Source organism: Perca fluviatilis, chromosome 9 (genome assembly GCF_010015445.1).
Source record: "Perca fluviatilis chromosome 9, GENO_Pfluv_1.0, whole genome shotgun sequence".
Taxonomy (NCBI): Eukaryota; Metazoa; Chordata; class Actinopteri; order Perciformes; family Percidae; genus Perca; species Perca fluviatilis.
Window position 1 is genome coordinate 34,651,337 of NC_053120.1, and position 121,896 is coordinate 34,773,232.

The 121,896-nt window shown below is 40.4% G+C and overlaps 4 protein-coding genes across 6 annotated transcripts in view; 1 reads left to right on the plus strand and 3 right to left on the minus strand.

Annotated features, from left to right (window-relative positions):
* Positions 1-10,333, plus strand: part of arhgap39 (Rho GTPase activating protein 39) — a 133,102-nt gene extending 122,769 nt beyond the window's left edge. Inside the window, exons 7-11 of one of the 2 annotated variants that reach the window (XM_039810431.1) lie at positions 802-875; positions 1,682-1,881; positions 4,402-4,493; positions 5,942-6,111; positions 10,033-10,333. In XM_039810431.1, coding sequence (XP_039666365.1) covers positions 802-875; positions 1,682-1,881; positions 4,402-4,493; positions 5,942-6,111; positions 10,033-10,143 — 647 coding nt within the window. In that variant the 3' untranslated portion in view covers positions 10,144-10,333. Of the gene's footprint in view, positions 1-801; positions 876-1,681; positions 1,882-4,401; positions 4,494-5,941; positions 6,573-10,032 lie in introns of those variants that run through there. The other variant, XM_039810430.1, reaches the window with a different exon arrangement.
* A 6,747-nt stretch (positions 10,334-17,080) lies between these two features.
* Positions 17,081-38,768, minus strand: lrrc41 (leucine rich repeat containing 41). Of its 2 annotated transcripts, none has more exons than XM_039810433.1 (10): positions 38,378-38,768; positions 37,334-37,420; positions 36,428-36,486; positions 35,540-36,320; positions 33,089-33,325; positions 29,843-30,007; positions 29,390-29,488; positions 27,001-27,129; positions 26,544-26,616; positions 17,081-17,553 (listed from the first exon to the last, which is right to left on the minus strand). In XM_039810433.1, the coding sequence occupies exons 1-10, from the start codon at positions 38,493-38,495 to the stop codon at positions 17,334-17,336; spliced, it is 1,968 nt and encodes a 655-aa protein (XP_039666367.1). In that variant the 5' UTR covers positions 38,496-38,768; the 3' UTR covers positions 17,081-17,333. The 2 variants fall into 2 exon arrangements, with proteins under 2 accessions (XP_039666367.1, XP_039666366.1); XM_039810432.1 differs by having other exon boundaries at positions 33,062-33,325.
* A 5,676-nt stretch (positions 38,769-44,444) lies between these two features.
* rad54l (RAD54 like) lies at positions 44,445-70,086 on the minus strand. The gene is made up of 18 exons (XM_039812478.1): positions 69,646-70,086; positions 68,996-69,076; positions 66,894-67,004; positions 66,715-66,775; positions 66,485-66,620; positions 65,226-65,295; positions 63,915-64,203; positions 63,228-63,352; positions 63,002-63,152; positions 62,231-62,357; positions 57,214-57,288; positions 56,091-56,221; positions 54,104-54,214; positions 52,168-52,291; positions 52,004-52,082; positions 51,373-51,552; positions 50,405-50,568; positions 44,445-44,779 (listed from the first exon to the last, which is right to left on the minus strand). Exons 1-18 carry the CDS (start codon positions 69,646-69,648, stop codon positions 44,578-44,580), a joined length of 2,220 nt encoding a protein of 739 aa, XP_039668412.1. The 5' UTR covers positions 69,649-70,086; the 3' UTR covers positions 44,445-44,577.
* An 11,729-nt stretch (positions 70,087-81,815) lies between these two features.
* On the minus strand, positions 81,816-120,804 carry LOC120565814 (neurturin). The gene is made up of 4 exons (XM_039811856.1): positions 120,602-120,804; positions 103,053-103,114; positions 94,650-94,824; positions 81,816-82,921 (listed from the first exon to the last, which is right to left on the minus strand). The coding sequence occupies exons 1-4, from the start codon at positions 120,633-120,635 to the stop codon at positions 82,512-82,514; spliced, it is 681 nt and encodes a 226-aa protein (XP_039667790.1). The 5' UTR covers positions 120,636-120,804; the 3' UTR covers positions 81,816-82,511.
* Between the last annotated feature and the right edge of the window lie 1,092 nt (positions 120,805-121,896).

Here is a 121,896-nt window from a genome sequence, read left to right on the forward strand (position 1 = left end):
GCCACAAAGACATAAACAGTACATGTTGTTTGATACCTAAAATTCACATTCACATTATTATACTGTACATAAGTAATAATTAACTCATGAATTAGAACCCAACAAGACTGCTTGGCTGAACGTTAAATAAACCTGGTGGTAATTCAATCAATCAGACTTCATTTATAAAGCAGCCCCACCACCACATGAATAAATAAGGCAGATATAAAGAATACATTTTTTTTTTTGCCTCATCCCGTGATGGCCCCAGTTCCCACTCCAGTGTTGAGGACCCGGGCTGGTCGGGTGATAACGGTCCCAAAACGGTGAACATTTTTTTTTTTTTCTTGAGTTTCTTTGCTTTGGACTTAAGGACAATAATTCACTAAAACCTGTTATAGTGTGTGTTCAACACTGATAATGGGGGGATAGGACTAGTGGGGTAATAATGGCCTTGCGCTCTGTCTGAAGAGGATGTTTAGTAACCATGGTAAAACAGCTTGAGGGGTTAAAATGGATGTGATGAACAGCTGTGTGCAGGGTGTTGATGTTTGGTGTGAATAAATGGCCACAGCAGCCAAAGAGAAGCTCCTGGCCTTGTCTTTCTAACTATTCCTACATTGTTTAATAAAAGTTGTAATCTGGTTCATGAAGGAAAGCAACCCTGGGTCATGGACTCCACTCTTTGGCTGCTTCACCTCTGAACAAATTCCAACTTCCTGAACTGAATGAAATTGTTGCTGTTGAAACGGTATGCAAAAATGACAAAATTGGAAATCTTCTAAAGGTTGTAAATATGTCCTATTTTCTCTGTTTCCTCAGGAGTGGCCATTAGCAGCTATGCTAAATACTGCTACAGGAAACTGACAAAAGCTGCTCTGACTGGTGCCAAGAAGGTAAGCAGCGTGTCTGTCTTCATGTTGTTGTTTCTGCTGCGGTCAAACGACAAAACCTGTTTTCCTTAGAGTACAAAGCTGAGGTTATTCTATATGTTATTATTGTCCATTAATCTCATGAAAAGAGCAAAGCCAACTCTTAGTGTACTTTCTGACTTCTGTACCTGTCTTTTGGCTTAAGCCCACTGGTTCCTACTGAACATGTACATTTTCAAAACAACTCACAAATATATAGTTTAATTTTTTTAAAAGCTCAGTAATTTCCTTAAACAGTTGGTCACTGTAGTCATATCACCCAACATCAGTGGACCTTACTAATGCTCTTGTAATGTGGCTGAATGGGAGCAAATCCCTGCAGCCTGCTTCCAAAATCTGATGGAAAGCCTGAAACCAGAAGAGTGGAGGTTGTTATAGCAGCACCTTAATACCCATGGTTTTGGTGGACATTTCACATGTGTGTGCGTGCGTGCCAGCGTGCGTGTGTGTGTTGGCAGGCAGCAGCTTGGCTCAGAGCTTGTGTAGCATGTAGGGCAGAATCTCAGCAGGTCACTGACAGGGATGATTTGTCACGTTTAGGACACTGCAGTGTTTGACTGGTGTTAACCTGCTAACCTCTCACAGCACATTAATGAGCTGTTTGTCCTGTGGCTGGACCAATGTTTTTCTCACTGATATCTGAACATATGACTGTCCTCTCTTCCCACTGCTTTCTGACCCATATCCTGCAAGTACCCAAGCTGTCCTTCATCTGCCCTGCTGTATTAACATCAACTCGTGTGCGTGCGTGTGTGTTTCTCTCTCTTCAGGGCGTGCAGAAGCCCTGTCTGGAGGAGATTAAGCACGCCAGGAATGCCATCTTCAGTCCCTCCATGTTTGGCTCTTCCCTGGACGAGGTGATGGCGCTCCAGAAGGAGCGGTATCCAGACAACCAGCTGCCCTGGGTACAGACCCGCCTCTCTGAAGAGGTTCTGGGTCTCAATGGAGACCAGACAGAAGGCATCTTCAGGTGAGTGAGTGGAGAAAGGAGCAGAAGGGACTTTGAGTGGAGCGGCACAGAGAGGGCTCCCAAGTATGAACTGATTTATTGGAAATCAGTCAGCGTTCACAGTTGGAAAGTAATGATATGAAGGAAGAAGACTTTCTTCTGGTTTCTCACAGGTGACATCAAACCGTATTTTGCTGTTGAAGCCTTAATTAATAATTAATTAGATAATTAATAGATATTTTATAATTAGAGTGATCATTAATTGCCCTCAATTCTAACTATTGAATCTACTAATAAGCATTTAATTGATAAAGTGCTGCTGGCCATACAACAACATAGAATGACAAGACACATGCAGAATGTAAAGTGTGTTAATGATTTTGTCCATGCAGTTGTCATGGATTAAAGTAAAAATCATAGATTAAAATGATGCACATTGTGTAATACCAAGAAATGTCTGTTTAACTTTCTGTAGTTGTCTTTGAGATAGTATAGTATTTAGTTTTTATCGTTACTGGCGGTGTCTGCCATTCAAAAGCCAGTGTCGGACACAGGGGCGGGGCTAGAAGGGGAGTACATATATGATTGCCCCTCCCCCCAATCCATTGGATCAGAGTGCTGTCACTTGGCTGCCTGTACTGCCAATCATTCCAGCCCTTGTCACATGACTAATTAATGATTCTGATACCATGGAACTAGCACTGGAATTGCGCTGTAAACTATTGTATTTCTAGAGTAGCTCCTATAGATTTGTTTGCTGCCCCCCAGTGGCCCATAGACATGCCATTTCCAAAAGAACTTGATTATAACTTTAAAGGAGACATATGATGCTCATTGTCAGGTTCATACTTGTATTTTGGGTTTCTACTAGAACATGTTTACATGCTTTAACGAGTAACTTTTCACTAACTTTTTGTGTCTAAGTGACTGATGGGAACAACAATCTTTGACATTGGTCCAGTATTAAGCAAGATCTCTGCAGCCGGCAGCGGCAAAACAAGCTGCAATGTGATGTTAATAGGCAATTACGCACCTTCAATGTCCGTCCACTAAAAGTGCTGTTCACTGCCATTGAAGCCCGATTCGCGGCTGCCGATTACAGTGTTTTCGCTTAATACTGGCCAACTTCTTTAAACATTTTTGTTGACATTAGTCACGTAGACACCAATCCATGGGAAAACAGAGTCCAGGTAAAAAAAAAACTGAAATTACCCTTTAATGTTAAAAAAACACATTATTTTTCTCATACTGTCTGTCTGAATATACTTGTATTCACCTTCTTTGTGAAACGCTCCATTTTAGCACCTGTCTCTTTAAGCCCCCCTATCTTTAAAGTTTATATGGTGAATGTCATTATTCATTATCTCTAAGCAATTAAAGCTGCTTTAGAGATAACAAATATTGGCCCCAATATCTGGAGCTTAAGTACAAGAATATCAGCTCTCGAAAACCTCAAACTGAACTCCCTATTCACTTTATTCTCCACTGGGAAGATGTAAAAGAACGTGCTTTCCTGTGTGACAGAATCCACTCGGCTCCAGTTCTCTCCTTCACTGGAACCAGCTGTTAGCAGGATTTTAGGTTTTCACCCAACAACTATATCCCAGGGTATCAAGACAAACTGTTCCCATCACCTACTGATGGGATCAGAGATCTTCAACAGGGGGTCCCGGACCCCTAGGGGGTCCTCAGAGTTACTGCAGTGGGGCCACCAAATTATTGTTAATTGATTTTTTTATTTTTTATTTTAAATGTAAATGTCTTAACATGAATCCAATATGTTAGCAAATATAAGAAAAAAACACATTCATGACAGGCTTACTGGCCTATAGGTGAGGTAGTCACTTACCACAGATACAGTTAAACATAAGGATTCACTGTGCCACATGTATGTTTAACATGAAAACATGATTTATAAAATCATGCCAACAATTGTAGCTTATTATTCTGTGCACTAAAAAGGTATGTATAAAGGCTTTAAGCCGCCATACACGTTATTGTAGGCCCAGTTTAATATGCAACTTCATTTTATATGTATATAAAATATATATGTATGTATGTATGTATGTATGTATGTATGTATAGTAGAGGGTCCCTGAGCCGTCTTTCTCAGTTAAGGGGTCCTTGGCTTAAAAAAACGTTGAAGGCCCCTGCTCTACTGGCTTGACCTCTGTGAGTTGATTCTGAAAGCAGTGGCGAGCGCGAGGGAGAACAAAGCAAGCTTTAATGAGACACACAAGGACATACACATTTTCTAACAATTGTTACATTCGTTTAGCTGACATGTAGTAAGATAAGAAGGAGGGTCAGGATGGGCAGAAGGATTGTCTCAAGGCAAGTACACACAGATACATCTTGAGGGAAGAAAACAGTGTTGCAATTAATGACAGGCATAAAACCGATGAGAACGACTTTCATCGGAGTTCTCATAGAATTGGATTGGGGAATGTAACATAGTTGCAACACATACAGAGAAGACGAGACTGAGACTGGAGAGACGAGGGGCTGAAGGGTAACCAGCTTGTGACCTTTGACCTCCAGGGTGCCAGGGGACATAGATGAAGTCAATGCCCTCAAGCTGCAAGTGGATCAATGGAAAATCCCCACAGGACTGGAGGACCCGCACATCCCAGGTAAACACACACACACACACACACACACACACACACACACACACACACACACACACACACACACACACACACACACACAGTTGGAGATCAGTGGTGGTCCTCCACACTGCTGTCATGTACAGCAAGTTGTTAGTGAATAACTTGAGCAGATTCACTCACTGAGTCCTCACACTAACTCTCTGTAGCCCCAAACAGAGCTGTAACAATTAAAAATTTTGCTGTACAATTAAAGGTGCTGGTAAGATCCAGGCTTTAGCCAAAGAATTTGAACATTGACAACTTTTCAGTCCCTCCCCCCCCTTTCTGCTAAAGCCCAAACGGTCTCCTAAGCCCCTCCCAGAGGAGCTGGATTTTTTTTTTTTTATTACCTGCTTCATGTAGTTCTACTCGAACATAGGGTCAGTTTCAGCAAATATGACAGAAAGTTAGTTTTAGTCTTACCTACTGCACCTTTAATTGTCTCCGAAATAATTGCGATTAACAAAATAACCGACTCTTTCCTTCTTTATTACTTTTTTAAACAACTTAAAGTTTTAAATGAATTCCAGGATACATATTTTGGTTATATATCCCTGTTATGTGACCCAGATAATGTAATAACACAAGTACACAGCCTATGAAGTAACCAACCCCTCTTTTTTATCATAAAAAAAGTGAAGGGTGGTGATGGTTATTTAATCAGAGGGTTTGTGAGGCAGATTTCGGGCCAAAAACACAGGCAAAGGCAATTTCTCTGGCTTGAGGCAGCTACAGCCCAGGATGTTTGGAGTTAAAGGTGCTGTAGGTAGGATTGTGAAGATCGACAACTTCAGTCCAAAAGCCCAAAACGGTCTCCTAAGTCCACAAGGGAGAATGAATGCGTGTACATGAGACACTGCATTGACACGCATTGATACGCAGTTAGACACCTCTGATGGCCCTGATTGGTGCATCTGAACAGGGAGCTGTGCATTTTTGCAACTCGCACTACAGGCTGTAGGTGGTGCCAGAGGAGCCGGATTTTTTTTTTTAATGACCTGCTTCATGTAGTTCTACTCGAACATGGGGTCAGTTTCAGCAAATATGACAGAAAGTTAGTTCTATTTACTTTAATATGGCAACAAGTGGCAGCTGCTGCTAGCATAGCTTTAGCTCAACAGTCCGACCAAAAATGACTTGTATAATTACAATTTAGCATATCTAAACAAAATCAACAACTACCATCAACAGTCATACAATTCAATGCGGTTAAACAAAGAAACCGCGATCATGTAAAATAATTGAAAATTAGACAATTATGTAATAATTGTTACAGGCCTGGCCCCAACAAGATGATGCACATGCAGTTAGTGTAACATGAGTGTAGCAGAGTAAATGTTCCAATGGTTTCAATTAGTTCTTAAACAGGCTTTAAATGAGTTTTCATGGCGGTCTCATGTCATGCTGCCTCTGTGTCTGTGTGTCCCCAGCGTCTCTGCTGAAGCTCTGGTACAGGGAGCTGGAGGAGCCTCTCATCCCTCACGAGTTTTATGAGGAGTGCATCAATCACTATGACAACCCAGAGGCAGCTGTCAATGTGGTGCTAGGCCTGCCACACATCAACAAACTGGTGCTCTGCTACCTCATCCGCTTCTTACAGGTAACATGCACGCACACACACACGCAAACACACATACACACAAACACATGCGCGCACACACACACACACACACACACACACACACACACTTATAGTACCAATAAGTCATCGTATAGTATGTTTAAAAAAAGTCAATGATAACCAGTAGCAATTATAGTACCAATAAGTCATCGTATAGTATGTTAAAAAAAAATTCAAATAAAGTCATAGTATACTATTTCAAAAAAGTAGTAACAAATTCATAGTATAGTATGACGAAAAATACAGTCATAGTGTAGTATGTCAAAAAAAGTAAGAAAATGTAATAGTGTATAAGAGTCATAACAAAGTCATAGTATAATATGATGAAATAAGTCATCGTATAGTATGTCAAATATAAGTAGTAACAAAGTCATAGAATAATATGTCAAAAGAAGTCATAGTATGTGGAAAAAAATCATGTTAAAAAAAGATATAGTATGTTAAAAAGTCATAGTATGTCGAAAGAATTCAATTCAATTTCATTTATAGATAACAGTAGTTATCTCAGGACACTTTACAGATAAAGTAGGTCTAGACTACACTGTCGACCCCCCCGAGAGCAAGCATTTGGTGGCGAGAAAAAACTTCCTTTAGGCAGAAACCTTGGACAGATCCAGGCTCTTGTCCCAGTTGGGACACAGAGACACTGATACAGATATACAGCTATGGAAAAATATGATTCATAACATTATAGCAGTTGGTATGATAACCAGTAGCAATTATAGTACCAATAAAGATAATAGAACTATGACTAGAAATAATAGTAATAGAGGTGCAGGGTGTCGCAGGGCGTCGAGCAGGACCAAGGCAGCAGCTGCAACCATGATTTAGGTGCCACCACAATCCAAGAAGAACTGCGAGGCGAGAAAACGTAAGGGGCCCTATTTTAACGATCTGAAACGCAAGTATGAAACGCAAAACGCAAGTATCTTTGTGGGCGGATCTCGGGCGCTGTTGCTATGATACCGGCGGGATAAATGAGTCTTACGCCCGACGCAAATCTAAAATGGGTTGGTCTGAAGTAGCTAGGTGTGGTTTGGGCGTAACGTGAAAATAACCAATCAGAGCGTCATCTCACATTCCCTTTAAGAGCAGGTGCGCTTGTTCCATGGCGGATTGCTATTATGACGGCGGATTTGCCTGGCGCACGCCAGCGGGAGCTGTCCGGGATGCGGCAAAGTAATAAATGCCCGTCTTGACCGGGTGGCGATGTTGCTGCGGCCTCTCGGGCGCGTCTCCTCAAGTAGAGTATTGCTGCAGCCATGGAGCGTGGGCCTCCAAACGCACCACCTGCACATGTTGTGCCCCTTCCTCCTCCCCCCCACTCCATCCCCGTCCACCCGCTCCACCAGGAGCGCATCAAATGTCCAATCCCACCGTAGTTCAACATCGCATCTCCTTAAGTCCTCTAATATTTCCTCATTTATGTCATCAACATGATTCATGGAAATGTGTAAAACACAACAAGCCACAAAGAATGCTGGGACTTTTTGAGGACTGTACTGTAAAGTGCCTCCTGACCTATCCAAACATCTGAAGCGCATTTTCAGTAATATTTTTCTTTGTAATTATGTATGGTTTGCAAAAATGGGAACTGCTGTGTCCGTTTAGATGAGAGAAGTGTACGCGCGTTGTGCACACGCTACATTATGGCCAAGCATGCGCCCCTACAATAGCATCTGAATAACACGCTACTGACTTTAGACTAGCGCCACTGACTTTAGACCAGGTTTTTCCTGGTCAGTGGCGGAATTGTTTTCTGAAACTGCAAAATATCACCAGTCAACGTTTGCGCCTGAACACGCCTCCTCTTTTCGCTGAACCGCCCCCTGCAGCGCAAATACATTCCCTAATTTACCGACGTGCGTCTGTGGAGGGAAAAGTCCGCTGTGCGTCGGGTGCAAAATAGGAATGATACATGCGTCGGTGTACAAAGGCAATAGCGCTGAGTGCAAGATAGGGCCCTAAGGACTCTGGGGAATAAGCTCCCCAGAGCTAAGTTAGTAACATGCATTACTGGGATGCACACAGATGGAAAGATAGAGGAAAGAGCAGGAAGTCCCCCAAAAAGTCTAAAACGTCGTAGTATAGTATGTTGAAAAAGTCGTAGTATAGTATGTTGAAAAAGTCATAGTATTGTATGTCTTGGTTTTGGATATCGCAATATCATAATTAGGGTTGGGTCCCGAATTCCCTCTGCACGCTACAACCAAGCAGAGCAACGAAGAAGATAGCGGAGCTAGTTAATAGATTAAACTTTTGCGTATCGGGTCGGCAAAACTCCGAACACATCTTCCTTTTTTTTAAGAATGACTTCAGTGCCGTTCTTCGTTCTTTTCTCAAAGAAAAGCTGAACTCCAAGTCTTCCAGAGTCGCGGCCAAAGCCAATTCCAAAGACCGCTGTTAGCCAGCAGCAGCAGCTCTTCTTTGTTTTCAAGTTGTTTGTATCCCACAAACATGAACAGAGATCCTGAGTGGTGCATCACACAGATGAAGAGTGTAGTGCAAACGTTCCTCCAGGGCAAGCAGTTGGCAGGTGGCATCTCAGCATGGTAAGAAAATATTGTATAGGGACAGTAGAAGTGGATCGGTTATTCAGATTAATTAATGACGTGTTAGCGGTCTCAGTGTGCACCCCTAGTGGGGAAGAAAAAGCAATTAAATTGAAGCACTTAGCATGAGATCACAGGTTCACTAAGTTCCAAATGGTTAGAATGACATGCATGTCTGTATGTATGTCTGTCTGTTTTCTTGTATTTCACTTGCCTCATGGGATATTTTCTATGTGTACTCATTTGCGTGTCTGTACATACAGAAGAAGGTTCACTTAGTTTGAAGTGGTTATAATGGCATCAGTGAATGCATGTTTTTTTTTAACTGCTTTAATTTATCATTTTATTTCATCTATTAATTTTATTCTAAAGGTGAAATGAATGCAAGATGGGTTAGGGTTGCAAGATGTATCCAAAGTCAGTGAGTCTAATCTATTCTGTTGACTTTCCCTATCTGCATTGTTCTATTGGCCTAGAGGGTGTATTTTTTCATTTTATTTTTTCTCTGTTTAATGGTTAGAAACGTGTTGCCGTATAAACCTGCAACTCAATGGCGTGTTGTTTTTAAAAAATATTGAGAAGGTATTAAAAATTGTATTAAAAGGTATTGAATTTATCTCCAGGATTTCTGTATATACCCTGCATACCAACTCAACAACATTTATTTTGTTGGTACTTGTTAATAGTGTTAACTGTTATTTGTTAAATTATTGTAGTTGTGTGTTAGGTGACTTAGGTTTACTTATTATATATATTTAAGTACTTTAAAACGTTAATATATTGTTCAATTTAAATAATTTTCAATTTAAAAAAAAACTCCATAGAAGAGCCTTTCTTTGATGTCATTTTTCAGTTTTTCAAGAATCGGTTTAGGAATCGGAATCGTTTTTAAAGTACCGGTTCGGAATCGTAAAAATCCAAACGATACCCAACCCTAATTGTAATATGACGATATGAGACTAGAGATCATCTTAGATTTTGGATACTGTAATATGACATAAGTCTTGTCTTTTCTGAACTTATCAGACTGTTTTAGCTGTTCTATTATTTGCCTTTACCGACTTAGTCGTTATATTCGCATTATTGATCATCATTTATCTAAACTCTCATTGTGCAAATATTTTGTCAAATCACCAATTGTCAACCTTACAATATCGTCCCAATATCGACATCAAGGTGTTTGGTCGAAAATTAGTTTTTTTTTCCCATATCGCCCAGTCCTAACTGTACTGTGTGTGTGTGTGTGTGTGTGTGTGTGTGTGTGTGTGTGTGTGTGTGTGTGTTGTGTGTGTGTGTGTGTGTGTGTTGTGTGTGTGTGTGTGTGTGTGTGTGTGTGTGTGTGTTCAAGGTATTTGCCCAGTCTGCCAATGTGGCCATCACCAAGATGGATGTGAACAACCTGGCCATGGTCATGGCTCCCAACTGTCCGCGCTCTGCCAGTCCGACGACCCCAGGGTGATCTTTGAGAACACGCGCAAGGAGATGTCCTTCATCCGGGTGCTCATCCAGCGGCTGGACACCAGCTTCATGGATGGAATGCTATAGCCCCCCCATCGCACACACACACACACATGCACACACACACACACGCCATCCATACTTTACACCCCTACACTCCTTCAACCCCCTCCGTGACAGGCCCCCCACACACTCCCAAGCACAGGAACATCATACATACACATCGTTGCCGCTGGGTGAATACCTCGCCTCTTCAACATGTTTACTTTTCTGGAACTAACAAAACTGCCTTGTTTTCGAGTTTGACCACTGTACATTTGAGTTGACCCAGCTGTTTTTTTTTTTTCTATTTCTGTAGATGTAGTCCTTTAACTGACATTTACACAAGAAAAAAAAAAAAAAAAAAAACCCACCTGTATTGGAGTTCCAGTGTTTTCGTATGCTAACAGTACTGTGTGTGCCTTCACATGCATTAATACAGTTATACACATACAGTATGAAGGAATTAGCAGGGATCTCATCATTTCATCGGATTCACGTTAGTGTCACTGGCACACTCAGAGTTCAGGACCCCTCGAAGGTTCGTGTTAAATTCAACTCATATGTTTTAACATGAACCGATTTCTCTCTTTGTTTTCCCCCACATACACATGTCACGTACAAATTGACACACACACACACACACACACACACACACACACACATATCAGTACATGCACACACTTGCATTGAAAAGTCTCGCCCCACGATTCCACCTTCTGCAGCGTACGATACCATCGAACGCAAAGCAAGAAATAAGCACCTAGATTGAATGATGCATTCAAACACACACATAACACACACACACACACACACACGTTCTGCCACAGGTGTTAAAGTCTCTCACATACACTAGCTCAATTATTCCTAGGATTCAGCACCAGATTTCCACAAGATATAAAGCCTAACTGCACCATTCCCTCAGTACTTATTCTATATGTACAGTGTGCCTCAGACGCCAGGTGTTACACTGCCACAACTTAGTAGGAGCTGAGAACTCAACACACACACACAGGCTCCTCTTGTTTGTGATCCTGCCTCATAATGACAAGCTGCTGTCTTTAATGTGACATTAGTCGCCAGCCAACACAGCTAGTAGATTTTTAAAGTTACCAGCCAATCAGATTTTCCAGTAGCCAAATGTTATTTTTATTTATTTATTTTTTCCAAACTAGCTTTACTTTTTTTTTTTTCTTTCTTGAACTTAATTTCGTCTCCTCTGCTTTGTTTGACGTCGCTCCTTTTGTCTTCTTCGTTTCAGCGCAGCTCGCAATATCGATAGCACGCGCGCTGCGGCCGTACGACGCGTCACAACAGTGGGAGATCAGTACAACAAGCGGCGCAGCGAGATAAAGATGACGTTTCCAAGACAAATGGCCAGTTTTTTGGGGGCGGAAAACGGACCAATCTGGAAACACCGACATCAAACCGATGCGGTGTTGGCTAGTAACTTTGCAACTTTATCTGCAAAACTTAATTTGGTTACACTTTACTTGAAGGTATCTACATAAGAGTGACATGACACTGTCATGAACGTGTCATAAACATTGTAAACAAGTCATAATGACATAACGCTTCTTTTAGTAAGTGTCATTCGTTTTTTGTCATGACAAGTTATGGTTAGAGTTCAGACAGTGTCGTGTCACTCTTATGTAGATGCCTTCAAGTAAAGTATTACCCTTAATTTTAAGCCGCATTTGGCCAGTCGGCGGGTGTCAATTTAAAAGTTGTATTATTCGACTACAACACTTCCGCCACGTTGGGTTTATAGACAACATTAGCAAAGATTGTGTTCATATTGTTAGTACATTCTAGACATTTTTAAGTATGGAGAGAAGACAACACACGCAACGCATTTTATTATCAACGTGGGTCGCTTCTCATCCTGCTTTGTGACTGACCGTGTTAGGACCATCGGCTGCACACGGTATTTCATTCAGGGCATCTGTCTTCAAAACAGTGGATTTAGCCAAATAAGTCTTACATTTATTAACAAAAGTATTATAGTCTAATATAAAAGTCTCATATTTTCTCTTGCCTGCTGTCGGCAGTAACGTTAGCTTAGTTAGAAGTTATGGTAACACTTTACTTGAAGGTATCTACATAAGAGTGTCATGACACAGTCATGACACATGAACCCTAACCATAACTTGTCACGACAAAAACCGAATGACACGTACTAAAAGAAGCGTTCTGTCATAAACGTTTATGACTTTCTAATGTTTATGACACGTTCATGACAGTGTCATGTCACTCTTATGTAGATACCTTCAAGTGAAGTATATCCGATGTATATCTACAGACTCGGAACAGAAAAATACTCCGCACATCTACAACGTGAGACAAAAGTTGCGAATAATTTCCAAAAAGGATATATATAGAATTTGAAATACTCCACACATCTACAACGCGGTCAAACGTTGGAAAGAAACTCCCGCAGTGTCTAAAAATATATAAACTGTAATAGTAGGCAACGTTCCGGTGCTAGACCTCCGACATCAGACCATCTTCAGGCAACTTTTTGCTCGCCTCCAAACAACATCCAATATTAACACAAAACAATGAATACAGCTAATTAGAAAATGAACTAGCTATACGCTGCTTATTTCTGTCTGGCTTACTTGTTACCAAACTGCTACAGGAATTGTGACTACGTGGTTTGCGGCAATGGGGGGGTCAACAATGTCAGCATAGTGTGCGTGAACACTTTGAAATCAGATTTGCAAGAGGTTTTCCTGTTCTTCATTTTGGGACTATGCTATCTAACGTTGGCTGAACAGCAGGCGCTGTGGCCGGCCACAAGCGACAGTTATGTCGTAACGGTGGATGCTGAAACCGAGTAACCGCAGCCCGAAAAAGAGAAGAATCATGAAGTCATCAAACTGACTCAATGATGTACTATGTTTGGTAATATTAGCCAACATTAGCCACCATAAGCTACTGGTCATACCAGACTGTGTTTTTTTTTTCTTTTTTTTCTTTGTGCTTATAAGTTCAACTTTTCATTTGTAAGAGGGAGAATTTGTTATTTCCTTTTTCAAAAGTTCTGTAATCTCGCATCATACACAACTTATGGTTAGTGGTGCTATTATGGTGTACTGGGTGTTACATATTGTGCAGGATAGTAATTGCTATGATGTTGTAGCATGCAGCACTGGAGACGGTAACTACGGTGCAGATATATTTGGTGTCCATGTTCGAATCACTTAACACATAGAAGGCCAGTTTAGTTTCTCCTTACTGGCTGAACGTGTGCCAACTAAGGAAAAGCAGCCAGGCTCGGACAGATGATTGCCTGGAAACTGATCCCACCAACAGTATCGTAGTCTTAAGTTAGGGCTGGGCGATAACGGTGAAAATCAAATATCACAATATTTTTGACCAAATACCTTCGATAACGTTATTGCGACGATATTGTAAGGTTGACTATTGGTGCTTTGACAAAATATTTACACAATGAGATTTTAGATAAATAATCATCAGTAATGTGGATATAATGACTAAGTGGGTAAAAGCAAATAATAGAACAGCTACAACAGTCTGGTAAGTTCAGAAAATGACATCACTTCACTGTGATGCAGCCCTTAAATGCAGGAAAAGACGACACTTATGCCATATTACGAAGAAATCTAAGACACTATCTAGTCTCATATCACGATTCGATTTATGTATTGCCCGGCCCTATCTATCTTTAGCATTAGGTCATCTTGAGGAAATCTGGTGACGTCTGTCCACTCTGCCACAGTATTTGGTCCGGTTGACCACAGGCATCCTGAATAACCATGGGCAGCAGATAACTAGTAGGGATGATCGCAGCACTGCCAATAAAAGGCCCCCACCATTCATGTTTCAGACACAACACAGCATGCCCACACTTCCTGGGAGGGATTTGAGGAGTGCCAGCTCTCCCACAACACCCCCTCCCCTCCCCCCAACCCCACAGACCAAGTCCACCACCACTGGGCCCCAACAGGCCTTTTTCTGCTCACTAATGATTTGTGAATGTGTCTACCTGCTTGTCTGTCTGTCACTGTTTACAAAACGTACCAGTCTCTTGCATCCATATGGTCTTTGTCTACAAGCAAGTACTGTTGTTTATTGTATTCATTTGAGATTTTCCGCTGTATTTAACAGAATTTCTATGTCGTTAACCCATTCTTTTTATATGATTTAATTTATTTATATTTATTTGAGATTTCCTTAATGCCTTCTCAAGATATTGTAATGTAGGCGCCAGTGTTTTTGTCACAGCGTGTGCGTGTGTGTGTGTGTGTGTGTGTGTGTGTGTGTGTGTGTGTGTGTGTGTGTGTGTGTGTGTGTGTGTGTGTGTGTGTGTGTGTGTGTGTGTGTGTGTGTGTGCGTGTGAGAGAGTGAGTGAGAGATTGTGTGGATGTGCAATCAACTGTAGTTTTCATTATGGTAGGACACATATGTGTTGAAAAAACAAAAAAAAGGTCCAGATATTACAGTTAATCTTTGGCTAAAGAAACTTTTTTTTTCTTTTTGAAGAGACTGTGATGTGTGTGTGTGTGTGTGTGTGTGTGTGTGTGTGTGTGTGTGTGTGTGTGTGTGTGTGTGTGTGTGTGTGTGTGTGTGTGTGTGTGTGTGTGTGTGTGTGTGTGTGTGTGTGTGTGTGTGTGTGTGTGTGTGTGTGTGTGTGTGTGTGTGTGTGTGTGAGAGTGTGATGTGCAGTTCACTCACTCTAACATACGCACTCCACAAAGAGAACATTGTCACTGTCACAGTCACAGACTATATAAAAGTAAGTATATAGAGAAAAGAAAAATCACCACATGTAACAGTGGATATGGCTGTGAAAGATATTGCAACAGGGCGGGGATTCTTTCATTTTTCTCCCCCCCCCCCTAAGTCTGGTTAGTGTACATTTTGCTCACTTTGATAAAGGTCTAAAAGTGGCTATTTAAAATCCATCTCCAAACAGTCTGCGGACTTCCACCCACAATCCCCTCAAGTACGCCTACCACAAAGTGTTTTGAAGCCCCGATATCTGTAACTGTACGTCTGATTCATACTCCAAAAAGAAGTGATTTGTCTCGAGGAATAGTTTTGACTTTTGTTATGGTCTGGGCAGATTACGGGTTGCAGGCGTCAGCCATCGATCTACAGTAGCTGCAACGCCATCTATCGCTGAACCATGCTGCAAACATTTTGTGCAAAGAGAGACCCCCCCTCCCTCCCCCCCCCAACACACCATCTTAGAATCAAACTAGCTGCTAAATGCAAGAAAAACAAAAACATGATGCCATCGTCCTGTCCTCATAGTGGGGTTGCCAGGTTTAAACAGTCCTAACTCTACGCCACACAAGTGACCCTTAGATTTATCGGTGACTATCTTACTAACCAACAAGATACAATTTGTGAACTACACCAGTAGTTACTTTAGTAGTAAGTCATCCTGGGTCCAGTTAGTTTCCCACCCTCTAACTGAGACATTGAACATGCCATCTGCAGCTGTCAACGTGCTAGGTTGCTACGGCAGTTACAAATGTGAATATATTTTCGCATTATGATAATCAGAATATCTGAGCTCATCTTTTCTGACAGCCAATTGTTTCTTAGAGAAAATAATTTAAAAAAAAGGGCACAAGTTTCAGTTAAAGTCAAAGATATAAGAAAAAGTCCTCGTAACAAACCTGTCCCTCATTTGACAACTGATTTCTTTAGGAGGTATGAATATGGCCAAATGTTTTAATTTGATTTCCTGTAAAATCACAGTGAATGAGAAGCCTTGGGGATAGCGTGGCCAAGCTGAAATGTTGCGGCAGTGTGTACGAGTGTGCAAGTGTTGTGCGTTTGTGAGAGTGTCTTTGTTTTATGTAAGAGATGGTTGTAGATGAGACCCAGCAAATCAACAGATTAGCATGCAGACATAGGGTCTTCACTCTCTTCGACTTGAATTTACTAAAAATATGAGAACATACAAGGAAAACAAAACTGAATTTACAGAAAATAAGTGTTACAGTATTTAGCTTTAAAAAAAAAAAAATCCACTAAGAAAAAGATTACGCTCTTTTAATCCGTTTTTCTGATTGTTTTTTTTTCTACTTCGTTCCTACTAATGATTTGGTAGTCGGTGTCGATACTGTTCGTCTAATGTAAAGAAAATGACAATGAAGAGACGGTGTGAGAAAGCTGCTGTGAAACTGCTCTTCACCTCTGACGTCAACCCTCCAGGTTTTTTTTTTTCCCCAGTTGTATCTTAATGTCCACTCTCACTCACACTCTGTCCAAGGGAAGACTCTGGAAGTGTAACGGACGTTGGTTTAATAAATGATTCAAATGTCAAACTAATGGGACGCTCCTTTTATTTTCCAACAGTGCAACCAGCACTCTGATACAAGAGAACAAATGAAATAGATGTAACATTCATAGAACTAATGAAATGTCACAACTAATTAAAGCAAAAATAAGGACTTTTTTTTATATATATATTTATATTTTTTAATTGTAATTATGGTAGATGAACAAAATGTCAATAAGCACCCCCTCCTACGGCTTCATCCCCTTCTCTTTCCAGCCGAATGCTCAGAACACTATGTACACATGTTGCACTCTAGTTCGCAATTTAGACAGAATGGAAGTTGTGTATTTAAACATGTTGAACTACTATATGTTTAGAACAATACTGCATGAAATGGACAGTGGAGAAATGACTCTTGCTGCAGGTGTGGTTTGGGAAGTTAAAAAAAAAAAGCCTAAAAACTTCGGTTATACTTTACTTTAACTTTTCTACGTAAGACTGACATGACACTGTCATGAACGTGTCATAAAACATTATAAACAAGTCATAAACGTTTATGACATAACTCTTTTTTAGTAAGTGTCATTCGGTTTTGTCATGACACGTTAGGGTTAGGGTCAGGGTTCATGTGTCATGACTGTGTCATGACAGTGTCATGTGAGTGTCATGTGAGTGTCATGCATTCATGACCGTGTCATGTCACTCTTATGTAGAAAACTTAAAGTAAAGTGTTACCAAAACTTCATAAAAACCTTTCATTGGAACCTCCTGCTGTCTGAACCGAACACAAAATGACCACAATCACTCTTCTGTCAAACCTCTGCTAACTTTACAGCCACTTTTCGCTCCAACAGGGAGTGTCTGCCACTCCGTTGTTCCTCTAGCTTTGTTCACATGTTGCTGATGTGGTCAGCCATCGTGTCGGTGGAGTTCCATCCTTCCACCAGGAGAACGCAGAAGGGACGGAGCCTCTTCAGCGCCGCGTTCCATGTGTCGGGGTCCCGATCCCCTGGGTTTTTCCTGAGGTCAAGGGTCAATCGGTTTAGCGGAGGATGTGTCCTCAATCTCTTAGCGAACTCCAGCAGCTCAGCGGGCTGAATGAAGTTGGAGCTGTTCAGGACAAAAGGCAGCACATGGAAATTATGGTATAATGTAATAAAAAATAACTCTAAACTAAATCTACAATGAGTGTTGTGAAACATGATAGTATGGGGCAAACTATGCATTCATTATTGGAAATGTAACGTACACTTTGTGTGGCATTCTGTAACTTAAAGTGCTCATATTATGCTTTTTGACTTTTCCCTTATCTTTATGTGTTATATATCTTTTTTGTGCACGTTATAGGTTTACAAAGTGAAAAAGCCAAAAGTCCACCCCAAAGGGACTTACCATCTCCAACAGAAAACACTGTTCACCAACTGCTCCAAACAGCTCTATTGTAGTCCAGCCTTTACTTCAGAGACAAACGTGCGGCACTTTGTAACACATGTTATAATGCTCGCCTAGCTGCTAGCATGGCACGCCCTCATACTCTGCTTCTGACTGGCTAGTAGTCCTTACCTAGGTACTGCGCATGTGCGACTCCCAACAAAAATGGAACAGAAGGGCGCCCGGATAGCTCAGTTGGTAGAGCGGGCGCCCATATACAGTGCCTTGCGAAAGTATTCGGCCCCCTTGAACGTTTCGACCTTTTGCCACATTTCAGGCCTCAAACATAAAGATATAAATCTGTAATTTTTTGTGAAGAATCAACAACAAGTGGGTCCCAATTATGAAGTGGAACGAAATTCATTGGCTATTTCAAACTTTTTTAACAAATAAAAAACTGAAAAAGTGGGCGTGCAAAATTATTCAGCCCCTTTACTTTCAGTGCAGCAAACTCTCTCCAGAAGTTCAGTGAGGATCTCTGAATGATCCAATGTTGACCTAAATGACTAATGATGATAAATAGAATCCAGCTGTGTGTAATCAAGTCTCCTTATAAATGCACCTGCTCTGTGATAGTCTCAGAGGTCCGTGTAAAGCGCAGAGAGCATCATGAAGAACAAGGAACACACCAGGCAGGTCCGAGATACTGTTGTGGAGAAGTTTAAAGCCGGATTTGGATACAAAAAGATTTCGCAAGCTTTAAAAATCCCAAGGAGCACTGTGCAAGCGATAATATTGAAATGGAAGGAGTATCAGACCACTACAAATCTACGAAGACCCGGCCGTCCCTCTAAACTTTCAGCTCATACAATGTTAAGACTGATCAGAGATGCAGCCAAGAGGCCCATGATCACTCTGGATGAACTGCAGAGATCTACAGCTGAGGCGGGAGACTCTGTCCATAGGACAACAATCAGTCGTATACTGCACAAATCTGGCCTTTTATGGAAGAGTGGCAAGAAGAAAGCCATTTCTTAAAGATATCCATAAAAAGTGTCGTTTAAAGTTTGCCAAAAGCCACCTGGGAGACACACCAAACATGTGGAAGAAGGTGCTGTGGTCAGATGAAACCAAAATCGAACTTTTTGGCAACAATGCATAACGTTATGTTTGGCGTAAAAGCAACACAGCTCATCACCCTGAACACACCATCCCCACTGTCAAACATGGTGGTGGCAGCATCATGGTTTGGGCCTGCTTTTCTTCAGCAGGGACAGGGAAGATGGTTAAAATTGATGGGAAGATGGATGGAGCCAAATACAGGACCATTCTGGAAGAAAACCTGATGGAGTCTGCAAAAGACCTGAGACTGGGACGGAGATTTGTCTTCCAACAAGACAATGATCCAAAACATAAAGCAAAATCTACAATGGAATGGTTCACAAATAAACATATCCAGGTGTTAGAATGGCCAAGTCAAAGTCCAGACCTGAATCCAATCGAGAATCTGTGGAAAGAACTGAAAACTGCTGTTCACAAACGCTCTCCATCCAACCTCACTGAGCTCGAGCTGTTTTGCAAGGAGGAATGGGCAAAAATGTCAGTCTCTCGATGTGCAAAACTGATAGAGACATACCCCAAGCGAACTTACAGCTGTAATCGCAGCAAAAGGTGGCGCTTACAAAGTATTAACTTAAGGGGGCTGAATAATTTTGCACGCCCAATATTTCAGTTTTTTATTTGTTTAAAAGGTTTGAAATATCCAATAAATTTCGTTCCACTTCATGATTGTGTCCCACTTGTTGTTGATTCTTCACAAAAAATTACAGTTTTATATCTTTATGTTTGAGGCCTGAAATGTGGCAAAAGGTCGAAAAGTTCAAGGGGGCCGAATACTTTCGCAAGGCACTGTATAGAGGTTTACTCGTCTATGCAGCGGGCCCGGGTTCGACTCTAACCTGCAGCCCTTTGCTGCATGTCATTCCCCCTCTCTTTCACCTTCCATTTCTCCAGCTGTCCTGTCAATAAAGGCCTAAAAATGCCCCCCAAAAAAAGTGATGGAACAAAAGTGAGATGCCTCACTTGGTAGTGTAAGGAATTCTGTCCAAAAGACAAGCCCGAAATAAGGCCCGCACCTTCTTTCATCGGACTTAAGTTTACCAGAACACAAGGATCAATCTGAGAAGGGTTCAGTTAAGCAAAGTTTACTGAGTCCAGCATAAAAGTTACAACATAATTGTGGGTTCAAACAGAGTCTAAGTTTCCCTAGCCACAGACCTTAAAGGTGCAGTAGGTAAGACTTAAGGTGCTGACACACCAAGGAGATAATCGGCCGTTTGACAGTCTGGCGAGGTCAGTGACTCGAGTCTGTTCGGTGTGTTCCGTGCAGTCGTCAGTCTGGGGGGATGTCGGCGTTCATTTTGGCCGACCTGACATGTTCAGTCGGAGGCAGGGCAGACGGGACTCACCCGGAAATGGCGAGCAGAATGAGCCTGACTAGAGTCTCTCAAAATCTGATGAAAATCTTTTAAACTGACTCTTTTAAACTTTGTTGATCTGAAATGAAGACAGATTCAGCAACTGCATGGCCTATTTCTTGCTTGAAATGTTTTCACAAACATGTTTCAGTGAACTATTTTAGTACAATATGAGATCGTATTCTGAACGGCCGCCATGACAGTCTGGCTTTGAATTTCCGGAGAAAACAAACGCGTTCATTTTTTGGGCAACAATACAGATTAGCGCCGCCTGCTGCTATGGAGACGTATTACATCTCATCTCTTTGCAGGGTACCCCCAGGATCCTCCAACTTAAATTCAAGGCTTTTTAAGACCTTTTTAATACCATTTCAAATGAAATTCAATGCCAACTTCGTACCCATTCCAACAGAAGTATGAGGGGAAAATGTCAAATCTGTATAAATTTAAAAACCTAGAAAATAATTATGTACAAGTAGGCTACTTGAATTAAATAACACATTGTATTTAAAGTATCAGTCATTTAATACAATTTATTGGGTTATAATATAATCCAATAAAATAAGATAATTACACTGCATAAGAGCACTTTTACTTTTGGTACTTTAAGTACAGTATATTTTGATAATATTTTTTTCTATTATTTAAGGACAATGTTGAATGCAGGACTTGTACTTGTACTACTTTTAATACACGATCTGAGTGTAAGAGTCTTCCACCTCTGTATCACCAACAACAGTCGTGCATGAATACCTGCAGCTGTGTTTAACACTGAAAACACACAGCTCAGTTCAGCGTTTACTCAGGGCTCTTAAGTTTTAAGGACAGGCAAGAGTGGCATCTTTTGTTGAGGAAGTAACCTCCTTAAATGTGCATATGACAATTATTCACCTCAATGATAAATTCATTTTAATGAATTAATACACCCCTGGACTGTAATATTCCAGATGTGTTTTGAGCAAGATTTCTGCTCATGTTCAAAACTTTGTGCACATTCAAAATATATGTGTTCTGAGATTTGGAGGAGTCATGATATTTTGAGAAAAATAAAGTACCTAAAAAAAACTAGGCTATTACGAGAATAAAGTCACTATATTTCAGAAAATAATCTACCTGCACCGTAGTCTGCTGTGCATTACATGATTGCTCTGCTGAGACGGTAAATATCAGACAGACCAGGGGCCCTATCTTGCATTCAGCGCAATTGCCTTTGTACACCGACGCATGTATCATTCCTATTTTGCACCCGACGCACAGCGGACTTTTCCCTCCACAGACGCACGTCGGTAAATTAGGGAATGTATTTGCGCTCGCGGGGGGCGGTTCAGCGAAAAGAGGAGGCGTGTTCAGGCGCAAACGTTACGTAGTCCTATTTTGCAGTTTCAGAAAACAATTCCACCACTGACCAGGAAAAACCTGGTCTAAAGTCAGTGGCGCGTTATTCAGATGCTATTTTAGGGGCGCATGCTTGGCCATAATGTAGCGTGTGCACAACGCGCATACACTTCTCTCATCTACAGCAGTTCCCATTTTTGAAAACCATACATAATTACAAAGAAAAATATTACTGAAAATGCGCTTCAGCTGTTTGGATAGGTCAGGAGGCACTTTACAGTACAGTCCTCAAAAAGTCCCAGCATTCTTTGTGGCTTGTTGTGTTTTACACAACATTTCCATGAATCATGGATGTGTTGATGACATAAATGAGGAAATATTAGAGGACTTAAGGAGACGTGATGTTGAACTACGGTGGGATTGGACACTCAGGCGGAATCTGGTGAATCTGGAGTAATGCGCGATGCGCTCCTGGTGGAGCGGGTGGACGGAGATGGAGTGGGTGGAGGAGGAAGGGGCACAACAGGTGCAGGTGGTGCGTTTGGAGGCCCACGCTCCATGGCTGCAGCGATCCTCTCCAGACTTGAGGAGACGCGCCCGAGAGGCCGCAGCAACATCGCCACCGGGCCAAGACGGGCATTTGTTACTTTGCCGCATCCCGGACAGCTCCCGCTGGCGTGCGCCAGGTAAATCCGCCGTCATAATAGCAATCCGCCACGGAACAATACGCCTGCTCTTAAAGGGAATGTGAGATGACGCTCTGATTGGTTATTTTCACGTTACGCCCAAACCACACCTAGCTACTTCAGACCAACCCATTTAAGATTTGCGTCGGGCGCAAGAGTCATTTATCCCGCCGGTATCATAGCAACAGCGCCAGAGATCCGCCCACAAAGATACTTGCATTTGGCGTTTCACACTTGCGTTTCAGATCGTTAAAATAGGGCCCCAGATCTGAATGAATGAACGTGTCTGTACGCTGCTCCATGCTTTTTTCTCATTGGTTGTTGCGTTAAATCTTACCCAGATACAATAGTGCTATTTTCTGATTGGCTATTGTGTAGCCCCTTTCTTTTTCTTTTGATTGGCTGATAAGTGGCAGGCTCGACTAAGAACTCTATATATGTCAATGGGGGAGACCATAGGGGGAGACACGATTGATTCCTGTCAGTTTCATAGTGAGAGCGGCGCGCCAGAAAAAAATTATTGGCGGCGGCGCATATTAAATATATATTTATTAATGAATTGAATTAATTAAATATATTATAGTTTTTCCGCGTGAGAAATACAATGTGTGGGGACTGCGTGACAAAAGACCGAAATGAGTGACTGTCACGCGCAATGTGCGACACTTGAGAGCCCTGGTTTACTTGCAGCTCCGCTACAGTAGCAGCGAACCTTTAACGTTACCTGTAGTCACATGGTCTCTAAACAGTCCGCTCACCGTGAAGTCCTGCACGGATCAACAGATGTTAGAGTGCGGCGGCTGCACGCTCCGTTTGTTCTAGCAGATTAATGGAGCCGCTCGGTGTTTGGCTAGCTAATAAGTCGTTAGCAGAGGTGTATAGTCCAGGTGCCAGAAAGTAAAAATCCTGCCATGTTTTTGGATCTGCCTCTACATCTAGAACAGGTGTTTTTACTAACGAGCTCATCTACCTGGTAGAGGAGCTGGTGCAGTGATGGTTGGGACAGCTGCTGGACAGGATTTCTACTTTCTGGCACCTGGACTATACACCTCTGGTCGTTAGCCTGTTACCTTGAGCTTTGTCTGAAGGCGCTGAGCGGCCAGCCAGGCTCGACACACCCGAAACATTTTTGTTGGTTGTCCAACTGTGTGTCAATCACTGCTCATGCACACGCATTCATTCTCCCTTATCGGGGGAGGGGCTGAGGAGACTGTTTTGGGCTTTAACAGAAAGGGGGGAGGGACTGAAAAGTTGTCGATGTTCAAAAAAACCTACAGCACCTTTAAGTCAAAGCCCGGTCCACCAGGAACTCGGTTTGAATCAACTCCGATCTAAGCTTTTCCCTGTGTCTTTATTCTCTCCTCACAGGAGGTGTCTCCTAGTGCCTAGACAGAAACCGTTATCTTTCACAAACACACACACCAAGGTCGGGGCCTCTGTGTGATGCAACTTCCTCTCCTAATCTCTTAACTTTCTTTTCCTGTTCTTCTGCTTATCTGTCTGGTATACAATGCATTCTTATGCCATAAAAGGCTTGAACTATAGTTAAAGGCTTAAAGGGGTGATAGAATGATTATATAGGGTATTTTACAGTTCCTTAAGGTCTTCTAATGGGGTATGTAACATTGGTTGGGTTGAAAATTGCCCGAATGCTATTTTGTTAGGCCCTTAACTACCCTGTGAATATGGCTCTATTTGAAACAAGAGCTTTTCTTCCAAATATGGTATGCTCATTAATATTCTGAATGAGCTACATGCTGATTGGTTTGAGCAAACTACATAGAAACACATGGGAGACTCTCATATTTCAGACACTGCAAAGTTATACATTGTTTATCGGGCTATTCCATTACAAAATTCACTTCTGAAACAAATTTTGTCCGACTGGGTGTCGGAGTTCAGCGCCGGTGCTGCCTGTGTTGCTGCCTGTGTTGCTGCCTGTGTTGCTGCCTCGCCGCCCGGCCTGCCTTCCTTCACAGACCCCGGCCTGCTATGAGGTACTTGGAGCTCCGTCACGACTGGCAGCCCACAGCACTCCATACCCGCGCAAAGTCACCGTCTCTTGGGCTAATGACAACCAAATGCCCCTGCCCTGACAGAGCTCCAGGGACTGCAACTCCCCTCTTCCTGCTAGCTAAATGCCCGGTGTATGTGAGTGAGAGTGCGGTCAGCGAGCTTGTTACGCCAGCATTCTCTTACCACAGGTTCCAGTTACTATTTTAATGTGTGTAATTATAATGTGTTGAGTTATTTAAACAAACGATTGGGGAAATAAACGCCGCTTGTCAGCGAGTCCCATTGATAGAGCCTGCGGCTGGATGTAGATTTGTAGCTACAAATCACGGATAGTTAGCTTCATTTTCGGGGTCATTCCGAGTATATTTACAGTTTGAATTTCGTCACGCCACGTATATAAAATCTAACTAAATGTCTTATAAAGTTAACAACGGTGTCCGATTTCAAATTAATGAATATTTGTGAAGAGTAGGGCTTCCGTTAGCTGCAACTGTCCCTTCAATCCTAGCTACCTGTGTAGCTACAAATCACGGATAGTTAGCTTCATTTTTGGTCGTAATTCGAGTATATTTACAGTTTGAATTTCGTCACGCAACGTATACAACATCTAGCTAAATATCTTATAAAGCTAACAACGGTGTCCGATTTCATAGTAAAGGGGTGTCAATGGGATTTTGAGCTTCTACGTATGTCCTATTTACCCACCGAACTGTCGTTATTCAACTATGACAGGGTAAAATCGGTTTTGCATTCTATCACCCCTTTAACCTTCTATGTGTCAGAGACATTTCCTTGAACCAGTTCCTCAATGACTACACCCAGCTAATATTCTACAGGGTGAAAAGAGGAGCTGCAGCAATGTGCAGTACAACAAAAATATGGTGATTTTTACCTCAAAATACAATTATGAACCTGAAAATTTGCATAATATTAGCACTTTAATACAATACACACATGCTAACATATTTAGACTCTTATTATAACTTTATTACTTGTGCGCCCAAGCACAGTTGGTAGAGCGCACGCCTGTATGTAGAGGTTTATTACTCAACACGGAGGCCCAGGGTTCAAGTCCGATCTGCAGCAACTTCCTGCATGTCTTCCCCCCTCTCTCTTTCCTTTTATAATCAAGCTGTCCTGATGATTAAAGGAGGAAATGCCCAAAAAATAATCTTAAAAAAAACAACAAAAAAAAAACTTGGAATTGCTGATTAAAAAAAAAAAATAAAATGAAAAAAACTATTAGTGCTGTCAGTTAAACGCATTATTAACGGCGTTAACGCAAACCCATTTTAACGGCGTCAATTTTTTTAGCGCAAGATTAACGTTCTTTTTGGCCTAGCAAACTTTTTTTTCACATGCTGTTGCAACAACTAGTAACGTTAGAAAAACTACACCACACGGGATCTAGCTAGACCGGAAACAAAACAACAGGCACGCCGCACACACTTGTTTGGGCTTGCGAGCCGGCCAAAGAGTAGTAGGCTAACGTTACGTTTTGAGTGGATGGCGAGCGAGAACAGCCTCAATGGATGCCAATACGATTCTGAATGGAAAGTTTACTTTTAAAAAGTTGCCAAATGGTTCCATTGACAAGACCAAAGTGATCTGTGTGTTTTGTCGTTGTGAACTGAGCTATCATCGCAGCACGTCCAGTCTGAAATACCACTTATGGCCAAGCACACAGCTGATGCAAATTTCCCGCCCCGCCCCCCTCGCCAAAGCCAGGCGACAAAAGCACAAAGCAAGCCCATCCACTTTTCCATGTTGATAAGAGCATTAAAATGAGAAAAAAAATAATGGGACAATAGATAAGAATGTGCGATTAATTGCGAGTTAACTATGACATTAATGCGATTAATCGCGATTCAATATTTTAATCGTTTGACTATAGGACCGAGTGGTACATCAGCTAATAACTACTCCTTCAAATCCGACCACCAGAGAAGCGTTGAAGCCTACACATGATCCGCGGCAAAACCGTGAGGTAGGGCGCGGAGCACAGAGGCTCAACACAGCGCAATAACGTTCTGGAACGGGTTGCGCCTTAAAAGGTCGGCGGCAACAAGGTCAAAGTTGGAAAAATCTGAATGCGGAGCGCTGCTCTCCCTATAGGGAAACAATAAGCCAGTAAATAGCCAGCGCAGAGCGATTTTACTGCGGCTCATGTGTAGGCGGCTTGAGACATCCTCCTGCCGCTGCCTGCAGCTCTCACCTGATGTCGAGTCGTTTCACTGAGCTCGGTGAGGGTCCTGAGAACAGCTCTGCCAGCACACACACGTTCTTGGCTGTAGACAGAGACAGTCCCATTATTTAACACAGTTGAAACATTTGCTTTCAAAAATTCACGATTTAGAGATACACCAAAAGAATAGATACAATCAATCAGACTTCATTTATATAGCACTTTTCATCCATGTAAATGTAGCACAAAGTGCTTCATACAACAACTAAAACAAACTACATATAAATAAATGAACAAATAGACCATAAGTAGATAGATAAAGAAAATAAATAAATAAGTTGTTTATTAAAAGGCCTGACTAAAAAGGTAGGTTTTAAGTCACCTTTCGGTTAAGAGGGAGTGCTACTGAGACTTTCTTCTAACCTGTTAATCCCTGTCCACACTAGCCTGTTTAAACATGCATGAATCCATATTTTCATGTGCTCACCGAGCCGATTCTGAGCCAGGCTGAGTGTGTGGAGGGAAGGCACCGTCTTCAGAGCAGCCACCAGCTGCTGCAGATTCTCCTCCTTGTCGCTCCACTTCTCCAGAAGGCGGCAGTCATTAAACCGCAGCTCTGGGAGACGGAGAGAGAGGAAACGAGCAAAGAACATGAGGAATTCCCTTTCAGACCTTCCAATGAGAAAAGAAACGCTGATGGAGAATAATAAAGTCACTAACAGGTGCCAGTAAAGATGCATTAAGCATTTTCAATTCAATTCAATTTTATTTATCGTATCAAATCATAACAAGAGTTATCTCAAGACACTTTACAGATAGAGTCGGTCTAGACCACACTCTATAATTTACAAAGACCCAACAATTCCAGTAATTACCCCAAGAGCAAGCATTTAGTGCGACAGTGGCGAGGAAAAACTCCCTTTAGGAAGAAACCTCGGACGGACCCAGGCTCTTGGTAGGTGGTTGGGGGTAGGGCTGGGCGATATGGAGAAAATCAAATATCACGATATTTTTTACCAAATACCTCGATATCGATACCGCAACGATATTGTAGGGTTGACAATTGGTGCTTTCACAAAATATTTACACAATGAGATTTTTGATAAATAATCATCAGTAATGTGGATCTAATAACTAAGTGGGTAAAGGCAAATTAAAGGCAAGTTACAACAGTCTGGTAAGTTCAGAAAATGACATCACCTTACTGTAATGCAGCCTTTAAAACCAGGAAAAGACAACACTTATGCCATATCACGATATTATGATATCCAAAATCTAAGACGATATCCAGTCTCATATCACGATATCGATATAATATCGATATATTGCCCAGCTCTAGTTGGGGGTACGATGAACAGCGGCAATAATAGTCACAATAAAGATAATGGTACTATGACTAAAAATAGTAGTTGCAGTAGTTCATGGTGTAGCAGGGCACAGCAGGGCGTTACAAGGTGTAGCAGGACGTAGCAGGGCACTGCAGGGCATAGCAGGACTTAGCAGGATGTAGCAGGGCGTAGCAGGTGGATTAGGGTGGCACCCCTAATCCAAGGAAAACTGCTGGGTGAAAAAACATAAGCTCCCCAGAGCTATTTTGCATGTTGTATCTGCTTAAATTGAAGCAGTCTTAAATACCCGGTAATGTCCCCTATGTCCTTGCTCAAGGCTCCAGAGTAGTAGTCACTGGGCCTAGAACAAACGTGTGCTTTTCAGCCCTGGTTTATGTTTTAGCCTGAATGCTTGTATTTTTAAGCGATACTTTTGCATAATGCAGCTTAAGACTTTTCTGAGACTTTTAGTTTAGTTTCTTCACACATTATTTAAAAAAAAAACAATAAGGCTTGATAAAAGGTAAAACATTGTGCAGGGGAGGGAGGTCAGAAGCCAAGAAAAGGCTTATATATATATATATATATACACACACACACACATATATATATACACACACACACACACACACACACACACACACACACACACAACACACACACATATACATACACACACGGTACAGGCCAAAGTTTGGACACACCTTCTCATTCAATGTGTTTCTTTATTTTCCTGACTATTTACATTGTAGATTCTCACTGAAGGTATCAAAACTATGAATGAACACATATGGAATTATGTACTTAACAAAAAGTGTGGAAATAACTGAAAACATGTCTTATATTTTAGATTCCTCAAAGTAGCCACCCTTTGCTTTTTTGATAACTCTGCAAACCCTTGGTGTTGTCTCAATGAGCTTCATGAGGTAGTCACCTGAAATGGTTTTCACTTCACAGGTGTGCTTTGTCAGGGTTAATTAGTGGAAGTTTTCCCCCTTATTAATAAATAAGCAAAGGGTGGCTACTTTGAAGAATCTAAAATATAAGACATGTTTTCAGTTATTTCACACTTTTTTGTTAAGTACATAATTCCATACGTGTTCATTCATAGTTTTGATGCCTTCAGTGAGAATCTACAATGTAAATAGTCATGAAAATAAAAAGGAAACGCATTTGAATGAGGTGTGTCCAAACTTTTGGCCTGGTGTGTGTGTGTGTGTGTGTGTGTGTGTGTGTGTGTGTATATATATATATGTATATATATATATATATATATATAAAAATAAAATAGGGTCTAAGTGTAAAAACATTTCATGAATTGCAGTAAGATCTTAAAAGTCTTCAAGTCATTATTGATTAGTGACCTTTTCAAAGGTTTGTAGAATGACGGTAATGTAGATGTTGATTGTAATGATGGCAGTAGATTGCTCCAGACAGATGCTCTTATGTGTCATGTACCTGTTGGGATCAAGTAAACATGTAGGAAAAGACTAGCAGAGGTGCTCAGTTTGCACTGATGGCTCCTAGGAGTCACCCTCCTTTTCTTACCTTCCAACTTGCAGTCTCTCAGTAGGTTCAGGATCTCAGGGAGACAGTCAGACAGCTTCATGTCCTCCAAGTTGAGAGTCCTCAAGAAGTGACTTGACTCTAAAGGTTGACCATATGTCATTACTGACAGAACTTCAGCTTATATTTGTTTTACAGTTAAGACAGATAAAATGACCAGGCCAATATTAGGGCACGACAGGCAAATATTAGCTTATTGTAGATGTGTTTATGTCAACTGATGACTAGTCTCGCATTGCCAGACCCTCCTCCACAGCGCTGGGGAGGAAGGTCTGGCTATGCGAGACTATGTTGACTCTGATCATTCCCCCCCTCCCCCCGACTCCCCAGTGGAAAATCTCACAACACACAATACCCTGGCACTTTGTGTACACCTTTAGGAAGGCCTGGACACTCAAACTGTGGTGATAGCCTTCCAGTGACGTGACACATTACCTGAGAGAGCGGTGAGGAGTTGGCTTTGAGAGGAGCCAGTGGGTAATCTCATCCCGGCTACGTGAAGCGAGGTGAGATGTGGAGAGCGGCAAAGCACTGACGTGATGAAGTGCAGATCTGTTTGGAGCTCAGCTACTTTGACTGCCAGCTTCTCCAGGGGCAGCTCTGCGGAAGAAAACAGTCACCGTAGATTGACTTTTTTTTTTTAAACACTACACTACTTTAGTATCAGTATTAGTATTTCGAACTCAGTAACATTCTGCTGTATTAATCCTTTAGGAACAAACTCTTTAAAAAAAAGACAGTTTAGGATTACATTTCATTTATTTAGCTGACACTTTTATCTAAAGCCACTTACAAGAAGTGCATTCAACCATGTGGATACAACCCAAAAATGTAATACAACTCTGGTCTCTAGTCTCTAGGGTTGGCTACCGTTCACTTTTATTCCGCTACGGTACTGATACCGCTACCTGGAATTCGGTTCCGGTACCAAACAGTACCTTTTTCAGTACTTTCCCTCTGTAATAACAAAAAAATAATTTCAGTTGTAAAAATAATTCCAAACCTATTTATCCTATTTACTTATAGAACATTTTCTTACTTATTTAGAACATTTTACACTCCACACAAAATAAAACACCTCCCTCTCCCCTCCCAAACCCGTCCCTACCCTACAACCTCCAGCCTGTCAGTCAGTCACCAGGGCATGGTGAACACTGTGGTGTCTGCCTGTCACAGAGGAAGTCTACCTCGTCATTATATACGCCCTACTGGTCTCATAATGAGACTCTCATTGCTTTAACGTGGGCCTTATTCTGTCTGTGATCTGTGATAAATGTTTATAATGGAAATTGTGTGTAAATACCGTCAGTGTTTACCTTAGTTTTTCTCTCCAAAATAAGTTTGCCTGCCTTTTTTAAACCTTGATTGTCTGACTGCTTTTATGATGTCACCATGTTCCCAGATCTCAGCCATTAACTTGGTGAGTACAATGTTATTTAGAGCAGAAACAATTCATCAATTCAACTATTAGTTGAACGGGCACCTGGGTAGCTCACCTGGTAGAGCGCGCGCCCATATAAAGATGCTTAGTTCTCAATGCAGCGGCCGCAGGTTCAACTCCGACCTGCGGCCCATTGCTGCTCGTCATTCCCCCTCTCTATCCCCTTTCAAGTCTTAGCTGTCCTGTCGAAAATAAAGGCCTAAAAATGCCCCAAAAATATTAGTTGATCAACAGAAGACTCCTTGATCAATTTTGATTGATCAATGATGCGTTGTTTAAAAGGGATAGTTCAGCCTTGTATAAGGTGGTGTTGTATAAGGTACTTATCAATAGGGAACAACAATACTATCAGTCAGTTTATTAGCTACAGTAGAGGACGGTTAGCGTGCCAACAATTTGGAGAAGCAGACAGGAGTACCAACATGGAAGCTACTGTAGACAGGGTCAGCAGCAAAACGTACTTTAGTCACCTTAAAAATTATTTTTACCTTGCCGTCAGACAGCCTTTTCCTTTGGCACTACATTTTCTCAACGTATTTATACATATAGGCGCAACTGCTCCGCCCATTCTGTTACGCCACAGATAAGATGTATGGGACAGACTTTTAACAGTTTAATCAAGAAATACAAGAAAATAAAAATACATTATGACTGCGGGGAGGAAAAGTTGTTTACTGTGGAGCCAAGAGGATACCTTTATGAACTGGTGTAAACTTTTGCAGAGGGAGACTGACCAGCTGATAGAGAGGGAGGGAAAACTTCTGTGGAAACTGGAGGAGAGGGTTGTCTGACGGCAAGGTAAAGCAGTGAAAATATTCTAAATATAGCGTACACTTAAACTGAAATAGGATTTTTTTTTAGGTGGGCATTGTAAATTGGCTAAAACATGTTTTGCTGCTGACCCTGTCCAAAGCAGCTCCCATTTCCATGCCAGTACTCCTGTCTGCTTCTCCAAACTGTTGCCGTGCTATCCGTCATCCCCTGTAGGTAATACAATGACTATCGTCATATAAGTACCTCAACAACCCCACTTAAAGAAAGCTAAACTATCAATTAAGTCATTTTTCAAGCAAAAATGCCAAACATCCTCTGGTTCTAGCTTCTTCAGAGTGCTGCTTTTCTCAGTTTTATACAATTAATATAATTGTGAATCAAATATCTTCTTCTTTAGACTGCTGGCTGGACAACACAAAACATTTGAAGATGTCATCTTGGAAAATTGTATAAGAAGTACTACAAAATAATAAGCAAAAATATGCTATTTTCTGACGTGCCCAGTAAATAATCCACTGATTAACCAATAATGTAATACCAGTTGCAGTCTAAATGTTTATATTGCCCATATACTGGCCTCTGGAACTTGCCTGTCTATTCTGAAGTAGTAAGTGGTTCAAATACAACTCAAAGCTTTATTTCTTTCACATGTTGTTAAAAAAAGCAAGTCCCCTTTAAACGTGTGAATGAAATCTGAGAAAGTTAATTTGGTTAAAACCATTCTGTAACACTGAGGTTACCCTGCCCCCTAACCACTACAGGATGTGTTGCTGTTGCTGAGCACGGGACTGGTTCCACACTTATCTTATGTTTCAACAGGTAGAATACACACTTAGTTAGGCATAGGCCGGTATAAGATTCTGACGGTATTATACCCTTCAGCAAAACTATCCCAGTTTCACAGTATTGCAATTACAGCTTTAAAATGTATTGGTAACATTTTACTTGAAGGTATTTACATGAGAGTGACATGACACTGTCATGAACGTGTCATAAACATTATAAACAAGTCATAAACGCTTCTTTCAGTAAGTGTCATTCGGTTTTTGTCATGACAAGTTATGGTTAGGGTTAGAGTTAGGGTTCATGTGTCATGACTGGGTCATGTGTTCATGACAGTGTCATGTCACTCTTATGTAGATACCTTCAAGTGTTACCAATGTATTATTTGGAAATAATTTTTTTCCCCCAGTGAACACAATTAATTTTATTTTTAAACCCACTGCACACTGGCAGAGAGAGGGCTTTCTAAACTGCTCATAAAAAAAAACAGCTCTTACCGCAGGAACGGTATGAGGGAAAAGTGTTTAGTGGTTTCGAAACTTTTGAATTTTTTAAACCGTGACTTTTTCTAACCGGGACTTTTTCAAACCCTGGCATACCTTGAAACCGGTTACCGGCCCATGCCCACTCTCAATCCCGCTCACTTTAAGTGTTACCTAACTTTGGTAGAAGCTTCACAGCACCTGACACGTCCAACTCAGCCATCCTGGGATGATGTGGTAAGAAGCGGGGCCCCCACATCACAGTCTGGATCTCCACGTGCAGGGACGTCACGTTGGGGCTCGCGTCCAGCAGGATCCCCATGAGCCGGGTGTACGGCAGGACGCTGATGCTCAGATCCGTGAGAGAGCTGTGGGGACTCTCCGACAGCTGCTTCAGGGCTCTGGCCAGGCCCAACACATCCGAGTCCCTGAAGGTTGCTGCACAAACAAACTAATCATTTGTGCACACCCAGGATGCAAAATTAGCACCATCTACCAGCCAAATGCCGGTAAAACATGCAAGTGGCTGGTAGATTTGCTTCACTCACCAGCAAAAAAAAAAATTAACTATGAAAAAGTTAATTTGGAACCCTGTGCACACCACACCTTTTCTTTGAAGGTGAAAAAAAGTCTAGCAAAAAGTCTAGCAAAGTGGAAAAAAAACGTTGGAAAAAAAACGAAGTTACAAAAACTTCCTTTTACTTGACCTGGAATAAAAATCAGATGCGGACCTTTGAAAACCCCTGCAATACAGCAATATTGTCTACAGTCGGCATCCGTTTATTTGGCTGCAGATCAATGTCAAAATTCTGACTGCAACACTGCCTCCCCCGACCGTTCTAATTTGCATTTCATTCTTTGTTGGGATGTAGATTTCAGCATGCCAAAAATATTTATACTGTATATTACATGTGAATGAAAATCCAGGACTTAGTTCTGTCTCCTACAGAGTATTTCAAGTATTCATGACCAAGCAAGCATCGAGTGTGATTTCGCTATTTTAAAGTCTCACAACACAAAGCAGTAGTGCCTCACCATTAACCTTTCTGTACTGCTGTAAAATATAAATAAAACCTAAATTCCATTATTGAACAAAAAAATATAGTACAATGGCAATACAAATTCAGCATAAATAATGTTAAAAGTTCAGTTCATCCAAATCACAAAAAAGAAAAAATAATTCTCACTTGCCTATGAAGATAGTTTTAGTTTTATTTGTCCAGGTTTTGAGATACTGTTCTCTAAGAATTACAATGGAGCTGAATGAGTTGACTGTAGTTTGTGACAACAACAAAAAATGTAGTATTAGTACCAAAATTCAGATATGGTATCTGCACAAGCAGTGAACATAGCCACCCCTAGAGGAAGCCCATGTTCTTGAACACACACTGACTGGTAATCTGACTGACTGGCTCATTAAAGGCCAAGACAGTACATCTGGAGTTTACAACTTCGAGCAGCTATGGAGCAGGTTTTTGGGTTTGCCTCGTGTATGTACAAGATGGCCACGGGTGACACATGCACAATGCTGCCAATTTTGACACTATTCAACTGATCTAGAGGAAGCACTGCAGTAATGCACCAACAAAGGAAGAGAGCAACAAGACTGCAAGCGAAACATGGATGGAAACAATGCTGGATTTAAAATACATTAAAAAAACAGCTTTGCAAATGTTTTATGCAGATGGAAAGATATTCAATAGCTTTGTTAGACCTCAATGATACATCGGGTGTTACGATTTCAAATCTGGGCGCCTGCGTAGCTCACCTGGTGGAGCGTGTCCATATATAGAGGTTTATTCCTCGACGCAGCAGCCGCAGGGACGACTCCGACCTACGGCCCTTTGCTGCATGTCGTTCCCCCTCTCTCTCCTCTTTCATGTATTCAGCTGTCCTATGAAAATAAAGGCCTAAAATGCCCTAAAAGATTATCTAAAAAAAAAAAAAAAGCTTTAATTTTCGATCATCAAAATCAAAAGCAGGATGAAGTATTTGTTTTTTTCTCCCAGGATCTGGTGGCTTTTTGCAGATCAGCAAAATCAAGATGTTGTAAAGTACCCTTCTGCCATCTTGTGGCTCTTTTTGTTTTTGTGTTAAAACAGTTTGACTAGTGAAATAAGTGTTATTACATTTTAAATAAGGCGATTTAGACTTGAACCATATGGCCATAATGTGGTACATTCGGAACAAAAATGCCGGTTATATCACAATCGATACCATTGAGCCTATCTTATGAAAGAAGAATTTGAAAATGTTTGTCAGGGAATGAGCTGTTGATCTGTACGAATAATGGCAGAGCAGCCAGTGCTGCTAAATCAAACTTATAAGAAAGACTTATAAAACTAAATTTCTGTCATATTTCCTGAAACTGACCCTATGTTTGAGTAGAACTACATGAAGCAGGTAATAAAAAAAATTTAAAATCCGGCTTCTCTGGCACTATAGTGCGATTTGCAAAAATCCACCGCTCCCTGTTCAGATGCACCAATCAGGACCAGGGGGGTGTCTAACTGCGTGTCAATCACTGCTCATGCACACGCATTAATTCTCCCTTGTTGGGGGGGAGGGGCTGAGGAGACCATTTTGTCGATGTTCAAAATGTTTGGCTAAGTCCTGGATCTTCGCAATCCTACCTTTAATTAGCAAACTTACCAATGCTGTGAAGTGTTAGAGAGCGAAGGCAAAAAAATGTGGGCAGGGCAGAGTTTAGCACTCTGAGGGAGTTGGACCCGCACTGCCTGATCTCCAGACATTCGATCTGTCCCCATGGACAAGCACCTGATGAGCGCCCATCACACGGAGTGAAGCTTTGACAGAGAACCTGCGGGTCCACAGTAAAGTTCACTTCTCCGGATTCCTCGTAATATTCCAACCTGGAGCGTTTGCAGGGAGTGGCTTGGTCATCCTGATCTTCTGAAGCCCCGGCCTCGAGACTTGAACTGCAACTGGCCCCGTCTGCGCTGAATGAGGCTGCTTGGGAAATGCAGCTTGCCCTTTTGCTGTGCATTAGGTTCCTCAGCTCAGGGTTTACATACTGAGATCCCCTGCCATGTAGGATCCAGGACAGCATGATGGGGCATTGCACATGTACAACAAGCTTTTTAGCCACACCGTGGTCTAGCAGGCGATGGAGGACATACAGCGCAGTTTGTGTCTTCCTCTTTGATAGATCAATGCACTGCGATACACCAACACTCCCGATACGCTTCTCCAAGAGCTCCAGAAGTGGCCGCTGCTCAGCGGTCAATCTTTCGACTGGCGTAGTGAGTAAAAAATGTTTGATACATTTAGCTGCAGCCCAAAGGAAGGATGGGGTGTTTAGATTTGTGATGTTTCTTTTGACAAAGGGGTTTGTGAAGCCGTAGAATACGAGAGTAAAAAGCATTCTCATGACTTCGTGTTTGGCCGCTTCCTCTGTGTTGAAGTCTATTACCTAAAATGTAACACACACAAACGCACACACACAGGATACATATTAGATATGGGTTCTAGATGTTACTATATGAGACTGTTGATTATTAAAGAAGACAGTGCACCTACATGGTTAGGTCCACACATATCCTGTAGGACTCCAATCCACCCAGAGTGAGTTGATATCCCTGAGACAAGAAAAAGACAAATGGAAAAAGGTACTGAATAATGATAAGATAGACTTTTATTGATCCCAAATTGGGAAATGTCAGTGCTACAGCAGCTAAATATTAGACACACAGCACACATACAGAATATACAAGTAATAATAAATAGGATAGAATAGAAGAATAAATATTGAAAAGAATAAAGATTTAAAAAAATACAAAGGAATGAATGTACTAAATGTAATGTAATACAAGTTGGGAATAAAAATGTACAACTACTTAAATAGTATTTATAAAGATGTAAGTAATGTTGTTGGGTCTTTGTAAATTATAGAGTGTGGTCTAGACTAGGTCTGGGCGATATGGAGAAAATCAAATATCACAATATTTCTGACCACATACTTCAATATCAATATTGCGGCAATATTGTAGGGTTGACAATTGGTGCTTTCCCAAAATATTTACACAATGAGATTTGTGATAAATAATCATCAGTAATGTGGATATAATGATTAAGTGGGTAAAGGCAAATAATAGAACAGATACAACAGTCTGGTAGGATCACTGTAATGTAGCCTGTAAAACCAGGAAAAGACAACACTTATGTCATATTACAATATCCAAGACCAGACATTATGTAGTCACATATCACGATATCGATATATTGCCCAGCCCTAGTCTAGATGACCTACTCTTATCTGTATAGTGTCCTGAGATAACTCCTGTTGTGATTTGACACTATAAATAAAATTGAATAGAACTGAATTGAAAAACCAATGCATCGATCAAAACAAAGGTAGTGTTACTGTCTACGAACGAAGAAAAAAATACAAAACACTTTCTTTTGCACTTCAACTACAGTTCTTACCCCTCTGGTTCAGGGCAGGCTGGAGCTCATCCAGCTGACATACAGTCAGATGAGGAAGAAGATCCGTAATGAGAGGCGTTGGAAGATCTACATTAAGACAGATTAGTTAATGTTAGGACATTCCAACAGTGGACACAGACTTTCTTTCATCATTATCATCATCACCACCACAAGTAAAGCGTTTATCGTTTATCCCAACCTCTATCAAGCTGCTGAACTCCAATAGTAAATCTAAGCACAACAGAGCGAAGTCCAACAAATACACTAGCACTTTGCACTTGTATTATTACAGTATTTTTAAGATGTTGTATTGTCTGTACAGTCATACGTGTCCTTCATGTCCTAAGATTCTTATGTTGTTTTTATGTTGATTCTCGATTTTAGAATGTTTTTTTCTGTGACATGTTTGTGCTGTGAAGCAACAGATTGCAGCACTATGCCCAACACACATTTCTCCTGGGGACAATAAAGTGTATTCTAAGCCCGTGAGGTAAAGCCTGTGTCAAGCCCGTATAGACTGTATGGTTTCCTTGAGGGGGTTCCCAGCAAAAAAGGAAATTCTTTATTTTCATGATAATTCCATCCATGAGTAAGTTAACATAATTGCAGACCATATGACTACCTTGGCCATGGGGTTCATACACTTTATGTAACAAAACATCTAAAAGCAAAATACTTGGGACAAAGTCTTATCAAATGGGGGTCCGTTGTCTAATTTGTGTCAGTTTAGGGGTCCTTGACATAAAAAGTTTGGGAACCACTGGCCTAAGTTACCTACCTCTGAACCTCTTGAAAGGTATTGTGGGTGCTATTTTAGTACATTCACTGGGAAATATGGCCATAACTTTCAAGGTTATTGAATGGAGTTATGTGTAACGTTACGTTAGCTGTCAGTCTCCACTTATAGGATGTGTAACGTTAGCTAACGTTAATGACACGCTAGCTTCTAGCATAACATTTAGCTAGGGTTAGCATAACGCCCTCTTTTCTTTGTTAGCTAGCTAACGTTACTCGTCTTCTCCCAGGCTAGTAGGGTTAACTTACCAAGAACAGCCTCAATTCCCAGAGCAGCATAATGTTCCCTGACAGCTTGGAAACATATCTCCTTTAGATATATCTCCTTTGGAGCTCTCTGGTTTGCATTGCGGACAGTGTCGGGCATCGTTTAGCATTGATGCGTGTATCATTTACTAACATCGATGCTAATAGTAACTTAACGTTAACCAACTGACAGAACACAGCACTGGTTCCAGCCGCGTCAGGTGAGGCAAAGCCAGCGGTTGGTCTTCCTCTGTAGCTAAGTTATAACGTTATATGACTATGGTTGTTGGTACTACATCCATGGGTTGACAAACAAATACATGTTCTTCTTCTCTTCTTTGGGAAGCTTGCATCCTTGCATTACTGCCATCTTCCGGAGTTAACAGCGTCCGGTATGGCAGATTGTGGTCCTCCCTAGTCCCTAGGAAGCTGACCAAACATGTTCTGCACATTGACATATATAAAATTCTGCATTGTCCACTTCCAATCCAGTATGCTCTTTGGAATGCCATTTCATTCAATATTAAAGTAATAAATATGCCAGTGAAATACATGGTTAAATAAATACATGAATGAATGAAGCACAACTATATAAATATGAACAGTAACTGATTCAATATAGAAATATGTTTTTTGAAGGACTACTTTTATTTATTGCATGGGGACTTTTATTTCAGAAGTCCACATTTATTTGTTTTCAGGGAACTTTTATTTCATAAAGCCACATCTGTCTATCTATTTCATAGGCATAATTCATTTAATTCATTGCCACTCTATTCTTTTCCTTTTTGTACAATGCCCTTTTTTCTGATTTTGACTCTAATACATGCATGTATATATATATATAAATCTTGAGAAAGCGTAAAGAGAAGAGGAAAAAAGCTCTTCAAGATGATCTTTAGATATTTGTTTGTTTGTACTGTTTCTGTCATTGTTTCTTGTTTGTGGTCTTTTTTTCCACATTCTTGGTATGTGTGAGACCGGAAGATGTATGTTACATAGTGGTGTCTTGTAATAAATGTTTGGCATGGCCATAGACTGTATAAAACTAGGGCATGACACAGAAATAACACTAAATGAAATGAATGAATGAAATGAAGAGTAACTGGCTGCAGGTGAGAAATAAAGCAGGGTTTGAATGTCTCTCTCAAGCTTTCTTTTTTCAGTTTTTACTAAAATATTTCTGTCAGTTTGTGTGATGTTTGATGTGTACAAACAAATGCAAAACTATTTAATACCATACTGTGTTAGAATGTGAGCAGTTATAATATGTATATAACAACAAGGGCACAGACTGTTGCCTTGCAATGGAATTCAATTAAAAAGGTCTACTTTATGTATAGTCTTTACTGTAAAATAAATGCATTGTTGTGTTTAATAAAAATATTTTAATATAGAAAATATAACATTTCATTTTTTTTACATTGTAAGTGAACTTCATATCAAATGCCATGTTGGGCTATATACTTCGATTTTGCCGTTTCTCAGTCTGGAGAAGTCATGTGATGCAGCCTAACATCACAGTGTGTCAGCACCATAGATATATACACACACAATGATCCTAGTTTTAAATATCTGTACATATTTATGTCTAATGTAAACTGGTACTGTCTTTACATTTTTATTAGAATATACTTTTTGTTTCATATTGCTTATTAACCATACAAATAGATTTATAAAATGATATAAACCCATCCTAATATTGTGTTAATGTACATATAATGTTTATTGTGTTTTCTCTGATGCTTTGGAAACATTGTTATTGAAACATTCATGCCAATCAAGCCCATTGAATTGAATTGATAAGGAACACGTTCAATATATGATCTATGGCCATCACATTCTGGAACTTGTCATGAAGAGTGACATCTCACAGTGTGACACATTCTAAACCTTCCATGGCATTCTATGGTTCTGTTTAGAATACAACCCTGGGTGCTTACAGCCAGTTAACAGTCTGAACTCATTACCGACACATCTCTTTTTGTGACAGACCAAAACTTCCATACTAAAACGATAGAGCAGTACTACTCTACACTGCAGTACTCCACTATTGCAACAAATACTTTTGTTCAGCGATCATGGCAACAATGCCGGCGACAGTCGTCTGCCCAACTCCCGGCGTACAGCTCGAGGACCGGAAGAAAGACCAACTGGAAACTCAAGAACGAATCAACCAGCTGGTCTCTGAAAATGCTGGCCTTGAGGAAGAGAAAAGGAAAATCCTGACGGCTCTACGTTCAGAGAGAACCATAAGAAAAAATTTCCAAAAGGAGAGTAAGATCAAGGAGAAGGAGAAAAATGAAGAGATTCACTCTCTCAGAGAAAGTTTGAAGGAAGAGAAGAACATCTCCCTGTCAGCCAAACTTCACTGGACTGGTGAGTTCAACCGGGTCGTCGGGCTCTTGAAACAGGAGCAAGAGAGGAACAGAGAGACCCAGGAGAAGAAGATTAATGGCATATTATCAACCGTACCAAAACAGAATTTGATGGACAAGGACGCAAAGCTCCAAACTCTGGCAGAGGACAATGATAGGAAGTTGAGCCATGTCGTCCAGGAAAAGGATGATCTGATGAAGATGAAGACGGCTCTAGAAGTTAAGTATTTGGAGAGCGAAGCCAAGCTCACGGAGAAGGAAAGGCAGATCATCCAGAGGGAGGCAGAGTTTGAAACAAAACTCGCCACTCTGGAAGACCAAATGACGTGTGAGCTCGCTGCAAAAGAGGAGAGCTTTGAGAAACGGCATGAGCTGGAAAGAGAGATCAGAGAGATGGAGTGGAACAACAAAGAGAGCCAAATGGAGAACGAAATCAAGCTCTTAAAAGAGAAAATCTCTGCTGTTCAGGTACAAAACCACAGCCTCCAGGAGATCAAAAAGAACAGCAGAAGGATGGAGACGGAGTGGATTAACAAAGAGAGCCAAATGGAGTACAAAATCCAGATCCTAAAAGCGCAAAACTTTTCTCTTTATGTACAAAACCACAGCCTCCAGGAGATCAAAAATAACAGCAGAAGGATGGAGAAGGAGTGGATTACCAAAGAGAGCCAAATGGAGAACAAAATCAAGATCCTAAAAGCACAAAACTCTGAACTTCAGGTCAATCTCCTTAGCCTGCAGGAGCTGGCTCAAAAAACAGACAAGGAGAAGGCCAGAATGAAAAAGCAGGAGGAGAAGGCCAAGAAGATGGCAGAAAAGAGGCTGAAGAAGGAGAGGAAAGAGGAAGAGGAGCGAGAGAATAAACAGAAGGAGGAAAATAAGAAGCAAGAGAAGGAAGAATTGAAAAGACAGAAGAAGGAAAAAGAGGAGATGGAAAAGAAAAGTCAAGAAAGAGAGGAAGGAGCAGGCGAAGAGAGAGAAGGAGGGATTGAAAAGACAAGAAATAAAAGGAGGCTAGAGTGACAGAAGAGGAGCAGAAGGAGAAGAAAGAGGATTAACATCATCAACCTTTCTCTCCACTTCACCTCGATCCCCCCCTCCCCCCCTCTAAAACTGGGTGATCCGGTTACCTGCCACATTTCAAAAACTTGCAGGTTAAAATTTTAAATAGTGTTGGTGTATTCCGGGTGATCCGGTTTTACTGCCACATTTCAATTATTAAAATATATAAATATATGTATATATGTATATATATATATATATATATATATATATATATATATATATATATATATATATATAAAATAAATCTCTTATCTGTGCATTTGTCTTTTTAAATGGGTTCAATAAAAACACATCTACTGTGAAAACCTGACAGCAAATTTTTCACATATTTACCTTGTTTGATTGAACTGAAGATGATCTTTAATTTTCACCTTAACACAACATGAAGTCATTCTGGAGTCTAAGGACACGTTCACACCTTTAATTCTGTAGACTTGGTGTGATTCGGGGTTATAGTTGTAATATTGTAGCATTTTTCACATGTTCATTTAGCGTTCACACTGCACTTTGTCGCTTGGTCGCTGGTCTATTAGACAGAATATACGGGTGCAGTGGCGTAACGAGCCAACACTGGGCCCCTGTGCAGGATTATCAAGGCGGGCCCCCCTACTACAGCACGTGATGACGGTGCAATGTCCACGAGTAGGCTACCATGAATAGAACAGGATAGGATAGAGAGACAGCATAGAAGAGATGACAAAATCAGGAGTAGCCTACGCGCACCACCACAACAACAAAAAAACACTGGTGAATACTCACCATAACACAAGAAAAAACACACAAGGGCAGTCCCTCCAGGATTTCGCGGCGTTTTTTTGAGATTGTTGCGACCCAAAATGCCTGATTTCCCGGGAGCTTTTGTAAAAAATTGCGATAAAAGTTGCAGTGTCTTTTGTATGTTTGTTGCAATGAAGTTGCAGAAGACGGTGAAAGTTGCAAAAAAGTTGCAATTTCTTTTTTTCTTAGTTCTTTAAAAATAAAAAGGAAACTTGTTTTGGGGAGAATAAGTATTAGTATTAATTAATTACTCTGGGCTGAGATTTCCTAGAAACCTTACCAAAAAGACTCTGAAATGGCTGGTGGATTTAAGACAAAAAATAATAATTTATTGAATTAATCAAATATGAACATATATGTCACTGTCAGTGGCTTGTTGATCTTTACATTGTTAGTTAATTTCATATCCTGGCCACACACACATTCATACGGTTTGATGAAGTACTTATTGGACTTTAACTTATCATTGCACTTACAATAACGAGCGTAGCTGTCCTCAATTTAGGTCATCGTGTCGTCTCATCTGCGTTTTTTTCCTACATCCACCGTGTGTGTGTGTGTGTGTGTGTGTGTGTGTGTGTGTGTGTGTGTGTGTGTGTGTGTGCATGCGTGCGTGCGTCAGTGGCGAGGGAAATGGAGCAGCAGCCCCGCCCACTGCAGAGAGCCAACAGTATTAAATGTTTTTCACGGTCTTTCGCTGTACGTTTTGTTGGTCAATGTGAGATGTTCGAGTCACACACACGTCTCGTCTTCATATCAGAAACAAGGAAATTAATTTGACCCGTTCTCACTCCCACTTGGTCAGTGGGTTCACGTGGGACTGCTGGGATTGTCGCGAGTAATGAAAATGTGATATGGGCCCCCCGGCTGTCAATCAATCATCTTCCAGTGATGCGGCCCCTGATTGGTCCGGGCCCGTAAGCACCGCTTACCCTGTTTACCGATAGTTACGCGTCTGTATGGGTGAAACTCGCTGACACTTCCTGGTCTCAGAAATAATGGAGCAACATCAAATTTGTAACATCTTGGGTTTTCTGGTTTTGCCTTGGTGTTTCTAATATTTTAGAAGAAGACGAACAATAAGCAGCTGACAAGACAGCGAGTAAGGAGAAGGTTATGGATTTTGAAGTTATCCCTTAAGTCATATATAAATTGAAATTGCAAGCTAGTAAATATGCATTGCTTTTTGGTTCAGTTCCTATGTTAGGGTCAGGTTGCCTTCTGAACCGAACTGTAGTGCACTTGGGAGCGAAACGAGACCCCCGTTTCCATGCGGACCATAGTTCGGTTGTTTGGTCTGCACCAGAGTTCGAATGAGCTGTCACACACACCCCCCCCCCCCAAATAAACCGGACTATTCCACGAAACGCTCCAGTGTTCAATCAAACATTATTAGCAAATATAAATCAGCCTATTTGTGAAAAAAAAACATTGATGATAGGCTTACTGGCTTATAGGTAGTCACTAAGGTAGGCATCCACAGACTGTGCCACACGTTTAACAATAAAACATGATTTGTAAAATCATGCCAACAATTATTATTGGTTCTAACATGCCCACTTGTAACATACTAGTACCGTTTCCGTTGAAAATGTGTCTGTTTGGAACGGGCTGATTGCCTTGCCTGTAGTACAGCTGCTTGAAGCTTTCTCCAAAACCAAATTGTACCCCAAAACATTTTATTCCCTCTACCCCAACACAACACAGTGAGCTGGGCGCATTTGCAACTGCACCACAGTTCCACGTATACATTAAGACGACTCGTCACAACTGGCAAATCCATTACTAGTGTCAACACGTTTTGCCCCAGTTATTTATGTGCAGAAGTTACTGCATTCATGATGGATGGATTACAAATCATTCTGCTTTATTTTTTCGGTTTTAATAAAAAAATATCCAACAGAAAAAAACTGAATAACAAATAAATATCAGGATTTACAGTACATGTGGTAGCATAATAGAAAGTCTGTTGAGTTCCTCCTGCTATATGACACCCTTCTGATCCTCGTGAGAGCGCTGGTGGAAGACGAAGGAGACAGCAGCGTCCCAGGAGGCTTTCAACACTTGGTCCCTCAGGCCCTTCTTGTCGAAGCAGTGGTTCCACTGGGAAAGGTCACTGGTACAGTCAGAGTCCTCTGCAGGAGGCCGAACCTCCCGGCCATTCACACAGCGGCGGCAGCGAAATCTAACAATGCCACAAGAGGAAGGAAGAGAGCTAATTTTATACTTACATACATTATGATCACACATTATTATGTTTGATACAATGAAAACCACTGGGGTCAGATATATAAAGCATGATCACAGGGCTGGGTAACGAATTAAATACTTTTTAGGCACCAAACAAATTGCAGGGCTTAAAGTGAAAAAAGATCCTGAAACTTTTTTTTAACCATATTTTAAATTAAAAGTCAATGTAGATTTACATATCGTAATAAAAAGAAAGAAAACAAAACTTTCTACATGTGGTGTTACGGTTCATCAAAAAAGTGAATTAGTACATTCATGATTTTGTCCATGTTGACATCAGTTGCTTCATGTACATTTATTAAAAACTTTGCATTGTTTAGCTTTTCATATAGCTAGACGTCTAAACTCTGGGACAAGGGCGTTATGTTTAAATACCTGCCATGCTAATTCCAAACAGACAGCTTTGTCAAGGCAGTTTGGGCTTCAGATAGCTTTTAGACAGTGGCCATCGTTAATGACTAATTGTGTTGCGCTATGAACGTGCACACCCGTATTGTTTGTATCACAAACACGGTCGGTCAGTGAAGGCAAAGTCGCAGCGGTAGTGGTAGCCGTCGTTGCCGGTAACGTACTCGTATGACGGAGTACACGGACCAAAGCTTTGTGACTAGCAAACACTTTCTTACCGCTGCTGCCGTACAGTGTCTTCCTTGAACAAGCGCTGCAGAAGCAAGCACCCGGCTCCCTCAATTTGAGGCACCAAGTGCTAAACGGCTTCCCGTCTCCACCCTTTTCCTCTTGTCCTCTATTCATGCCCAGCGCCATTTGCTTTTAACTCCTTTCTCAACTAGAGCTGTATCTACATGCTCCAAGTTTGATAAACTTTGCCTCCATTTTTTTTGCCGCGTTACCACGGAGACCACACCGCACTCTCGCTTTTCGGCAAAGACCCGCCCTACTTTGCATCTGATTGGCTAGAACTTGTTTCATTGGTAGGTGGAAGCTCGATGATTGGTTAAACCCAGCGCATCAAAAACAAATCCCATGTGGACTTTTTTTTATTTACTTATTTTTCTTAAATAGTGATACTCCAGAAATCCGGCACCAGGCCCGAGTACTTTAAGCCCTGCGTTAGTTAGAGCTGCGCTCCTCTCATAGGATTGGTGGGTGAAATTGAAAATATTAAACCGCATGCAAGTTCCCAAATAGTTTTTTTCCTTGCCAGATATACCTATAGAAACGTAAAGCCAGCGCGCTACAGCTGTAACGTTAGTACTGCCATGAAAGCAGCAAACAAACAAACAAACAGGATCAATGGAGATAGATTCTACCCGACCTAAAAAACCAGAGACGTTACAAACCCTGGGTAAATATTGGAGATGTATTTGAAAGCTGGAGACAGCTTAGAGCCTAAAAGGACGCCGAGTTGACTAATTTCCTCCTGAACAGGTAAGCATTAGCTTCAGGCTAATTTATCACGGTTACATGCAGGCATTTTATGTCATTTCAACATTTGTGTACTCACATTGAATTATATAGCTAGAGTACCCGAGTTGGTTACTCGCAAAAACAATTGAGACACAGCCAGTAAAGTGATCCCGACTGGTCCTGGCTAACGCCGCCATGCTAACCCTGCTAACGTTACCGGAGGACCAGGCAAGCCGGCCACGGCTGTTTACAACATGTAGCCTGTTCAGTGGCCGTAGCCTTAGCCGGGCTGAAAATCGGGAAGAGAGGACCGTGAGTTTGCACTGTGTTTAGCGATTGTTGCCGTAATTCTAAGCCAATAAAGTGTGTTCAGTTGGTTGGAGAGGACGGCAAGGTAGTGCTATTTTTAGCGGTTCTCACCGTAATTCTAAGCCGAAGAAGTGTGTCTGTCCTTCGGGTGGAGAGGACGGCGAGGTTATTGTGTTTTTAGCGGTTCATACCGTGATTCAAAGCTGAAAAAGTGTATCTGTAAGTTGGGTACAGAGCTCTGCATGAGCAAGCTCTTTTATGACCAGCATCTAACATTAGCTACTCCGCTGTGCTGTGAAGTAATGTCTGGCTATGTGAGACAAGCGTCTAGCATCATTGTTGTGGATGCTGCGGTCTCAGCCTGGCAACCTCCGTGAACTTCAAGTCTGGGGAGGAGGGGGCGGGGAGACGACTCTCCAGTATTTAGAATTTTGTACTGCAGTAACTATTTCAAACACTAGCTGTCAGTATTACATATTGCACCTTTAAGTATCGAGTATCTAAAAATGCCTCGTCATTCAAAACCCAATTTCAATACCTAAGGAGTAAAACTTGTCCGAGTCAGTGAGCCAATAAGCACGCAGCATGCTTCTATCAAGATCTAATAATGTCTGTGATTGGCTGTCTAACGTTACACATTTAGGGACAAGCAGTTACACAGACGGCTCACGTAGTAGGAGCTGAAAAAAAATAAAAAGATTTGTGCAGTAATTAGGGTTGTTGAAATGAATCATTGCATCGCAACGCAGACCTGGACGATTCTTCACACTAGCACCCAGTTCCACAATGATTAAGATTTACAAAACAGAACCACGAATATGCACGACTTGATAAATCAGAAGGAAAAAAAAAGAAGCATATTCATATTTCTGTCTTTGTGCGTACACACAGTTTTAGCTGTGAATTAATGTGAAAATGAGCATAATAGGTCTCCTTTAAACCTAGAACTGCATATAATAACACATAAATAAGTGTTTATATTTTTTATTATGTTATGCTTGACTGTGGTACTTAGATTTGATTTGCTTTAGAACAACCCTTTCGCTTATCTTTCCCAGCCATCCCACTACCTTCACATGCACATAATATTCCGGGTTTTTCCCATATTCCGAAAAAGACAATATTCCTACTGAGCTGTTTTCATGGCTAATGAAAGTGAATATTCCTCTAATATTTCTGTTTACATGCAGCTGTGCACAATAGGATTTGTCAAAGTGTTCCAGCCTCTCTCTTTCAGTCCTTCAACCAGCTTCTTAAAAAGGTCGCTGTTGCAATGTTTGTGCATATCCAAAAACCTGTTGAATATCCAAGTCTTTCATAAGGTTTAAAAGTAGCGTTAGGTGTGTTTTTCCTCCTTTTCTTTTGGCCATGAATCTCTACTGCAGCCTTGCAAAATGTTGGCTGGTTGGTTTATGTACAACAACCATAGCAACGCACAGAGCTGACCATAAGCCGTAAACGGTCACAAAATGCGGGAAAAACTCAGTTTGAGATGCGTATTCTGAATGCGCTGTAAACATGTCCAAAGAATGCCTCTAAAACCCGAATAATACCAGCATATCCCACGTGTCTTAATCGGAACATACTAAATTCGGAAAAAAAGGCTTTTTTCGGAATATCCAAAAGGAATATGGCGTGTACATGATCTGTAGGGCTGCTTGATATAAGGAAAATATGTATAATGTTGTTGAATATCGTGATAACAATATTACTTGCGATAAATATTAACGTGTACTCAGTTCTGCATTTCTGCTGCTTTCAGTGTTCTGCTTAAATACAACAAATTCCTTGTTGAATATAAAAAAAAATGAAAGGAAATCATTTTCAACATTCTTGTATGTGTTCCGTTCAAATTGAACATTGAATAGAATATAAAAAGGCGCCACTAAAAAAGTGACAGTTACATTTTAAAGTGCACATTTCTACTAGGGATGCACCGAATATTCGCCCACCGAAAGTTTTCGGCCCAAAATGGCCCAAAAGGGCATTTTGTTGTCCGATATGTTCAGTGAAATCCTGCAAGAAAGTGCCTCAAAAAATAATAATAATAATAATAATAATAATAATAATAATAATAATAGGTAAGCTATTCTGTTCTTAGGCTACTATATACTCTATGTGACTATCAGATTGTAGCCATATTTCTGCTAGATATTTTTTTAATTAAACTATAATATTAATTTATACAATTGCAATGCCTTGATTTTAGTAAAGTTAGTACACAGTCATAGCCATAAATGCAATGGTACTAAAAATTGGCATAATTTCTTTCGGTGTTTCGGTTTTCGGTCTTGGTTTCCTCTTTTCCGGTTTTCGGCCAAGAATTTTCATTTCGGTGCATCCCTAATTTCTACGGATACTTTCTTTCAACTAACACAAAAAAATCTTGAGTGTCTTTCGCAACATGTCGCAGCCTTTCGCAATGTGTTTATTGCGCCAGTTGATATGCCGATGACGATAGAAAAACGATATACTGTGCATCCCTAATGACCTGTATCAAATTTGGAATATTGTTATATTCCGAATAGGGCTATCAATCGATTAAAAAAAATTAACTAATTAATCGCACAATTTGCTGTAGTTAATCGCGATTAATCGCATTTTTAAATTGAGACTGAAGCTTGTAGTAATGGATATTTAAATAATGCTAAATCACTTAACTTTACAAATATGAAGAGAAAACAAACAAGGAAAGGTTCTGCTAAGTTCAGAATGTTTAATATCTTTCAGAACAACAGCAGCAACAATTTGGCTTTTTTAGTCCTGCTGAAGGCTGCTGAAACGGCTAGAAACTGTCCGACTTGGGAGCAGATTTTTGTCACCACCCCCAATATTAGCCAAATACCTAATATACCATATTCTGAATAATATATATATATATATATATATATATATATATATATATATATATATATAATATATATATATATAAATAATATAAATTACAATCTAGGCAGTACTTAATATCATAAATATTATAATATACATAGTGTTTAATCTGAATGACTAAGCAAAGCACATATATCTAAACACAGAAATGCACATCAATATCAATATTACACATTAAACCAGTAACCCAAAACCACAAAAGGTGTACGTTGGCCTAAAGGGAAAACATTGAGTGTAGTTTTAGATAGCGACGCTGTGCACAGCAATCCATTACCAATGTAAAGCGATTGACTACATTTCCCTTCCAGCACCGCAACCAGGAAGTAGCTTGTGTGACAGTGAGACGCACCAATTTCAAACATTTACTGGAATATAGTCACGGATACTATCGAGTCGACAGCGTTAAACATCAGACTGCAAATAAGGTTTTATCAGCGTGACCAACGTAACAGTTATCAAGCAAACAAATCGCGCGACGCATATCGGCAGCACAGCACGGGCGCATGTAGCGAAACAGCAGCTTACCGGTGGCGCATCTCTCCTGACGAGACAACATGTCGGAACTAGTACTCGGTCCCGTTATAGCCCGTGCTCATTCATTTCTGGATTCTAACACATCATCTTTTTTCTCTTTTGGGATCTTACTGGTCCATGTTTCAACTCTTGACTGGCCCGTAGGCCTACTTCAATCAGGTAAATCACTCCTAGAGTAGCGCCGCCTGCTCTTATGGAGACGTATTACGTTTCTCAGCCGCCACATGAAGTAAACAAACACAGCTGCATTAATTTCGTTAATTTTTTTTAACGAGTTAAATATAAAAAAATTTACGCAAAAATTAACGCGTTAATTTTGACAGCCCTAATTCCGAATAATAGCGGAATATTAGTGTGCATGTAAACATTGGCACTGATGCCTGACTATCTTTATAGAGGCAATTCAATTCTCAGCAGAGTGAGCAGCATGCACAATTTGTGAGAGTGATTTGTTCTTTACTTGTCATGTGTGTCGCTGGTGGTCTCCTCGTTGAGAGTGAAGAGCTCTCGGAGTTCGCCCAGAGAGAAGTGGCGCTCCACGTCCTGCTCCTCGTCCACCACGCAGCTGCTCAGGGCCTTCTTGTGGGCCTGCCTCTGAAGGATCTTCTCCTCGATCGTCCCCGTCTGTCAGCACACAAACACACCCGTCAAATATGGAAACTATGCCAAAAACACAGCCTTTAACAGCCCCCTGATGCGCTGACACATCTATTACGAGGTCTTGAACGTTGCGGAATAAATAAAAATCAGTAGAGGACACACCAAATTGTTGGAAATGTGAGACAGAGGACAACCAATTACTTCACGTCCTATGGTCCTGTGATAAGGTCCAGGAATTTTGGACTGGGATACATGATAACCTACTGTATGTCGGATTGGAGGGACCCAGGTTCCATTCAGCCAAAGATTATTTGTTCTGGGAGATGGGTCAATAATAATAATAATAATTAATTAATACTTTATTGATCCCCCGGGGGGAAATTAAATTTTTTTTTCACTCTGTTGTTGGAACACTCTACGAAGAGGCCTGAAATACACACACTTGCTTAGGACCTAGATTAGGCCAGATTAGATGTATATACTAGAAAATGGGGGAAGTACCTGAACTTTCTGGGGGGCTCCTAAGAAGCTTTGTGCTGGGGAGAGAAGTGTATGATGGGCTTATGCTGTTGTCATTTATAAATGTTTATTGTCTATTTCGTTACTATTTTGTTGGATGGTCTTGAATATTGTACTGACTGCGTCATCTTTTCCTGATTTTTGTCTGGGGGGGTAGTGATAAAAAAAAAGAAAATCAGTAGAGGAAAAGTAATTTATATACAGTATGTGAAAATATTACTGTGTATGACTTGAAAGCCTAAACAGACATTAAGCAGTGAGGATGTGTTTTAGGTTATGTCTGCATCTTGCGAGTTGTGTTGAACTGACCGAGAGCAGCCTGTAGATGTAGCAGGTCTTCTTCTGGCCGTCCCTCCACACCCGCGCCATCGCCTGCTCGTCATTGGCTGGATTCCAGTCGGGATCAAACATCACCAAGCGATTAGCACCAATCAGATTCAGGCCGCATCCACCAGCCTTGCTGCTCAGCATGAAGATGAACTCTGGATTCTGAGAACACAGATGGATTCAGATGGTGTTCAAGTGTTTTTCAAAGCTCACGCCAGTGTTCAAGTGTTCAGTCTCAAGACCACCTTTTGAAGGTCTCGGTCTTAGATAAAGAGGACTAGAGGATTTTATTTCAAGACCGGTCAAGACCACAACTGCAGGGATATCACTAAATTGTGTTAACATCATAGCCGTGTTTGGATGTAAAACTTCCTGCTTCAAATGCAACCAATAACTGAACTCATTTCTAATTTGAAATGTGTTCCTGTTAACCCCCTCTTAACACGCACTCCCAAGAAAGTGAATGCGGGAGAAAGGAGCAGGTCTGGCTTCCTGGCACTGGTCTGGTCTTGGTCTTGACTCGGTCTCAAACCCTTCAAAGTCTTGGTCTTGACTTGGTCTCGGTTTAGGTGGTCTCGACTGGCTCACGGTGTGATTTAAGTTTCCCACTCACCGATGGGTTGTTGAATCGCTCTACAATCTTGGCCCTTTTCTTGATGGACATTGTGCCGTCCAGTCGAACGTAGAGGTATCTGTAAAAGACCAAGATGAGGGTTGTTGCTCAGTTTAACTGACAAAGCATATGATACAGACACAATTAATTTTTTCAAAAAGCACCTTCTAGATCTGCACAGCTTTTCAAAGAGGTCCAGCGTTTGAGTGTAGTTGGAGACAAGCACCACCTTGTCACTAGTTGTAGTCCTTGTCATTGCCAGAATGTAGTCAAGAACCAGCATTTTCCCTGGAACAAAGGAAATAATTTAATTACCCATGCAAAAAAATGGAGCACTTTATTCAGGTCACTTTAGAGAGATGCACCACAATTATCAAACCTACGGTAACAGATTATTTCACACAACACTAACAGTGTAATAACGGTTATTCCTTTCAACCAAGTACAGTAAGTTGTCCCATTTACACATACAGCAGACATATAGCAACATGAGCATTCTTTTGGAGTTGTGTTTGAATACACCTGACAATATTCACTCTCCCTTTAGCTCGTTTTTTAATCGTTTTTTAATTTCGGTGCCTTATCTAAATAAGGCACCGAAATCCGCATTGCTATTCGGTCCGGTAGATTATGGCTGTTAAGGCACTCTGTCTCGGACCCTCTCCTCCCCCCCCAAATAAAAACGCTTCAGATCTACATGAGTCACTTGGATGACATTTTCCCATTCAAAACGGCGATTTTCGCCGAAAAGAGACTAGTTTGCAGGTATGTAACCAGCTAATCTCCTAACAGCTGCTTGTTGCTGGACAGATAGTGAACAGTGGGTTTGTCAGAGCTTTTTCTCTGTTAACATCTGCCTGCTGTTGCTGGAAACAAGACCGATAAGAACACACCCCAGATATAGAACCATTCTTTAAAAAATTGTTTTGAAAGAAAAAAAAAAAAAAAAAGGTTTGCCAATCAGCTTCCCCACCCCCAAATGACTACACAATAACTGATGATAACCTCCACAAAAATGAATGTAATGATGATACAAGCAGTAACAGTTTTCCAAGCCATTAATGAGGTGGCCACACATCTGGTTCCCAGTTATTCTACCCTTCTTAGACCGAGTCAATCCAAACTTTCGTTGTTGTAAAAAGCGAGTCAGCAGGAGCCATCATGCTGTATATCTTTAAAGGGCAACTACCGTTTTTTTAAACCTGGACCCTATTTTTCTATGTTTTTGTGTCTAAGTGACTGATAGGAAAAACAATCTTTCACATTGGTCCAGTATTAAGAGAGATCGCTGCAGTCGGCAGCGGAGAAAAAAGCTACGATGCAAGTTAAAAGGGCAATTGCACAGCTTGTATTTACATTCACTCAAGTGCTTGTTTTGCCACTGACAGGCTCAGATTAATATTCTAAGAGTCTGACAACATTATGGAAAGGATTTCTAAGGAGGTGGACCATTCTGTTAAAGAGTAAGATCCTTTTTTCAAACCTAAAAACATCCGCGATATTACGTTCGCTAAAGCCACCAGACATGTAAATAAACAGTAATTTTAGCATCGTAAAATAAACTTCATTCAAAGTCGACGGAAACAAACTAAAACTACGAAAAGCCATTTTGGGTCGACTTTCCACTTTTCCAACCATTACGACTCTAGTTTTGGTTGAAATAAACACATAGTTTACTGATTTATCATGTGAAAATTTGTTTGCTCTACACACGCTAAAAGTATTGTTTTTTTTAGCGACCTCAGAGCTGTTTCTGGTTCAACAGAAAGGTCTTAAAGAGGTTTTAAAAAGGCCTATGTCTGTAGGGATCCTTTCCATAATGTTGTCAGACACTTAGAATAATAATCTGAGCCTGTCAGCGGCAAAAACAGCACTTTTAGTGGACCAAATTGACGATGCACATTTGTCCCATAGAGTTACATTGCACCCTGGCTGCCGGTTACAGCGTTCACGCTTAATGCTGGACCAATTTCAAAGATTGTTGTTCCCATCAGTCACTTACACACAAAAACGTAGGAAAATACGTTCCAGGTTAAAAAATACAGTAGTTACCCTTTAACAACATCTGAGGTGTGATGAGCTGTGTTACATGTTTCTTACCAGAGAGCTGAGGTTCAACAGCTTTAGTGCAGTAGCCAGGTGGAAACAGATCCAGCGCCCCCTCAAAGCCCTCCGCACTCTCCACACACTTCTCATAGATGAGCGCCGGGTCTAGGACACAAAACATTAGTGGTGTAAATCACACGTTATATCACGATACAATATTATATTGATTCTTAGGACATTGATACAACGACCCCATGATACATAACACCATTTAACACAATCACTTACATTTATATACATTTACAAGAAACAACCAAAATATGATTTGACAATTTCATTGAGCTCTTCCAGACATTTAAATTGAAAACAAACTACTCTTTTAATAAAAAAGAAATAATATAAAGTGTGAATTTCAAAATAAAGGCGCATCTTAAATGACTATGTATGGATATTTTCACTTTGTATCGATAATATTGGATCATTTAGGATTGAATCAATATATTGATTCAAATTCAATGTATTGTTACACCCTTACAGAACAGTGGTTACTATTTCTTCCAGGCAGCAGATGATTCTAAATAAAATCATATGAATACTATATGGCTAATGCCATAAAAGCAGCGGTGGAAGAAGTATTCAGATCCTTTACTAAAAGTGCCCATATTATGAAAAAAATCACTTTTTCTGGGATTTGGGGTGTTCTTTTGTGTCTCTGGTGCTTCCACACACATATAAACTTTGAAAAAAATCCATCCATGCTGTTTTGAGTGAGATACAGTTTCTGAATGTGTCCTGCCTTCAGTCTCCTAGTGAGCTGTTCAAAATCGGCTTGGACTGTGATGTCACAGTCCGAAATGAGCTGGCTAACCACAACCGTTAGCTCGTTAGCATGCTAACAGTTAGCATTAGCATGCTAACGCTGATGCTAACACTAGCATGCTACGTCGTTCTCAATAGCAAAGCACTGCTACAACACACACAAGTTCACCATAATCTACAAAAGAACTACTTACATGTGCGCCCTCATTTAGAAGTCTCCCAGCTAATCCTGCCTTGTTACTGACCAAAGTTGGAGAAACAGGCTTTCTTTTACTGTCTCTAGAGTTAGCTAGCTGACATGATCTACATCTGAACTACTGAGCATGTGCGAGTGCAATCAAAGCTAGTACAGAAGAAGAAGATGAAAAGAGGTCTCACTCTGTAGCTAAAACAGAAACCAGGTGAAAAGAGGATCTGCAGCAGTGAGAGAGAGCTGTGCAGTACAACAAAAATATGGTGTTTTTTGAAAATTAAACCATGTAAACCTATTCTGGTACAACCTTAAAATACAGTTATGAACCTGAAAATGAGCATAATATGGGCGCTTTAAGTAAAAGTACATATACCACACTGTAAAAATACTCTGTTACAAGTAAAAGTCCTGCAATGAAAATGTTACCTAAGTAAAAGTAAGTATTAGGGAAATGTACTTCAAATATAAAAGTACTCAATACAGAAAAATCTTCCCATTTTAGAAACTGGAAATGATCCAAACAGTTGTGTGTTTAATGGTCTAATCATTTCAGCTGGACTTGTAGGCCTGTTTATTGTAGGGTAGTTTAATTTATTTTATAAAAAAACCCATCAGATTTTATAAACTACATGATTGTTTGCCTAACCTAATGTGTAAAGTAACTAGTAACTAAAGCTGTCAGGTTAATGTAGTGGAGTAAAAAGTACAATATTTCTCTCTGAAATGCACCAGAGTAGAAGTAGAAAGTGGCATGAAAAGAAAAGACTCAAGTAAAGTACCTCAACATTTGGACTTAAGTACAGTACTTGAGTAAATGTACTTAGTTACATTCCAACATGCATAAAAGACATCCATAGTTAGACATCCACAGCCTTGGTTTCCCCTGTCTTTCCTTTTACATTTGGCTATTTGGTAGTTGAATAAACTTTGCAACTGCTTCAAAAAGTGAGAAGACTTTCTGTGTGATCCCAATAATGTTCACACATGCAACATTTTACAGAGTGAGTTAGATTTTGCTCAAGCACTTACGATTGCACAGTTTCTTAAGGGATGTGATGGAAGACAGGGAGGAGACACTTATTTTGCCCTCTTGTAATGTCTCGATGGGTTTTGCCTGCCTCAAGAAGAGCTTATAGAGCTCTGACTGCAGAGGAGTCAGCCTACAGGGAAACAAGTCATTACGTCAAATGAAACTGTTCAATATCATATAAAAAAAAGATTACATTCTATCACAAAGTGTTACGTTGACAGTAGAGTTGTATATCTTGATGCTAAATATGTTTTGAGAACTGGCTGAGTAGGGCAGAACGATTTGGGGAAAAATCTCAATTTTTATATATTGCAATTACGATTCAATAAAAATTTTCAATATTCACCGTCTAACAGATAAAACATGTCATGGAGCATTATAACATGAGACAGCATCAAAACCTATATTATATATACATCTATATTCTTATGCAAGGATGAGAACATAGATATGAATTGCCAGCAATAAGTGTCTTTCTTTTAATAAGCATGGGACATTGAACAGTCAAACACTGAACACTTACCACAAAAGCTAAAGTTATGATAAAAAAACAATTCCAATAAGCAGCATCTACATGTTGCAACTTCTATCATCATGTTAAATAAAGTCATACAAAGTAAATGAAAAATCCACTGAAAATAGGACATTTCTGTGATATGTAACATTATTCTAGCATGTAGTGTATGAGAAAACAGTAAATATAATAATAAAAAGAGGAATAAAAAATGTTAAACCAAATTTTAAACACCAAAAATTCAACTAAATAGCTAAACTAAAATTTTGCACATTCAATTAATCGCGGTCTTCACGATTAGCTAATCGCATTCTTTCAAATCTCGATTTCGATTTGAAAACGATTCGTCGTTCAGCCCTAGTCTGTAGCCATATTTCCTTATACAAATGAAGCTCAAGTTAAATTTAAAATATGTGTCTTGAGACAGCGTTATTATACTAATGTATGAGAATAATGTAATGAGAAATGTGGCTTAAGTTGGTAAATAAACAAAAGGGTTTCTGGGTTGAAAAATAGGTTTCTACTCAAAGTAAAGGATTAAAAAGTATCTATTTCGCGTCAATCTCTCCTCAACCTTCCTTCAACAGAAACCAAATGAATCAACCTACCTGCAACACACAACCTGCTCGATTTTCACAGGAAGGTACTTAGACAAGATATCAGATGTTCTCCGTATCAGGCACCTGTTGATGCAGAGCATGGACAGTGTTACAGAGGGCTGTTTCACCTAAAAACACAACCAGTGTTGTCTGAAGTTCAAGTATATCAAAAAACAAACATGATGCAAAACACAAAATATGAGATTTGTTTAGAGAATTTAGGTTTTATTTCATTCAATAAATGACTCGAATTGTGTGCAGCGTTTTTTATGATCTTTGTTCCCTCTGTTCATAAATGTTTTATGTAATAGTGTAACAAATGTTATTTATATAACATTGACTTATAGGAAAAATACTATGTGCATTAGGGGTGGGGGGAAAAAATGGATACAGCATAGTATCGCGATATTTTACGTAGCAATACTGTATGGATACACGGACGCCAATTATAGATCTAGTATTATTATTATTATAATATATGTGTTGGTCAGTTTGTCTGCTTGGCAATAAAGCAATATAACTGAAGTGAGATGAACAAACACAGAAATTTATCTTTTTAGATAAAACAGATGTTGACAAAGTTTCCTTTTGGTGACATAATTTGAAATTGGGAAAAATTTGTTCCAAGCATGTGTGTATTTCTTGGACTGTGTGGTCTTCGTGTTCTATGTTGTTATGTTTTAGGCTATTCATTATGTCACTGCTTATGTAATACAGTTTATTCTGCTTTACGGTACCTAGGGACAATGTTGCTCCATTTAGCTTAATGTCCGTGGCCTCGGTCACGCGATTATGCGACCTCAGGAAGAATAGCACCTGCAATGCAGGAGCTAATGAGAATCCTAAATAAATAAATAAAAAATAAATGCGGGCTTAAGTCTGATTTATGTTTCTGCGGAGCTTTCGCCGTAGCCTACGTAAGTGGCCTGAAGTTTATCCTTGTGCGTTGGTGTGTGTGCGTGTGTGTCTGCGTGAGGAGTGCGTGGTAGAGCGAGTGAGAGAGTGTGTGAGGTTTATCCCTCGTGCATGCGCAGTCGTGAATATTTCTTTCATTCCTTGTGTCCTGCACGGGCCTCTCTTACGTCCGCAGTTACTGTATATTACAGCTGTGAGACTAGAGATCTGCTCCCAACATCAGCATTTTTCTTCAGACAATGTTAGTGAAGCAGGTGGCCTGGACCTTAGAGGGCTATGCCTACACTCATAGAATCTGGAGTTACAATACGTACAGTAACTATTGTTCTATTTCGTATAGGCTTTGCCATCTAAGAGCTGTTGCTATTGAGTTAAGGGCGAAATTGATGTAGTCAATGCCACCTGTGACACCAAAATCCACAAGCAGATAACATATACTAGCTCCTCTTCCTTCTCACACTGTACAGGTTTTTTTTTTATGTAATCAAAATTATATTGTTTGCTTAAAATCCACAAACAGATAGCATAGACTAGCTCCTCTTCCGTCTCAAACTGTACAGGTTTTTTTATGTAACAAAATTATATTGTTCGCTTAAAAACCTGATAGGCTATCTCTATGACTGGCCTGCTTAACGTTGTGAGGCCCTGCCGCATGGATTCTGAAGGTGCTCCATAATTAAGATTAAACTCATCATTAATTAACGCAAAGCACATTCCTCACGGGCACTCTGATGCAGGAGTATGGAGACATGGCATACCAGATCTAATAGCGCATCACATGCCATTAAGTGCGACTAAGACCGAGTGAATCATGGAGACACATTGCGCAATGAGAGCGGATGAAAAAAGGCACAAGATGCCCAAGACGCCGTTGCGCAGATGTCAGCCACTGTCCTTCCTCTGAGGAGGGCCGTGGGTGCTGATAACGCACTCGTGGAGTGTGCCCGGATGCCACTCCCTTTACACTAAAAGCATGGGTGATAAACTCACAATAGAATATCTCAAAAGAAAAACAAATTTTAACAAAATACAGAGTCAGTGACCATGAGCTGGAAATTGAAAGAGGTCGACATTTACCAAGAAAGGAACGTGTCTGTACACACTGCCACCAGGACATCCAAACAGAATTACATTTCTTATGTACATGTCCCAAATATGAAGACTTAAAGGAATACGCCACCGATAGGTGGGCCAACGCATTTTTTGTCTCAGTGCAAGTAATTAGGTTGTTTTTTGTCGGCTCACTTTTACTCACAACATGCTAACCGGCAACATAGGATTCCAGTCACTACGCTAAGCTAACTAGCGGTGGCGCTGCCGGTGTTGCACCGGACTAAAACAATGCATGCACAAAAAATGTGTTGGCCCACCTATCTACAGCTAGGGGAGACCGTGATAAGCCCTATTTCAACAAACGGTGCCATATCCCTTTAAGAACCAAATTTTTCCCAGACATTTGAAAAACATATACCAGGCTTCTATGGAGGATATATTTATTAATAATCCAAATTAAAAGTCCAAAGAGAAAACGAAGTGAGATCAAATTAAAAATATTAATATTTTACTACGCTGCTGCTGCTGCTACTACTACTACTACTACTACTACTACTACTACTACTACTACTACTACGGCCAGTGAAGCTCAGAGAACCCGCTGTCGGCTGGAAGTCTCTCAACCCTGCCACCAGCCACTGGGCCACGCCTCCTCATTTGAGGAGTGTCACTTCAAAATGAAAAGCCTCAATGTTAAATAGAAATAGCAATGGTGAATCTTAAAATGTCAAAAGGCAATTACCAAATGTAAAATTCAAAAGATAAAACTTCAAATTATTTATTATTATAGATTATTTTACTTTTAAATTATTACGTTTTTTTTCTATTTGAGATTTTAATTTAAGTATTTCTATTTAAGATTTTCCATTTCACATTTTGAGTTTCATATTTGATGTTTCTGTCATTCAATAAAAGATTTCAAAGATTTCAGTTTAAGCATTTATATTTAAGCTTTGCATTTTAAATTATCATTTTACATTTCAACTTTTGCTTTTTCAGTTTCCTTTTTTGAATTTAATTATGGCATGATTTTTCCTAATAAAATAATAATATTTTTTATTTGATCTCACTTCGTTTTCTCTTTGGACTTTCAGTTTGGATTATGAATAAATATATCCTCCATAGGCTTCACTACCTGCACTGAGGACAAAAAGCTTCCTTTTTTATTAGGGGAAGATAAAAACACAACATGGCTAGCAGCTGAAAAGGTCTTCTCCTGCCACAAAATAAGGCTAAATAAGTAGAGAATAGTATAGATTAACATTTTTATTATTCTTTTTCTAATATTATTGTTTCAATGTACCCTTTGAGGGACATGCACAGAATTTGTTTATTATATCATAATTATCCTGTTTACTTGTATTATTATATCAGATGTATTTATTTCTTGCTGTTGTTTATATGTATGTCTGTTCTTATGCTTTGGCAACACAGATGTATTGATTTTGTCATGCCAATAAAGCAAACTTGAAAATTGAAATTGAAAATCGAAAGAGTGATGTGATTAGCTTCAAAGCGAGTAGTGACTCTAGAGTCATAGTGACCGGCAATTTCCACTGGATGTGGAACGTCTGCGGAACGTCAACAGAGTCATTAGGTTTCCATTAAAGTCAATGTGTGCATTTCCACAGACTGCGGAACGTCTGCGTCCCGACTCCGTCCCAGTTCCGTCAGTCCGCAGCAGATACGCAGAGCTTCTATTTTTGCCGGACGCCAGAGAGCTCCGCAGCAATTAAGCACACGGCAGATAGTGTGGGACAGGAAGTCGAGCACAGAAACAAAATAAATATCCAGTTAATTTTCAAAATAAAATAACACCGTGCTCACGGCGGATCATATTTCCCTGCACTACACCTTGAAAACACAGCACAGAGCGGTTTCCCCTCTAGTCCTCTGGATGGAAACTAACTGTTGTTAGTTTTGTGGTTCTATTCTACCTGAATTCGCGAACTTGTGGGCCCTCGTGACTACGGCTGTCAGTCACGGCCGCAGCCGTTCCGCAACAAATCCGGACCCGGTGGGTATTGACGGACGGCGGAGCACGGAGCAGACACGCAGCGGAGTCGGTCCGCAGCTGTTACGCCTCCAGTGGAAATCCCCGGTGAGAGAAACAAAGTGTCTCCCCTGTTCTTTCTGACCACGGTGGGAAATCTGTAGCAGGAAAAGTTAACCCTCTCCTTGATTTCATGTTGTTTATGGAGAAGAAGAACCAGGAAATGAGTCGGGGGGAAATGCAACACTAGCAAGCCACGGCCAAGCGGACCAATCACAACTGTTGCGGTCTGTGTCGCCATGGCGTGTAGTTAAATTTTTCGAGAGGTCAGGCTACGGCGTAGGATCGGTATCTCTACGTACGTAGTCTCACTTTGCTAGACCTTCCTCCACAGTGCTGCGGGGGAGGGTCTGGCTAGTCCACACAGCAGTCCGGGATGGGAGAAAAACGTGCTCTGGTTTATTGGCATTTCTTTAAACCAATCACAATCATCATGGGTGGTGCTAAGCGCCGTAAGAAGGCCCGGTGCTAGTGGAAAGTAGCCTCAGGAAGGAACTTGTTTTGGTGGAGCATGTGCACGTTCAAAAGTAGTTTGAGTCGTTCAACAGAAAACTCAGATTGGACAGATAGTCTAGCTAGCTGTCTGGATTTACCCTGCAGAGATCTGAGGAGCAGTTAACCATAGTCCTCAAAAATCCACCGGAGTTTAGAACGGCAACACAAAGGAAGCGTTATGTAACGGAAATTTGGTCGAAAAAATGGACATACTGCGGAATTTCCAGTGACAACGGGCAATCGGAACCGGAAGTGGAAGGTCATGGATATAGACTACAACATAGATAGCCATGGCGTCGATTTAACACAGAAGCATAAATTGTCCTTTAGGTGTTTATTGCCCTAGCTGTTTTTTTTCTCTTTTTGTTTGATTTGGTGTATATAAAGTGTTAAAAACAATATGAAATAGGATAAAACATATAAGCCAGAAAAAGAAAGCAAAAATAGGAATGCCTTTCTTTTAGCAATTTGAATAAGATGAAACATCCTGCATATGTGCTTTGAGCTCACCTGTTGACAATGGTGATCAGCTCCTTGAGTTTCTCCTCTCCCGTCTGTCTGTCCTTATCACTGGCATCTGCATCTCGACCCTTGAGGATGGGTAGCTCAAATCGCTTTTTAAACTCCTGGGCTGTACCTGCGGTCGAGGTGGAAAAGACAAAGGTTGTTAGGACAAATCAGAATCAGAAAAAGGTTTTATTGCCACAAAAAGTACACTTATGTGGACTCTGCCTTGGTGAAAGGTGCATACATAAACAAACATATTGAAAATGAAACAACAATAAATACAGAAAATGAAATATATACAGTACATATGTTGCAAAAAGGCTGAATGGGTTGAGTGCAAATTGCAAAGAATATATAGCATATGCAATAGGCAGATGTAGAGTCCAGGATAAAGGTTGAGTCCAAGTGCAAGTGTAGTGACTAATAATAATAATAATAATAATAATAATAATAGTAAGTGTTTTCACTTGGTTGTTATAACACATTACGCGCACCGAGCAGTTGGGGGTTCGGTGCCTTGCTCAAGAGCACCAGTGGGACGTGAACTGGCACCAGCTACCAGTCCACCACCATACTTTGGTCCGTATGGGGACTTGAACCATCAACCTCTGGTTTCCAACCCAACTCCCTACACACTGAGCTATGAGGGTGGTGTCGTCTGCAAATTTTAGGAGCTTGATGGACTGGTGACGGTCAGTGCAGCTGAAAAACAGCTGAAATAACCCACATTTTGGTGTAGCTCTTTTGAGTGTGTTTTTCTGTGGAGCTACTTACCAAGGATCCCAGCATTAACAAAGTGCACCAAGCTGAAGTACTCCAGCAGGTCGTTCTGGATGGGAGTGCCCGATATCAGCACTCTCCTCTGGGCACTCATGGCATTTAGGGCCTGGTATGTCTGGTTGTCGGAGTTCTTCAGCCGATGACCCTACAGCAAACACAACTAATGTTACATCATCCTGTTAACTGACAACTCGGAATTATAATGGATGGGATGAAATACCTCATCACAGATGACAAGTCCGACTTTTCCCTTGTGCAGAACCCCAGCGTGCAGTCGAAAAGTCTCATAAGAAATGATCAGGATTGGGGTTGGAACTCTCAAACCATACTGAGAGATAAAGTTCACTAGAAATCACAGAAAACAAACCACTTAATAAGCAGACTACTAATAAACTCCCAATATTTTCATAAAGATACAGTATCTCACAAAAGTGAGTACACCCCTTACATTTTAGTAAATATTTCATTATATATTTTAATGGGACAACACTGAAGAAATTACACTTTGCTACAATGTAAAGTATTAAGTGTACAGCTTGTATAACAGTGTAAATGTGCAGTCCCCTCAGAATAACTCAACACACAGCCATTAATGTCTAAACCGCTGGCAACAAAAGCGAGTACACCCCTATGTTAAATTCCCATAGAGGCAGGTAGATTTTTATGTTTAAAGCCAGTTATTTCATGGATCCAGGATACTATGCATCCTGATAAAGTTCCCTTGGCCTTTGGAATTAAAATAGCCCCACATCATCACATACCCTTCACCATACCTAGAGATTGGCATGGTTTTATGTCAGTTAGCCTAATAGCTGGTTTGATTTGCATTGAGAGATGATTTTATGGAAAGCACACGATGCCAATCTATGGCAGGATATTCATGAGATAGAGGGGAAAGGTAAACTACCTAGTTGTCTATCGATCTCATCCTTTGAACCTCCGTCGATGGCCAGCGGGGAGACGCGTCCCCCCAGCCACTTTCCTACTTCGTTGTACCAGTTGCGAACCAGACTGGAAGGTGAAACCACAATGACCTTGTCTATCTCTGCCTTAGCGTCGGGGCTTTGGCGCAGCAGGGTCCACATGAGGGCGATACACTGCAGAGTCTTCCCCAGGCCCATCTCATCAGCCATGATGCAGCCGTACGATCCGGGGATGCGTCGTCCCGTCACACACTCCCACAGGAACTTCACCCCCTCAAGAAATGAAAGACATCCATTTTTAATGTAAAAAAAAAAAAAAGGTCTTTCTGGTCTACATATCCCTGCCAAAAATGTATCCCCCCACCTCAAAGTGATGAATGCTACTTCACCATTAGACCATATATTATATACCAAAAATAGAAGTATTTTAAACTAAGTAAAGCACATAGTGCCATAGAACGATAAAATCCGAGCAGCAGTTGCTGGTTGTATTTAGCCGCTACAGAGTTCCGGGACGCCGGCTACCAGCGGCAGTTGTTTAACCACCAATAGGTGACTGTGAGCCGGCTACAGGCACCGCCAGATGATGGTCCTTTCAGGGGCCGTGGTAGTGGAGTTTAGCCAGAAAAAGTGAGCGTCATGCAGAGAGGACAGTAGAAATTAGGCACTAAAACGACTAGTTAAGTTAAGGAAAACGATCGGATTTGGATTAAAACACTCCTGAGGAACGAACGAGCATTTCCTGGGTGAAAGTAGTTTGTTTTCGACGCAAAGTGAATGCCACACTCCGGCTTGAAAGCGCTGTGTTTTATGTTGAAATCACGTTGTGCTATTTCATTTTGAGATTATTTTCCATTTAATATCGAAGTGTTAGTGTTTTGGCATGGCTGGCCGAGTGGCTCTATACCCATGGTGGTATTGGAAGGGGGATTTAATTCTTGCATGTTTTGTTTTGTTGTGCATGTAAAAAAAAAAAAAAAAGCATCACCCCCCCTGTTTTTTTTCACACATCGCACCCCGGACATTTCGATTGCTTCTCGTGGTCCACCTCACATCTCACAGATGAAGACTGTGATAAGTGATTGAAAACTCTTACTTCAATACTTCAGTTTGTTTTGTCGATCTACTGGTTCCAAGGTCTACTTCTCAATCTATTTTTAAGTTTCTAATGAGAAGCAATGTAAGGCTGCTTCATTACTATAAGATTCTACATCTCTACTTTTTAACACTATTGTTGTGATAAATGCAACAGAAATAGATATACTATTAATAGAAAAAAAGGTTCTTGGGTTTACCTCTCTCTGATGGGGTCTGAGCACTTTTCCTAAAACTGGATCCACAACAACATGGACTGGTAGTTTTTCTCTAGAAAAGACAAAGAAGTCACACATTTATTTTTATTACAATCACTCCCATCAACGGCCAGTAAAGGCTATGAAGTGTTTTCTTAAAGCTGCACAAGGCAAAGTTTATGTCTATATATCTAAGCAGAATTAAAGGTTTAAGATGAATGCACTTACTAAATAACCATTAACACAACTTTCTCAAATTATACTGCAGTTTCTGTATAGTTACTTGTAGGACATCTCCAGTAGGGCTGCACAAGATATCATTTTCTAATTGCCATTGCAATATCAACTGGCGCAATAAAAACACTGCGAAAAGGCTGTGACATATCGTGAAAGACACTCCGAGAGAAAACTGCCCTTTCTAATGTGTCATTCTTTTATTAGCGGTGCATTATGTATCCAATTCAATGTTCAATTTGTTCAACACAAGAATGTTGGAGATTATTTACTTTAATATGTTTTAAATTCAACAGACAAGTTGTTATATTTTAGCAGAATACTGAAAGAACTGTGTACACTTTAATATCTTTTATACCAAGTAATATCATTACTTGCAGCCCTAATCTCCACGCAAGAAGGGACTCATAATACAAGCTGTCTCCTCATCCGCAGAAAGTGAGCTCTGAACTGTGTATGGCTGGACTTGAAAATACTGTTTTCCATGATTCACCTGCTCCTATTTGACGCACCTAACATCAGTGTTGTAGTACTCAAGATCAGTCTTGGTCTTAGGCCACTTTTTTTTTTCGTCTCGGAATCGACTGCATTTTTACTCATTGGTCTTATCGGTCTCAGGTAAAGAGGACTTATTTCAAGATCACAACTGCAGGGATATCACTAAATTGCCTGTGCATTGTCTGATTTATGTGTTAACGTCATTACTGTGTTTCGATGTAAAACTTCTAATTTCTAATTTAAAATGCGTTACTGTTAAGACCTTCTCCCCGCTCACTTAACATGCACTGCCAAGAAAGTGAATGCGGGAGACTGTCTGGCACTGGTCTGGTCTTGGTCTTGACTCAGTCTCAACACACTCTGGTCTTGGTGAAGACTTGGTCTCGGCTTAGGTGGTCTTGACTACAACGCTGTCTAACGTACAAACTTGTCTAGTGCAGCTTCAACAAAAAAAAAAAAGCCTTTTTACTGGAGATCAAGTAAAAGATTATTTAATAATAGAGGAAGGATGCCATGTGTTTTGAACCTACTTGTCAGCTTTGATCAGGTCGTGAGCACTCAGAGTTGGAGGCTCATAAAGAACCAAAGCATCTTCTGCGAAGGGATCATGAAGTGCTTTCCTTACTCCTGCTCGCTTTAGACCAAGTGCCCTGATTCCCAGTGCGCCTGTGGGTAATTCATTCAAGAGAGCAGTTTAAGTCATTCTTTAGCAATTGTACTAGACATGAAAGAGAAACCATAGTGACAAGAATATAGTTACCTGTGTAATTTGGAATAGGAATTTTGAATGGCTTGGAGAGGATGCTTCGTATAAATGCCTCCTGTAGAAAGGATTTTAAAACGAGTGAGCCTTGTCATGGCATCAAGTTGCAACCATTGCTGTATTCACACACAAAACGTATGCATAGATTCAATTTGGGAGTACTTAACAACTCTTACATGTTTGTCACCGTCCATACATGCAGGCCGGATGTTCAGCTGTGTCAGAGGCTTTCTGAAAGGAGAAATATGGCTTTCTCGCACCTCCTTGTCACCTTTTCTTCTTTTCTCCTGTGAAAAAGCATTACACACTTTGCAATGCCAACCGCACAAATGCTCACCGACAACTATAGTTATTCATTTTGGTTTATCACTCACTAAATAGTACCATTTTCCCTTATAGCTTAATATTAGAATCAGAATCAGAAAAGGCTTTATTGCCACAAAAAGTACACTTATGTGGAAGTTGCCTTGGTGAATGGTGCATACATAAACAAACAAACACATGGAAGAAAAAAAAAATGTTGTACTATTCTTTGGGTTGCCAAGGTTTCTTTAAGGGATGTCAGTTTGGGAATTTTGCACAATTGCAATATAAAAATTTGACATTTTATTGTGAACAGCAATAACCGCTTTTGTGCTTATGCACAGGACGGGGAAAGGCCATGAGTGACATCTATCTGCTGGTGACTTGCTTATCCATAAATGACACATACCACCACACGTTAGATCATTGAGTGCTTGAAGGGACAGTTCACCCCAAAACCCAAAATACACATTTTTACCTTTAGTGCTATTTATCAATCCAGATTAGAGATATCGGCCATGCTTTCTCTCCAATATGATGGAACTAGATGGCACTCAGCTTGTGGTGCTCAAAGCGCCAAATAAATACATTTGAAAAACTCAAAAACAATGTCTCTTTCTAGAAATCATGACCTGGTTACTCAAGAAAATCCACAGATCTGGCTGTCAGCAGTTACACATAGAAACTATTTTCTTAGACCAGAGATCTTCCACAGGGGAGTCCGGGACCCTTAGGGGGTCCTCAGAGTTACTGCAGGGGGCCCCCCAAGTGTTTAATCATTTAAAAAAAGTTCAAAAGTGAATATGTCTGACAACATAAATAAACATAAGTACAACATATAATTAGAAAAGAGAAATAAGCCTATTTGTGATTTGTTTTTAAATGTACACAACATTTATGACAGGCTTATCAACCTGTAGGTAAGGTAGCCATTCACAGATACAGTTAAGCTTAAAGGTGCCCTGCCACATGTATTTCATTACTTTGTGTCTGAAGTTCTACCATGGACTCTATAAAAAATTTTTTGTGGAAAACAATGCCTTGGTTACCTTGTTTCAAGCCATTCTAGCGTGGTATAGAAAGCCTGCAGTAAGACTCAGCTCGATTTGTGCCAGTTCTCATTAATATTCAACAAGCTAAGCTGCTTGACTCTGATTGGCTAACAGCTAGCCAATGAGAGCCTGGCTATCAGCATCCTTTACTGGGCGAGCTCAAGCGCTCAGGCAACACCACGTCAGACTGACCAGCTTTTGTAATTGGCCTGATTTCTCCGCTTATTTCTTTTCAGTGGCTAGAGCTGACAGAGGAGGTAGCAGTTCATTTTCACATTCACGAAATAACACAAACACATATGGACCTAACATATTTCAAAAAATTGAAATAAAAACGGTTTTGTGTGGCAGGGCACCTTTAAGGATTCGCTGTGCTACATGTATGTTTAACATTAAAACTTGTATAAATACTGTATATGAATGTCAGTAATTATTTAAATAGCTTTTTGCACCACAAAAAGGTATAAAGGCTTAAGGCCACCCTACACGTTATTGTAGGCCCAGTTTAATATGAGACTCCATTTCATACAATATTAGAGGGTCTCTTTCAGCTAAAGGGTCCTTGGCCTAAGAAGTGTTGAAGAACCTTGGTTTAAACTGATAACTACAGGTAAGAGAAAAATATCTATTTTTGATTTGGGGGTGAACTGTCCAGTTCTAAAAGTTACTCTCTAAAAAGAAACACTGCTAAGTGACTCAGATGACGCTGAATCGAAGAGTGGATGTGGAAAGACAAGTCAAGGAAGGTCATGAGCCAATAAACAAGAAAGATAACAGCCAAATGTTTTGACAGTTTGACAGAGTTTGGCGTGTGGGTCTCTCCATACAGAGGACGCAACAGTAGGGTTGTTTTGCAGTCAACTCTGAAGGTAAGAGCTTTGAATGAAGCTTTGAATGTATGATAGTCATGTTCATTCACTTACAGTTCTACATGTCCAGTCATCATCTTCACAGGAATCTCCTTGCTTCCGTTTAGCAACCTGACTGGGAGCAAGACTCCTTCTCTGGGATTATGATTTCATACAAAGAGAGTCAGCATTAAAATAGATAATGTTAATTCAAATTGGTAGTCAGTGGTGGAAGAAGTATTCAGATTCTTTACTTTAGTAAAAGTATTAATACCACACTGTAAAAAATACTCTACTACAAGTAAATGCCATGCATGTAAGTATGTTTAGGAAACGATCAAAACAGTTGTCAATCAACTAAATGTTAATGGTGTAGCTAGACATGTAGGCCTGTATATTGTTGGGTAGTTTAATTTATATTAAAACATCGTATTCTAATCACAAAGGTTTTTTGTGCATCATCTTAATTTGTAAAGTAACTAGTAACTAAAGCTGTCAGATTAATGTGGAGTAAAAAGTACAATATTTCCCTCTGAAAAATGTATCGGAGTAGAAGTAGAAAGTGACATGAAAATAAAAGACTCAAGGAAAGTAACGTTACAAGTACAGTAACGTTACTTGAGTATGTGTGTACTTGGTTACATTCCACCACTGTTGGTAGTCAGTTCCCGAATGCAGTCTGTAGCATAAAGGAAATCAATAACAATAACAAAAAGCTCGCTTACCATTTTCCTCGGCTGTTATGTTGAGACTCCTCAGCTGCCCGTGTTGCTAGCATTACACGCTAACTCCCCCCTAGTTACCATGGATGTATTAAGAGCTAGTTACCCAGAAAAAGCTAGCGTTAGCGGCTCTGTCTGTTTCATTTCCACAGTAAAGGCGCTCTCATGCCTGTGCTCCTGTTTTGCTCTTCCTTCGTCAAACCCTAACGTTAACTGCAGGCCCCTGACTTTACAGATAACAACTGTCAGCGAGTTAATATTGTCAACTAAGGAGATGTTAGTCCCATAGACAATTTATGAAAGCATTAGTTTGATCTAAAACTGCAGTCTCCCCTAGGTTTAGTCGGGTTTAGCTTGACTCCGGTTAGTATTAAACTTGGCGCTAAATGTTACAAAACACTACGGCAAGCCTGAAAGGTAAAACAGACAGCTGTTTGCTTCTTCTTCTTTTTTTATGTTATGGCGTGTTGCAACCACTACTTATAAGGTGCATACTGCCACCTATTGTACCGGAGTATTTAATACATTATTACTTTACATCATAAGGAAAATAAAGTAATACTTATATTAAAGCATTAATAATAATTAAAGACAATCAAATAAACAATAAAAAACTCACTAGGCTATATTCTATTCCTATCTTCTGTAAATATTCCACAAACGCTTTCTGTGTGTCCTGTACCCATATCTCTTGTTGTTCCCAGAATAAGGTCCCATTCCCTTTTCCTACCAGTCTTTTGAGCTTATCCTTTCTGTCCTATTTTCTATACCATAATACTATACTATATATTTTTTGTTGTTGAAAAAAGCATAGTTTCCCCCAATGCTAACACACTAATCAAAGCCCATGTAGAATAGTACAGTATTATTATATTATATTATATGGAATAAAAATAGTTAGTTTTTTTTTGTCCGGGATAGTTTATTGTGTGACAAACTCTTTCTACCAACAGGTGGCAGCTTCCCCTTCTTTACATCCAGGTTTAATGTGTTTTGGTGAGAAACATTGAATGTAGACATCACTGAAGGTTTACAACCAAACTCCACAGGGCCCCTTCAGGTTCAATGTTTTTATACTGCACAAGTATATAATAAGATTATAGTCCTCCTTCATATGTGCTGATTTGTTGGTTCCTGTTAAATACCAACCCAACCATTGTAGTACCGGGGGGAGTAGAGCTGCAAAGATGAATCGATTAGTTGTCAACTATTTAATTAATCGCCAACTACTTTGATAATGATGAATCGGTTTGAGTAATTGTTTTATGAAAAAAAGTAAAATTTCTAATTCTATTTTTCTAGTTTCTTCACTCCTCTGTGACCGTATCTTTGAGTAGTGGACTATAAGCTTTGTTGCTTGTCAGGCTGCCATTGCAAATAAGAACTTAATGACTTGCTGTAAAAAAAATAAAGGTGAAAAAAATAAACAAGACATTTGGGGACATCATAGGGCTTTGGGAAACACACATTTTTCACCATTTTCTGACATTTTATTTTGATTAATCGATACAGTATCGATTAATCAAAATAATCGACTATGAAAATAACCGTTAGTTGCAGCCCTACTGGGGGGAAAGGCAGAAATATCTAAGTTAGTTGTAAGATGTGTAGAAAGAGTGTTATTGAGGAGAAGTTTACCAGACAAAAGAGTTTAGAATGTTTAATTATTTATAATGTACGAAAATGGTGTTCAGAAGGCATTTTAGAATGCATTGTCAAAAATTTGGAATATATTCAAGATAATACACTACCATGACATACAGTTTATGAAGACTATTCACAGTTTTTATATCAGGCTGTTTTCAGCTGCAATCTGTTGGGTGATGAAGACCCAACAGGCTCACTCTACAACAGGGCGGCACATGCAGTACAGGTTAGAGTCCCAGTGTAAGAGCAGTGTACTGGCCCTGGTTCACAAGTGCACTGCAGACGGAGGGAATCAGAGAGAAGTCTGTGGGTGCAGAGTGTTGACCCTCTGATAGCAGGGGCGCCAGGCACAGGCACTCCTCACTTGGCAGTGTTCCCTTACAGTACATGGAGCAAGGAAAGGCCGGCTCACAGTTTAATCTAGTCTTTCGCACTCATCCAGACCAAGCTATAGTCATTCCATGTAGGAATTTTTTGAAGCCTTGCTCACTTAAACTTAATTTCAGTTTTCCTTCAACCTGGACCCTTTTTTGCCCATGCATTGATATCTAAGTGACTAATGTGAACACAAATCTCTAAAATTGGTCCAGCAAGTACCCTGGTAGTTCACCTAACGTTGTACTAAGGCTCAGTATATACCTCAGTAGCCCAGGTTCAATTTCGACCTGTGGCCCGTTGCTGCATGTCGTCCCCCTTTTCTCTCTCCCCTTTCCTGTGTACAGCTTTCCTATCAATTAAAGGCAAAAAAAAGCCCCAAAAATTGGTCCAGTATTGTGTGAGAACGCTGTAACCACATGCAATGTAACGATAGGCCTAAAGGGCAAATGCACACCGTTAGTTTGCATCCACTAAAAGTGTTGTTTTTGCCCCTGACAGGCTCAGATTACTATTCTAAGTGTCTGACAACATTATGGAAAGGATCCCTACAGACATAGGCCTTTTTGTTAAAGAGTAAGATTCTTTTTTTTTAAACTTAGAAACAGCCACGGAATTGCCATTGCTAAACTTACCACCAATACCTTTATTGTGTATAGAGCCAGCATATGTAAATGGGTGAATTAAGTACTATCACTAGCACTCAAACATATTGTCCATAACAATTCCTTACTTACCTGTTGTCCTGCTACTTAATATAGCTCTAACCTGAACCTTTGTGTGAAGTAGAATTATTTATTTTTATTTTACTTATCTATTTAATTGTTTTCTTTATTCAAATTTATTCTGTTATGTGTGTTTGTTTTATTGTTTTCTACGGAAGTAGAACTTTTGTATTAAAGATGTATTAAGTTCTGAGTTTAGAGTCAGAATTCTGAAAATAAAGTCAGAATTCTGAGAAAAAAAAAACCTTTTGACTCAATTTTTAGACCGAATTCTGATTTACCTTCTGAGGTTCAAGGGCATTTTCACATCTTCTTAAATTTATGTTTTTAGGATATTTGCATATAACTGATCCCCATGTGTCTCATATGAAAATGCTCAGAACAAACTCAGTTTTCCGTACAGTGATGCCCCAATTTTTTCTAGAGGAATGTGTAAAGAGATCATTTGGCGCTAAAGTTGAAATGTTGGTTGTTTTTTTGATATTCCTCAAATCTCATTTGAAAACAAACCTTAATTTATGATGTGTTGTACAAACTGTTTCGGTGCTTGAAATGAGTTTACCAAAGTCTTAGGTTACTGGATATATGATTAAATCATATTTCAGGGGGGGCAGGTGCCACCCCGTGCCATTCTTCTAGCCCCGCACCTGTGTAATGTCCCTACCAAGGTCTGATTATTAAAGTAAGCATACAACCACTTTCATCATCAGACTGATTTTTCTTTTCACCTACTATTGTTTCCCTATAGTAACCTGTAGCCTATCATGGACCAAGGAGTGGAGGAGTCTGTTTACTCTCAGCAGTGAAGAAATTTAAGTCAAATATTGTTTTTTATGAGGCTGAAAATCCTTGTGCGTCAGACGTGTAGTGAATTTTTTATGTGAGATATATTAACACAGTTTTCCGCTCTCCCTAAAATATAACCGCTATTATATTTTTCTACAATTTACAAGACACTATCATCATAAATTGGTTTATTACATAATCAATTGACAAACAGAATATCAATCAATACAGACACATGATTCAATAAATAAATAATTAAAGCATTGCTGGCTTTCAGTTGACAGGTCTGTTCACAATTTAAACAAACGCTTTATGTTTTTAATGTGCAGATGCTCGTCAAACTGTTTATTTAAGGGGAAAACATGCAGAGACACATTGGTAACTGTACGTTATTATTTGGACATTACTTCACATTGTCTGTTGACACACAAACTCCAAGGCATGCAGCGCTGACTGCAGACTAGTCTTGCATTGCCAGACCTTCCTCTACAGCGCTGTGCAGTAAGGTCTGGTTAGTCCACACATAGTTTGTGCATAGGAGAATAAATAATAGGGGTGGCAGTATCTCAGTCTGTAGGGAGTTGGGTTGGGAACCAGAGGGTGCCTGTCCAGTCGCAGGCCACTCACTCGGACATCTCTCCATTTGTGCATGTAAAAGCACCTGAGCATGTGTGTGTAGTGTGTAATAACAACAGAGTGTAAATTGTAATTTTCCCCACTGGGGATTAATAAAAATTATAAATTGTTTAAATTATAAATTATAAAAACGGTTAGGGGTTGTTTGCATTTCTTTAAACCCATCACAATTGTCTTGGGCGGCGCTAAGCTCCGGACGGAGCAAGTGTGGTTCTGCAAAATAGTCTCAGGAAGGAACTTGTTTTGGTGGAACATTTGCACCCCACAAAAAAAAACACATACAATATTAAATTAAGTTAACTGTTCACACAATACAGTAACGTGAGCTATTTAAATTAGCTGGATACATGGTTAAACAGCATTTGTTCTTACCAGTGTATCACCATGTATATGTTGTCCATAGCAAATCCCACCAAAACGTTCCAGTTAGAGAGTAAATGCCGTAAACATTTTCTATGTAAATCTTTACAATCATTCCCCCGAGAGAACCAGACAGGCCTGCCTTGTTGCAAGATCCAAATTTTCCTTAAAACGTGCCATTTTCAGCGTATAACGTTGCTCAAAGGTTCCGGTTAATGTTGCACGATGTGACCAGAGTTTAAAGTAAACACAAATAAAACCGTCTCTGACTCAAAGAAAGTGGAAAGTGAGGGACATCTGGCGGAACTTCCGGCAGCACCGGAACTATCCGGTTAATGAACCATCATCGATATATAGACTTAGTGCAGACTGACTAACAGGTGAACCAGCTGTGCCATTCATCATCATCAGTAACTGACACCGCTCGAGATAATGGTTCAGAGGAAAGGGAATGTCTAATTTTACTAAAAACACTCGATTCCTCTTTCCTCACATCTTTTCCTTGCATCGCTTCCTCTTGTCTTACGTCGAAGGGGTTAAGATTTGAGCATAAGATGCAAGTGAGGAAAATAAGGAGACATTTAAGACAAATTAGAAGCATCCATTGTCTGTGTTCATCTAACCTTAGCACAAAGCAGAGGGAAACAGTAAGTCAAGAGCTGTCTGTCTTGATTATATATTGTATCTTGCGGAATACATATAATGTCATGGTGTTTGTGCAACAAAGAGTTGGTTTAAATTTGAAGAGTAGTTATTAGCCAAACTCTGTAAGTAAAACTCAGATATGAATGTATGTATGTGTAGGGACCTTTGTTTGTAATAATGTTGTCTGAAAATGTTCTTGAGGGTTTTCATTTTTCTTCTAAACATTACAACTTCTATTTGCTGTCATAAAAAAAAACACAAGTTGGTGTAATTAAAAGCAAATGTGAGATTGTGTGCAAGCTTGGCTGTAAGCATTCTGCAGATGATCCTGAATAACAAACAAAAAAAAGTAGTTGAAAGTATTTCAGTGAGCTGAATAGTGGGAGGGCAGAACCAGTTGTAGTTAATACAAATATGTGGAGGTGCTTTGTTATTCCATCGTTATCAGTGGAAACACACTCTTCAGAGTTTAATATACACATACACAAAGTAAAACAGGACAACGCTTCACTTAAATGTCTTTTTGACTAGCTTAAATGCAGCTGAACACAAAAAGCTTGTATGAATACTGTCTTAGAGAACTTGCATGTACAAAATAAATATTCTACCATATGATATGTGAGGCTTCTTGTAAACTTTTTCAATGTTTTGTTATTGGTCAGATATGGAAGGACTGGAAACTGAAACTGCTTTTCGTTTTGAGCTTTTATGTGGTCCACTCAGATTTCTCAAAGTCTCATAAACATGTGCAGCGCAGAGGGGTGGAACAAGGTGATGCAAAACATGCAACAAATGTCCTGATACATAGCGTTGCAAATATTACTTTAATGTGTATAACCAGCCCATCTATCTATAAAACTGCAGCACGCTATTTACATCAAGAGCCAACGTTTCGTACCAAACAAGAAGAGTGCCTTGAAACTGGTTAATAATGTTTATTATTATTATTATTATTATTATTGTTAAATATTATTGCAGATACTGAAATTAAAAAAAGTATAATCTGCATATAATGTTAAAGGTTAATATATTCTATGGTTGTAATTACATTTCCGTGGCAAGTTTGTGAAAAATGTAATAACATAAATTCTAATAACAAGCCAAAATAAGTGTAATATATATGTTCATTGATACATTTTGGATTTTAACTGTGTGCAACAGAAAGGACCGACAATAACAGCAAATTAAATAGTTGTAGGTGTGCACACCTACAACTATTTAACCTTCATGTGGCCCTCCCACTGCAGAGACGGTTAAGCATCACAACTGACACTGTTGGTAGGTGGGAAGCCAGTGAGAGATCATGTCCTGTATTTGTATTCAAAATGCACTTAATCATTTATTTTGGCTTAATATTACAATATACACTACTGTATTTTACGTTGTTACATTACTGAACATGGTACTGAAATCATAATGTAAAAACTCGGGGTGTCCAAATTAACCTGATAATAACGAGTTAACGCAAATCATTTTTAACCCCCCAATATATTTTCACGCACGAATGTTCTGTGATTTTGGCTGCTCCGTAGTTTGGGAAATCAAGAACTGATGCAGCAGTTAATGTTCTCGATGGCTAGCAGAAACAAAGCTCCTAGTAATAGTAATAGTAATAGTCAGGGTAAAGTAGCAGAAAAGGATAAAGAAAAGGGTCTTTTGAATGGAAAGTTGAGTTTCATAGCCCTTCCAGATGGTTCTCTCCACAAGTTATTTGCATGTACTGTCGATGTGAACTTGTTGCAATAATAATAAACATTTGCATAAAGAAAACAAATATGTCTGCTCCCATGTTGATAAGAGCATTAAAAACCTGGAAAAAGTCCATTAAATCCATTTTAAAGTACATTTATAACAGATAAAAAAAGCAAATGTGATTAATTTGCGATAAATCGTGAGTTAACTATGGACAATTATGCGATTATTCGCGATTACATATTTTACTCGAGTGACAGCACTAGTAAAAATATAATGTTATTACATTATATGCAAAAAGTTATTTCTAAATAAATATAGGCAATTTGTTATATTATCAGTTTTGTATTAACCATTAACCATACTTTAACCATTATCAATTCATGTTGTATTTCACATTGTGTGAAGTTATGTTAGTGGTGATACATGTCACAGTCCAAATGGCTTCTTTGCAAACCAGTTTCGGCAACTAATCTGTAGTAGTTGGATTAGATGTGACCATTGTTTAAACCAGGGGTCTTAAGCCAAGGACACTTAACTATGAGAGAGAAGGAGCAGGGACCCATATACATATATTGTATAAAATTAAGTTGCATATTTAACAGGACCTACAATAGCGTGTGGGCAGCCTAAAGCCTAAATACATATATTTGTAATGCATGGAAAACTAAGCTATTAAAGTAGTAATTGTTGACATGATTTTAGAAATCATGTTTTAATGTTAATGATGAACTGTTGGTGGATGGCTACCTTGACTACCTTACCTAAAGGCCAGTAAGTTGAAATTTGAAAATAGACCATGTGGTGATAGCTGGTTGGCTCATGACTATATTTGTGATGGCATCATACATTACACTATTGAAAGAGATTAGGGCTGTCCTCGACTAAAGACACCAAACACCCTTATAGTGCGTTCCATTTACGTCCGACGTTGGAAGTCGGAGCTGGGAATGACGTCACACCCAAGTTAGTCTCGCATTGCCAGACCTTCCTCCACAGAGCTGCGGTGGAAGGTCTGGGTAGTTCACACAACATTATGACATGAGAGAAAAACGTGCTCTGGTTTACTGGCATTTCACTAAACCAATCACAATCGTCTTGGGCGGCGCTGAGTTGACTGCGTTCCATTTACAAGTCGGATTTTTCACTGTAGGGTAGCTCTAGCCATGTTATCCATTGTTAGCAACACCAGTTGATTACAATGCATCATGCTGTTTTTTGTGCATACAAACAGCATAACAACATGTCCACAGATAGAAGTTGGACAGGACTGTGTGTACGACTGATTTAGTGAGACACAAATATGACAGAAGTGCTAATGACTGTATGTTACTACAGCTTTCACTAGCTTATTTGTGTCTCACTAAATCAGTCGTACACACAGTCCTGTCCAACTTCTATCTGTGGACATGTTGTTACGCTGTTTGCATGCACAAAAATCAGCGCAATGCGTTGGTATAAACTGCCATTGCTAACAATGGCTAACCTGTAAATGGAAAGCATTCAACTCGGGTGTGACGTCATTCCCAGCTTCAGCTTCCGAGATCCGATGTAAATGGAATGCACTTTGCGAGGCTGTCTGAGTTCCGAGCTCGGAAACCCAAGTCAGGAGGCGTGCTTCCGACTTTGACCTCGGAAAATCTGACCTCATAGTACAAATGGAACGCACTGTTAGTCGACTAACACTTACATGATTTTGTCAACTAATGGATTAGTTGATTTAATCGACAGATCTGTTAAACTGAGTTTCTCCACAAAGAATCGTGCACTTTAAATCTTGTGTTTACCAGAGATGTGCACGTTTCAAGCAAGTTTCTTGGAAATAAGCCACTCAGCATGAAAAGGGATAAAAAATGACTTATCGACTAAAGAAATCTTAGTCCACTAAGACCACAAGGACAGATTAGTCGACTAAGAGCGAGCAGCCCTAACAGAGATGTAAACAAGCTGTGCTTAAACAGGTACTCCAGAGCTAGTGTGGTGGCATTTACAATAAACATAGGTTGGCATAGGTTGGCTGGAGGACAGTGTGTTAGGATCTAATCTGCTTTGCTGAATTTAGAAAGCCACTGGGGTCATGTAAAGTGCAACACATTTTCACTCCCATCGCGTCAAAAAGCGACGCTTGGTCAGGTGCCTTTGGTGTCACTTTTTGACGCTCTGGTTCGGGACTTGAGTTTAACTGGCATGCGGCACGAGAACGGGGCAGTTAGGTTTAGTAAAAGATGGTAGGTTGGGTTACCAAATGTACGTTTCAGTGACACGTGGGACAAGAACGGGACATGAATCCCGGTCTCCAGGTTGAAATTCCTGTGTTGATTGACCCATCTACCCCGCAAAACCAACCTCCTTATGATCCTTTCATACTACTCTCTACCGTTGTCTCTCTTAATACTACATCATCTTACAGCGCCGCAGTCGAGCTGCTGCTCTGCCCGGTGCGTTCCATACAGACGCTAAAGGGTGATTTTTGCGTTGGTATCTGCTGAGAGACACTGACCAAGCATCAGTATTTTACGAGTTGGAAGTGACAACGGGTTGCAAAGCGCTATGAATGTCATCCACTAAAATAAACAAAGCTAAATACTTTTGTATTTCTAAACTTAAAATGTGTGTGTGTGTGTGTACTTGTGTGTGCGTGTGTGTGTGTGTGTGTGTGAGAGAGACTGTTGAGGACATTGGAAGACTGACTACAGTTGCTTTCATACTGGGTTTTCCTTGACCAGATAGTGATTTTGAGCTGCCCTGGGAGGAAAGGTAGTTGTATCACATGGTGAAAGCTAATTTTAGTCTTATGAAGACCATTATATTAACAAAACAAAACAGAAACTTCAATATACTTCTGAGTTCTTATTAGCATGTCTTCACATCATAGTTTTTGGTCTTTAAACTGGTTTAACTGAGTTTTTGGTTGATTTGAGGCTGTCTATGTCATTCTGCCTTGACTTCGTTTTAATAGAGGCTTTACAGTTGATTTACAAATATCCAGAAATCACATTTGGCTCCATCATGGAGGTTCACTGGAAAACTGGCTTTTGGCAAATAATGGAAAAGTATTATAGGCTATAAAACACCCATGTAAGATAAAGAGATAGTTTCAACGAAGCTTTGGTGTGGATGTATAAGTCAGTAATGTTCAAACTAAAAGTAAATAGTCTGTTAAGATAAACTCGTGTTTTAGATACAGTGAATCCTGTGACGTGAACAAATTATTGAGTTTTTGGCTTTGATGGATCGCTTGGTAGTCGGTGGGCAAACAAAAAGAAATGCCAACATTAAAATATCCTACGCTTACGTGCAGACTTTTGGAGCCGATGACTCACATTTCAAACCATAAACTGTCTTCAACTACCATTTCTTTTAAAATACGAATTCAATTTAATATAACTGAAACCGTTAAAAGTTGCCATTATATTTCAGGTTGGGCAGTAGTTCAAAAAAAGGGACTTAGTTTTGCCAAAATATGCTGCGTGCTAAGTGAGTTTTCAATTCAAATGAAAATCAATATTGTTATTATCAATTCTGCATATATAAAGGGTAATATTTTCAAATTTGTGAGCACAAAGTATTACACTTGCCTTGAATTAATAAAGTTGAATTAATAATAACAAAGTAATTTTAATTCAAGTATTTATTAATCATTGAATTGTTAAACTGTGTTTCAGCACTCCACGTTCACTCCAATGAACAGTAAGAGCTGCCTTAAAGGGATACGCCACTGTTTGTTGAAATAGGGCTTATCACGGTCTCCCCTAGCTGTAGATAGGTGGGCCAACACATTTTTTGTGCATGCATTGTTTTAGTCCGGTGCAACACCGGCAGCGCCGCCGCTAGTTAGCTTAGCATAGTGAATGGAATCCTATGTTGCCGTTTAGCATGTTGTGAGTAAAAGTGAGCCAACAAAAGACAAAAAAACAACCTAATTACTTGCACTGAGACAAAAAAATGCGTTGGTCCACCTATCTACAGCCAGGGTAGACCGTGATAAGCCCTATTTCAACAAACGGTGGCGTATTCCTTTAAAGGTCATAAACAGTCCGAATGGGATGCTTGGCTTTAATTTGGCTTTGGTTATTTTTTTATTTTGCGCTTAGATTTTATGTTTAAGGCTGTTATATCTTTGACATCCTTTAAAGTTTGCAGGATAATGAATAATAATGTTTCCAATTCAAAGTTATTGCCACAATATAATCATTTGTGAACACAAATTAATAAAAATGTTACCCTTCATACCTGCTGGAGTATGTTTCTGCTACAAATGTCTGCATGCAGCCTCTTCTACTGCTAGTTTCTATTTCAGGAGCAGCTAGCCTATTAGCTAGATAGCTAATAAGGTCATGTGATTTTTCTGCCTAACAAAAAACATATTAATGGTGAAATCAACAGCTTTCAGTTAAAAAGAACACAGAAGTTATCAATTTACCATACAGAATTCCATTGCACGCTACATTTACATTGCTATGTTTTGGTTTAAAAAGGAATATCTTTTGCTACGTTTCCCCCCCTCATTCCCCATGCTCTGGCGTTTCCGAGCCCCTAAACCACAGACATTTAGAAACACTTCTGACCCGTTTTGGGTTGGAATCTGCAGGGTTGTGTTTCAGTCTCAACGGCCACAAAAGGAGACCTTTGGCAACACAGACACTGACGCCAATGTTTCTCCATCTGATTGGGTCTTATCGGTCACAACGTTTCGTTCTCTGAGACTAAGCTACTAACATTACCATGGCAACTACCAGCAATGGGCGGAGTATACATGCTGCATCCTGTTTATGCCCAGTATACGAGAATGTTGATGAGATATGAGGTTTGGGCGTGTTGAGCCCAGTTCAGACCAAAGACTTGCGATGAGACAAAACCATTTTAGAACGTTTCAGAGAAAAGTTGCAGCTGTCTGAAGCGGCCTGTCTCAGCTCGACTCAAACCAGCTGATGTTGTCGCTGCGACTCAGCTGTTCAAGTCGCAGATGCTGGTTTTAGAACATAAGGGACGTCTCCTGTTTCAACAGCCAATAGAGGAGTCATCTTGTAAAGTCTGCTACAATAAAATGATCCATAATCCATTTCTGTTTCTGTTACAAACTGTTAACGGAGGCTCAACGTGCGCCCGCGAACACGTACGACCTAGAGAGTGTCTGAAGAGAGGGAGCGCCTAGGACAAAAATTATTTCAAAGGGAAATAAAACGTGTTTTCGCCGATTCATCACTAGAAATGTAACTGTAGCAAGCACCTCACTATCACGTTATCCACATTCATATTTAGACGCAACAAATTAAATATTTAGCTACAAAAAGCCTTGAAGTCGTTAGTTAGGACAGAAGCACAAAGAGTCGTTGCTACGAAGATGATACACCGTCTCGTCTCGTGGCATTGGTGTGAACTGGCAGGTTTCAGAACGCCGCAGACCGACGCGTTGCAAGTAGTTGCAAGTAGTTGCAAGTTTCAACTTGTCTCATCACGAATCTTTGGTCTGAACTGAGCTTTAGTCTGAATGGAGATTAGTTCTTCTACTGGAGCTGAAAACGCTTGGGTGCACGGAGATCGCTTTTGGCTCCAAACTATGCTCAAAAACCAAACCACAGCAATGTAAATGTAGCCTTAGAAATGTGATCAGCTACCACTCAGAGTTTCTTTTCCAAAGACCGGAAGACCTCCAACATGGCTGCTGTAAGCCTTCAACTGGTTGAATGAGGTTTCCTCCTCTCTGCTTATTGCTGGTGGCATTTAATCAAACCTTCCACTGCACCAGGCTGGTGGCAAACATTCAGATAGCCTGCCGGTGGCGTATGGTTCTATCTGAAGGTATCTGAACCTCCATTAACAACGGCCGAGCTGTCAGCGTAGGGCAGGCCATGGCCACCGCACTGCGGATCCCATCCCCGGCCCATGCCTTACACCACATGAACCGGGGTTTAGTCACCCGCTATAGAGACCAGGCCTCGCGGCATGCTGCTATTTCACACAAGAGCATTTCTGTGTTTGTAGATAGACTCTTTTTTACAGTCAGCCCACACAGCTGCAGTTGGCCGCAGAGAGCCACCTTATGGTCTGCCAAGTAGTCTGGGTGTCCATGAAGGACACAGTCTCGTAACGGGTAGGCCGACAGCAGGGGTGACTGCTGACCCTCTTGTCCGAGATGCTCCCGTTGTCCATCAGAGCTTTGAGGGCCAGGTCATAGTTTTTGCGGGCACTGTGGCATGTCCCAACACAGTACTTGAAGAGGACTATTTCGTCGGAGTCGTAGCCGAGACCGAGGTCCCGCACCCGCATCTCCTTCCTCTCCAGGTGGCAGTCGCGGCTGCTCTTGGTCTTCTTGCGGTTCCTCCGGGACGTTCTGGGCGAGTTTGGGTCCCGAGGGGAGCGCCGCCATCTGTTCTGCTGGATGTCCTCTTCCTGCATCAGTGACCACTCTACTACGAGAAAAAAAAAGGGAAACACAGACAGGACCCCTAGGTAGTCAGTTATTTGGTTCCCAAAAGAAAAGGAAGGTAAAAATTGTGTGGTAGTAAGAAAGACATTGTGGCAGACAGTGACCAGATTTTTCAGTCCCATAATGAGCTTTACTTAGGATGTGCCATTTCTGTGTCTGTAGCTATTGAGTAGGAGAGATGGGGTGCAAGGTGGAGGTTGGGGGTGTGGCCTTGACCAACTGCCACTTTGCTCGTTTGAAAGCCATGATGTCTCTCTCTTTCTCATGGGCGGGCCAAATTCTCTGGGTGGGCAAAGCAGAGAAAGGGGAGGTAACCTTGCTCCTTATGACCTCATAAGGCGCAAGATTCCAGATCGGCCCATCTGAGCTTTCATTTTCTCAAAGGCAGAGCAGGATACCCAGGGCTCGGTTTACACCTATCGCCATTTCTAGCCACTGGGGGACCATAGGCAGGCTGGGGGAACTCATATTAATGTTAAAAAACCTCATAAAGTGAAATTTTCATGCCATGGGACCTTTAAAGATCCACCTATTTTCACTTGCTTTTAGCTTTTAGCTGCTTTTTACCACTTAAATGATCTTTTATTACCTTGTTCTGCTTTTTAATTTATTGTTATATAATTCCCTCTCCTAATTTCCTTCTTCTCTACTTGACTTTGGTGTCTTTGTGTCAGTTGTTTTGAATTACATTTTGTACTGTTGTTTTTTACTGTATGTACTTTTTTATCTGAGGGAGATTTCAAACCATCTGCCTTGGTTGTAAAGCACTTTGTGTCAACTTATGTTGTTTTAAATGTGCTGTATAAATAAAGGTGACTTAACGTGACTTGACTTTATTAATGTGATGCTTGATTCCTGTTGAAACAGGTTGTTAAACAGCGAGGGATCAATCTTTAGTGTACACCAATGGGTTATTAGCAGTGATGGCGTGATGGGCAGTTTGATTTGAGAGAGCAGGCAGAAAGGCTGGTTTGTCCAACGTTTTTTGATGACTTCGCCTTTTTGAGACCGTCCTCCCTATGAAAAAACGCTAGGTCGTTTGTTTAAGCAGCAATTACGACTCATCTCTACATTCATAGAGGCAGCACCCTCTAGTGGCTGTCGTAATTATGACGGGAGCTAAGCAGGAAGTAAGGTGAGGAAGAATTAGAGCACCAACTTCCTCATAAGGAGGCAGATTGTTGCCTTATACAGGACTTTCACCCAGGAATCCGGGGGTTCATGTCCCATTTTTTCATTCATTCATTCAACCTTTATTTATACTTGAGAGATCATTGAGGGGCAGCCATCGAGTTACAAAGACAAAGAAAACACAGAGAAGGAAGCAACACCATCATAAGAACATAGAAAGACAATTGAACTTTTCCGAAAAAGGAAAAACAATGTGATAAACAGATCAGGACAACCGTTATAAAAAAGTTATGATAAAAGCCAGAAAATTTCAATTTTGACAATATGTGACCTTTAAGTCTTAAATGAAATTAGAACAACATTATGTAACATGCAGCTGTAATTGAAAGTAACCTATTATTGCACGGTAATAATAATAATAATAATAACGTATTCATGGAAACCCTCATGCACAGGGTATCAAAAGGTTACAAAGACATCTTGTATCACTTTTCTTCACTTAGCCATATGTTAAAGAGCTCTGATTCCACCCCTCGCCTCAACTCACAAATTCCTGGTGTATGTAAACATATTTGGCATGTCAACTGTACTCCCTCATCTAAAAAAATCTGCTGGTCCAACTACATGATGGAAGCTGGATCAGAGAGAGACAAAAAGGAGGTAATTTTTATTTCTGCATGTCAGTGACAACCAGGAGACTGGAGCCTTTGGAATTATGGATTGTATTAAAAAATTTGTTTTTAACTGTCTAAGTAAGATGAAACTTGAGTTGATTCAGTCCTAGTCTATTTCGACGCAGATTAATTTCCGGGATTGCTCCCCAGCTGTCGAAAATTTCGCCGGATGTCCCTCTTTTTTGGCCGGATGTCCCTCAACTACTGCTGTCTTTGTGTTGGCGTTCTAAACTCCGGTGGCTTTATGAGGTCTATGGTTAACTGCTCCTCAGATCTCTGCAGGGTAAATCCAGACAGCTAGCTAGACTATCTGTCCAATCTGAGTTTTCTGTTGCACGACTAAAACAACTTTTGAACGTACACATGTTCCACCAAAACAAGTTCCTTCCTGAGACTATTTTGCTTACTGGCGCTTAGCTATGCCCAAGATGATTGTGATTGGTTTAAAGAAATGCCAATAAACCAGAGCATCTTTTTCTCCCATCCCAGAATGCTGTGTGGACTAGCCAGACCCTCCTCCGCAGCGCTCTGGAGGAAGATCTGGCAATGCGAGACTAATTCAGTCCTAACTCTGGGGCTCCTATGTTTTGGTGTAAGAGTTATTCTCTACATTTTAATGCTTTAGTTTGAGAGAAGTTAGAGGTCCAGAGGACTCTTCATGTACATGGGTATTTTAGAAAACAGGTATTTTCCCTCCTTGGTTCTAATATAAATACCGTTCCATCCACACATGCACTCAAACCAAAAATACTCTCTTCAGATCCACATTTGTTTCTAGCTGAATACATTTTTTTGTATTGATTTAATGAAATATGTAACTTTTCATTTGATTTATAATTTGATTCATTTTCATTTTTTTTAAATTAATTTACATTTATGAAACCCACCTCACCCGCAAAGCAACCAGCATTGTGGCCTTGTGGGTGACCTCAGCCCCCTCCCCCCACAAAACACACACACACACACACACACACACACACACACACACACACACACACACACACACACACACACACACACACACACACACACACACACACACACACACACACACACAGCCTCTACAGCCACCTGCCATCTTGGAGAAGGTACTGGAGCAACCAAGCCTGTTCCACCAGACTGGCAAACAGCTTCATTCCCCAGGCAGTCAGGAAGCTCAACACCCTCCCCTTTCTCTTGTATATATTTTTTATCTTTTTAAATTATACTTGTACAGATCTGTTGTGTAGGACTAGATGTTAAAATCCCTCAATTATTCGTACTTGAGGCACCAATGAGACTCTGTGGGATGGTCAATTGAGTGATGGCACCCTTTGGGTTGTCAAGTGGGCGCCCTCCTTCTTAGGTGTTTCGCTGATAGGCCCACCTCCACAGGGTTCAGGTTCAGCCAGAGGTACATTGGTTGCCATCCTGTGATTTTTTTTTTGGGGGGGGGGGGTTTTTTTTTTTTTTTTTCCTCCCCTCCCTTTTTTTTTTTTTTTTTTTTGGGGGGTTTTTTTTTTTCCCCCCCCCCCCCTTCCCCCCATCTCCCTGAGTAGCCTAGATGTTGAGGTGGCTACGAACCCTCTGCAACCTACTTCCACTGGGTGTACCTTTGCATTCCAGCCCTGTTGTTGCACATCGGCTGCAAGTTCTGCGTACCTCAGCCTTTTCCGTTCATAGGCCTCCTCCACTGCACCCTCCCAGGGCACGGTGAGCTCGATGATGTAGACAAGCTTCAGCGAGGCTGACCACAGAACAAGGTCTGGTCGCAGGTTGGTAGCTGCAATCTCAGCTGGGAAGCAGAGTTTCTTATCAAGGTCTGCCAGCAGCTTCCAGTCCCATGCACTGCTCAGCCGCCCAGTGTCTAGTCTTACGGTAAGGTTTATCTTTTTAAATTATACTTGTACATGTCATTATTGAAGCGTGGGTCGGAGAGAAATGTATTTTCAAATGCTCTGTATGTCTGGCACTTTGACAATAAAGTTGACTTGACTTGACTAATACATTTATTTGCAAAAAATTCCATTCCAATAGAATTTTTGTTTAATTTAAAAATTTGATTTCACTTAAATTAAGTTCCATTTTAATTTAATATAATGTTCAATTTGAATTAATTTAAAAATTAAATTGAAATAATCTTAATTCACTTTTAATTTCAATCCAATCTAATGTTCCTTTTCACTGTGAAAAGTGCACAATGTGTTGATGAATACAGTATTTCACATTCGCTGTCACAGACCACCCCCCCCCATCAACCAATCACTGCAGACAGAGTGAGTGATAGGAGCCTTTAGCACTATTGAGGAGTTCACTTTGTGAATACGGCCCCAAATTTCTGCTGTGGCCTTTGGAGACTAAAGGGGGAAAACTTCACACACTTTCTCACACTTTGGATTAGAATGGACTTTTATGAGTTGGAAGAGGAGAGCATGTGCGATTAAATTAAAAGCAGACATGGGCGTTGAAACTGAGAGTGAAATTCCTCTGGTTATCAGCTAAGGGATGCAAAATGTACTGTCACTATGCGGGGTCCTTACCAATAAGTGGAGCTGCTGGCTGAACTCCAACAGGAGCTGGAGTTGCTTTCTCGGTTGCCAGGAACATTTCAAACAAAACCCATCAAACTGCACTGTAGAAGAAAATGAATAACCTAACAGTTTTAGTCTCATTTTATCATGATATCCTCTTTTCCTCTTTCACTAATTAAGTTCCTATTATTTTCTCTGATCAACAAACCTTTTAGTGTCTCCTGTGTTAAACAAGTCTGTCTGCCTTTTGTCTAGTGTTGGGGATTTCCTCCTCTGTGTCCCCCCTTTTGGGACAATGTGTCTGACTCCGATAAAAGACCTATATATGCCCGCACGTTCGTTATATTGGAATTACATTGATCCTAAGCAAGAGCCAAATAAAATGATAAGATAAAGTCAAATACATTTGTTTAATCAGTCAAGCATCGGAGTTTCAATACACAGATCTGTGGGATCACAAAGCACGCAGAGACTAAGTTTCCCTAGCATCAGACAAAAAGACGGAGCCGGTCCACGTATCTCTAGACTGTCAGACCTTGTGAGCCCCAATCTATTCTTCCCCTCATCTCTTATACTTTCTTTCTTGGTCCCCTCTTCTTCTTCCGCACCGGGACTGCTTCATCTTCACACAACACCCGCCAGGGTGGGGGCCACTGTATTATGTCTCGTCCTCATTTGCTCTCATGCAAAGCGGTACATTCTGTTCCTGTTTCATTTGTTATTATTACTCAATGTACTTTGCTAAAAGACTCATTACCTTTAACTACTCTATAGTAATGGCTTGAGCTAAACCTTCTGTGCGTCCAAGTTTACTTTGTTCGTGGAACCACCGTCTCTATGACAACACACAATTCTGTGCAATAAGTATATACCAAAACACACTTGGTCTCTTATGGAAACCTTTTACATTTGTATTATATGTATCTGAAAATAGTAAGAACATTATTCTACAATAGCTAAGTTAGTGTTAAAAAAAAGCATTTTACTTTGGTCACTCACTGTGAGTGAGACCTATAGGCATAATTTACGGGGGGGTTACAGCCCCCCAATATAAAAACTGGGCAGGAAACCCCCCCAAATATCTTATCATAGTGATTAATGACAAATATTAACCGTTTAAAAAACATCCCGAAACACGTGATGTTTTGAACCTGCAGAAAGTTTTGAACAACACAGGAGAATAATATAAATTAAAGCTGCAAGCAGCGATGACGGGCCCTCGCTTCTTGCCCCGGGGGGTACTGGCAAATGCAACATCACATGTAGACCACACATTCTAAGTTTCATGTAAATCGCAAAACTTTTGCCAAGATAGAACCGTTCATGTATCCACACCCACCTACAGGAAGTTGTTCCTCCATAGTCGAATTAGTCACGAGGGTCAACCGAGTCTATATCCAAGTTTTCGTGCAGATTGGACTCACGGCCCAGGAGGAGTTAGACAAAGTATGTTTCCCATATATCGCGATGTGAATAATTAATAAAAAAAATTCTAACAGCGCCATCTAATGGCCGATGCACTATAAATTTGGCGTGGATGCTCAAACCCCTTTACGGACTTTTTCCTATTTGGTGTCAATCGGGAATAAATCTTGTTAAGATACGCAACTTCCTGTTTCGACATCCCCCTTCAGGAAGTTGGTCCTCTGTAACTTGCGCATTGTGTTAGCTATCAAAATTCTTTTGATATATTTTTGTCATGAGGGTCCACCGAGTCTACGTGCACATTTTTGTGCAGATGGGCCTCATGCTCTAGGAGGAGTTAAAAAAAGTAGGTTTCGCTCAAAGCAAATTAGCTAATTAATTAAAAAAAATTAAAACAGCGCCATCTAAAGGCCAATTGACGACATATTTGGCAAACAGCCTCATAGTCACATTAAGTTTTGTGTCCATTGGAATAGCCGTTGGCAAGATATAACCATTCCTGTTTCCGCTCCCACCTACAGGAAGTTGGTCCTCCATAACTTGCGCATTGTTTTAGCTATCAATATTCTTTTGATAACTTTTTGTCACGAGGGTCCTCCGAGTGTATATGCAAGTTTTCGTGCCGATCGGACTCACGTCCCAGGAGTAGTTAGACAAAGTAGGCTTCCCATATGTCAATATTTTGATGATTAAATAAAAAAAATTAAAACAGCGCCATCTAATGGCCGATTGCAGTAAACTTTGGCACAGTTGCTAAACCGGCCAGGAGGAACATCCTTGTCAAGTTTCGGGGCAATCGGAATAATTGTTGTCAAGATAACGCAACTTCCTGTTTAGACAGTAAGTTGCTATAACTTCCGCATTTTTTCAACTATCAAAATTCTCTGGATAACTTTTCATTATGAGGGTCACCAGATACTTCCTGCAAAGATTCAAGAAGATTGAAGTCACGGCCTAGGACGAGTTCGAAAGAATGTAAAACACCTGAAAAATGCATAATTAAAAATGGCTGCCTTCCGGTTGGGCGGAGCTAATGAAGGTAAATGGGAAATATGTCCGCAATTATTAGAGCAATATGTGTATTAGATCTGGTGATGATCGGAGCAACTATGTCCATGTTAAGGCCTTCACGCAGGTAGGGGGCGTGGCGCCCGCTTAGAGGTATGGCCCAAATCGCTGTACAGTCTCGCAAAGCTCCCAGGTGTTTATGTGTGCGCCAATCTTTGTGAGTTTCCGTATATATTGAGGCCGTCAAAAATGTGCCCAAGTGCTAAATCCAATTAGGGGGCGCTATAGAGCAACCGTACCACTCCCAAGCCTAAATGAAAGATGAAAAGAAAGATGAAAGATTTTAATATTCTGCAAATGTCTGCAAAAGTTTGAGAGTTTTCGTGCATCCTAAAGTCCTCAAACATGTGTTCATAAAATGAAGATTTTTTCACGAAAACCAATATTTCAGAAATTTTAGAATTTTCAAATTTTTTATAAAAATAGCACGATGGAGTTCAAGATGAGACCTATGTTCCCTCAAAAGTTGGTATATTAACTTATTACTTTTGTCGTAATTAATGCACACGTTAGGGGGCGCTATGGAGCCCCCTGGCAACGCCCAAGCCCAATTACTACAATACTTTTACATTTTTCACCAGTTGTGCAAATTCTTGTGAGTTTTCGTGCATACTAACCCCCTCAAAAATGCAACAAAGGACTCGGAAAAATAATAATAATCTGACGAAAAACAATAGGTTCCTTCGCACTTTCAGTGCAAGGCACCGTTGGGGCCTTGCACTTTCGTGCTCGGGCCCTAATAAGGGGCAACTCACCCCTTTTAGGCTGAGTCCTTTGCAGCGGCCCGGGATTAAATCCAACCTGCGGCCCTTTGCTGCATGTCCTCCCTTCTCTTTCACGCCACCCTTTCCTGTCTATCCACTGTCACTATCAAATAAAGGTAAAAGTCCCGATGTTTTTGTCACTTTTTTTTCCACGTTTTTTGTCACTTTTTCCGATGTTTTTTTTCTTAGTTTTTTTCTGCGCTTTTTTAATGTTTTTTCTTCTTCTTTTCAACGTTCTTTTATCAATTTTTTTTTCAAATGCTATAAAATTCAATAAAACACCCAAATTCAATGAAAGTAGTGAACTGATCATTTATTTTACTTGGGAAGAGCGTCGTATATGGAACCTCCTTGTTATTTATTTTGACAATTTGATATAGAAACTTTTTGAAAAATGGGTCAAATTTGACCCGAGGACAAAAGGAGGGTTGAACAAAGGACCGTTTTTCAATAGTTTGAGCAGACGGTCTCTGCAGATCTACTAAGATAGGTTTGTGAGTGAATTTCTTATCAGCTTTTGTTATTCTGTTGTGCCCTGTAACTTTGTATAAAACCCTGACCAGAAAACTCATTCTGGTCAGAGAGAATCCTACAGCATCTTGTGAGCTTTTGTCTCCACTGCGCAGTGAATAAAATTAATCCGAACCAGCCACAGAATTGGCCCTGAGAGAACTTTTTCTTCCACAGTACCCACTCACCTGCAGGGGTTTGACTGATTTCTACTTCCTGGACTGGGCATGACTTTGCCCTGCACTTTCCCTAAATGCCTCCATGCAGTATTGTCCTTAGGGAAAGGTTATTACCACTGTAGAACGCTGATTCACAGAAGCAAGGGCGCTTGTCAGTTCATGCCTCCATGTTTACGAAAAGAAAACTTGTAATCACAAGGGGGAAAAAAAGAACAGAAAAATGCATAGAAGTATTCCCCAGGCGAAGAGCAGAGGACTTCTCAGGCAAACATTCAGCCATGTTAAAACTTGCCACATGGGTTTGCATTATTTCATGTAATTATACAACTATTCCATGTTACAATTGAATTGGGCAATGTTCAGGCAATCATGTCTAACTGTACTGAACATTATTATTGTTTTGAATGAGTCACAAGAGTGTGATGCTCGTCAGTGTGTGGTTTTCCATCACTTTCATAAATATAGCTGTAGGAGGAGAAACACAACTTAGGTATGCCCGACAGCACCACAAAAAGGAAACAGAATATCACGAGTGATTGACGTGCAGTAACTGCTGCAACTTTACAGTAGCCCTTTTTTTGTGCCTCTAATCTTTTAGTTCATATGGGCTTGGGGAAGAAGGCATGGACCATCAGATACTCCAGTAAAAAACTTTTCTTCGACATGACTTACAAATCTTACTGTACGCAAATATACAGTATATCAAATATACTTTGACTGTCTCATCCAGGAGTGAACTTTATTTATTTTATTTTTTTCTACATGTAGACTTGTAGTAGGCATTATTACTAATTATGTTCCATTGGTAGTTTGTACTTATTTTTGCTATTCAAACCCATTTTTTGGGCAGGAAATGTATTATTATCTTTTTTTAGTATGGATCAACGGAAGTCAATTTTTTAGGATAAAACCTGAAATCTGGCACGTGGCTGGTGTGCGGATGTCTGCTGTCTGTATGTTGCTGTTCTCAAACTCCCTTCTCATCGGGAAATAATAACAACCACCTTCGAGCTAGCAAGCTACACGCTGAAAATAAGTTTTGAAAAATAATTTTAATTGTGCAACAAGGCAGGCCTGCTTGGTTCTTTCGGTGAATGATTTTAAAGATTTATAAAGAATATGTTTACGGCATTTCCTTTCTAACTGGGACGTTTTGGGACAGATTGGTGGGATTGCTGTGGACGAAGTACACACAGAGATACACTGGTGAGAGCCAATGAGGTTTAACCATGTATCAAGCTAATTTAAATAGCTCACGTTACTGTATTGTGTGAACAGTTAATTTCATTTAATATTGTATGTGGCGTTTTCTTGTGCGGGGTGTAAATGTTCCGTCAAAACTAGTTTCTTCCCGAGACTATTTTGCAGAGCCACCAGCACTGCGTCTTGAGCTTAGCGCCGCCCAAGATGATTGGGATTGGTTTAAAGAAACCCAAACATCCCAGACATCCCCATTTTTTCCCTCCTATCCCAGAATGTATGTGTGGTGTAGCCAGACCTTACTGCACAGCGCTGTGGAGATAGAGCTGGCAATGTGAGACTATTATCTACCAAAGACTAAGCTTATTAATGAGTTAAGCCCTAACATGCCCCCCAAAAAATCTTTTAAAATATATAAATAAAATCTTATCCAATTACAATTCAGTCAAAGTTGGAGTGTCAGGGGTTGGCTTACTTTAAAACTTTTATTTCAGTTTTATATTTACTATACACATTATCAGATAGGTATTATTTATCATAAAAACATTTCTAGTTTAACTATTTACCAAACTGACTGGTAGAATAAACACATACAATTCAGGTTCATTCATCTTATTTCTCTGCTAGCTGTGAAGAGCAGGACTATGATGCATGACAGAAACCTGCAGCTTGGATTGATTATTTTTAGCCCGTTGTACACGGGGGCCCTTGCTCAGTTGACCAAGGCCATACTCAGTGTTGAAAACTACCAGGCAAATTTCCAGAGGCTACATAAGTCATCCAGGAGTGACACGCTGTTATTTTATGGCCTCCATCTCAGATTTATGAAGCTTTGTTTTCAGCCTCTTATCTGCACACAAAAAAATTTACAAATGTTACAATGAAGGATGGAAATGAAGAGAGCCCTTCCCAAGGTTGTAAAAGCCGAGCAGTGTATGCCTGCAGGCAGCAGATGTAACGTGGCCCACACGCACAAGGAGAAGACAATAGTTTATGTGTTCCCACTGGACATGTCTTAAAATGTCTGGACATTTCTAATAAAGTTTCCCAGCATACTAAATAATATTACATTTTTCTTACTGTTCTTTGTAAGGGGCGGTTTATTAATACCACATTCTATAGTGTATTAAGAAAAAGTACATTATACATATATATACACACATACTTAACACTTTTGCATGCACTGTATCCGTATCACATTCTCATTAGGGGCTGAGCCCCCCTGAAAGTCTGATCCTAGAATCGCCTAGAAATGAAGTGATGTGGCTGGTAATGTTTTTTGTCTGTTTTTAAATGTGGACCCCAGAAAACTAGCTGTAATTAAGGGCACAGCTAGTCTCAATTTGCCAGACCTTCCCGCACAACATTGTGGGGGAAGTTCTGGCTAGTCCACACAGCATTCTGGGATGGGAGAAAAATGTGCTCTGGTTTATTGGCATTTCTTTAAACCAATCACAATTGTCTTGGGCGGCGATAAGCGTCGGACGGAGCCACGGTGCCGCAAGCAAAACAGCCTCGGGAAGGAACTTGTTTTGGTGGAACATGCGTACGTTCAAAAGTTGTTTTAGTCGTGCAACAGAAAACTGAGATTGGACAGATAGTCTAGCTAGCTGTCTGGATTTACCCTGCAGAGATCTGAGGAGCAGTTAACCATAGACCTCATAAATCCACCGGAGTTTAGAACGCCAACACAAAGAAAGAGGACGGTGACGGACACCCGGCCAAAAAAAAGAGGGACATCCGACAGTTGTGTTTTCCATTGGATCAGCGTACTGTCACTGAGCTGCCGGTTCTCCCAATCTTCCCAGCCCTTCCTAGTCACATGACCAATTAATGTTTCCATGATGACTATCCAAAATTCTGATACCATGGAACCAAAGAACTAAAGTGGCAGACTGAGCCAAGTATTGTATTCAGATATAGATATTCATATATAGAATTTGTTTCAAATGAAAACAAGTGAAACCAATAATGAATGTGTGTGTGTGTGTGTGTGTGTGTGTGTATGTGTGTGTGTGTGTGTGGGGTAAGTTATAGAGTATGGTCTAGACCTACTCTATCTGTAAAGTGTCCTGAGATAACTACTGTTGTGATTTTACACTATTAATAAAATTGAACTGACCAGCCCTGACCTAACTACCAGATGTGGTGGATTACAGTAGTTTAAGTTTAACCATAAAATAAAGTAAAACAACATCAAATAGATTGCAGATACACATTGCTGATGAAATAAGAAAATGAAATACTTGCCAAGGGCTTTAGGCCAGGGTGCGTGGACCGTGCTGTCCTGTGTCAGATCCTCAGCGGGAGACAAGGAGGGCTGCCTGAGGACACGATGGAAGTCTGACTGAGCCTCTTTACTGTCCTCCTCAGAAAACACATCTTCCACTAGTGTCAGCAAAGATGCCACCACCCACAGCATCACCTGATAATATCAAGGAACACATAAGTAGTTACTTTATCCACCGGCTGGCTGGTTGGTAAGGGAAGCTGGAAGATTCACTTTATGCACTTTATCATAAAAGCATCATCAGAGAGTTTGCAATCACAAAGACACTTAAATGTTAAATGTTTCTCACTAGAGTACTAACTGACTAAAAACTCTTTCTTAAAAGCCATCCAGACTCTAAATCTACGCTCATAATGTCTCTGCACCCATATTCACATTTCTTATTTGTGTTTTTACAATCCATTTTATTCATCTGTGCAATATTTAGGGTTCAAACCGAAGGGATTATTTTATAATATTATAGTATTATATATTATATTATTATTTTTTATTTATAACTGTGCAATATATTTATTATCGCAACTACCTGCCCTTGTTTTATTTTATGATGAATGTTGAATGAATGTTGTTTGTCTTATATTATACGTGGATGTGTGCAATATAGTTTTATTTTGAGCATCGCTGGGAGGGACACTCGTATTCACTGTAACATAATGACAATAAAGGCTTCTTGTTTTTAAAGGGCCCATGGCATGAAAATTTCACTTCATGAGGTTTTTTAACATTAATATGAGTTCCCCCAGCCTGCCTATGGTCCCCCAGTTGCTAGAAATGGTGATAGGTGTAAACCGAGCCCTGGGTATCCTACTCTGCCTTTGAGAAAATGAAAGCTCAGATGGGCCGATCTGGAATCTTGCTCCTTATGAGGTCATAAGGGGAAAGGTTACCTCCCCTTTCTCTGCTTCGCCCGCCCAGAGAATTTGGCCCGCCCATGAGAAAGAGAGAGACATCATGGCTTGCAAACAAGCAAAGTGGCAGTTGGTCAAGGCCACACCCCCACCCTCCACCTTGCCCCCCTCTCTCCTTCTCAATAGCATTTAAAGCTACAGACACAGAAATGGCACATACTAAGGAAAGCTCATTGTGGGACTGGCTCTAGCGGCTGTAATTCTGCACCAAGCGTGGTGCAGAATTAAAGAGAAAGAGACTTCAGATACGGTATAAGGAGACCACTAAGGCCTATTTAAAAGCATCCAAAAAGCAGCATGTTATAGGACCTTGGATTTAAAAACACTATCCATTGCTGCAAACAACAGAAGTATAACTGCCATGCATGGTCTATTCCAATACCTTATAGAGCTCAACAGTGTGGTTCTGGAAGTAAAACCCCCATTCATTTTCTCTATATCATTTTATCTATTATTAGCCATAATCTAAGTCTAAACCATCCAAGGTAGACTCACTACGAGGTTGTGGAAGTTTCTGCTCCTGTAGAAGCAACAAGTCCATATGAAATCAACCTTGTTTTAAGAAACATGTTTTATACACGCTGTCAAGGAGAAGTACCCCACTACCCACAAAAAAGTGCAATGCAAATAAAGAGAGTTTTTGTTTAAAGGTGCTCTAAGCGATGTTGGGTGATGTCACTTCTTGTTGATGTTCGAAGTATTGTCAAACAAAACGGAGGCTAGCTCGCCCCTCCCTCCTCTTCATCCCGTTCCCTCCCCCTCCCTTCCGCGCACTAACCCCCCAACCCTCACCCCCAAATCCTTCCTGTCGGTTATTGGCTGGAACACTGGTTTTTGTTTGTGGACCCTGTCTACAGAGACCGCGTTTTTTTTTTACAGTGTGTTCAGGGGACAGGCAGCTAGCGGATAGTGAGGAGATGTTTGCTGTATGTGACAAAAAAACCTGGGACATCGCTTAGAGCACCTTTAACTACATTTTAGCGTTCTCTTTTTCGTCAACAATATTGCATGTTGATATCGCCACAGTAAGCGTTTAATGACGGTAATGCTGCCTCGTCACGTTTAACAACCTGACCCAGGGTGAGTCTAAGTGAGAAGTGGTAAATTTACAGCTCACAGCAACTTAATACAATATCTATATATTGTACTTAATTATATTAAGTATAATTAAGTACGTTGTACAATATACAATATACATTGTACACAATGTATTGTATACATTGTACATTGTACAATATACAATGTATTAAGTATATTGTACTTAATACAATACCTATATTGTATATAGGTATACAATACCTATATTGTATTAAGTCTATACGATCTAGTGTTAGAAAAAAAGCCTTTTAATTGAGTTTCCTCTAAGCAAAAGTGAATTTTAGCTGGACTTTTATTGTGAAGGGTAGAAATTGTTTTTTATTGAGTTTCCTCTTAGCGAAATGCTGTGTAAATTTAAGCAGGACCTTTATTGTGACGGGAAGACACAGAAGAGCCAGCATTATGGCAGCGCTGTTTTTTCTCAACCTTTTTTCCACATTCTTTCAGTTTTATTCACAGTTTAATGTCCAACGCTATCCAAACTGCTCCAATTTCGAAAACCCAAGTTCATTGTGTACCCAGGAAACCAAGTCTGAAGTAGATTGGATGAACGGTTCATGAGATATTTCAAAGAAAGACCACACACACACACCCACACCCACACACCCACCCACACACACACACACACACACACAGAGGTTTCCTGATTTATTAGATAGATGTTCTTTTGCACCGAATCAAGTGTTTTATAGTTGCGGTTCATCTTGTAGCTGGTTGGCTTGGTTCCAGGCTTAAAACTTTTTTTTTTACAAGAATTTACTCAAATGTCAATGGGGAAAAATCACTTCCGGAACCAGAGCCGTTCAAAAATTGGGCTGTCATTGTGGAACTCTTTTGACTTTCCTTTGGCAAAACCCCCCACAAAAAAACAGAGGTGGAAGAAAAGGTAGCATTACCACAATCTACAAATCCTCTATAACGAGTTTAAGTCTTTCATTGAAAAGTATTAGCACCCAAATATACTTTCTACCGAGTACCAAAAGTAAAAGTACCCATTGGAAGAAAAATAAATATTATAGTATTAGATGTTATATTAGATCTAAGATTAGTATGATTGATACATGAATGTTACAATAAAGGTTGGGCTAATTTGAACCATTTTATATACTAGAGGTGGAAATCACAAATCACTTTACTGAGTCTAATCACTTTGTTCAGTTCAGTCTAAGATTCCATAGTCACTGACAATGTAGTTCTTTTTTTCCCAAGATAAGCAGTCGCATCACCATCGGAGGTGGAAAGAATCCAAAAAGATTCTAATTACGTAAAAGTAAAATTACTTCGATGAACTTTAAAGGTCCAGTGTGTAGCGTGTTTAGTTCATTATCAAAATCTGTGTTGCCCGTTCACAAACGTGTCCTTTTTCATGAATATTTACCACCACCATCAATTCCAAGTATTCCTTTTGGCTTGAAATTTTACGTTTGCATTCGCATGAAGTGGGGTAGATGCTCCATAATCGTGCGCCATCTTGAAATACATTAGCCGGTAAGGGACATACAGGACATACTGCTCTGCCTTTCACGTTTTCGCTGTCACATGATAAACACACAGCTGCTGCTAATGCTGCTAATGGGTATCGTAGCTTCCCGGCCCCGGCAAGTTTGAAGAAGGAAACATGGAGGACCACATGTATTCAAAATCCAAATTTCAGGAACAGGAGTCTTCTTCTTCGCCCAGAAAAAGAAAACGGATATTGAAAAGAGCAAGAGACCGGCTTTTTGAAGCGCGAAGGCTACCGTAGCTGTAATATGTACTTTGAACTGCGTAGTGCGAGAGAGTTGATTGCGATATATGATCTATACGTTAGATGGGAGAAATTCCTACACATTGGACCTTAAGTACAAGTAAAATAACCGGTGTAAAAATCTACTCAAGTAAAAGTAAAAGTTAGCTTGTTTAAAATTTACTCAGAGAAAAAGTTACTAAGTTACGTTTTACCAGTGGGAACAGATATAGTTTGTTTTTTATATTTATACTTGTTTAATATCTTATTTATACTTATAATTATTTAATCAAATCACTTTTGTGATTTGATAAGGGCACAAATCGATGTTAGTTCATTGACAGATACAAAGCAGCGTTAAAGAGTTTTTTTATTTACTTTTTCTACTCAGTAACGGTGATGCGATTTCAAATCTAGCAAAGTACAATACTTAAAAAGACATACTTAAGTAAAAGTAAAAGTACAGATTTTAGTACACAAAGTACACAAATACAGTAACATAAGTAGTTGTTGTTTGTTACTTTCCACCTCTGATCAGTGTTCAGCTCTAATGACTGTCTTCAGTTTAGTAGTACATTGATGGGCAAATTCACAAAGAATGGATTGTGTACTCAGATCCTTGGAGACCTTTAATGTCTAAACTAGAGACGGCCCGATACCATTTCTTTCTTCCTGATACCGATTCCGATACCTTAACTTGCGTATCGGCCGATACGGAGTACCGATCTGATACCAGTTTGTCATATATTTTATTATCTTTTAACAGCTGTATACTACTATCCCTGTATGGATGTGATATGATCGCTATCTTTGTTGTTAAACTCAAACAATGAATGTCGTAGAACTTTCTTGTATTATCCAGTTTGACAGTCATAACAGAAAAAGAACATAAATAAACTACTTTAAAGTAGATTTTATTCAGGGCTAAATTACATAAACTCCTGTACTTCCCGATACCGATACCAGCATTTTAGGCAGTATCGGAGGCTTTTCATACTGGTATCGGTATTGGAACATGTCTAGTCTAAACCAAATTCCATGGCAATTTATTCAATAGTTGTTGAGATATTCCAGTCCGTACCAATGTGACTGTGCCATCCCTAGAGCCAGTGGTGGAATGTAACTACTCCAGTACTGTAGTTAAGTACAAATGTTGAGGTACTTGTACTTTACTTGGGTCTTTTCTTTTCATGACACTTTCTCCTTCTACTCCGCTACATTTCAAAGAGAAATCTGACAGCTTAAGTTTACACATTAAAGTGCTCATATTATGCTTTTTGGCTTTTTCCCTTTCCTTTATTGTGTTATATATCTTTTTTGTGCAAGTAATATGTTTACAAAGTGAAAAAGCCCAAAGTCCACCCCAAAGGGACTTACCATCTCCAACAGAAACCACTGTTCACAAACTGCTCCAAACTGCTCTATTGTAGTCCAGCCTTTACTTCAGAGACAAACGTGGCTCACTTTGTAACACACGTTATAATGCTCGCCTAGTTGCTAGCATGGCACGCCCTCATACTCTGCTTCTGACTGGCTAGTAGTCCTTACCTAGCTACTGCGCATGTGCGACTTCCAACAAAGATGGAATAGAAGTGTGATGCCTCATTCTGTAGCTAAAACAGAGAGATCAACACACAGGGTGAAAAGAGGAGCTGCAGCAATGTGCAGTACAACAAAAATATGGTGTTTTTTTTTTTTAAATGAAACCATGTAAACCTATTCTGATATAACCTCTAAATACAATTATGAACCTGAAAATGAGCATAATATGAGCACTTTAAGATTTCTGCATACAAAACACATGTAGTTTATAAAATCTGATGTTTGGTTATAAATGAAACTAGCCAACAATATAACGGCCTACAAGTCCAGCTGAAATGATTAGACCATTAAACAGAATTTGAATTTTAACGCTTTTTTGACACCTTTAACGAATACTTGACGCTTTTAACCCTTTTTTGTTTCCAGTTTCTAAAATGTGAGGGTTTTTCTGCATCGAGTACTTTTACTTTTAATACTTTAAGTCCTTTTTCCTGATCATACTTACATACTTTTACTTAAGTGACATTTTCAATGCAGGACTTTTACTTAGTATTTTTAACAGTGTGCTATTAGTAAATTTACTGAAGTAAAGGATCTGAGCACTTCTGCCACCACTGCCTAGAGCCATGCAGCTAGGACTTTATTTTTAGTATTTGCATTTAATTGAGTGATATACAGTACACTGTTACATACATTGTGGAAACTGAAAGCTGATCCATCCTGTTCCATCAGCTCTTTGACATGGAAATGGTGTCTGTGATCCCTGTGTCTGGCCATTAGCCTGTAGAGGCCCCGTCCCCACGGCCTTGTGGGATACCTGCAGCCAACACCTGCACCTCTTTAATTACTTAATTGACACGTGACACCTTCCCATTGTGCAGGTAAGGTTAATATTTTAACATCACTTATGAAATGAGTTTCTCTGCAGTGTCTGGCAGGAAGTTACTAAGGCCCAGATCAAATGGGCAATGTAGTGGAAACTGGCTGATGGCGAAACATATATGGCGAGAGTCTGCCAGCAAATCCTACTGGCCTTCTTTTCTTTCTGATTCTCATGCATTAGATGCGTCTTTCATTCATGAGAACAAGGATTAAAACTTCAGTATGCGTTGAGCGAACAGCTTTAAGATTTATTTGTCCCAGGGGAGATTTGTCTTGGACAAAAGGCTGTCCACATAAAAATACATGAAATTAAAAACATACACGGCCAGACACATGAACAGCTTGTCGGAATGTCTTACAGTGTCTAAAACCCCTAGTGCACGGATGTTAAACTCAACTTGCCTAAGGGTCACACTGGAAAATGAGAGTCGCATCGAGGGCAGGACATGTAGAGTTTATTGATATGCTTTTACTCAATCTAAAAAGTAACATATCTTTGACTGTATTATTGCGTGTCTTATAAAGTCTTTACAGTTAAAAGAAACTTACAGTTTGGTCGACATAAAGCCCTAAAAAAAGTCCCCCAAAAAGTTCCTTAGTCCGATTCTCCACTGGGAACGTCTGTGCTGTGTTCCGGCTGCGCCGCGGTTTTGTTCCATCCTCCGCCACGTGCCATACCACACTTGGAGCGTCTCACATTGAAGATCCACTTTGGCAACAAGACTGAAGCGTGGAGTCACAACGTAATACATCCATGGTTGATGCTCCACGCCCTTGACCTGGCAGCTGATTGGACGAACGCACCACGTGGGTCTGGCTACTCCTGAATTTCCAAATGACCATCATGGCGGCTCGTTGAGAATCTCGTACTTTACAAAAATAGTTCACCAAAACGTGTTTCTGAAAACATTTTATGTAAGAAATAGGCCATACAGTTGCCAAATCTGTCTTCATTTCAGATCGACAAAGGTCAGTTTGAAAGACTTTCGTCAACTTCTACTGGATAGTCACGTCGCGTTTAATGGATTCATTTGCATAAAGATGGTCATCAGCCAGCTTTTTTGACACGCAGCATTTTTTCAAACGCAGCGCTGCCTTTGCGGGCGCGTTAAAGTCGCTTGACGTCACCCATGGTAATAAAGTGGAGCGCGACGCGACAGAAGTATCGCACGGCCAGGTGGATCCAGTGCAGATCCATCTGACGCTTCTGAAATTAAGACAGATTCAGCAACTGTATGGCCTATTTCTTACTGAAAATGTTTTCAGAAACACGTTTCGGTGAACTATTTTCGTAAAATATGAGATCGTATTCTCAACGAGCCGCCATGACAGTCGTTTTTTCGAGCCAGACCCACGTGGCGCGTTCGTCCAATCAGCTGCCGGTCAGGGGTGTGGAGCATCAACCATGGATGTATGACGTCGCGACACCACGCTTCAGTCGTGTTGCCGAAGTGGATCTGTACTGCCAGAAGCAGAGCGTCTTGCCTGCCCGTCTCACAGATTATATTGTCTCTACAAGTACTTTACAGAATAATCACGTTTATTAAGATAGTATCTACCTTCTACTCCAAGCACTCCTGCAATTAAATTCCATGCCTTCTCTTTTCTGCCGTTGTCTTTATAAAAAAGATCTGTGATCTGCAGACGCGCCTGGTGGAAATTAGGGGTAAGCCATCGTAGCAAAAACCGACAAACGCACGGAAAAAGCGACAAAGACATTAAAAAAAATAAAAAGTGCAAAAAACAGGAAGCAAGTGGCAAAAAAACTTTGAAAAGGGGCAAAAACATCGAAACAAACACACACAAAAAAAACATCACAAAGAGTGGGAAAAACTTCAGAAAAGGCAACACGAACATTTGAAAAAAAAAAACTGAAAAAAGCACAAAAACAACACCATAAAAAGTGGAAAACAACATGGAAAAAAGCAACCAAAAGAGTCAGCAAAAGTGACAAAAACTTCAGAAAACGCAACAAAACGCTGCAAAGGTGACAAAAAATTGATTGAGAACCTAATTGATAAGTGGGCTGGAACGAAATCTGCAAGGGGCCGGATTTGGCCCGCGGGCCTTGAGTTTGACACACGTGCCCTAGTGTTTACTGGTGTTGGCATCAGTCTTTTTACTGACCAGGGCATCTCGGGCCAGCTGACAGAGCAGCAGACTGCTTTGCTGTGAGACTCAGACTGAACTTCCGGGAACATGCTCACCTTCCAGTTCTTCAGGTGATGCTGGGGAGTCGACGCCTCCTGCCTCCACCACGTTTTACCATCTGAAAAAAAAAAAAGGAAAACAATAATAACAATAATCAAGAAAAGCACTCTCCATTCAGTAGTCTAATTAACTGTTCTTTTGAAATGCCATGTAGAATGTTTCCTCGAGGTGGGGGGGAATTCCAGCTTCCCTTCACCGCAATACCAAGGTACATTAGCTTCTGTTAAATCTTTAGAAATCAAAAGAGATCACTTATGATTCATGCTCTGTTTACCACAGTGCCATGGGCACTGAGAGCAAATTCAGTTCAATCAGACAGGATGACACACTTCACTTCCACAGAATTTCATTTATATGCATACTAGGTCTGTCAATGGAATAACAAACTAATAATAAATAATAATAAAATAATAATAATGAATCCAGTTAATTCGCCAGTTAATCACACATTTTTATCTATTCAAAACGTACCTTAAATGTATATTTGTGAAATACTGAATTACTCTTATCAACATGGGAGTGGACGAACATGCTTGCGTTGTGTAAATGTCTGTATATTTATTATTGGAAGTCAATTGACGGCACATACAATGACAAATATTGTCCAGAAACCCTCATAGCAGTGTTTCTTTTATCTGGTAATTACCGTTTCTTTTTACTTGGAAAATCTGTTAAAGTGTGACATATTTTTCAATCTCTCCGGTCCTATAAAATATTTAAACTGATTCCCTCCACAGTGTATGCATGCCACCACTCTGTCTTACTCAATGTCCCATCCATACCGTGCTGCCACACATTACAGAAGGTGTACCTGAAGATTTGAGTGAGATCATCAGGGACTTTTACATGCATAGAGCAATCACTCGGCTACCGTACTGAGGGGGATACTATGTGATTTTAAAATAGAAATCAGAAAAAAAGGTAATAATTAGAATTGTTCTCCACTTATTGACAAGTTAAAAGAGTAAGTGAACATAACCAGTGTCCCATTTCAGGGTTGTCAGTTCGCTTCCAAGTGAACTAGAGTTCGGTTCACTTCAGGTGAGAACAGGATCCAACCCAAATATAGGAAGTGAACCAAAAAACAAAGCATTTACTAAGCGCCAAATTTCAACCTTGCACACAATTTAAGGACTTATATATGACATAAGGCAGGGCTTCTCAAAGTCAAGACCAAGGTCCGCATCATCAGCCCATAAACCTCTAGTTATGAATACAATACCTTATGAAGTCTACCGTTTTTTTTTTTTTTTTTAAATACATTTCATATTGATCAGTAGATTGTAAGTAAAGTTGAATATACAGTAGTGGTGTTATGGCCCGTAGTTGACCTCCCTCCCTAAAAAGATAAATAGGTTTGGACTTATTTTTACAACTAAAATAAATTTTTTATTAGAAAGAAACTAGGCTAATGAAAAAAGATACTGGTACCGAATTCCAGGTAGTAGTATCAGTCCAAAGGTTGACAAGGAAAACAGAGAACTCAACTTGATATGTGTTGCCTAAAAGTTATTAGTAAGTTTATTAAAGGACAATTCCGGCGCAAAATGAACCTAGGGGTTAATAACCTGAGAACTTTGTAAGTGTACAGACAGTTTATTAAAAAGATAGATAATAAAGACAGTAGCATTCATGTTTACATGCGGACTCCATCTTGGGAAAACAGTCATGACCAGTTGAACCACGAATCGCCGTGCAAACAGTAACCAGCGACATAGCTCAAGCAGGGCGTTTGTGGTTCAACTGGTCATGACTGTTTTCCAAGATGGCGCCCGCATGTAAACATGAACGCTACTCTCTTTATAATCTATCTTTTTAATAAACTGTCCGTACACTTACAGTTCTCAATGCTTCGGTTTAAATGTAGGAACCCTCATTATGCTACTGTTGAAGTGTGGTGCAATTTTGAGCCTTGTTAGTGGTGTAGAAATAGATTTACCCTCTGCCCCGACTACTAGCGTTACAAGCTAATCACCGGTTTGCGTTAGCTTGTTTCAAGCTACAGACACATTTGATTAGCATGAAAACATAACCCAGAGAATGGTCGACTCGGTACACATGTGTTATTAACCCCTAGGTTCATTTTGCGCCGTAATTGTCCTTTAACTGTTTTTTTTTTTTTAAATCGCCAATAGTTCCGGACCCCTGACCTAAAAAAAAATTCTGATACAATTCAGTGATATGTTTGAGAACCCCTGACATAAGGCATGATAACTTTCAGATCCATAAGCTGTTCTGACCACACATCGCTGGTCGTCTGTGTGACATCATCATCTCTCTCCTTCTCTCGCTGTCTGTTAGCTCCTCCGATTGTTCGTCTTCTTCTAAAATATCAGAAACGCTAAAGCCAAACCAGAAAACCCAAGACGTTTTGGTGTTATTCCATTATTTCTGAGACCAGAAGTGTCAGCGAGTTTCACTCGGATATTCTGTCCAATAAACCAGCGACTGTTCCGATGTTTGGTGCGCTTGCCGAAGGGCAGTGTGAACGCAAACCGAAGCATTTGAAAAATTGCAACTTCACCCTCGAATTATAGCGAGTCTCCCGAATTATAGGTGTGAAAGTGCCCAAAGTCAACAGTTTAAAAACAGTCAACAACAACATATTGGATGGATGATTATCCCAGTCCAAAGTCTTGTCCAAATACAGCTGAGGAAAAGTCTTCTTTAGCCAGAAACTGACACAACTATAGTAATCTTTGTGGTTGCCAACACCCCACAATCCATTCATGATGCGTTTCAACTTGGAAAGCAGGGAGATATCATTGGACCAGGAGGCCAAGGTGTGCTGAAGTGACACATCACAACATGTACTGTAAGCTTGTCTCAATGTGCCAATATCTGTTGTTAGGTGGACAACTTCCTGGTTGTTAACTTTGAAATGTCAGACTTTATGAGTTGAGGGATTGGGATTGGGCATCGAAAAGCGATTCCAACTTGGAATAGTTTCAAGAATAACATTTGGAAAATTTGGATTTGAATCCAATCATTGGTTCCAAATTCAACATGCGCGTTGAATTTGATGTTTTGGTTTCCATAGCGGCCAGGCGCTTGTTGTGTTGCAGCCATGGAGCACAGTATGCGGCGCTCTAATGTGTGGCTGAAAAAGCCCGGTAAATCTGTAAATCACCATTGAATCAAAATAAAATGTTCCTCTTATCTGTGAAATAAGCACGTGACCACGTTTCAACTCCACCCCTCAAAGAATCGGAATCGAGAATTGATAACCGGAATCAAAGGGAAGAATCGAAATTGTAATCAGAATTGGTAAAATCAAAACGATGCCCAACCATATTGATGAGTTCCACTCGAAAAAAGCAGTAGTTTGGTCTTTGTGATCATCCTCTGTAGACTTTCATTAGCTCCCAGTAACATGCAATAATAGACCAATGCAGCCACTAAAATGTGACACAGCATTAGTTAGTTCATAGTAAGTTAATCATAGTGTTTCCATTTGCTATGTTTGGTACACTTGGCTGTCACAGTTGGTCTTGTATAAAGAGAAGAGGAGCTCAGCATTAGTAGCATAGACCCCTTCCACGGTCCTCAGCGTTGACATGGGCCGGCCTAGCGCTCACATCCGCAGAGGATGCTTTGGCCCAACCATTGGACTGGGCCAATTCAATACTGTCAATTTAAAGGGGGGGATGCGAGTGGCCGAACGATCCCTCCCGACTTGGACTGCTCCTTCTTTTGTATCTGATTGGCTCTGCCTGACCCTAGGCCGGGAAACTTCCTTCCCTGAAGTTATGATTACAGAGGAAACCGAAAAGAAAAAAATGGTGGTGAAGATGAAAAAGAATTGGCAGCGCTGAGAAGTTGAGGTTAAAAATAAGTGTAGTTAGAGTAGTTAGAGCAAGATGCAGTTAAATGCGCCAAATTAACCGACCTTTTCCATAGTGGAAAGGCCAAGGTTAATACCACTGTCAGCGAGAGCACTGATGAGGCAGGACCAGGACCCGGCAGCAGAGACATGACAGGTACACTATCGGCCATGTTAGGCAATAATCTGTGTGCATTAGGTCAAAGCGGGTTTAATAGGGAATAGTTAAGACAGGAAGGAGGAATATGGAGCAGAACCAGTTAAGATACAGTGAAAGGTAGTGCAGTGTAACTTCAACTTTCAACTTTATTTTGTCCCCAGAGGGCAATTGGTACAAAACAAAAGGTACAATACATGAAAAACAACATAGTCCTACAATTCGGAAGGAGATGGGGGGGTGACCCGAGGACCAGTGGGCTAGAAGATCAACAATAATCACTGGTGACCGACTTTGACATTTCCAAGCGTACAAAGCACAGCATCAATAACATCTAAAAAAAGCGGCAGAATGAGGACAAAGCTACAAATACCCGTAATAAAGTGCAAAGTGACCAGACATGTTGAATACATGATTGACATCTCTTCCATCATAACACAAATTGTCCACATCAGCGGCTCATCATCATCATCATCATCATCACCACCATCATCATTACCGTCCACATAAACCACACCATATTGCTAACTAAACAGGGTGTGTACGTTTTGTTTGTAAATGTGAGATGTTCGAGTCACACACGTCTCGTCTTCATATCAGAAACAAGGAAATGAATTTGGCGATGTACGTTCTCACTCCCGCTTGGTCATTGGCTCTCAGAGTCACGTACTGATACAAAGTCTGGCACGTGGGACTGCTGGGATTGGTTGAAGTCGCGGGAAACTCCGGTTATTGGTCAGATTTGCAGAAAAGTTGCGGTGTTTGGTCAAAATTGCGAGTCGCACCAAATTCACGGGGATTGGTTGAATTTGCGTGAATTGGTGCAATTGCGACATCGCAAAATCCTGGAGGGACTGAATAGAAATAAAGACATATGGAAGGAGTTGCATGGTTGTTTTCAATGATTTTAAAACAGAAATTAAGAGAACATTCACTATTGCAATAAATGTACTGGCCTGCTGAATTAGAAATCTTTGTTACCTTTCAATAGTTAGTTATTGGTAATTGCATAAGTTACTGATGTCATTTATGCTACTTCATTTACCCTGAAGATTTAGCTCTCAGCCAGCAAACTCAGGAGGCAATGTGCAAAACATCCTGAGTTGAAGGTCTTTAGCAACATCAGATTATCTTCATACCACAAAGGCTGGATTAGTTTTTATTGTTTTACATCTGTATTACATTATGTAGTATTATATATAGTAGTATATAAAATTACTTCCAAAAAATGTTCTACGTGCACTCTTCGCACACTCTCATAAAAGGCTGCTCCATCCCAAAATCCCGGGCCGAATTTTGGTCCCAATACATCCCTGGTGGACACAAAGATGGTGTCCATAAATCACCAAAAGGTCTACCAGGACGTAAACATAGCAAAACAAGACGGTAAAGTTTGTTATGGTGTGCTCTCCATTTTTATAACTTCATGTTTCCAAAAATTGCTTCTGTCTTCAAGCAGACATGGATGGAGAGTAGGGAACAGCAGGAGATCTGGATCAGATTACACAACACTGACTGTGTGTGTGTGTGTGTGTGTGTGTGTGTGTGTGTGTGTGTGTGTGTGTGTGTGTGTGTGTGTGTGTGTGTGTGTGTGTAAATGATAGCCTGCAGTGACACACTAATGCCAAGCCTGCACCAGCTACTAAAAGTTTAGAACAGACCCGACTGAGGCACAGATGGGAAAGGTGTAGAAAAGTGTAGCTTCAACTGACTTATTTCCTGTAGTAAGGCCTATTATGTAATCTATTTAATCTAAAATTAAAAAATCTTAACAGTCCCACTTGTAGCCCTTTAAATGTGCATTGTACCTCACAATATTAAAGTCAAGGGCGTAACTTTGGGTTCATCATTGGGGGGTGAGGGTGGGGGGGTTGAGATCTCCACTTTTGAGCAAAATTGAAATTTTGAGCATATCAAACACTTCATTTCCTGCATTCTGGTGAATTGTTCTGCAACAAATTGTGCCTTTTCTGCATCAAGTTATAGTGCAAATGTCTTCATTTATGTAAAGGAAATTACAATAGTTTTTTGGGGGGGGGTTGCATTGGCCAATTTTGATTATTGCCTATGGTTGGATTAACTTAGTTTGACATTTGTTTTTCTACTTTGCCAAGATTGTCAGAGCCCAAAGCCAACCATGATCCTGACCACAACTACCGATATGGAGCACACAAACATTTGAGATGCTTTCCAATCCGCCAGTTACATTAAGAATGTCTGCAGGACTCTAGCACTTACTTTCTTAAGTCTGGCATAAAATCCAATCACAATGGGTTTTTTTCTTTTTACAACTTCTGGGTAGAAACGTCCTGCGTCCCGAACATAAAATGTAACAACGCTGAGCAAACAGGCATCGGGAACAACTGAACATACTCTAAGCTCCTTCATCTAAAATGCATGTTTGATTCTTTCATATGTCAACACTGTGACTAATAGAATGTTTACCTGGAGAGCTAATTAACCTGTTGAGCCACAGACTGAAGAAAATGACACCACCCAAACTAGCAGTCAGTCCAACCGGCGGTGACATGTCGCTGTTCCTAACACTAGATTTGGTTTATCAATGACGCTAGCATTTTGTGTTAGCACGGCATGACAGTGATTTGGTCTGTATTCTTCTGCGTTTTGGGATCCACCTAAGCCGAATGAATGTAACTAAAAGACTTTTCTCAGATCAAATGATTGTAGTTGGACGACTTTAGCAAGTTCTGTCTTTAAGCTTTAAGTTATTTATTTATGATCTGCTCTAGCTTTCCCAATGTTTTAGACACAGATATGGTGATAATAACGGTCCTAAATGACGTGAAAAAGAGACTACACCGACTACAAAGAGACGCCAAACAACCCCAAAGAAAAGGAAAAATAACCAAAATAGACACGACACGACTACAAACAGACACAAAAACTCACAAAGAGAGACAAAATGGCTGGAGAAATTGCATTTTTTTTTTTTATTGAAAAACGTAACAATTTCTTGAGGAAGGATGCCTAACCCCCCCGCCAAATACGTGCACCTAAGTCTTCCACAAACTGAAGGAAAACACTGCTGAAGGGCAACAAAAACACAGCTTGCGCCACACAGCCAGGCTACCTCTTACAGCAGAGATAAAGCAAAACTTGAGCAGCTGTCTAGCCCTTTGATTTTCTGCCAATCCCAACCTACCAACAGACTGTTTGTGAAAGTCTCCACGGCTGCCAAATATCTAATCTTTATTCATATCCTAACTCACCGGTGTTTGCCACCAGGGTCGGTAATAGGATTAAGCTCCTCTTTTACAAACCAGGTCATAAGAGACCTTAAACCATCCTGACATCACACAGGAATGTTTGTACATGATTACATCGCTTGGTAACACTCTGACAGCAACCACACACACACACACACACACACACACACACACACACACACACACACACACACACACACACACACACACACACACACACACACACACACACTTTAAGTGTCTATGAGTAATAAACAAATGAAGTTCTCAGAAAAAGGTCAAGCCAGACCTGATATATTACACACACTTCATTTCTGCCTCACAAATATGTCCACTGTATACATCTCAGTGAGAAAGACAATGTGAAGCATTCAGACAAAAATGCTGAAGTTTGATTCAACGTCACCAGAGGGAGGCCATGCTAGTCCTCTTCCTGCATTCCTCAGGAACCAAACCACACGAGCATCACCCTGAGGGAAAATCAAAGTCTTTTCTGTCTGGACTTTCTGTGCTACAACCTGAGGGCATTTCTGTGACTTTAAAGTTCATCCAAATCATTTTACACATTCATTAAATACACAAACGCTCATTTATGGCTTTTGTACACATCTAATGCAAAGTAAAAAAGATGAGGCAATACAGAATACAATCTGTAGTCTGAGCAACAGCCCTCGAGCCAGCAAAAAGCCACTGGATGACACGTTTCGAGATCTGAGTGCTGGTAAGATAGCAGGGAAGTTGAAGGCAGTGGTGGCCTTAAAGGTTAAAGGAGCGCGTGTGTGACCGGGAGGTCGTCGGTTCAATCCCCAGACCGACAGGATAAAATCTGGGTGGGGAAAGTGAAAGAGCAGCGCTTGTTCCTCCCTCATTACCACCACTGAGGTGCCCTTGAGCAAGGCCCTTAACCCCAACCGCTCCAGTGGAGCGGCTCAGTGGCCAGCAGATCAGACTGTGGTTGTACCAGGCAGCTTCCAGGTGTGAATGTGTAACTGTGTGAATGTGACAGGTTGTCGTTGCAAATGAGAATTTGTTCTCAATTGACTTCCCTGGATAAATAAAGGTTAAAAAGCCGATCAGCTCCGGTTAAAAATTAAAAATGTAATACTTAAAATCCATACAAGTACTCAAGAAACGCATGTATGATCGCCTACATGTAGCTTGGAAAATCCAGTTCCAGCCTTAACAGCATCTGGATTGTGCAGCAGAATTGTGTGGATTGTGTTCGCCAAGTTTTGTAACTTTGTTGGTCAGTTCTGAAGACGTGTGACAGGCAGGGTCTGAACATTTTCTGTCGTAACACCATGAATTCGTCCAAGGAGAGGCTGTCCAAACAAACGTCAAAACTACCAAGACACTGAGTCGTTGGAGAGAGATCAGGTAGCCAGAGGATGCTATCAGTGGTGGAAGAAGTATTCAGATCCTTTACTTAAGTAAAAGTACTAATACCACACTGTATTTCTCAGCATGTCTATGTTCAGAAAATTGCGGTGACTTTCCTGCGCTGACATTGAGTGAAAATAATGACTTCTTCTGAAGAGTCAATCATGTTTTTTTAATCCTCCATGTCCTTCTTGGCTACTAGCAACTTCACGAAGCTTCATTTGGCCATCACTAGTAAAAAGTACAATATTTCTCACTGAAATGTAGCGGAGTAGAAGTAGAAACTGGCATGAAAAGACAAGACCTTCCAAGTACCTCAAATGTGTACTTAAGTACAGTACTGGAGTAAATGTACATAGTTACATTCCACCACTTGATGCTATGACAGCAGGCTTTAAACACTGCCTTTGAGTATCTGTCCAATCTGAGTATTCTGTTGCACGACTAAAACAATCTTTGAACGTACACAAGTTCCACCAAAACAAGTTCCTTCCCGAGGCTATTTTGCAGAGGCACCATGGCTCCGTCTGGCGCTTAGTGCCGCCCAAGACGATTGTGATTGGTTTAAAGAAATGCCAATAAACTAGAGCATGTTTTTCTACCATCCCAGAATGCTGTGTGGAAGGGACAGACCTTGCTCCGCAGCTGTGTGGAGGAAGATCTGGCAATGCGAGACTACAGTAACGCTAATTAGGACATCAATGTCTCAGGCGGTCTGGGAGATGTTAGCTCTGTTTACAGAAATGCCTTTAGCCAAAATGAATGGCCACACTCAAAGGCAGCTTTGAGTGTAGCCATTAATTTTTAGAGGTGGTTGGATGACTTGCACACCTAGTTCATACTGCGATATCTATTCAAAGTTTGTCGCTAATGCACAGCGGAGAAGTGGATTATTGGATGATTTGCAAAGTTTCTGAGGAAATGTCACTTCACATAATTTTGCCGTAAAAGCTTTTTACCTTTGGAATCAAATGTAACAGACATCATTTCAAGTGTGAAGGATAAAATGACCTTTCAAGCCCACAGTGATACCATGAAGAGAGATGAGTGGAGTATTTCATTATAAGAACTACAGCAAGTCAGAAAGTCCATCATGGCCAAAGTTTAACTGTGATCCACAAAGCCTCCAAAGTCAGTCTCATTTCCCTAACACTGGCATCCAATCACGCGTGCTTTGGAACAAAATGCATCCTCTCCATGTTTATGTGTCTACACAGAGACAGTTGAGCCAGCATACCCTCGTCAGAACCTCTTGATAGATGTCCAGAAGACATTTTTTATATAAATTGAGCATTTATAAATGAAGTGGGGCTGTTTGGATTTCCCAGCGTGTGAGCGTGACTGCTGTGGAACAGATGTTGATGTGTTGTTGTGAGCTCAGCACCCGGCAGTGTGCTTCCACCAAGTCAGGGTAGCCTTTCTGAAAATACAATATATTGGTTTTTTTAAACACAGGCTAGATAATTGTGAATGTGAACAACAAATTTGAATCTACCATTTTTTTGTACTTTACTGTTCTGACACTGTACGCTTAAGTCTGACCCAGGCTACAGGAATAATAGTCTATATCAATGACGTTTCATTTCCGGGATTGCTCCGATGTCGCCGGAAATTCCGCCAGATGTCACTCATTTTGGCCGGATGTCCGTCACCTTCCTCTTTCTTTGTGTTGGTGTTCTAAACTCTGATGGATTTCTGAGGACTATGGTTAACTACTCCTCAGATCTCTGCAGGGTAAATCCAGACAGCTAGCTAGACTATCTGTCCAAGTTTTCTGCTGCACGACTAAAACAACTTTTGAACGTACACATTCCACCAAAACAAGTTCCTTCCCGAGGCTATTTTGCAGAGGCACTGTTGCTCCGTCTGGCGCTTAGCGCCGCCCAAGACGACTGTGATTGGTTTAAAGAAATGCCAATTAACTAGAGCATGTTTTTCCTCCATCCCAGAATGCTGTGTGGAAGGGACATACCTTGCTCCACAGCTCTGGACTACAGGAACGCTAATTAGGATGTCAGTGTCTCAGGTGGTCTGGGAGATGTTAGCTCTGTTTGTGCACTGACTTCATATTTCCAAGAATATCCTTTGCTTCCATATTAAGCCTTCCACATTATTTAGCCACAGACATCAGAACCTGTTTTCACATTCTACTACAGCTGAAATAGTACACACAACCTGATAGAGTGCAGCTACAACAGGCTGAAACAGAATGTTAGCGTGCAGATACATTACAGCCCCTATTCTGGTTCAGGGCTTACTTTACTCAGTAAAGCTGTTGATATGAATCTTCATATCCAAATCTCTTTCTTTTTTCAGGTTTGTATAATCTTTACAATATTCATTATTATTAAAAATAAAATATTACAGCCAGTAAAACAGCAGTAAACAGAAGAAGGTGCGTGCTCTTTCCACCTACTTACAGCATATTCATGTATTAGACATTTCATTGAGGTTCATCTGGGTTGTGAAATAAGACGTTGACGTTTACCTACCTGCAATGAAGCAACAACAATTTATTGTGTACAGAGAATGATCACAATCTTATAGACTACTCGAGATCTGACACAAGTACAACCGAACCACAAAGAAGTCCCGGAGACTGGAAAGGTGAAGGCAGGGCCACCATGGAGGTCTCTACGAGACAGAGCTTTAGTATGGAGCCAAAACATCAGGACAGAAAGGGTCTGGCAATGCAAAGGTCTCACATATCCAGACCTTCCTCCACAGCGCTGCGGAGGAGGGTCTGGCTAATCCACACAGCATTCTTTAAACCAATCGCAATCTTCTTGGGCGGTACTAAGCACCAGACGGAGCAATGGTGCCTCTGCAAAATAGCCTCGTTTTGGTGGATTGACTTGTTTGAGGTATAAGTTTAATGAAATCTTAAAGTTGCAGTAGGCTACAATGCACTAAAAGAATGCATAAAAATGTCAGAATTTAAAGCAGCTCTCCCCTCTGTTGCACAGGCATTGTATGCGCAGAACAGCCAATAGCAACGCTCTCTCTCTCTGAAATGACCTGTGATTGAAGTCTTCCGTGACGGCTACATTTTCTGAAGCCTAAAAATAGAGCCAAGCGGAGGTGCAGAAGTCTAGATATTTTTCAGACCAATTCAATTACAATACTCAGTAAGATTATTATGGAATGTTTGCCTAACAACGCCGAAAATAAACTGCCTATACCACAGCTTTAAGTACAGAGGTAAAAATGAAACACCAAAGTGTGGTTTACAATTTGTACTACCTTGTCATTTGCAAGTGCCTTCATCATTTTCAAGTGTTAATTGTAAAAAGGAAAGTAACCAGAAAAGGTTGTTAGTCCAAAAGATAGTCTCGCTTTGCCAGATCTTCCTCCACAGCGCTGCGGAGGAGGGTCTGGCTAGTCCACACAGCATTCCTGGGATGGGAGAAAAATGTGCTCTGGTTTATTGGCATTTCTTTAAACCGATCACAATCGTCTTGGGTGGCGCTAAGCTCCACGCGGAGCCATGGTGCCGCTGCAAAATAGTCTCGGGAAGGAACATGTGTACGTTCAAAAGTTGTTTTAGTCGTGCAACAGAAAACTCAGATTGGACAGATAGTCTAGCTAGCTGTCTGGAATTACCCTGCAGAGATCTGAGGAGCAGTTAACCATAGTCCTCAGAAATCCACCGGAGTTTAGTACGCCAACACAAAGAAAGCGGAAGGTGACGGACATCGGTCCGAAACTAACTAACCAACTACAAATTGTCCCAATTGTCAATGCCATAAATACTTAAATCCTTAAAACTGTTCCACCCACCCCCCATGTTTTGATTGGACAGGTGATAGTTTTTCATTTGGGCATGGACAACACATTTCTATCTCCTTGCACCTCTTCATGAATACTAATGACAGCGCTTTGTATTAAGTAATGGCAGGTCTGTGCTGTGATTCGATTTTAATAAGGCATGGAAAATTCCTGTCACAGTGAAAAACAATTAATTCAGGTATTATTGACAAAATGCTAAATAATTGTCCTTTTAACATATGTTTTTCATTTACTCATGACACAACAAAATACATATGTCTGTTGTATCTCACTTTATTTGTCTTAGAATTTTGATTGATTTTTCATTTGGGCATTTTCCTTTGGGGCTGCAGTCCAATCTTTGGCTTACCTTCAGACAGACCTTCAAGATGAGGAATAACTATAACTAGCCATCCATAAAACAAATGTGGATCACTAAAAGAAAAAACTATAACTATATGCTAAATGGTCCTGCAGATACAGAAAACTAACCGGCCACAACACATCTCAATAAAACAAACTTGGTAAACCACTAAACCACAAGACTAGTGGACATTCTTTTTTATCTCCCAGAAAGAAAACTTTTTGTTTTACTAAGATTCTTTTAAATAATAAAGAATTCCCAAATGCTCACCTTTGCTACTGGTGACTTTTGCGGCTGCTGTTCTAGGTCTCTCTCTAAAAGCAGCCAGATGCATAAATGATCACTGTCTGATGAATGTAAGCTGCTGTGGTAACGGGCGGAGTGTTTCTGTGCCTGCCAAACTTTGCTGATCATTAGCACATTTTGCAATAAAGCAGGCCACTGCTATCCAGCCAGTAGCTGCTCGCAGCCCATAACTCTTCCTAATGCCACCATGCAATCACTGCCCTGTGAGGGGGGGCTTTTAGAAACACCAGATTTACCCCACAGAGGGGGTAAGAAGTAAATAAGTGACATGTTATTATTCCTACATTAAAACACACACACACACACACACACACACACACACACACACACACACACACACACACACACAGACACACACACACACACACACACACACACACACAAACACGATAGCAATAACTTCCTGTATTTCTGTTATACAGTATGGGTTCATAGCATAGACTGTAAAAATAATGGACAAAGGTTCCGGGTCTGACTCCACTGGCTCCAAAAAAGAAGTCTGTTTCTATAGAAGTCCATGGGAAAATGAGCCTACTTTTCACTTGATTTATTACCTTAGTGAACATTTTCATAATTAATTTATAGACTCAATCGCTGATTTCAAGTCTTGTTTACGATGTTCATTTGGTAAATGATGGTCCCATTTATTTTAAAATAGACGATAAAGCAGGGGATGCCATTGGGGAAGATGATCAGCAGCATCTTACAGCAGTGGCCGTTAGTGTTTGTGTTTTTCCAACGTAAGACCACATTTTCCAGAGACCCTTTTGATCTGATTCTTGCCTTATATCTCGAAAGTGATTTCCCCATCAGCAACGTTTTAGCTCTGCCTGCTTTGGACCAGTCTATATCCTCGACGTTCCACTTCTGGGATTGCTTCGGTGCCGCAGGAAATTCCGCCGGATGGATGTCTTTTCGCCGATGTCCGTTTCCTTCCTCTTTCTTTGTGTTGGAATTTTAAACTCCGGTGGATGTATGAGGACTATGGTTAACTGCTCCTCAGAGCGCTACAGGGTAAAAACTAGACTAGACTATCTGTCCAATCTGAGTTTTTCTGTTGCATGACGAAAACAACCTTTTAACGTACACATGTTCCACCAAAACAAGTTCCTTCCCGAGGCAATTTGGCAGAGGCACCGTGCGGAGCTTAGCGCCATCCATGACGATTGTGTTCGGTTTAAAGAAATGCCAATAAACCAGAGCACATTTTTTCCCATCCCAGACCCTCCTCCGCAGCGCTGTGGAGGAAGGTCTGGCAAAGCGAGACTAGCTTTGGACTAAAAGCAACCTTTACAATTAATACTTGAAAATGATGAAGGCACTTGCAAATGACAAGGTAGTACAAATTGCAAACCACACTTTGGTGTTTCATTTTTACCTCTGTACTTAAAGCACAGGTCATTTCAGAGAGAGCGAGCGTTGCTATTGGCTGATCTGCGAGAGAGAGAGAGCGAGCGTTCCTATTGGCTGTTCTGTGCATACATTGCCTGTGCATCAGAGGGGAGAGCTGCTTTAAATTCTGACGTTTTTTTGCATTCTTTTGTTTTTTTTTGCATTGTAGCCTACTGCAACTTTAAGATTTCATTAAACTTTTCTTTTTACAAAATGAACCAAAACTTACAAATCTGCCCCTGTGGTTTGATGCCAGTAAAAGCTGTTCATTTTCTGGTACCATTCCATATCAGTTTGAGTTGTATCTCGACACGTTGGTTCAGTAAACCTGACAACAGTGGCTCACTATAGCCAACAGGTGGCCAGTTTAGCAGAGCAACCTATGGGCCCTATTATTGTGGCAGCGCCCCGACACTTTGGTATTTTCCTGACCTTGAAATTCTCTTTGCCCGTCTGTGTGGTATTTCAGTGACGAGCGGCGCGCACGGTGCACAGGTGGGAGGTTCATGAGAATAGAAATAGTTATTTCATTTGGCCACCTGACAATTGTAAGTACAACATTCACATTATACACATTTTATTTTGTTATATATGTATGTGGGTTGTACATTTTGTATTTAATGTTTAAATGTATTTTTTTATTTCATGTTCGTTCAGTATGTGTGTTGTGTGTCTGATATTTTGCCACTGTTGCACAAAAAATTCCCATTGTGGGATCAATAAAAGTCTATCTATCTATCTATCTATCTATCTATCTATCTATCTATCTATCTATCTATCTATCTATCTATCTATCTATCTATCTATCTATCTATCTATCACACACGGCCTTTTAAAATTGCTTATTTGGTCTCCATCAACTCCTGTGGAACATATCTGGCTCTTTAGCTGCTTAGTGCTCCACTAGGCCTGTAACTATGTGATTATTACATAATAGTCTTATCACAACTTTTTTACATAATCACAAATTCTATGTTTAACCGAATTTAGTTGCTTAGATTAGCTAAGGTTCCAAGGGGTATGACTGTTGAAGGGTAACTGACATTTTTATGTTTATTTAAGAAGAAAATACAATGTTTTATGATAATAAAGAGACGTGGTTTACTTCATAGGCCGTGTACTTTTGTTATTTCATTATCTGGGTCAAATGACAGTGATAAAACCATAAGATGTATCCTGGGATTCATTCAAAACTTTAATTTGTTTGCGAAAGTAATACATAAATAAACATTTTTCAAATTTGACTGAAAGAGACAATTATATTGTTTATCGCAATGTTTTCTGAGACAATTAATTGGACAGTAACATTTGGAATTGTTACAGCTCTACCTCTATGTCCACCGGCTAGTCTGTGCTGCTGTTTGCTGCTGGACGGGGTCAGGGACAGGGTTGGACCGTGGATTTGCAGCGGCTTGAATGATAATGACGGAAAATGTATGTCATAGTTAGTCTATAAAACCCAAACAATGATATAAAAGAGACGAGTTATTCCCTGCGAGCCACCTCACGTTACACATCGTCTTTAGAAATAAAGTTGGAAATGTTTGAAGAAAGCAATAAATACAGCTTTGATGAATGACGAATTGATATTAAAGTCAAATTATACAACATGTAGCACTTTTAACACTGGCACACACCGGTCTACGTGTCCCTTTTGTAACCTGTGTGATCCTGTCCAGATAAAAACTTATCGAGTGAAAGCATCTGAAGTGGAATTCCTCCCACGTGTAATATTTTTGGCAAATAGATTTGGATTCTGTAAACAATACAGAGAGCTGTTAAATATTGCCTTAACACATTACAGCGATGTACCTAAAATAGACACTTGGACAGGGGAGCTGCTGAGCTGAACTCAGTCCAACAAATCATTGTATGTACTGTAACGTTGTCCCAAACTCATTCTCCACTTCCATCTCCTCAGAATCCGCTCTCTCAACATGAGACGGAGTTGTCGCATATATTCTCTTACAAAGTGGAAGAATGGAAGTAATGACAAACAGACAAATGCTGCCATTATAGAAATTACAGTGTAAACAAAGCACATTGTTTCCCTCAGAGTATGGTATGTTAGAATAACAAAGAGATGTGCTTATGACTCCTATTATGCAATTTTACCAAAAAACAGAGTAAACTCTTTCCACACTTTAATAGTGATATATTAAAATCAATTTGTTGTGATAAAGAATTTAACATACTAACTCACTTTGATCTACGAAACAAAAAAAGTACAGTTGTATTGCCCCAGAACAATAAGGCTGCATGTCTGTAGGGATAATATCCTTAGCCATTAAGTCTCATAAACATATAGTACATAAACATTTAGTAGCCTATATAGATCATTGTATTCTTTGCATATAGGATTTGCCGTCTTATTGTTCTAGGGAAGTAAAACTAGACTTTAACTTCCATATATGCCACAGAATATGCCCTTCCAAAATAAAACTAACAAAATTATTTTTTTTATTAAATAAGATGATTAATCTGAATCCTGTTATTAAACCTCTGTCCCTGACTATTTTTGCATTCAAATCTATAGCAATCACTGATGAGTAAGTAGTAGATGAAGAGACCAGTTAGGCTACTGTATGTCCCAGAGATGGAGACGACCGAGTTATCAATTGTGGAGCTGCAACTCAACACCAACATGTCTCAATATCTCACTATTCATTGTATGTGTTTGCTATATATAACACAATCATTTTTTTTTTTTAAATAATATCTTTGTTGGTGATATATTGGAAGTATATTAATTTAGAAATTCTACTGTCAAATGTGAGTATTCTAAATATCTCTAAAAGGCATGTGGAATGTAGGCTGAAGCAAATGGACATTTTTTACAATTTCCTCCATTACTGTCATATATACATATATATATATATATATATATATATATATATATATATATATATATATATATATATTTGGGCATAGCTGTTAAAACCTTTCAAGTCAAGTAAATTTCATTTGAAATGGACCAATTTCACAAATCACACATTTGCCTTTTAAAAGGATTGTGTCTTGCATTGGGGGGGTTTGATGGGCTTCAGAAACTTTGAGACTGAACTCAGGTCAGGGCTCTCTCTGACTGTTCACAGCACATTTGTCATCAATAGCCTGCAGAGTCTTACCTTTGCCTTGGAGTTTGCTCGCCCTCCCGATCATGGACGTGAGTGTAAAAACGCAAGCTGCGGGCGTTCTGCTGCTGTAGAATAATCCGCGCACACCTGGATATTCTCCGCGGAGTTCTGCGTCGCTTCCTCGGTTAAATCCTGTGGCATAGTGGCGCAGTCCAGATCTCGGTGCTCCCCATGGCTGGAGACATGTCAGAGAGTGACAGCGCTGATTCTGCTGGGACTGAGCCGGCTACTGTCAGAGGAGGGCTCTCGTGGCGTGCCGTGCCGTGCCGTGCCGTGCCGTGCCGTGCGTCCTGCTGCAGGACAGGTGTGGGCCGACTGAAGCGTCATGTGCAGATGTGTGTGCGTTTAAAAGACTGCGGTGTCATGTTCCCTCCTCCATCACACGATCGCTTACTGTGGCATTAAAATCAACTCAGCACCGGCTACATATGATCACAAGTTCACAGCATAGGAAGCACTCCCCGGCGGTGAAGGGAGCTAGGGGACATGTGAGGATACACATTAAAAGAATGAACTTATTAGCCACTCCCATCAATTTTTAGACCTCAGCTTGACAGCATTGTATCACTGGGCATCGTTCTTTTTACAGGTTTCTAGCTCTTAGCATGCATGAATGTGTGCATGTTCAATGTATACTAATGCATAGTCCTCATAGATAAGTGTGTAACTGCACACAACACAAATGCTTTCTCTATCCTTATATATGCAGCATGTACTTTTTCCTTTTTTTCTTGATTAAAGTGTAAATAGTTTATAAAATGCCACCTTGTGAGGGAATTTAAAGAGCGAGCTTGAGTGGTAAATGCTTCTGGAACCTGTACATAGGCATTCTCTGCCATTGTTTTCTCATGAGTTAATTTAACAATTTAGCACCCTAAAAACCAAGTCAGCTCCGTGAGTGGATGAGCAGCAGTCATGCATTTTGCATTACCAGTAAAATGGGTTCCAAAAAAAAAAAACAGGAGTGAGATTAGAAGTCTGACCTCAGTAGCTTTACCTCTGAAGTCAGTGTTCTTTAAAATGAAAAACCATCTCTGACACAGCAAACTGTTTGCCCAGAGAGCACAGTAAAAGAGCGCACAGGTTTCAGGGAACACATTTCCCGCAAGCAAACGCTGGTGTGCAACCCTCAATCCTGTGTGACTTATCAAGATTGGCTGGGACTCAAGTAAAACTTCACTGCAGCCTTTTTAAACCCCTCTCCTGATTGTGGCTCTGCAGTCAGGAGCACCCCTCCTCCCTCTCCTCCACACAACATCTCCAGCCCCCCCGCCCCCCAACCAGAA

Bases quoted from the DNA above. Each gene is read 5' to 3' on its own strand.
- lrrc41 (XM_039810432.1), bottom strand. From the start codon at position 38,495: ATGCCCGACACTGTCCGCAATGCAAACCAGAGAGCTCCAAAGGAGATA. The intron at 27,130-29,389 runs GTAAGAAAAGGA...TCCGTCTCCCAG, and splicing joins GAGAGACTGCAAGTTGGAAG to AGCTGCGGTTTAATGACTGC. The intron at 17,554-26,543 runs GTGAGAGCTGCA...TGTCCTGAACAG, and splicing joins GTGAAACGACTCGACATCAG to CTCCAACTTCATTCAGCCCG.
- rad54l (XM_039812478.1), bottom strand. The intron at 65,296-66,484 runs GTAGGTTCAAAA...TGTCTTTTCTAG, and splicing joins GACCTGATCAAAGCTGACAA to AGAAAAACTACCAGTCCATG. The intron at 63,353-63,914 runs GTAGTTTACCTT...TGTGATTTCTAG, and splicing joins TGAGATCGATAGACAACTAG to TGAACTTTATCTCTCAGTAT.
- LOC120565814 (XM_039811856.1), bottom strand. From the start codon at position 120,635: ATGATCGGGAGGGCGAGCAAACTCCAAGGCAAAG. The intron at 103,115-120,601 runs GTAAGACTCTGC...TTTTTTTTTCAG, and splicing joins GAGCAAACTCCAAGGCAAAG to ATGGTAAAACGTGGTGGAGG. The intron at 82,922-94,649 runs GCAAGTATTTCA...TTTTTCTCGTAG, and splicing joins ACCCTGGCCTAAAGCCCTTG to TAGAGTGGTCACTGATGCAG.